Source organism: Pseudoliparis swirei, chromosome 15 (assembly GCF_029220125.1).
Source record: "Pseudoliparis swirei isolate HS2019 ecotype Mariana Trench chromosome 15, NWPU_hadal_v1, whole genome shotgun sequence".
Lineage (NCBI taxonomy): Eukaryota > Metazoa > Chordata > Actinopteri > Perciformes > Liparidae > Pseudoliparis > Pseudoliparis swirei.
The window spans coordinates 18,543,923-18,665,349 of NC_079402.1; the positions used below are offsets into that span (position 1 = coordinate 18,543,923).

Sequence of the window (121,427 nt, forward strand, 5' to 3'; positions counted from 1 at the left end):
TTGGTTATAAAGCTGCCTCCCGGTCAAATGCATGAGCCGTGAGATAATTTTTTTAAAATGCCATTTAGAGCACACTACTTCATTCATGAGAACTTTTCTTTTCGTCCGCGCCTGCAGCCGTGACTCCGGGGAGGATCATGTCGTTCGGTGCAGACCGACGGGTCGTAAAAAACAGCGCGATGAGCTTTTCATCTGGCGCCATCATCAGGTCAAAACATGTGAGCTCCTCCAACACTCTGGTTTAGGACCAAATATCTGTAAAGGTAATGACGTTCAGCCTCAGCTGCTCTTTTATGTTTAATGCTTATTACCTTCGCATTGAAAATGCGGAAGGTAATGTTTTGATCGCCGTGTATTTGTTTGCGTGCGTGTTATTCGCATAAGTCAAAAAGTATTAAACCGAATCGCATGACATTTGGTGGGATGATTGGTTATTATCCGGGGACCATTTGATTAGATTTTGGGATCGATCGGGTCAAAGGTCAAGGTCAAGGTCGTGAAAAGGTCAACATCTTATTTTTATCATAACGCGGTCAATTTGTATCCAATTGGCATGCAACAAATGCCAAAATGTTCATAATTCAATGCCCAATCTCGTGATATGCGAAGGTATGCGCTCTACCGAGTGCCCGTTCTAGTTAGCAAATGTTAATATGCCTCGCTGAACTGTATTGCTCTCCTGGAGGTTTCTTCCCTTTTTTCCCTGGGAAAGTTATTACTTCTATTTCTTGGGAATTTTTCCTGATCTGATGTGAGGTCAAAGGTCAGGGATGTCGTATGTGTACAGATCTTAAAACCCACTAAGGCAAATTCTTATTTGTGATACTGGGCTATGTAAAATAAACTGAATTGGATTGAGCTGTCAGGGGTGACAATTAAATTAAATTAAATTCAGTTTATTTTGTATAGCCCATTCTCACAAATTACAAATTTGTCAAAATACTTTGACAATGTAAACAATTTAAATTAATATATACATGACCATACATAACACATGAAACACAAGACAATACCAGAGAAACTCATATCCAAGAATATAAATGTAGGTGTAGCTTCATCTTAGCTGAATCCACTTGTGTTGGAATCTGTATCAGCCTGACAGTTTTTAAGTGTTTAACCAGATTTATTTCAGAGACTCTCATGAATACATTCACGACTTTTGGAATAACCGAGACAAGAGATTCTTGTTGAGCGAACTCAATGGTGAACGTGAAGCCTGCATTGTTATCGTGTCAGCGCGCCGACGTTAGCGTTTAGCTCAAAGATGCATCAGGACATGGCGGCGGACTAAAGTGACATTTCTAAACTTTTAATGTTTCTTTTTTTTTAGTGCTTTAATGCGTCTCTCCACGCGTGAAACTTTCCACTTTAATGGCGGGCGGGTTCCCTTTGGCACACCACTCAACTGCACACGCCGCCGACCATGCGGCACTCATTGATATCAAGGGTTTAATGGGAGGGAAATCTCCGAGGGAGTTATTCACATTTCTGCAACTGTTGCAGTTGCTCTTTTAGTCGCTTTACTCCTTCACATGTCTGTCGAACCATGAGATTTACGATCTGCTTTTCATTCTTAATATTCCTCTTTATAAGTTCTCCAAGGTCCTTTCGGCCCTAAAGCTCGAGGAAAGGGAGTTTCACAGCGTCTCCTCGGCTCGCCCATAAATATTCTGAACAGGTGCGAGAACATGCTGCATGTCACATATTCCTTTTGTCGCGCCGCAACACGTCCGGATGTTATTACCTTCGCATTGAAAATGCGGAAGGTTATGTTTTGATCGCCGTGTATTTATTTATTTATTTGTATGCGTGTTCCTCGCATAACACAAAACGTTTTAAACCGAATCGCATGAAATTTGGTGGGATGATTGGTTATTATCCGGGGACCATTTGATTAGATTTTGGGATCGATCGGGTCAAAGGTCAAGGTCAAGGTCATGAAAAGGTCAACATCTTCTTGAATTGCATGAAATTTGGTGGGATGATTGGTTATTATCCGGGGACCATTTTATTAGATTTTGGGATCGATCGGGTCAAAGGTCATGAAAAGGTCAACATCTTCTTGAATTGCATGACATTTGGTGGGATGATTGGTTATTGTCCGGGGACCATTTTGGGATCAATCGGGTCAAAGGTCAAGGTCATGGAAAAGTCAACATCTTCTTTTTACCAATTTCTATCCAATTGGCATGCAACTAATGCCAACATGTTCATAATTCAATGCCCAATCTTGTGATATGCGAAGGTATGCGCTCTACCGAGTGCCCATTCTAGTTTGTTTGTGCGATGATCAGCTTCTTGCTTCTAGCTGGTGTAATTGTGAGGACGCTTGACAATCCCACCTGCTATGCTGATAATTCATGCACACGGCTGGGAGCAGCAGAGAAAATGGGAACAAATTAATAATGCCCTCGCAGAGGATGAGTAATGCAGTCGTTGTAATTATAATTCAGTCTATCAACAGGGTATATAGTGAAAAGGCCATTTTTTTGATCCAATTCTGAAATAAAGAAGCATTATAGCTGTTTTTTGAGTCACAACAATACTGAAATGAGCATACCAGAGCTGGGATAGGATTCCTATCACCATGGGCCGTGTGTGTCCAGTGAAAGGAGGCGGTCCTCAGTCCGTACTGCATACCGACACACACACACTTTCTCCGGATACACGTCTGAAGTATCTCCAGTCCTCGAGGAGTCACCTGAAGCGGTTCTCTGCATAAACTCCAACGGTGGTGATCCAAGGCCTGGTTCCCGTCTCCGGGGGGACTCGGGTCAGAGGTCAGCAGGGACACGAGCAGCAGCCACGGCGGACTCATAGTGCTGAGAATGAGCGCCGGGGAGGCGGCAAGCAGGCGACAGTAACGCCGTTATCTTCTACTGCAGCGTCCTCATCTCACTTTGAATTATGCAAACCGTGCAGCCGATAAGGGCTCGGCTCTATCGCACACGGCGCGGTTCATTAGGAAGAGGAGACTTTCTAGCACTTTCACGAGGAAAAGCATCCTTTCTTTGTAGCCTATGATGTTCACGAGGACAGTCGTAATGCGTGTCCTCCCATCGTACCACTGCCGTATCACACTTCATTGTAAAAGATATATTTGTTATATGAATCCCATTGAACACCCAACACCAACGTTGACTTGATCCAACAAGTAAGTATTGTCTGTGACCATAGAGCTCCATTGTTATAATTAAAACTATGTACAACCTCTATCTTTGTTACAATGAGCATAGGCACTGTATTTTATTTTGAGCCGATCCCACATACATCAATACCAGCAATTCTCATGAGAAACCCAAATGTGTTCATTAATTAATCCGCAACTAAAAATATTCCCCAACAAATGTAGTGTTTACTGTTGGGTAACGTTTTGCTAAAAACAGCAGTTTAGAAGGGAACTATTTAACTTTCCTACGCCTCTGCATGATTCATGTTAATGGGACATATATATATATATATATATACACATATATATTTATATATAATCATATATATATGTGTATGTATATATATTTATTTAATATTTATTTATTTATATATATACTGTATATGTAGAAATATATATATATATATACACATATATATTTATATATAATCATATATATGTGTATGTATATATTTATTTAATATTTATTTATATATATACTGTATATGTAGAAATATATATATATTTATATATAATCATATATATATATGTGTATGTATATATATTTCTTTAATATTTATGTATTTATATATATACTGTATATGTAGAAATATATACATATATATACATATATATATATATATATATGTATATATAAATTGGTTGATTAGAGTAAAAATAAGAATGAAAAGAAATATGAAAAATTTAAAGCAAAACTATTCTAAATATTAAAGCATTCAGATGATTCTGGGGGTGTTGTTTTTATACGATGTATAAGTGCGATATGTCCAGCAGTCACACAATGGGAAACATCCTGGACACGGCACGGCACATGAGCAACCACAGATCAGAGGAACGTCCGCGTGTTCCTCACGGAGAAGAAGGCCCTGGAGCTTCCTGTCCGACGGCGTTGGCTCCAAACTAAATGGTGCACAACATGGCGCCGAGCGGCCCGGCTACTTTTCCCGCTCTACGACGCGTCGGACAAACCGCCTTTTGTTCACGCGCCGGTGCCCAAGTCGAGGAGAGCATTGTGTGGCCGTCCCACGCAGGTCTAAATAAAGTCGTTGATCCGACTGCACGTTGAACGTTTCATGGATTTCAATAAATCTCTCGGCGCCTCCCGCCTTTCCTTTTGTCACGACGAGGTCAAATGAAATTTCGCGGTGATTCCGGCGTGACCGGCCCTCCGTGATGTGATCGTCTGTCCGGGTGCAGATCTCCGGAGGCTGTATTCCAGCTGGAGGTCTGAGCTCTATTAGATGACATATGCTCTCTCTCGCCCACATGCTGGTTTTAAAAGGGAACATGAATTCATAAAACCTGACAAAAACAATGCATGTGATCCCATGAGAGGAAGCGATGTCACGCGTGTGGTGCCTCACAAGTTTATTAAACTATGTCATCTGTCAGATTAGGAGAAAAGCCAACCGAACGTCGCTTTGAGATGAATAACAACATTAACAATATCACTTTACCACTCATCTTAACGATATACTGTACATCCATAAAGATGTCTTACACATACTTTAATGTTACAGTGAGGCTGCTTTGTGATACATACTCAGAGCCGGAGGCTGTGTGTAATCTACATGAGTCATGACCAAGGGAAAAGTGAGTTATGTTATGAAAGCTGATTTCTTGTGTAATAGTTTCCACTGAAACCATTCCTCCCCCGAAACCACCAGACGTATTCACCACCAGACGATCTGTCGCGTCTCAGTGGACGAGAGACGAAATGCGGAACAACGGGAGATTTGATGGTTGTGGTTATGGAATGGGAGGGAACATCTCAAGGTACAGAGAGAGTAAAAGAACAGGAGGAGTGGGAGGCACACAGGCTCATGAACAGTTCGTTTTTTAAACGCTAGTTTCAAAAGTAATAAATAAATAAAAAAATCCGTGTAGAAGTGGTGGAATAATAATAAGTATTTTTAATAACTAATAAATAACTAATTAAAGTATTCAATTATAATGCATTTGATCTCCACTTAAATCTCCATTCAAGTCATTTTAGTCTGTAATTGAGGACATTACAATATTCACGTATTTTCTGAAATCAACTTTTATTTTTCCCAACTGTGGAGCATTATTCATTATTGTTAAACTTTCCATTAAAGGCCGCATGAAATACTTTAAAAACAAAATGTGTTTTAATGGACCCAGTTAGCCCAGAATTGTCACCGTAAGATCGGATCCTGTAGTTGGAGACTAAACTGCTCATCATATATAGTTGCAAACAAATTAATCCAATAATATCATCTATGTATTTTAGATTAGATTGGATTTCACTGTATTCATCCCCAGGGGGAAATTACATGAAGCAGCAGCAAACATGTTTACATTACAAATATACAATACAATAAAATAAAATAGCAGAGGGTATGAAGAATTTTAATAATGAAGGAAATGAAAAAGTAAAAATAAAAAAGAAAGTGGATTTCACTAAGAAACAAGTTTTTCTTCAGTCATTTAGATTTTGATAGTTCTATATTTACCTTTCAGTGGTATTCACTTTATACTCATGCCATTATGTCTCCTGTGCTCTTCTGGGTGGCTTCGTGCTCCGCCGGCTGGCTGTGAGCTCCACCCGGTGGCTCCTCCTGGGACGCTTCATGGTGGCTGGGCTGCTGGTCCTGCATGGCAATGGTAAGTTACTGCACTGATGAGTTGTTGTTGTTGTTGTTTTTACAGCACTCCGGTATGTTTACACTCGGTATGTACAGATTCGATACACCTCGATAAAACTATCCACAGGCGTCGTGAAGGTCGTGGTGTTTCATTTTGGTTGAAAGGGTTTCAAATAGTTATTCTGCCTTTGGTGATATAAATGAGGGGGACTGAAACTGGGCCTTTAGCTATTGATTATACAACAATATCTAGGAGGGGAAATTAATAATGTTTTTGCTATCCCGCTGACCGTAACAATATAGTGGCCCTTAAAGGGGACAATTCAACCCTCAATATAAAAACACCCATGGTGCAATCTCAATTGTTTTGGTGTGATGAATGTGAAGATGTGGAGATATTGATCGAGATAGTCCACAGAATTTGTTTTGCCGGGCTTTGAGCGCCACGGCTGGGACGTCTAAAACCAGCCAAGTCACACCAACACAATCTAAATTCAGGAGCAGCTGAGCCCAAAAGGAAAAGCTCTTGATATAACCGGTCCACCCACTCGCCAAACCTCACATGTGGTCATGTGGAGGGAGCTCATCGGGAGAATGAGAGGAGGAAGCCACTGTGTTGTTTGGGGTGGGCCCGATATACCCAATATAATGCGGTCCGTCACTACTTCACATTGTTTAAACATATTGCACTCAAACACATCCCGAAATGAGTTCCAGCGGTTGATCTAATTTGGTTTAATGAAATAAAAATCCTTCCTCATGGTCGTCTCAGCTGAAATTATTTTTCTCTGCGGACGACTGAGCTCGGAGGTATTTAATAAGACATCACAATACCAAGAAAACTCATGAAATTCTTCACCTGAGCGCATCAGCTCAATAGTTTGAGTGCAACCTGTAAGTTAAAAAAATAACATCGTACTCTCAATTTAAAACTAAAACGAGAAGATCGTGTCATCGTTCGCCGATTTAAAAAGAAAAGCAGAAGATCGCAGAACTGTTAATACATGCACTGTTTGCATAATGTATTCCTCAAATATGTGTGTGTGTGTGTGTGTGTGTGTGTGTGTGTGTGTGTGTGTGTGTGTGTGTGTGTGTGTGTGTGTGTGTGTGTGTGTGTTGTTCACCTGGCTGTCCTGTTGGAAGAAGCTCACCTGGATTCTGGTGCAATTTAAAACTGTACATATTAGCACCTTTCTGGTTCTTGTACATATTACCACCACCTTATATATAGTGTATTCATTTCTTTTAATTTCTTCTTTCTTATTGCAGTGTTATTTCTAAACTGTTGACTCTGAGAGCCCTGCACTAGATTTCCAATGTGTTTGGACTGTTATTTTAGGCACAAATAAAAACTTGGATCTTGAATCTCTTGCATCTCTCCGCCGTCTGGATGGGTAAAGCCATCTTGATCCTCAGTCTGACCTCCTGCGTCAGAGACATGAACGAGCAACTGCTCTTCTTCTCCCTGTAAGTCCTCAGATCACCAGCAGATGGCGCCACAGTCTCTTCTTTTTGGCCCAGCAGGAAAACAGCCAGAATCCCACATTGACACAATCCTACATTCACATGGTCATAAGCACCACACAGGAGTCGTTGCACTATGCATCACAATATTCAAAACATGAATCATGTGGGAAACTTAACATGTTAACCTAATTTCTCCATCCGCTGCAGTCATGGAAGCAGCGGGAAACCTTACAACTCACTGCCAGTGGAGGCAAAGTTCAGAAATCCCCTCGGCCTCCTCATCGTGGCCTTCGTCTTGTCCAATAACAACTGGCAGCAGCCGGAAATACATCATGAAAAAGTTCCCGTGAGTAATGGTGACATACTACTGATCATATTGTTGGAGATCAATACCACCAAAAAAGATCATTTTTGACAAAGATGTAAATTACACGTTGACGTATAGTGCATTTAAGAAATTGCTCACATGTCACTGGGATCAAACGTGATTCAGTCATTAATTGTACTTCCGGTTTTTAAGATTGGCTCATTCTGTATCAGCGGTTTAACATTCTGGCTGAGAAAATAATATCTACATGTCATTTTAATTACAGCACATGCTCAATGAAAACAGCACATGAAGACATCTGTGTGTCACCGGGAGCACACAGCATGCAGGTTTTCATTCCAACCATCCCAACAAAAACAGCATTGCATTCCTCTGATTCTTTTACCAGCATTCCTAGAGTCCTTGTATAGTTTGCGGTGTTTAAGGTAGAACGATTTTCTTTGTGTGTTACGTTAAACTCATGAATTTAAGCTCCTGTGTTGTTATAGCCGAATGTAATTACAAGCCCTGACCACTAGAGGTCGACGCAGGTTGTGGATTCAAAATAACTGAACAATTAAAGTCCTCACAATAATAAGGAGGGTTGGATAATATGCAAAGGATATTACAGTATTTTACACACACTGGATGACCAGAAGATTAGGAGACATATTCTCATCGACATTACAAATGGCAACACAAATAGTAAAGATGATGATTTTTGCATCCCTGCCAAGGCCACTTTCTATGTTAAAATAATGTAAATAATATAATCGATGTAAACGTGCTTGGTGTGGAACTTTCTCGAAAAACGTAGAGATGCAGTGAAGGAAAGGAAGAAAAAACATTACATATATTATAAATTCGCTGTTGTTGTTGTCATACACACAGCCGTCACATGTCCTTCCTTTTTTATATGGATATTGCAAATAAATGCATCAACAAAAACGCAGTTCCGTGTCTTTATTTGAACCGTTTTCTACAAATAACTTAACATTCAAATTGGCCGCCAAGTACTTCCTGGAGCTATTTAATCGAGTCACGTGACAATCAGGAGGTTCTTTTTTTGTGAACTTCCGTTGACGCGACTCTTTCTATATACGGCTCTGCGCGTCGCCAGTCTGCTCCGTCTGCCCGCAGCTTTTCTTCTTCTTCTTCTTTTTTTTCCTTCCTAGCTTGTTGCGAAAACGGATGTGACCGCTGTAAGAGGCCCGCGTCTGAGAAGCCAGACGGACGGTCGACATTTCAACGGAAAGACCAACCAACGGTCGGCCGACACAAGACCCCGGGGTAAACGCATTTCGATACACCTAAAGCGAGTTTACGTGACAGAAAACGCCTCACGGGAACGCGCTCGTGTCTTGTTCGCGCGAGCCGGGGCGGCCACAGAGACGTCGGAAGACAAATCCTCCATGTGAGTGTGCGCGTATGTTAGGTTAGCTAACATGTTGTGTCTTTATCCGCAGCAGCGGCGACAGCAAGATGGAGTGTGAGTGGAAGCCAGACGAGCAGGGACTGCAACAGATTTTACAGCTGCTGAAAGAGTCCCAGTCGCCGGACACGTCCACGCAGAGATCCGTCCAGCAAGTATCCTTTTTCTACCCCCCCTGAACCGAGTCGTGATCCGCGTTTTCGCTGGCTGTTCGTACGTGACGGGCAACCCACGCTAGCCCCGGGTGGGTTACCGTTATACAGCAGGTGCAGGGGTATTTATAGCATTGGGTATCGAAGTATTTTGCCGGGATTGATGTGACGTCTATACACGTCTCGTGAAGTCTTGATCCAGCAGTTAATCGCCTCCATGTCCATCCTCCCTTTGCATTGAGACCAGCAGGAGAGGAAACGACACAACCTATAACTGGACTAAATATGCAATTCATTTCACACTTGAATATTGCACATCATTTTTGCATATGAATAATCTCTAAAGAAAGCAGACCCTGTTTTGTAATAGTGATGTAGAGGTGATTGTATTGATGCTGAAGGGCTTTACAATCTGTACACATACGTCGTCCTCTGTCTCGAGACCTCACGTCGGCACAGGAGGAATTAATTCATACAGAAGGAGTTGGAGAAGAGGAGAGAGGAGCTCAGTGTATCCTAAGATGTCCCCCAGCAGCCTATAGCAGTATACCTAGGGGCTGGACCAGGGTAAACCTGATTCGGCCCTAACTATAAGCACTATTAAAGAGGAAAGTCTTAAGTGTACTCTTAAATGTGGTGCTTCAATAGAAGAGGAGCTTGATAACTAAAGGCTCTGAATAGACTATGATTTACACGCTTTATTTTGTCTTTTTTCTATACATGCACCAGGGTACAAACGTGTGCATTTCTCTCGTCACAGGGGAATTGGGTGTGACATTTTGTGTTTAAATTAGGATTTGTCCACATCTAAAACGAAAACAAATCTAAAGAACTATCTGGCCAACGTGTGGTTTAGTAATCAGAGCTGTGTAACATTTAAATTGCACAATAAATCTGTCACCCCACACGCGTCTGTATCGGAGAACAATTCATAACCACCCGCTGCATGCCGCTGGCCCGCTTGTCTTTTGTCTGGTTGCACGCTGATCCTAAATGGTTCGCTTATGTAACGCTTCATGTGCACTGCATCATTAACTCATAGACGACCTGCTGCTACAGCCCTAAATACGCCATCTGTCTGGGTACTTGCAGTGCTCAGTCGAGTCGTATGACACATTTATAACACCCCCGCCCCACACACACACACACACCAATATACTGTTACTGCACACCAACACTTCACTTCACCACATGAATTTCTGCCATTTTGACACATCTTCAGGTGAAAATAATATCCGCCTCCGTAAATAGCATGTAGTAGATTGCAGTTCTAAAATGCTCCTAACCTTTTAACATGCCAGAATACGTACAGTCGGCACCTCAACCACTTTTCCCAGAGACTTGAGCAGCTGAACCAGTATCCAGACTTCAACAACTATTTGATATTCGTTTTGACCAAGTTAAAATCGGAAGGTAAGCCCTCTGTCGTCTGTTTCCGGGTGTGGTTCTGTTCCTCGTGAACCTCAGACGTGTCACTTTAAGACATTCTAGGATGCTGTGGCTGTATTGCTCTTAGTTAAAACGCAACAAGACACGCATGTTTAAAAATTGAGTAGATCAATGAATAAATATAAGTCTATGTATCAGTTGGTTAAAAACAATGTTTTAAATGTGTCATTTTACGATCCGTCTCTTACCTCCGTGCCCAAGATGAACCGACGCGCTCCCTCAGTGGGCTGATTCTGAAGAACAACGTGAAAGCCCACTATCAGAACTTCCCTCATGGCGTTTCTGATTTCATCAAAGGGGAGTGCCTCCAAAACATCGGAGACTCCTCTCCGCTCATCCGGGCCACCGTGGGTAAGTGGAATGTGATTGTTATTTAAGACGCTGCAGTAATTGATCGCTCGTCGTATCTCGCATGCTCACATCTACAAGTTGAAAACATCCACCCTGGTACTGTAGTGTGGGACGCTGTTACTTTAACATTGAACCTACATCAATTATTTTGGAAATATGAATTATTTTCACTCGACATAAACGAATCGGGTTAAAGTAATATGAGTAGATGAATTCAATAAATTAGTTATTAGTCATCAATACTAAATAACTTCCGGCTGATATTAAAGATCAGATATTGATATAATGACACACTTGAGATAGTTTCCTTTGAGATGGAATCATTATTAATTATATATATACTGTGTGTGTGTGTATATATATATATATTGTGTGTGTAATGGCACTTTATACTATTGCAACAGCCGAAAAAATACACAAGTGAACTTCTCATTGGACAGCAGCATTAAAACCATAGTATGATATATATGATGTAATTGCATTTTTCGTCACACCAGCTAAACTAATAGTGCCGTTGTCCTCTTTACAGGTATCCTCATCACCACCATCGCCTCCAAGGGAGAGCTACAGAACTGGCCGGGGCTTTTACCTAAACTCTGCCTGCTGTTGGATTCTGAGGACTACAACACGTGTGAGGTGAGGATAAAACACGGGACGCGCCGTGACCGTCTGCTCATTAATCAGCGTCTACTTCATATGTACATTTTAATCATTACACCGTGCTGATGATGGCAGAAAAATATGTTGTCCCTCCCCCCGCATACAGAATATGGGGCAGTGGTCGTCTATGCTGTAGAAGAGACCATGAAAACCTCGCAAAGAGCAGAACGTGTGAGCAATGGCAACAGAAAATGAGAGAAGCCACCAGTTTAAATTTGAGATATGTGATCATATTGGAAATCAAATCTGACAACTCGGTTAGCATTAAATATGGGCACATGCATTCATTCCTTTTTTCAGTTTGCAGGGAACTTTGTATGCGTGTTATTCGCATAACAAAAAAAGTTTTAAACCGAATCGCATGAAATTTGGTGGGATGATTGGTTATTATCCGGGGACCATTTGATTAGATTTTGGGATCAATCGGGTCAAAGGTCAAGGTCATGGATAGGTCAAAATCTTCTTGAATCGCATGAAATATGGTGGGATGATTGGTTATTATCCGGGACCATTTGATTAGATTTTGGGATCAATCGGGTCAAAGGTCAAGGTCATGGATAGGTCAAAATCTTCTTTTTACCATAGCACGGTCAATTTTTATCCAATTGGCATGCAACTAATGCCAACATGTTCATAATTAAATGCCCAATCTTGTGATATGCGAAGGTATGTGCTCTACCGAGTGCCCATTCTTGTTCATTCTATTTCTATCCTTTTTCCCCCTCCTTTTTTTTACCAGAAAACTTTTATGCCCTCATTTTCCGACTTGGCACACAGCATCAACCTCAGTTTTTTTTTCTCTTTAGTTGATTATTGTCCAATTATTTGCATTTAAAAGAAAAATGTATTTGCTTATTATAAGTATTAATTTGATAGAGAAGAAGTGCTTCGTGTCCTGAGGTCTTGATCGTATCAGCGACTAACTGCTTGTGAAAGATGGATCAGTGCTCCAGTGCAGCAGTCTGTACAACCACAATACAGAAGCTCGTCGTGGATGTTGGGTCATCTCATGTGCCGCACCCATACGCGGCTCACATGAACTCTCTGGTCATAAATAGAGACATCAGCCTCCATAGAGGAGGTGGGTACGTCGCATTGGAGAACAAGCGCCATTTAGGCGACACGTTTAAATTGTCACGTAGCCGCAGTCGTGTTGAAGGGCAGGAAAATGTTTCACGGGATGCAACGGAAAAAACCACAGCCGGCCTCCGTCTCTAAAGCTCATTCAGACGCTGAGATTTAGGTCAGCTATTTACCGCAGAGGATCTTTAAGTGTATGTGTGTGTGTGTGTGTGTGTGTAAGGCTTAACACTGAACAGCGACCAAATGCAGCGACTCCTCATCAGGCTCCCTATGATTGTGAACAGCAGCTTGGAGGCAGGAGAGCTTCTTAATGTCTGACGGTTGAGTTGGAGCTGGATGAAGAAGGAAAAAAAAGGCTCTTCTAATCTTGTGATTTAACGGCATTCTGTATTTTTGTTTTTGACTATAAGTACTTTTACAGCTCGACAGAGCTATAAAATAAATGTGTTGAATGTTTCGAGTATTCGTATTGGCAATCATGACGCGTGTGAACTGATTTATACTTGGACAAGAGGTGAGGTTTGAGATTGAACGCAGGGCAGGTGCTATGTCGGCTACCACCCACCACAAAAAGGTGGTGGAGAGCGAGCTTTTTTTTTTATAACGTTTAATTTACTTGGAAACAGAAAAAATATATATTTTTTTTTTTTTAGCCTGTGTTTCACGACACTGGACCTGAAACCCTGAAACAAACCGTGTGGCAGGAACAGAACCGCGCCTCCCAGGCTGCCGCGTGATCTCCTGAGATTGGCTGAGGCTCGTCGTTTTTCGTGTCGCTGCTTGGGACGATATCCAAATGCAGCGTTGGGGTTCAGGGTTCCTACGGTCATGGAAAACCTGGAAAAGTCATGGAATTTTAAAATGGTCATTTCCAGGTCTGGAAAAGTCATGGAAAAAATGATATCATAAAAGTTTGGGAAAAGTCATGGAAATGTGTTATAATCACATGTTCATTTACGCCGAGTTTGAAATAATTATTATGTTTTTTTAAAGAAAGACGCTTAAAATATAAGCCGGCGTACGCTCTCAATACGCAAAATGTTCTACATTTTTTATGTTTATACCGAGATTTCAGTTTGGTCATGGAAATTTGTTTTTAACTCCTGGAAATCCACTGGTCACAATGTGTAAGAACCCTGTGTTATGGAAATCTAGTGAAAGTTAGTTCTTCTTAACGAAACATCTTTTATCCGTTAACGTCCAAATGCGTGTCGGAGGCTGCAGGTGTGTGTGGAGGGGAAAAAAAGCTCCAGGATTTCCGCGCCGCGTCGACTCCAACTGCAGCGGCGCTTGTAAATGCACTCGAGACGGCAAATAAACCGCGGCATGCCGACTGCGTTCTTCAAGGTGTTGACTGTTGCCACAGAGACTCCGAAATTATAATCCTTGCCATTACTGCTACCGGCACTTTGATATCTATTTTGGGAACGGGTTTGGCGGCTGCCGGTGTACGGTTTCAGAACACTGCGTACTTTGTAGTCCAAGCCACGAGGAGGGGGGAGGGGGGGGGATGCGTGTTGACCGTGAGATCGATGGAGCGCGTCCTCTGGGTCGTGCATTTCCGCTGCTCGGACACAAGATGATCCTCGTCACTCACTGGATTATCCTCGCTGCGAGTGGACAGCCGTCTCACTCTGTCTGTAACGGCCCGATGGGGGGGGGGTTTCTTTTATCGAGCGCTTGGGACTTTCTGTAAACGATATCGTAAAGAGCACGGTCGCTTTACGATAAGTGCCCCGAGATGACTTCTGTTATTTGCTATTCTTTAGATCTATTTGAGTTGATGTTGGGAGGAGAGAGAGAGTTGGACACGTGGTATAATTGAGGGCGTGTAGGGATTAATTTTGAGTAATGCGGTATCTTAATTCTGGGGTTATGAGTTTGTGGTTGGCTTTATCGGGGAAACATTCCATCATAACCTTTCAGCATATTGTAATACAAGTGGGACGCCAGGGAAGGCGGCTTTCTGCCGAGGCAAAAAACAACAACATTTAAATAAAGCCCATCTCCTCCTCCTCCTCCAGCACCCAGATGAGGCCCATGCTCGCTCTTCTACACGAGTACATTCATTTCTTACGTCATCCCCCATACAGTAACCTGTACCAGTCCTTCATTTCACACTTCATCCAGTTTCATACAGGACACTCTTTCCCGAGTGACTTTGAGACTCCGCCCACTCCTCCTCTCTACCGCCATCTGCCTGATGGATCGTGGAGGTCTCCATCGTGGAATATGCCGACTACGAACTATTCATACACTCTGTCATATTCATTGAATGTGTTTTAACTCTAAATCTGTCCTTCTGTACACATTACATCTATTGTTCTGTCCATCCTGGAGAGGGATCCTCCTCTGTTCTCTCCTGAAGGGTTCTTCCATTTGTTTCCCCTGTAGGGTTATTTGGGAGTTTTTCCTGATCCAATGCGAAGTTTTGGGGCAGGGATGTCTATGTGTACAGATTGTAAAGCACTCCGAGACAAATTTGTGAAATTGGGCTTTACAAATAAACTGAATTGAATTGTGACGCCAAACAATAAACTGTCTGCCTCAGCTTGAAGTTGGGTATTTTCATCTCGTCATAGTCGACAAAGTGTCTGTATTTCTGTAATACGGAGACGATAAATCGAGCTCTCTTCCCCTTGGTATCATCCGCCGTGCCGAAGGTCCCGTCTCGTTTGTGGCTGCAGAGCGGCGGTTGAATGAAAGCCCCCTGTGGCGCCGCCCCCCCCTCTCCACACGCTCTATAAGAAGGACAGGAGCAGGTGTGTAGGGGGGCCGGGTGTGATGTGGGCGGATGGCTTTATATAGGTTTTCCCGAGAGCAGTTTGACTGTTGTGATTAATGGCGGTTTGGTCGGGCGGCTGTGACGGCGTGGCGAGGATGAAGTCGACGAACCCGCTTTGACACCTCGGTGCTCGTTTGTGCCGCGGCGTTCTTCAGATTCACTGAGCGGGAGGAGGGGTGAGCTGTTTAGTTGCGTGAATCCACGCTAGAAGGCAGGCATTACACTTTAGACGCCCCAGTGTCGGCGAGATGCCATTTCTTTGCCCTTCTCTGACGCACGGAAACGCCCCTCATTACGTTTTGGATGTCATTGGGAGGGGCCTCGGGTCCGGCGCCACACATTTTAACCCTCCTGTTACCTTCACATTTACTGACATATTTTACCCTCGGGGTCAGCTTGACCCCAGCAATTAAAACCTCCAGAAAATTATTAGAATTAATATTGTTTCCCAAGTTTAAGTGTGAGGTACTTTATGTTTGTTTGTTGACTACCTAAATAGCCCTTTAAATATATAAAAAAGTTGATATTACTTATATGTTTGACAGTGAAAAACAGCCTGGGGTCAAATTGACCCCAAAGAACACCGACATTAAACATTGAATGGGGTCAAATTGACCCTAAAGGGAACAGGAGGGTTAAGATGGGATGAGTTGCATCGAGCGACATATCTGTATATTATAGTGTTTCCAGAGCTCAAATCTGCTGCTGCGTGTCATTCATTAATTAGACAAAAACAAAACGATTATAGCATTCTGCTTTTCTAAATGGAAATAAAAGGTTCTGTGTTTACATCGATGGTTAAACGGCTTTAGTGGACGGACAACGTTTCCCCGATGGCACATTTGTAAAGTTAAGATGGCAGAGAATTGTTTTGCTGCTGTGGTTTACATTCCCTCTCGTGAAAGTTGAAGAAAATGGCTGTAGAGAGTACAAACACGTTTGTCTTGTGGCCTGTATTCTCCCACAGGCTACAGCGATCACAATGAATTAACTTTACATCTTTAATGCCAGGAATACCTTTCAGATTGATCTGATCAAAGAATCTGTAAAAGAAAACATGTTCATAATTTATAGTAAATCTGTGTGACATCCTCAACTAGTATGTTTAAAAAAAAAATTTGTTTATCACCAGAGCAAGACGTCTCGTATGCAGTGGCATAAGCAGCACATGGACACAATCTAGTGGAGTGGAACAAGCTGTTTTTGCAACGACAAAGAAAAACAATCATTGTTTAATCTTCAAAATCTGGAGAACATCAAATCTAAAAGACGAGTCCTTTTCATTTTGTCCACAGTGGAGGGAAACGTCTGCGTTGACCTTGGTAACATTTGTCTGCTTCCGTCTGTGACCTTGACACGGTCTCCTCCTCATCTTACTTGCATCCCTTTTTTGCGCTCCTCCACATTTTTATTTGAGAGCGTTCGGTATCCGTCATCTGAGAGCAACGCCGACGTGGGAACTGTTTCCATGGAAACCCATTTCAGACTCCGTCGGTGTCGGCGCCGTGCTGTTTCTTGTATCGCTCGTCGGGGCTGCATTTTTGTGAGAGACGGGGGAGGCTGCAGCATATTGTGAACATGCATACTAACCATCAGTCAAGCAGCTTGTATATATATATATAGAGAGAGAGAGAGAGAGAATATTTTGTTGAGATTGTCAAAAGCAAAAATGTGATTATAAACAGAAACCTAAATCCATTCCTCCTCTGCACACCCTCGTTTAGAGCTGCAGTGTCACCTGCCTCCATGTTGGACTTTTCATAACCTTCTCTCTTGTTGTTGTTGTTTTTATTTCTCCAGGGAGCGTTTGGAGCATTGCAGAAAATCTGCGAAGACTCTGCCGAGATCCTGGACAGTGACATTCTGGATCGTCCTCTGAACATCATGATCCCCAAGTTCCTGCAGTTTTTCAAGCACAGCAGCCCCAAGATAAGGTATCGGCGCCCAAACCGTCCGACGTTTTTGACGATTAAGCCGAATTTACGTCAAACCATTTCTCGCCAACAAATTGACCGTCCGCGTTTGTCTCTGCTACGTCGTCGGTTGGGAGGATTTAGGACATTGCAATGAAAAGTGTTAAAATGCTGGATCGGGTATCATCGAGTAGGCAAGGTTCTGCACCGATCCAGTATCACTTTGTCGTATCATGTAATATGTCATGGGGAAAACACAGGAAAATCAACAACAATAACAACACGTGTCACTCGCTACCCGATCCGTATCCTTTCTTCCTCATCTCGGTTGAGAGTTGCACGTGCTCAGTACCCATCGCAGGTGCTAGAGTAGAGTGTGACATGGCTGCAGACGTTAGCAGTTGACAGCTGGTCAGAAATGAATAACATTTATTTCAAATTCAAGTAATTTCTTTTACAGTATTTTTCGTATTTAATATCTGGGGATAATCAAGTTCAGTTATCAGAATCTGTAGTGGGAAGGAACAACATCTCTGGTTTCTTTAACTGCTGCTTCCTAATTATAAGAATTACACTTCCTAATGGTATTGTATTAAGAATATCAACTTATAGAATATTTGTTTTCCCTCTTCCTATCATTAAGAGCATTTATGTCTTGAACTTATCGTAAATGCATCATCGACCAGTGAGTATGTTTTATGAAGCAGATGGATTTGTTGGCGCGCGTACCGTTTGTTTACAAGACCGACTAAACGTCCAAATATAAGTTGAAGTCTCGGCCTGTGGTGACGCAACAGACACGAGACGGAGGTGAGGCGGCTGAACCGGTGGTGATGGAGCGGAGAGGAAGACGTTGGCTGCCTTCATAGTCGTTGGGTGCCACGCGTGTGTAAGTTGTGTCTGAGTGGCGCTCACGTGGCGGTTATTGTGTCGCAGGTCTCACGCCATCGCCTGCGTGAATCAGTTCATCATCAGCAGGACTCAGGCGCTCATGATGCACATCGACCCTTTCATTGAGGCAAGTCTTACCGTTACGCACCTGTTGTGTCTCTGTTGTCCTTTTTGTGTCTCAAACAGGACTTTTCATTTGATGTCCTTTTTTTAATTGCTTTTAAATAGGATTCTTAATGTCTTGATTGTATGGCTGAATGTGCTATTTATATTTAAGAGGTACAGAATAACTTAAAAATAAAGTGCAAGCTTAATATATTACTCAGAGTAACCTTTACATATAATATTGTAAATTTTTGTGCGGCAACATGTACCCCCCTTGAAATGTTAAGCAATTCTAAAACGGCAAGAGACTATTTGTACACTTAACCCTCCTGTTACCTTCGGGTCAATTTGACCCCATTCAATGTTTAACCCTCCTGTTACCTTTATATTTACTGACATATTTTACCCTCGGGGTCAATTTGACCCCAGCAATTAAAACCTCCAGAAAATTATTAGAATTAATATTGTTTTCCAAGTTTAAGTGTGAGGTACTTTATGTTTGTTTGTTAACTACCTAAATTGCCCTTTAAATATATAAAAAAGTTGATATTTCTTATACGTTTGACCCGAAAGAACATCGACATTAAACATTGAATGGGGACAAATTGACCATAAGGTAACAGGAGGGTTAAAACTGTGAAACTGCAAAATACACCCTAACATCTTGGTACCAGAGTATTTATACCACACAAGAATGTAATGTGATAAATGACTGTTTTGACTTCGTATTCATTCCGCACTGTGTAATTGAGATGCTGTGCAGCGGTTATTGTTAGTTTTCCGTGGCCGTAGCTGGTGTCTCGCACTGTGCATAGTACGCATAGATGCATAGATATTTGACCCCGGCGTCGTGCTATCCTTCGTAGAACCTGTTTGCACTGGCGACCGACGAGGAATCCGAAGTCAGGAAGAATGTGTGCAGAGCGCTCGTCATGCTGCTGGAGGTTCGCCTGGACCGCCTCCTGCCGCACATGCATAACATCGTCGAGGTGAGTTACACGAGGGCGTAAAGATGAAGAATAAATATATCTGATTTTTATTTGCGTCCATCACATTTTCACTTAGAAATACTGTTTTTTTTGTAAATCTAAAAGTATAATCGATTAAATCTCCTCGTTGTGTAATTTCAGTACATGCTACTGAGGACTCAGGACCACGATGAAAATGTTGCCTTGGAAGCCTGTGAGTTCTGGCTTACTCTGGCGGAGCAGCCCGTGTGTAAGGAAGTGCTGTGTGGACACCTCTCTCAGTAAGGAAACTCTCACACACACACACACACACACACACACACAATACAGAGTCTAACTTTGTATTGCTGTTGATTCATAGCAACCTTGACGGTGTGCTGGTGAAGACCTTGTACTAGGATGATATTTCTCTCCCTTACCTCAAGTCGGCTGATTAAGAACCCTGACTGTTGACCTCAGTTGTGACATCGTTCAACGCGCTGTCCCATGAAACTGCTCCTTCAGCAGGAGTCCCGTGTGAGCGATTGCCTGTGGGCTCTGACCCGTCCTCGCCCTTTGTTCTCATCACTGTTCCTGTGCCCCTCTGCTGCAGGCTCATTCCTGTGCTTGTCAACGGGATGAAGTACTCCGAGATTGACATAATCCTGCTCACGGTCAGTTCATATCGCCTAATATGTGTACATGTAGGTAGAAGGATGTATTGGCCCGAGACATTCGATACGGTGTTTTGTCTGACCAACTCTGTGGTGGCAACTTTGCGCGTCTTTAAATTTTCCTCCCGCACATCCGTCCCCAGGGGGACACCGAGGAAGACGAGGACATCCCGGACAACGAGCAGGACATCCGGCCGCGCTTCCACCGCTCCCGCACGGTCGCCCAGCAGCACGAGGGCGACGGCATCGAGGACGACGACGACGATGAGCTGGATGACGATGACGATACCATCTCTGATTGGAACCTGCGTGAGTTCAGTGCCCGTTTTTTAAATGGAGCTTGTCTCGAGACCTCCTTATGTCCTCCTGTTCTCTTTACTCAGAGCGAGCAAACACACAGTGCATTGACTCGCTTATTCTTTCTTTGCGTCTGCTGCACCTGTGGCGTCTGTCCGCACACTTCTCTGTCTGCGTGTCTGTCCTCCTACCGTTCACCAAACATCAGGGAAGTGTTCCGCCGCAGCGTTGGACGTGTTGGCCAACGTGTTCAAGGACGATCTGTTGCTGCACCTCCTGCCCCTTCTCAAAGAGCTGCTCTTCCATCCCGAGTGGGTCGTTAAAGAGTCCGGCATCCTCGTGCTGGGGGCTATAGCTGAAGGTAAGAAGGCGAAGTGAAGCACAGGGCATGAGGCCTCCCCCCAGACTATGGAAGCAGAACAATGACACTGTTCTCATCCTCCAGGCTGCATGCAGGGCATGATCCCGTACCTGCCGGAGCTCATTCCCCATCTCGTGCAGTGTTTGTCCGACAAAAAGGCCCTGGTGCGCTCCATCACCTGCTGGACTCTGAGCCGTTACGCCCACTGGGTCGTCAACCAGCCTCCAGACACGTACCTGAAGCCGCTAATGACGGAGCTGCTCAAACGAATTCTGGATAGCAACAAGCGTGTGCAGGAGGCTGCGTGCAGGTACGTCCTGATGGAACCCGGCACCATTTTTAGCTTGGATGTTGTCATGCATTCCACTCAAAAATGTTTTTTTCAAGTATTTATTACCTCCGCATTGAAAATGCGGAAGGTTACGTTTTGATTGCCGTGTATTTATTTATTTATTTGTAAATACTCGCATAACTCAAAAAGTATTAAACCGAATCGCATGAAATTTGGTGGGATGATTGGTTATTATCCGGGGACCATTTGATTAGATCGATCGGGTCAAGGTCATGAAAAGGTCAAAACCTTCTTTTTACCATAACGCGGTCAATTTCTATCCAATTGGCATGCAACTAATGCTAAAATGTTCATAATTCAATGCCCAATCTTGTGATATGTGAAGGTATGCGCTCTACCGAGTGCCCGTTCTAGTTTCCACTAAATCAGTGTCCTGAAAAAAAAATGTTTCCAGTCATTGTAAACTAAATATCTTTCGTGTCCTGGAAATAAAGTTACAAATGTGTTCTGGGCGTTCCTGAGAGGGTTGGATAATAATGAATAGATCAAAACAATGAGTTGTAGCCCTACTTTTTGACTTCGCGGCCAATGTTTCTTCGAACGCAACGCTGCACTGTAACGGAAACATGAAATGTTGATCTTTTGTAGCAGTTCCTTCATCTGTGTTTGTACTATTGTCATAATTTCTAAGCATTTAAGAGCTGATTTCATAGGTTACAGCCACAGAGAGGAACATGTTGTTCTTGTGTGGTGTGATTCTTGTACGTCACACCAGCTAGGTCATCAATGAAAATAAAAATAAAAATTTTAGAAAAGCGTGGGAACCCTAATGAATGACCTTGACTTGTCTCTCTGCAACGTTTCGAAGGTCGTTGAGATGTAGCGGAGACAAATTGATGTCCTCTTCCTTGCCTTCTTTTTAGTGCCTTTGCCACTTTGGAGGAGGAGGCCTGCACGGAGCTGGTTCCCTACCTGGCTGTCATCCTGGACACACTGGTGTTCGCGTTCAGCAAGTACCAGCACAAAAATCTGCTCATTCTTTACGACGCCATCGGAACACTTGCAGACTCGGTGGGGCATCATCTCAATAAACCGGTATGCAGAACAGAAATATGGACCGTTCACTCCTCCTTTCCTCATTTCATTGTTCTCGTGGCGGGTGTACTTTCTGCCGTTGTCGGATAGACGTCGTGCCCAGAAGATGAACGAGCATCGACTCATCGTACGGTGTTTGTGTGCGGACTCATTTAATCTGCGTTACTTCCTAGGAATACATCCAGATGCTGATGCCGCCACTCATCCAGAAATGGAACCAGTTGAAAGATGAAGACAAAGATCTCTTCCCTTTGTTAGAAGTGAGTCGCTGGTGTGAAGTTGATGATAACGGTGTGTAGAAAGGCCCCTGACCCGACCCCTTGCCTTCCTCAGTGTCTGTCGTCTGTAGCCACGGCCCTGCAGGATGGCTTCCTGCCCTACTGTGAGCCCGTGTACCAGCGCTGTGTCAGCCTGGTGCAGAAGACGCTCGCTCAAGCCATGGTGAGTGTCTCTCTTTCTCTCTAAGCGCACTGTTTTGGGTTTTACGGTCATATAATCTGTATATTGAGATAACGGACTCTTCATTCTACAGCGCGTGGTAAGCACATGGTCACAAGATATTTAGGGCGTGTCCGGCTCCACGAGGCAAGAAAGAAGAGCCCAAGGAGCAAAGGGATCATATTAGGTCTCTTAGCCATCGGTGTGTTTGTCTGGTTTAATTTGTGTTCCGCCGCAGTCGTCTCACATTCAATTTAGAAGTCGGGTGCACATCGCTATTGAAATGGCGGATGCTGCTTACTGGAGAAGCGAGCGGTTTTCTGTGGTGAAAATGTTATTCGAAAAGCTATAAAAAACATGTAAAAAGCTGTGTAGCTTTCAAATGTTTATCTACAATTTGAATGTCTCCATTATAATGAGGCTTAGGAGTTTACTCATAAGGAGGGCACTCGTTTACCATGGGTTAGTGTCCATTGACGGGAGTCGCTGTATTATTGTTGCCGTGTCATATTGTGCCTGTTCAACGACTCCATTGGACTTCATATCAGCAAATGCATAACCTGTTTAACTGAGGAGTAAATCGCTGCTGGGCGAAACTGTATGTCAGAGCAGTGTACGTGTTGTAGTAGTGTGGAGTACACACACACACACACACACACGTTGGGACCATGTAGGCCTGTTACTATCTGAGCGATAAGCCCTTTTTAAATGGCAGGACAATACTGCACTTTTGACCTTGTTTTCGTTGAGCGATTGCACAATCGCTTTCTGCTGCCTCACAATTGCGAAGCAGCAGCAATGCGCCTGGCCACACCCCTTTATAAGACCAACACGCCCACGGGGCGCACAGATTTGCTCTCATGAGTTGGGGCTCAATGGGGCTCAACGTTGTGTTTACGGCTCGTTGCAGCTCGCTGCCCCCTTGTGGCCAAATGGAATAAAGGACTGCAGGTTTAATGTAAAGGGTTAAACTACACCTTCAATCATTAACAGTGGATGGAACATGTCGTTTTAGCAAGCTGACTTCACTAGAATCCAGGTCTTATAAGCAATTATAATTTGATTATCTATTATTTATTTGTGTTAATTAAATTTGCCTCCTCTTTTCTAGCTTTATCAGTCACAGCCAGACCAGTACGAAGCCCCCGACAAAGACTTCATGATCGTGGCGTTGGATCTTCTCAGTGGCCTGGCGGAGGGTTTGGGAGGCACCATCGAGGAGCTGGTTGCCCGCAGCAACATCCTCACCCTCATGTACCAGTGCATGCAGGTGAAGAAAGTGAACGACGTGCCCGCTGATCTGATAAACTGATCGAGGAACTCGCGTCGTTAACCTTTTTTGTTGTCCTCGCTGACCGCTCAGGACAAAATGCCAGAGGTGCGTCAAAGCTCCTTTGCGCTGCTGGGGGATCTGACCAAGGCTTGTTTCCCACACGTCAAGCCCTGCATCGGTACGTTCTGAGCACTTCAGACACTGGTGGGAAACCAGTTGTTGGCCGGTTGCTAAATTGACTCTCTTTCCCTCTTCCAGCTGATTTTATCCCCATACTGGGTACTAATTTAAATCCAGAATTAATATCCGTGTGCAACAATGCAACATGGGCAATCGGAGAGATATCTCTACAAATGGGTGAGCGCCTCGCATCTCAACCCATGACCTGCAATATGCCCCCTGTGTACAGTCGCCAGAGTAAAACGTGTTTCTTTCCGCCCTGTTCTCCCGCCGTTGCTCCACCCGCAGGGTCTGAAATGCAGCCGTACATTTCCATGGTGCTGCACCAGCTGGTGGAGATCATTAACAGGCCGAATACCCCGAAGACGCTACTGGAGAACACAGGTACCACTCGGTGGCGGCGCTGAGCCAGTCAGCCAGGTCACGGCACACAGGGAGGTGCTCAGAAACACGCAGGTCCATTCAGCCAGGGATCCACCACACGCACCACCTCACTCGGGCACCCCGCCCCTTTTTAGTCTCTATCCCAAAGCTGTGGGCCTTACAGGTTTGGCTGGTTTCACCAAAAGTATGCAACATATTTCTGCTGAACAATGTGCCAACATGGGCAAGCCCCGTTGTGGAATTCTTGACGCTTGAATCGAGCGAGCCGTGTAAGGGCCCAGTCTTGGGATGAACTCATGTGGACTGACGACAGTTAATGCAGGAGCGGTATGTGTGTAGATAGGTGAGTTCACAGCCCCACATAGGTCACACTTAAACAATAACTATACACAAATGAGTGAGAGAACACAGAATCTGACTAAACGTAGGGCACCTAGCTTACAGCCTTTATATTATTTTAAAGTAAAGGTTACACTGTGCTCTTGTTTTTTACAAATTTAATTTGAAATCATTATTTTGATCTCATTCGAAAGATGCTTTCAAGGGTAAAGTGTAACCTGCCTTAATTAAAGAGACGTAGGGACTAGATGTGTTCCTGTTTGTTTGCCGTCAGTTTATTTGTTGCTATAATTTACTGTTCTTTAAATGTGGATGCATATCTGCCAATAAATGTTAAATGTTGTTAAGAATGGCCAATGTTTGATGCAGGATACACGATAGTTATAACAATGTCGTAACATTCGAGTTTCATGAGAATATATTTGCATCTGGCCAGTGAATTATTGTTCACTCCTTTTTTTTTGTTGTTGCGCGTTTCCAATCGACGCATTGAAAGCACGCAACAACAAAAGTGTGAAAACACGACACGGACACAGAATAACTCGACCAGATCGAGACGATGTCGTCTGTCGTGGAGATTTCCGAGAGAACCGGCGCATCGCCGGAACTAAATTTAAAAAAAGGGCAGCCACGTAACGCCACGGTCGGCTCAGGGTGGGTGTGGCTGGACCGTTCCCCCTTTTTAGTCTCCGATCAGCTTATCCTGCACTGAACTTTATTCTGATGAGCATACACCATCTGCTTTCTGCATGTGTCATTGGACTGTTCATAAATGCCTGTTTGTTAATGAGAATGTTGCATAGTTTTGTGTCTCTTAAACTTAGGTCCTCCCTCCTCTGTGCCTCATAAGAAACCTGCTGTGCTGGATGCTAGTCTCTCCCTCCATGTAGTTGCCTTGGAGTAATCTGTCATATTTTCCTTTTTTCTTCTTCAAAAGAACCAAAAAAAGAGAAACATTTCGGTTTGTTATGGAAAAAATAACATTTGTGAGTTTAAGGGAGAAATCTCAACGTGAAGTGCTCCTGTTTAGGCCAGTCACATGCTACACGTTTAGCTCGCCTGTGTCTCTGCATCGAGAGCCACATTTTAAACCAAGCTAATAACCTTTTAAATCATTCTTCTAAAAGACTCTATAGTCTTTTTCGACCCATATGATTTGTGAAAGCAGATGCCATTGTTTGCCTTTTTCTATGAATGTCCTGTCAAAGTTGTCAATGTGTTCTCCCTTAAACGTGTTGTATGTTTTTTTGAAATAGTGTCATATTTTACATTCCTCCCCGTGACTGGAGGGGGGCAGTAATAATCAACACTAGTGAAATCTTCTGTTTATTATCATACACAGATTCTGTTGATTTATGTCTCTGAGTTGTTTGTTTTTTCTTTATTTTTCTCCTCCCCTCCTCATTGCTCATGTCTTGGTTGGCGTTTGGTGGTGTGTAACCGTGATTGCGTTACCTTAGCAATAACAATTGGTCGTCTTGGTTACGTTTGTCCTCAAGAGGTGGCACCCATGCTACAGCAGTTTATAAGACCCTGGTGTGTATTATTCAATCTTTTATTTAATTCATCTCCTCTCTTGCTTTCCTCCTCTCTTCTCGTCTGCCTCCTGTTGCTCCCCTCTTTCTCCCCTGTGGCTCTCCTCTCTCACTCTCCTTCTCAAAAGAAGTCTCTTCAGTTGTTTTTGTTGTTGTTTTTCTTATCAGTTTGTAATCATTGCCAACCATGTGACTAACCCTGTCCTCTTTTAGGTCCTACTTGTGATTTGTGTTGTTTGCCTCAGTAGCACCTTCATGTATTATACATTGTTTAATTTCTAGTTGTTTTCTTTGTCATCGTTAACTGTCGCTAACCTAAGAAATGCATGGGATTAGACTAGTTACACGCCTGCTGGTTTAGCAACCGAGAAAGGATGCAGTCTATGCTGCAAAAGAGCATTCCTCCATCCCTCTCTCGGACAGTCACCCAGCTGCATGCGCCAGTCCCCCCCCCCCCCAAAAAAATTACCCCAACCTTCAAAAAGTAATGTTATTTTCAAGGTGCTATAGACGAGGTTTTTAAGAAACGCACTGCTCGTAGACAACAGTGGAGCCATTCCAGCTCACAGGAGCCTGTTAAAAGCAAAAGCGTCTGATTTTGTTTTATTTTAAAGTGTTTTGTGTGCATGCTTGACTTGTTGTGGTTATCTCTTAGGTCGTGAGACACAATGTTCTCCTCTCACGGATGTAGACGTATAAAGACTTGTATGTTTTAACATTGACGATAATTAGAAAAACACCTAAACATTACATCTGCATTAAGGATGGAAATAGGCGATATTTTATTTTCTCTCAGATATAACGTTAGTGTATCCATATGGATATTTGCGGTAGTCGTTCATAGTGGCACTTGTTTATTCAATTCTTCTTTTTTCTTTTTGATATGTGTGATGTTAAATGTGGTCGTCCCTGTCGTCAGGTGCACCTCTCTGCGAAATATAAGAGACAACGAGGAGAAAGACTCTGCGTTCAGAGGGATCTGCACGATGATCAGCGTCAACCCGGGAGGCGTCGTGCAGGTGAGCTCCCGCAAACACGGCGGCCGTTAAGTTGCCGGTTGACATGTTGCCTCACCCCTCTTCTCTGGAACAGGACTTTATATTCTTCTGCGACGCAGTGGCCTCCTGGGTCAATCCAAAGGACGATCTCCGAGACATGTTCTACAAGGTAAATGCTCAGAGTAAAATTACAGACCAACTCGGTGACCCCGCCTCCCCCCCCCCCCGTGGCCGAAATGTCGGGGGTTGGCCCACTGATAACACCCCGCCGTCGTGCACAGGATCTATTTTGAAAGGCAGCGCGTGTGAACTTCTCCTGGTGTTTGATTTCAGATCTTTCACGGGTTCAAGAACCAAGTGGGCGAGGAAAACTGGAGGCGCTTCTCGGATCAGTTCCCCATGCCGCTGAAGGAGAGGCTGGCCACCTTTTACGGGGTGTAGCTGTTTCCGTGTGTGTGTGTGTGTGCCTCGTCGCTGGGGTCAGTCTCCCTCCCTCCTGCATTCAGAAACACAAATATGTGTGTGTGACGTGTTTGTTTCTCTAACGAGGCATCTCTCTCTCTCTCTCTCTCTCTCTCTCTTTCTCCGCACAGGTCGTCCACTATGGGAGATAACATAGGAACTTCTTTTACCCGGGGAACATGTTGCTACCCTTTACTGGGGGGGAAGGGTCCGCCTGCTGAGGGGAGGGACAGGGGGGGGGGGTGCGGACCCCTCTCTAACCTGAAGGACGGGGTGGGAGGGAGGTGGTAGCTGCAGTGCCCCCATGCACAGGCAAGGGGGTGGGTGGGGGTGGGGGGGGGGGGGGTAAAGGGACTGCCAGAGCAACCTTATCATGGGGAGGAAAATTCACGTTATCGCACCTCAATCGTAAATAAGGAAAACCGATCGCCATTTATTCCCCTCAAACGTCCCTTTTTTTCTCCTTTTTTCTCCGTCGCCTGAACTACTGAGAAGAGAGGCGAGCGAAGCCGAAGACTTTGCAGAACTCTGGGAAGCTTTTGCTCTTTTTGTTGTTGTTGATTAGAGTGCAGAAAACGCTCCTCGGAGCCAGATTTACGCTTTTGTCATCGCATCCGACCGGCGAGGGCCGCGTGGCCGCTCTCGACACGACTGGATTCTACCAGCAGAGTAGAGGGCTGTTCATTTAACATGCAGTTAAGTTGATGGTTCATGATTCTCTCCATGAAAGGAAAGCTTAAAGCTGAGAGCATCGCATCGGATCCGACCCCCGACTGTAGAATGCTGCATATCACCAAGAATAGTTTTAAAGGTTTTTTTTCTTCTTCTCCTTTTCAGTGTTTCTTTTCTTTCGTTTGACCGGCGAGCACGAGGTTTTCTTTTTCAGAGGAGCTCTTCTGGGAATCGGTAGCATGCTTGTGTCATTGTGAAAAGCCGTGGAACATCAGTGGTGTGGGTTGCCGTCGAGGTTCTTCTTCGACCTCGTAGTTTATCTCTTTACAGTACTCTTTGTTCGATTTTCCTCGGCCTGACAAAATTATGGCGATTAAGCCGTAGCGTAGCACGGCCGACATTTTTTTTCCTTCTTCGCGGAGACACTTTTCAGTCTCGGGGCCTCGATGTGACGTCGGGAGCGAACCTCTGGGCTCGGTCTAGCGGCGTCGACGTTCGTAGGCGAGCAGAGCGAAGCTGCGGACGCCTCGGATCCTTTCGTGTCGTCTGGGCCTCGTGGGGGAAGCTCCGAAGGGAACGCCGCCTCGGATGAATGTTAAAACCCTTTTTGGATTCTCGATGTACTGACGTTTTTCTTCTCGGTTGTTTTGGCTTCGTGTGCGTAAACGCATGATCTGGAGGGATGACTGTCGTGGGGTCGGGTGGGTGTGTCTTGTGGGGTACTTTCATCTCTTGCATGTTGGTGGCCCCACAGTGTGGGGGGGGGGAGGGGGAGGGGAGGGAGGGAGCTTCGATTTAAGGTTTTTAAAACTGCATAGTATCCGTTCATGTATCGCAGCACTGGGACTTTTAGAACTCCGCGTGAGTGTTGCCGGAGTGTTCTCCCTAAACGTTGACCCCCATAGCTGGATGTATAGTTTTTAAATACTGTGAAACGACAACAATGTTAATGTCTCCGGTTGTTTTGCGCTGGTATATTTTATAAATTGTCTCTGTGTTTAAGTTACAAATAGCCTGAATGTATTCCATGATGGGTTGGGGAGTTTAATTTAGTTTAGTTTTTTTTTTATTTATGCCCTGCCAGTCATTTTTCCTCTGCTGGCCAGAGTAATAACTGCAGTATTTTAACCCTTTGCGACGCCCGTAACATGCACTTAAAAGTTTAACTAGCGAGTGCTTGAAAGTGATGATGTAGCCAAACCCTCCAGAACGTGACCTTAGTTGTAACAGATTGTAAATAATCTATTTACCAAATGCAATAAGTATCTCCACGCAAACGGGGTTATTAGAATGTGGATGAACTTTCACGCCGTAACAATATCTAAATGATCTCTTGGATTTATCATGAAGTAGGTGAACAGGTGACACAATAATGCATCATGGAATACAGAGGCAAGTACTTGTATGTGCCGCGTCATTTTGTGTTTTAAAGTAATTTTGTCTGTCACATTCCAGCTGTTTGGCATGCAAAACCAATGGAGTAATCATGGCTTTATGGCGTGTATGTGTGTGTGCGTCTGTGTGTGTGTGTGCGCAAACAGTCCTGTTATTCCTTCACAGGAGGGCAGGCCTATAAAACACATGCGTAACAACCCCCCACCATGACTGTGCTGTGTTTCCCACTCGACTGCTGCTATACATTGTAGTTGTGTTCCACTACTTGAATACGTGTTTTCTCTGTGTTTACCTCAGGTTGTCTGTTTCAGTGTCATTTGTTATGATTTCCCCTTTTTTGTGTACGCCTTTATGCATCTCATTCTGAACAACTAAAGATTAGCAAAACTCTGGCCCGTCATATTTAACGTGGGCAGCCATGGGTGTTCATTTACATTCATGTGTGTATGTGTGCAACACTGCTAGCTGTCAAATGTGAATACAGTTGGGAGGGGGGGGGGGGAATAAAATGGTAACTTGCACATACTTCATGTACTTTTCGTCAAAAGTGATTGTTATCATACTACGGTGAATATTTAGTGTGATGTGTACACAACGCCTTGAGAGCAAGTACTGTGAGGTTTTGTTGGTGTTTTTGCAGTAGATATACAGAACACTGTATCTAAAGAAACAGGTGACGCCTCACTTAAAAGCAAAGAAATGGGTTGACGACTCATGAAGATAATGTTCTAAACACAAGTTGCAAATATATAAGTTTGACTTTCTAGGAAGCTTTACTGAAAATAAATTGTATTTTATAAAGCGCCCACCAATATTAAGCAATGTCTAGTGGAAGAACTCCCGTATTCTCATTTAACCTTCTGACTTGATTAGACTATCTGCCTTCATCTTTTTTTTTTTGCAAATAATTGCAAAAACATAATTTTGATAGACATGGTTTGAGTTTTTCTTTTTTTCTTTGTAATAAGCTGCTGAAATTTAAAAAGTAAAAAAAAGTAAAACTTTTGGGGCCACCAAATATTTTGGAACATGCAAAGAATCTATATTGTATTGTAGTAATTTTGTAATATTTGTAAGCTGATATAGTGGATGTGACTGGTTACCATTGCTTGATTCTGTACAATGTTCCAATAAATTGTTTACATTATTTCCTGGCATTTTGTCTTTGTGTATGTTCTCCAATTGCATGTTTCCTGTTCGGACATTGATTCCAGCTTTAGATTTTCAGAATCAGGTTTTATTGGCCAAGTAAGTTTGTACAAACAAGGAATTTGGCTTGGTAAAGTGACTCAGTGTGCTTACACAAAATATACATTACAATACAAAACAAAAACAAAACAGTGCAGTACAAAACAAACCGTGCAAAACAGTGCAACGGTCTAAGAAGTTCAAGAAAGTGACAAAGTATATACAAGGTGGAATGGCTATATACAGTAGCTGTGAAACTAGTGCTGCAGTTGATTGCATGCCAGTTAAGTTTCACAATGTGGGTCTATTGTGTGATTATAATCCAATGTTTTTTTTTTTTTTTTTTAAACAGTCAAGTGCAACACTATTATCTAGGCATTCTTTGCTGTACATCTTATATCTTCAAAGAAATCCGGGCAAAGAGTATCGCACGCACGCGCACACTCACACACAGGCTGTCGTATTGATCATTTTACAGAAGCTGCCCGCAAAGTATACAGTCATTAATTATTAGAGCTCATTATAATAAATGTGTTTTTATTGTTGCTTTAAAACTCGCATGATTCTCAATTAATATTCTCGACAAAAAGGCAACCGCAACGTTTTCAGCCGGCGGAGTGCCGGGGTTTACGCAGCGCACGTGAAGGCATCGCCCGTCGTTGTCCGCCATGGGTAGCGCTGTTTCGTTCACCAACAACTGAAACTAAATGTCTACGGGAAGAAACCATAGGGGAGGTGGAGTCTACATGGGGAGGGAGAAGAAAGGGGAGAGGAGCGAAACGGGGAAAGGCAGATACAACAGAAACGGGGGGAGGACGGTGGATGATTTTTGCCATAAAAGTTGCATTACAACCAATTTAAGAGTTGCGGCCAAGAGGAATAAAACAAGATGATAACGCCCCACTTCCTAGAGAATTTCTGGGTAGGTTGTGCTTTTTACTCGCGGTGTTTACACCGGTTGCTACTCCTTATAATTCTCCTGCTGTGTTCCCGTACCTAACATGTTCATGTCAGCCAGGAATCAAGTGTTATTCACGTAACTGAGGTAGCCGTCATGGCGGTGTCCGGTGCCGCCAGACTCTCCGGTCACCAGACCTCCCCCACCACCCTCCCTCCTTCTCCCGTCCTCGTCCCCCCAGCCATCGCTCATTTTCCTCGGCGTTTATTATTTTGCCACCCCGGGGTTTGGGCCTCTGAACCCATCTAACTGAAACCTCCACCGAGTCCACCCTCGGCTCCCGCTAATTGGCTCTCCCCGGCTTCCTTGGAATGTTTATGGTCAGTTCCGCGAATGCCATTGGTCGAAGCGGCTGTCACTCACGGCCGTTGGCCCCTCGCGTCATTTTTTTTTTTTTTTTTTTCGTAACAAAGTTTCAGTGAGAGGCCAGATGTTTAGTAAGTTATAGAACAACCGTAAAAAAAAACTAAACACGAACCCGACTTCTCACTGTGGTGAATAGTTAGCTCACATGTACTGCGTGTGTTACTACGACGTGTGTACAGTGTATTTACTTCCGAAAGGTAACTTCTCTTCCGTTTTGACGTGGCCACGGTAGACGGCTGTCATCGCAGGTTGAAGAGTAAACGCATATCTCCTTTCCTGTAACGACTGATACTCATTTACAACCTGTCTGTCTGTTTCATAATATTATTGCTTTTGCAGAACACTACCAAAGCCAGACAGGCTGTTTGTTCACACTGCAAACATGGTTGACCACTTTTACAAGTATGATATTTTTAAATAAGTTGCCTGCCCTGAGAGGTGTTGGACTGTAGCCAAAGGTAAATGTCATGACATGTTTATGGGAGATATTTGGTAATAAACTTGTAATTGCTGCTATTCATCTATGATCAAGTGTCCTTACAGCTCTTGGAAATGTAGTGCTTGGATCACATATATTGACAACATATATATATATATGTGTGTATATATGTATGTATGTTTATATATGTGTATATATATGTATGCATGTATGTATATATATATGTAGATATGTATGTTTATATATATGTATGTATGTTTATATATGTGTATTTATGTATGTAAATATATATATGTGTATGTATATATATATACAGGACTGTCTCAGAAAATTAGAATATTGTGATGAAGTTCTTTATTTTCTGTAATGCAATTAAAAAAACAAAAATGTCATGCATTCTGGATTCATTACAAATCAACTGAAATATTGCAAGCCTTTTATTCTGATTTATTGCTGATTATGGCTTACAGCTTAAGAAAACTCAAATATCCTATCTCTAAATATTAGAATATCATGAAAAAGTATACTAGTAGGGTATTAAACAAATCACTTGAATTGTCTAATTAACTCGAAACACCTGCAAGGGTTTCCTGAGCCTTGACAAACACTCAGCTGTTATAAATCTTTTTTTTTACTTGGTCTGAGGAAATATTAAAATTTTATGAGATAGGATTTTAGAGTTTTCTTAAACTGTAAGCCATAATCAGCAATATTAAAAGAATAAAAGGCTTGCAATATTTCAGTTGATTTGTAATGAATCCAGAATGCATGACATTTTTGTTTTTTTAATTGCATTACAGAAAATAAAGAACTTTATCACAATATTCTAATTTTCTGAGACAGTCCTGTATATGTATTTATAAATGTATATATATATTTATATATATATATATGTATATATATATTTATATATATATAATAACATTCAATTTATATATATATATGTATATATATATGTATATATATATATGTATATATATATATGTATATATATATGTATATATATATATATATTATCATGTGCTGTCAAATTGCATTCCTGTCCGTCTGGTGGGAAACACAGCTCCGGGTCTTCAGCCTTCTTCTTCTTCTTCTTTAAAAAAAAAAGAGACTTCATCATTAACTAAATGGGGAGAAGAGGCGAGCCGAGACACACTCTTGATTCTTCAATCTGTCCTTTGTGCCCTGCAATGGGACACAAGAGAATCCAGTGATGGGCAAAGATCAGCTGTGTTTTTAACATGCAGGACACACACACACACACGCACACACACATTTGGCATGAGAGGATGCATCCAATTTGCTTTGACTACAAATCATCACCACACACACACGAGGCTTCACTTGTGCACAGAAGGCCACAGTATACACCTGTCTCCCCTCTGAGCTCTTTCTCTCACTCTGGAGACTTGCTCGAGACATTTCCCCGCCGGTTCCCATGTGATCTCAGTTCTTTAGGAAGTGACATGTCTCTCTTGTCAAATTTAAGCTGCTGCAGCACTTGATTTGGCACTGGCTGCAAACATTTCCGCTCACAAGGTTTATTCGTGATTCTCGAATGTCCATTTCCCCTTTTTTTCTTCTTTTCCTGTGTGTGTGTGTGTGTGTGTGTGCGCAATGTGTTCGAGTGAGCTTCATTGTGGCCTGCTGGTGAATGTTTGAATATCCCCACATGTGCTGAACTGTCTCAGGCGGCGGATTAGTTACAAAGAAATTTTTTTTAACAAAGCTTTTATTCTTTTTTTATTCCATGAGGCCGACATATTTGTGCACGGCCTCTAAATTACTCGAGAAGTAGAGTGACTAAAAATGTTTTTGGCAAGCGAAAGCTCACGACTGTGATGGGCTTATGTTTCCTGTGGAGCCCGTAAGCCTTCAGCGTATCATGGGAAAATAAGATGGCAGGGTGATAAGCAAACAGTGCTGATGCAGCCAACAGCCCCGGGATGGACTCCTTCTCCCTGGTGTTTGTATTGTGTGTGTGTGTGTGTGTGTGTGTGTGTGTGTGTGTTATAATAGATTCTCACAGAACTCTACTGTGTGCAAGTTTCACAGTCTCACATGCAAAGTGTCGCAATAACACAGCAAAGACTGAAGTCTGAAGAACAAATGGACAATGTTGGTGCTTTTTATTCAGCTCACACAAGTTGATATATATACAGGACTGTCTCAGAAAATTAGAATATTGTGATGAAGTTCTTTATTTTCTGTAATGCAATTAAAAAAATGTAAATATTGCAATTTATTCTTATAATATATTATACATAAGAAAACTCAAATATCCTATCTCTAAATATTAGAATATCATGAAAAAGTATACTAGTATATTAAACAAATCACTTGAATTGTCTAATTAACTCAAACACCTGCAAGGGGTTCTGAGCCCTTGACAAACACTCAGCTGTTAATCTTTTTTTTTTTTTTTTCTGAGGAAAAAATAAAAATTTTATTTTTTAGGTTTTTTTATTTTTTTAGCTTTAAGCCATAATCAACAATAAAAAATTATAAAATATAAGGCTTGAAATATTTGAGTTGATTTGTAATGAATCCAGAATTTTTAATTTTTTTGTTAAAAATAAAGAACTTTATCACAATATTCTAATTTTCTGAGACAGTCCTGTATATATATGTTATACATGTATATATTTATTTATTTTTATTTATTTATATATATATATTATACATATCTATATATATATATTATAAATGTATATATATTTATTTATATATATATATTTTATACATTTATGCATATAGATTATTTTTTTTACATATATTTATATATATATACATGTATTTATAAAAAAAAGAATATATATATAAATCTATGTGTGTGTATATATAACATGACTGAAGAGGCAGACGCTCTGCTGTCACCTTGCCTTCTATCCTGTCTCAGTGTTTAAGTGTTAAAGGCTCCTGGGTCTGCAGGCTGCAACCCGGGGCCGTTGTTGTTATATGTGCTGTCTGGAGAGAGGGAGGGAGGCTTATTTAGCCCCCCCCCCCCTCCTTCTTCTTTCCACTGCTTTTACCTGAAGGAGTCACGCCGGCTGCAGACGCTCCTGATAATGCACCATAATGTGATGAATGCACAAACTATTAGGGGTTGCTCCACTTTGCAGCTTGCAGACCAATCTGTGTTATTCAATACTGAAGTAGTTGTAGTGTTTTAAATTTTCAGCAAAAACAAGTTCATTCACTGAATCCTATTTTGCATATTTTTTTGTTACCTTCGCATTGAAAATGCGGAAGGTTATGTTTTCATCGCCGTGTATTTATGTATTTATTTATTTGTATGCGTGTTATTCGCATAACAAACAAAGTTTTAAACCGAATCGCATGAAATTTGGTGGGATGATTGGTTATTATCCGGGGACCATTTGATTCGATTTTGGGATCAATCGGGTCAAAGGTCAAGGCCAAGGTCATGAAAAGGTCAAAATCTTCTTTTTACCATAGCACGGTCAATTTGTATCCAATTGGCATGCAACTAATGCCAAAATGTTCATAATTCAATGCCCAATCTTGTGATATGCGCTCTACCGAGTGCCCATTCTAGTTGTACATGTATTTATAAGAAATGTAGGTTACTTGGCATCAGTGGCAGTTTACTGAAATAAATATATTGTCTGCTTTGACTGGACCAATAATTCCACATATTGCAGCTTTTCTTTGATAGTGGACTGACTATTGTGACGGTTTTGGACTGTTTGCAGACAAAAGAAGACATTTGCTATTTTCAATGGTTAACTGACTTATTGGGGGAAGAACTAAGAATACTCATGAATACCGGTCTCAGAATAATGAAGTTAGTTTAGGTTTTGAGAGACTTTTCCACTGTTAGAAGAAGAATACTGAAAGATGAAGGGGGATCTCTCCCTGACGGGCATCGAACTCTTGATTCTCGACACAGGACGCGTCAACCGGTCTTCTCCTCTCACAGAGAGTTCCTGTCCTCCTCTGCCCGGCAGATGGTCCGTGATAAATGGCAGCCCTGTGGTTTGCTTTATCTCCTTTTTGAAGGTGTTCTGTTCAGATTGAACATGTAACTGTTTCTTGTGCGTGTTTCACCGCGTGACGACAGACCGAGCCATCTGGTTGTCAGACATCCTGCGTCTCGTACTTTGGTCATTAAAATAAAATAGTGAGAAAGAAGGAAAAAAAATAGTTATTGGGTTATTCCCAAAATGCGTACTGTGTTTTTTGTTTTGTGTTGACTTTAAAGTGACGAACAGGACTGAAGCTTCTGCTTGTTTTCATTGCGCATGAAGCATTTGAGAATTTGGAACAATGACACATTTGGTGCTTTTGCATTAAATGTAAATCTTTTATTGATTATCAACACAGTCCTTCGATCAACGAATGGATGAATCGACTATTCATCGAAACGAGTCACGTGTGTTTTTGTGTTCTCAGTAACTGATTTACAGTGAAGTTACACAGTTTCTTTTTGTTACTTGCTTTATAGACACCATGCAGCCCAGTCTCTGGTTTCTCAAACTGACGACCTTGACGTGCTCATATTGCTCATGGAAGGAAGGATTATTAGTACAGGGTTCGTACGGTCATGGAAAACCTGGAAAAGTCATGGAATTTTCAAAATGGTCATTTCCAGGCCTGGAAAAGTCATGGAAAAAACTTAAATCATAAAAGTTTTGGAAAAGTCGTGTAAATGTGTTATAATCACATGTTCATTCACGCCGAGTTTGAAATAATTAATATGTTTTTAAAGAAAGACGCTCAAAATATAAGCCGGCGTACGCTCTCAATACGCCACATTTTCTGCATTTTTCATGTTTATACTGAGATTTCAGTTTGGTCATGGAAATTTGGTTTAAAGTCCTGGAAATCCATTGGTCAAAATGTGTAAGAACCCTGTGAGTAACAAAAGGGTTAATCTGACATTCCACACCCAACAGTACAAACGTTTCTTCTTACCTGTCGTGCTATTTAACAATATAGATAGTTTTGGAGATACTGGCTGTAAACATGTCTGCATATACAGGGTCTATATGCCCCCCCCCCCCTCTCTCCCTCTCCCTCCATACATCTAAAGTTTAGTTTAGTTTAGTTTATTAAGGATCCCCATTAGTCTACACACCGTAGTGGAGACTATTCTTCCTGGGGTCCAGGCAAAAAAACATCACAATACAATACAAATACATAAAATGCAGTTCAGCATGATCAATTATCACAAAACACTGAGACTTTGAAAACAACATTTTCATTAAAAGAAAAATAAAATACCTAAAATAATAACCTAATCTACGATAATTTCCTTTCTGATTATTGCTGCCTTAAGTTTCCTTTTGAAATCACATGTATTTCTTGCTAGAGTCTGAAGAAGACAACGGCGGTGTCTCTCTCCAGAACCTGGTGACTGAAGATCCCCCACGGGCCGTCGTGGAGGAACCGCAGTCCCTGACTTCGTTCTGCCTCGTGGAGTCAAATCGATTCCACGAAGCTCTTGTTTGCTTCATAATGAAAACTTCAGTTTTAGAGTTCAACGAACCCTGAACACACCACGCCGAATAACCTGAAGCAATAATGTATTCCCGCTGCCCCCCCCCCCATCCTCCCACTCCATCCCCATTTCTCCGTGCTTATGAGTGAAACCACTCTTCCCAGCAAAAGCATGAGTGCACATTCGACCATGACGCAAGCCCGTCTGGTTGCCTGGCTGTTACCTAAACTACCGTTCAAAAGTTTGGGGTCACTTAGAAATGTCTTTATTTTTCAAAGAAAAGCACTGTTTTTTCAATAAAGATAACATTAATCAAAAATACACACTATACATTGTTAATGTGGTAAATGACTATTCTAGGTGGAAACGTCTGGTTTCTAATGAAATATCTCCAGAGGTGTATAGAGGCCCATTTCCATCAACTATCACTCCAGTGTTCTAATGGTACATTGTGTTTGCTAATCGCCTTAGAAGACTAATATCTGATTATAAAACCCTTGTGCAATTATGTTAGCACAGCTGAAAACAGTTATGCTGGTGATATAAGCTATACAACTGGCCTTCCTTTGAGCTTGAAGTTTGAAGAACAAAATTAATACTTCAAATATTAATCATTATTTCTAACCTTGTCAATGTCTTGACTATATTTTCTTTTCAATTTTCAATTCATTTGATAAATAAAAGTGAGTTTTCATGGAAGACACGAAATTGTCTGGATGACTGCAAACTTTTGAACGGTAGTGTATGTCTGGTTTATTTTTTTTATTCGTCCACCTGGAGCACACAAAGGCGCTCAGCCCCCCCCCCCCCCTTGTTTCCGTCAGCTGCAATATTGCTCACCTGCTTCCTATAAAAAAAACATTCTAGTTGTATTGATTCCCACTTCAAACCGTGCTTTTGCTCGCGCGGTTGCCGTGTGTGCGCCAAACCCTCGGCATGTTGTCCTCCCCGGTGGGGTGGGGCAGGGAAATGAAAAAAATTCAAAACAACAACACCAACCCTCCCTCTACAGCCGAGCACAATGAGTGCTTCTGAATTTCGCAACGTCATGGTTGGAATATTAAACACCCACTTTTCATCTGTGAGTGTCCAGGGGAGGAGCCGTGCGTCACGATCACGTCTCCCTGGTGTTGTTGTACAATCCTGAACCAGTGGACCATGAACAGATTCATTGCAAATCAGATGTTTTAAGTTTGTCCGCCCAGCGCTCCGTAACATTCAGTTCCAGTTCTGTAACGCCCTGTGCAGCTTCCTGTGTTTGTTGTTATTTTCTTTTTCTTCTCCTCCTCTCTTGTATTCATTGTCGTCACATTCCACACGAGCTGCACGGCCGTTCGAGCTCCGGTCGGTTTCTCACCGACCCGCCTCAACGCGGTGCATGTCACGCCGTTCGCTGCAGGCGGCGTGGACAAGCGCGACCTTTTTGTTGTCTCGTTGCAACAGGAAGTGGATCTCGGTGGTCCACTCGCTGGCGCAGAATGCAGGCCGGAGAGAGAGAGAGACGCTTCTCTTCGTAATGTCTATTTGCTCTGTAAATAGAGAGCCGCCGCTGAGCTTCAGTTGGACACGTCCTGACCTTTCATCTCCCGTCAATGTGGAAAAACAACTTTGTGAACGCGGCGGCGTTGGAGAACTCGTCCTCACACTGCTGACGCCGCATCGCTCCAGGAACCAGGAAGTGTCCGGTTCAGTCTCGGGGCGGAGGTGACACAGAGTTGGCCCGCAGATGCAGACAAGAACTAGAACGGGCACTCGGTAGAGCGCATACCTTCGCATGTCACAAGATTGGGCATTGAATTATGAACATTTTGGCATTAGTTGCATGCCAATTGGATAAAAATTGACCGGCTATGGTAAAAGAAGATTTTGGCCTTTTCATGACCTTGACCTTTGACCCCATCGATCCCAAAATGTAATCAAATGGTCCCCGGATAATAACCAATCATCCCACCAAATGTCATGCGGTCCTTTTTGGTGTTTTTAACTACAAAGATCAACTTGTCAGTGCTTTCTAGTGACACTGATTTAAAAAATATATAAAATGTTGCCCTGCAATTTCTTATTACCTTCGCATTGAAAATGCGGAGGGTTATGTTTTGATCGGCGTGTATTTATTTATTTATTTGTATGCGTGCGTGTTACTCGCATAACTCAAAAAGTATTAAACCGAATCGCATGCAATTTGGTGGAGTGATTGGTTATTATCCGGGGACCATTTGATTAGATTTTGGGATTGATCGGGTCAAAGGTCAAGGTCAAGGTCATGAAAAGGTCAACATCTTCTTTTTTACCATAGCGCGGTCAATTTCTATCCAATTGGCAACTAATGCCAACATGTTCATAATTCAATGCCCAATCTTGTGATATGCGAAGGTATGCGCTCTACCGAGTGCCCGTTCTCGTTGTAACTTGTAATTACATTTGTTTTATTGGCTGTGCTGTTGGTTTCATATTTACATCATCAGTATACCGACCTGTATCATCATTAACAGCAGCAGAAGGACGCCGCGACATTTTCTTTACGCCGGACACTTTTCATTCATATGAATTATTCAGAGGCACCTGCATCTTTCAGAAGCATCGGTGCAACTGGATACCCATCGGCATGGTTACGGCAACACAGACGGGCTCGGTCGTTTCTCCCGTCTCTTGCGTTGTGCGCTCGATCCCGTCGACCCCGTCTGCCCACGGTGCGACTAAACATGGCAAAGATGAGTATGGTGGACCAGAGGCTGCTGCGCATGCAGCGGGGAGCGGTGCAGACGACGATGAGGATGCTGCTCGTGGAAAAAGCCCTTGCGGTATTCGCCGGGTCAGAACCACACGGAGGGGGGGGGGGGGGGTCTTTGTTTGTTGGTTCTTTGAACTGATCGGTCTGCATCCCTTCTTTCTGTCTTGCAGGGTGACAAAAACAATGGCTTCGACGTGCTCTACCATAACATGAAGCATGGCCAGATTTCCTCCAAGGAGTTGACGGACTTCATCCGAGAAAGGTGAGAACCCGGTCGTCTGGTTATAGTTCTGAAGAGGCGGCCTCATAGTTGTACGTGAATAAGTACACGCATTGACTCACGGCATCAGACGGTGTCTTCTTCGGCAAAACGGGTCTGACCTGTTTTGTGGCTTCGTGGCGTCTAAATTTACTTCAACGTCGGACCAGGGAGTTATTTTTTATTGTTACACCCAAGTGACACCCAAGTATTTATCCGAGACTGCAACCACAGACAGAACACATTGGGTCTGATCTCACCAGGGCTGCAACCCATAGGACTTCATTTATCTCTTGTTCTTTAAAAAAAACAATATTTTAATTTTTGTGTGCAATTAATCGATTTATTAATTAATCTAAGAAACGTCCTGAACCGAAAGGTATTGAGTTAACTATCATTCAAGCTAGAGTATGATACCAGTACGAATACCAGTACCCTTAACCCTCCTGTTACCTTTAGGGTCAATTTGACCCCATTCAATGTTTATCGTCGGTGTTCTTTGGGGTCAATTTGACCCCAGGCTGTTTTTCACTGTGTCAAACATATAAGAAATATCAACTTTTTAATATATTTTAAGGGCTATTTAGTTAGTCAACAAACAAACATAAAGTACCTCACACTTAAACTTGGGAAACAATATTAATTCTCATAATTTTCTGGAGGTTTTAATTGCTGGGGTCAAATTGACCCCGAGGGTAAAATATGTTAAAGCAGTCATTCCCAAAGACTGGGTCCAAACCCACTGGTGGGTTGCAGGAGATTGTCTACTAAGTTTGCAGAATTTCTCCCGTAGTCTTTTGTTTCACATTTATATCTGCAGTTTAACTTTAGGCCACATTCGGGAGCCTGAATGTTGGTATTTTTCTGATAATTATGGAAGCTATGAAAGGCTTTGCTTTAACGTACGTCTTCCAAATGGCTTCAGATACTCGTTCATAGGTCATACTGCGTTATTTAGGGCGATACCGTAAAGGTATACCACCAGTGCAGTTTCACACTAACTGCTTTTATTCGAGTGTTGTGTGTTTGCGCTGCTATTGTTTGAGTAAAAACCAGTTGCCCATTTTCTATTTTGCAGATAACCTAATGGATTATAATCAGCTTGTCATCTCTAGCTTTGACTTCAAGATTAATATCCTTTGAGGGGGTCCTCCATATTTATCGGTTTCGTCAATAAAGGCGTCATTGTGACGAAAGGTCGAGGAGGGCAGTGTGGATGTTGTGCAAAAGTCACCTCTTTGTGAAAGAAGCTTAAAGCTGCAGCCTGTCATTATGTTCCTCACCGTCGGTGATCATGGCGTAATAACAGCTTCTTTTCAAACGCTTCCCACCTCCGTAAAGATTAGCTCCGCTGTGTCGGAGGTGAATGTTTATAACCTCTGGAGCCTTTTGAAGAGCTCCCGTCACTGAGCGACGCTCGTGATGCGACGCTCACCGTCTCCGTGTGACCCCTTCAGGCTCTCTGTCGTCGTAACGCATCGTCTTTCAGCTTCTCACCTCGCTTAAACATGGACGTCGCAGTGTGCAGGCATGTTGTTGTTTATACGATACAGATGAATCAACACGTCCTCATGAAGATGGATGTGTTGAGTTGTTCCATAATTGATGATATTGTTCAGGGGAATGGTCATTATAATTCACACAGGCTGGCTTGGGGGATTTAAATTCATGACCTGCAGTGCAGCTCCCTCTAGTGGAGAAAGGAGCTCTGTGCACTGTGGCCATGACGTTCTCCCCAAAATATGTTTTAACACCCATACATGAAATCTCTTGTCGGTGCTTTGTTATCTTCACTGAAAGAAAGAAAAAAAAGATTCACTCTCAGTTCTTTTTTTATTCTTATAACTCTACAGCCTTCTAGACCATAAGTGACCTTCTCCGGTTCAAAAAGTGACCCTGAAGAAGACTAAAAATAATCTTAACTTCAAGGTTCACAAACACAGACTTTCACCTCATGTTCGTACGCCACACTAATTATTGAAGTACACCATCGTAGCAGCAAGTGTACAAAAAAACACACTTCACAGGAAAAGACAATACGTGCAACGTCAACGTAAACTGCAACTTTGGACTCTCGCCGACAGATAATTGTGACTGGACCTTTTTCTAGTCTTCTCACCACGCAAAGAACGTTCACACTACCTGTCATCATTCACCCATTCACACACTGATGGGAGGGGCTAAGGTGCCACCTGTTCACCAACATTCCCACACACACTCATCAGCCTACGCGAGTAATTTTGGGGTGACGTGTCTCGCCCAGGGACACATCGGCGTCGGGAGCCGGGGGATCGAACCGGCGATCCTCTGATTGAAGGGCGACCCCGCTCACCACTGAGCCACAGAGCTCATACTGGTCAGCTGCCGTCAAAGCTCTTTTTTGAGCTGTCTCAGCGCCAATCACGGAGATATCTTTTTAATAATCCAGCCGTAAGCAAAAAGTCCATTTATTTTGTGCATTGCATTGTGGGAGGATTGTGTCCGCCATCACATGTTTTGAAGATTCCTTATTGTGTCTCGTTCCTTCGAATGTTGTATAGTATGGATTTGGGATGTGATGTACAGTATGAACTTTAAGTCCTTTTAAGATTTATTTGTTATCGTGAATGTGAACACAGTTTAAACTTCCGGTCTGCAAAGTATGAGGAAGCTTCTTTATTTTTTAAGTACGAGGAAGCTTCTTTTAAAAAATGTTTTTTTAAAGGTGCCTATGAAACTGCACAAAGATGTGGAGGGGGGGAATGTAGCATCCAATATATAATGCACTTCTAGCGTGTCCCATCCTCTGTGTTGTCATGCTAAGCTGGATGTGTGTGCGTGTGTGTGTGTACGTGTGTGTGTGTGTGTGTGTGTGTTTCCCCCTGTCTCCCCCTGGCTGACCTTGCTCCTGTGACGTGATTACAGAGAAAGTCACTGGCTAACTAATGAGTCATGCATCATTCACTTCCACTATAACACTGCCGCACGTTTTTTTTTCTTCTTTTTTACTGCTGTCACATCGCTGCAGAGCGAAGGAATACAAAACGGGAAATTGAGAGAAGCAGGGGATTCAAACACCCGGCAGGCGGTCAAACTGCTGTCAGCTGCGACGTGTGGTTTGTGAACAAATCACACGCCGCACACGGTGCATGTGGTCAAACATTTAAATCCTGAGTGGGTGTTTTTTGGCCGGGGATCCTCACTAGTGTTGCGACATGCCCCGTTTGAGCCATAACCTCGTCGCAAGTACTTTGGAAAAACGTTGTCATTCTACAAATGTCCTTTTATCATCATTGACGAACGACACCGTCGACTCGGAGCTCCGTCTGTGATCATAAAGGAGGATTCATGGTGTGTATGTGTGCTCTGTCCTAGGAGCACGATTGAGGAAGCCTATGCCAGGTCCATGACCAAACTTGCCAAGTCAGCGGGCAACTTCTCTCAGCTCGGGTGAGTGCACACGGCTTCCCAGGTTACCAGCGTAGATGGAGCGGATGCAGGCGAGAGGGTGCTGGCGCCTCCCCGGCCTCTGAAGTGTCGTCTTTCCCTTTCAGGACTTTTGCGCCGGTGTGGGATGTGTTCAAGACCTCGACCGAGAAGCTGGCCAGCTGCCACATGGAGCTGGTGAGGAAACTACAGGAACTCATAAAAGAGGTCCAGAAGTACGTGGAGGAGCAGGCCAAAGCACACAAGAAGGTGAGCAGGTGTTCGATTCGATGTTTACCAAAATAAAATCCAAGAGTCGAGGCGTATTTAAATCAGAATGATGGGAGGATGAGATGTCGGAAAAGGAAAATTGTTGATTCCACCCTGAGAAAAATCGTAGCCACGTAGCTTTTTTTTTTTGACACGTCCCTCCTCCATATCTCCTCTGTGCTGAGAATCCATCGGCTCATATTTCACGCATGGCGCCACAGAGTAAACGAGGAGCTCGCCGTCGGTGGAGTTGTGTTTTTTGCTTTCAGCTCGGCTAAAAAGGCTGTCACAGTGTCTTTCCGTCACTTCGCGTCTCGGCCGGCGGACGCGGCGCTCGGCGCGGTAAAGCGCCGTGAATAACGCAAAGTAAACACCCCGCCTCGGAGCGGGGGCGCTCAGAATGCGGACATCACTTCCTGTTCGCTTCCTCCGCTGATGTTCGAGCGTGAATGTGTCAGAGGGAGGAGCGCGGCGGGTTCAGAGACGATGGCCGAGCCGCCGCCGTCACTCCTCGGTTATACACTACCGTTCAAAAGTTTGGGGTCATCCAGACAATTTCGTGTCTTCCATGAAAACTCACTTTTATTTATCAAATGAATTCAAAATTGAATAGAAAATATAGTCAAGACATTGACAAGGTTAGAAATAATGATTAATATTTGAAGTATTAATTTTGTTCTTCAAACTTCAAGCTCAAAGGAAGGCCAGTTGTATAGCTTATATCACCAGCATAACTGTTTTCAGCTGTGCTAACATAATTGCACAAGGGTTTTCTAATCAGACATTAGTCTTCTAAGGTGATTAGCAAACACAATGTACCATTAGAACACTGGAGTGATCGTTGATGGAAATGGGCCTCTATACACCTCTGGAGATATTTCATTAGAAACCAGACGTTTCCACCTAGAATAGTCATTTACCACATTAACAATGTATAGTGTGTATTTTTGATTAATGTTATCTTTATTGAAAAAACTGTGCTTTTCTTTGAAAAATAAAGACATTTCTCAGTGACCCCAAACTTTTGAACGGCAGTGTATATGTCTCTTTTCATGTCCTCCGAGTTAGAGAGACGAGGTTATGACACAATACAATATACCATGAGCTCTATTGTGAAGGTAATTCTTCATCCAAACTACAATAGAAGAAGAACAACAAAGGAGTAAAACTAAACAGATATGAGTCTTAGGCATTAAGTGGATAAGAAGTGAAGAAAAGATTAAAAACAAGAATACAGCTATACTGTGTATTAGACTAACACCCAATAGAAACTAAAATAGGAAATTACTATTGCACACAATGTGAAATATCATCGCTCACCGCGTCCAGCTGAGAGTGGAGAGTGTGAGGAGCGATGCGGACGTGCACTAAACGGCCACTTAACACCTTTAACATTTTTCCTTGTGTGCAACGCTGCTGCGTCGCGCGCCCGAGAAGGAGAGCGGGAGAGCAATAAAGGACCCCGTGTCTGTGACTTCATCATCCGGTCGCACTGAACGAGGGGATTGTGTGTTCCACGAGAGCGGCGGGTGGCGCTCGCCCGTCTTATTCAGAGTCCCGTTTGTGCGTCCTCAGACGAAGGAGGAGGTGGCGTCCACGCTGGACGCGGTGCAGAACATCCAGACCACCTCGCAGGCTCTGCAGAAGTCCCGGGAGATCTACAACGCCAAAACTGTGGAGCAGGAGCGCCTCCGCAAAGAGGGGGCCACCCAGAGAGATGTGGACAAGGTGGGAGGTCACATTGGCACACACACACACACACACACACACAGTCATGGTACGGTAATAAGGCATGATGAAGTGCCGTAACACTCACAGTCTATACAGAAACGTTAACCCCAAAAGCTTCTTAGCCTTCAGATGTTAAGTGGAGCTCGGTTTCCTTTTTGGAGAAAAAAACAAAGCGCCAGTGTGTGTGTGTTTGTTTGTGTGTGTTTGTGTGTGTGTGTGTGTCGGGCCAAAACCGATATTTATCCTGTCTGTTTGTGTTTTTGCAGGCGGGAGTGAAAGCCAAAAAAGCCACAGAGACCTACAAGTCCTATGTGGAGAAATACGCCGCCGCCAAGTCGGAGTTCGAACAGAAGATGGCGGAAACCGCACAGGTACCATGACGACGGCGTTGTCTCTGTGTGGACGAGCCACGCCGCCTGTGTCTGTGGCGTGCAACACTTTCATTGTGTAATCTGTCAGCCCTCTCTCTCTCTCTCTGTGTGTGTGTGTGTGTGTGTGTGTGTGTGTGTGTGTGTGTGCGTTCCACGCTTCGTGTCCTGTGTCATCTCCCTGATTGGATCCATCTGACGGGCCTGATCAGATAAACTCCAAATTAAAATCACATCAAGAGAATTTGGCCTCCACATCCTCCCGCGCCGCCGCAGCTCCGCCACCAGAAATGGTTCCAGTTAGCCCCCGCGTTTGTTTTTGTATCCCCCCCCCCCCCCCTCTCTCTCTCTCTCTCTCCCTCACCCCCCTCCACCGCCGAGAGAAAGCGGAGCTGCAGCACGACTTCCCCGGGACATCGCCGTCTACGGCTCGTCTCAAACGCAGCGCATGTGGACACGAGTTATAAACACTGAACACATGTGCTCTCTGACATCACCGCGGCTCCCGACATGTGTGTTCTCTTTGTCTGAGTGTGTGTGTGTGTGTGTGTGCATGGCTCTTTATCTCTGTGTGTTTGTGGCGAGATCTCCCTCTGCATCCTCTCTTTGATTTCCCCGTCTATGATTATTTCTACTCATTCCCCTCAGTTAACCCCAGAAGCCCCAGAGTCAGACTCAAGTGGAAGTAAACACGAGCATGTTAAGTTGTAATCGACAACATACCGCCGCTCAAAGCCCAAATGAAGCTCCCTCGATGTATCTCACGAACAGAAGAATTGTGGAAAGAACTCTGTGTGTGTGTGTGTGTGCGGCATAGACCACCCAAACACACACAGGAAGTGTGCTGGGACAGAATAAGGAAGTGAAGTTTCCTCTGGATGCCCTTTTTGGCCTTCTGGCCTGATTAATGACACTCGACGCCGCGAGTTGCCGCTCTGTTTGCACTAAATAAATGTTTTGCGTCGCCGCCGTAACGACCTTCGCCCTGTGTTCCAGAAATTCCAAGACATCGAAGAAAACCACATCCTCCACATGAAGGAGATCATTCAGTCGTACTCGCGGTCCGTCGACGAAACGCACATCCAAATAGGAGAGGTGAGTGCACACACACACACACACACACACACACACTCTCGAACATTCCTGTGGGTGGAGTAGGTGTCTTGTTGACCTGAGGCTCCGCTCATCGGGTTCACTGTGTCACGTCAATTAGCGTCGCCTTTGATCTCGCTAATCGTTTAACTGAGAACCAGGATCCATTCAACCCGTCATGCCGGCCAATTAAAAGCCGATCGTGACTCCCTCCTCTCAGGCGCCCCCGGAAACACCTCCAGGAGTCGAATACACGCTCGCCAGAGGGCCGCGTCCGATAGCGCGAACGTGCCGCACAGGCGTGTTTGTTTCTGGGAGAGCGCGTGTTTGGGTTCGGGTGAAATGCCGTCGAGTCCGATCACGTCCTCCCCGGGAAGGCTTTCAAACGTCGTTCACGCGGCTGCATTCATCGGCATGCAAGGTTCACCAGAGGTTTCCTTTTTTTCCCTTTGTTTGCTCAGCAATCACACTCGCCAACAGAGCGAGTCGAGACTTAGCGACGATCTGCCGCGGTTCTCTTTGCGGCCCGCAGAGGGCGACGCAGCTCCACCGAGAGCGCCAGATTCCGGGTTGCTGAGGTGGGCAGTGCCGCTGAGCCGGATGAACAGGCTTCTCTAGAAACTAAGACCCGAGCGGACACATTGGGATTTGGTTTGATGACAACTCTTCAAACCAGGTTTTGAAGGACCTTGGATGTCATAATCGCATTAGCTTCAGGCCAGAGGGAGGGAGGGCGGGACTATGTGTCCCTCTGCAGCAGTGTGCTTAGTCACTGAGCCCACGGGCACTCAGGCTGACAAGCAAACACACAAAATCATACGTTTGCAAACACGCACACACACACACACACACACACAAACCCGGCATGTGTGTGCTCAGAGTGCAGAGAAGCTTCACAATTATCAAAGCAGGTCACTGAACTACAACCACTTATTTTCCGTCTAATATTACAAAATGCTCTTTTTAACCCTCCTGTTGCCTTAGGGTCATTTTGACCCGATTCAATGTTTCACCCTCCTGTTACCTTTATATTTACTAACATATTTTACCCTTTGGGTTCAATTTGACGCCAGCAATTAAAACCTCCAGAAAATTATTAGAATTAATATTGTTTTCCAAGTTTAAGTGTGAGGCACTTTATGTTTGTTTGTTGACTACCGAAAGAACACCGACATTAAACATTGAATGGGGTCAAATTAATCCTAAGGCGACACAAGGGTGTAATATTGATTCGGGTCAAATTGACCCTAAGGCAACACAAGGGTTAAAGAGCCTAAATACCTTTTTTGTAGTCTATATTAATAAAATTGTTCAGATTTAAGGATTCCAGTTTAATCTCATATCTTCCAGCGGATTCACAAATTGAATATACAATACTGGGGATAAATATATATATATATAAATATTATTATGTACACTACCGTTCAAAAGTTTGGGGTCATCCAGACAATTTTGTGTCTTCCATGAAAACTCACTTTTATTTATCAAATGAATTGAAAATTGAATAGAAAATATAGTCAAGACATTGACAAGGTTAGAAATAATGATTAATATTTGAAGTATTAATTTTGTTCTTCAAACTTCAAGCTCAAAGGAAGGCCAGTTGTATAGCTTATATCACCAGCATAACTGTTTTCAGCTGTGCTAACATAATTGCACGGGTTTTCTAATCAGATATTAGTCTTCTAAGGCGATTAGCAAACACAATGTACCATTAGAACACTGGAGTGATAGTTGATGGAAATGGGCCTCTATACACCTCTGGAGATATTTCATTAGAAACCAGACGTTTCCACCTAGAATAGTCATTTACCACATTAACAATGTAGAGAGTGTATTTTTGATTAATGTTATCTTTATTGAAAAAACAGTGCTTTTCTTTGAAAAATAAAGACATTTCTAAGTGACCCCAAACTTTTGAACGGTAGTGTATATAAATAAAGAGGAACATTCTCCTGTGACATCACACTTAAGAGGGGAGGGGTCACTTCGCCGCCTGGAGCGGGTCGAGCTTTAGCGGCGTGTTTCGTATCTGTGCGTCCGATGTACGGCATCCATACGATGACATCGTGGTCGCTGTGGTCGAGCGTGGATTCAAACACCTTCAAGTGGTCACAACAACCTCTGTTTTGGTTATCGGTAACATCACTTGCCAAGAAATACACGTTTTTCTTCATATAACATCAACTATGATGTTATTTGGTCGGACGCCAGCGTTGGAGCTGCTGTCGGTCCGCGGCTGCAGGAAAGTGAAGCGATCGCGTCGACCTTGCAGGTATTTTGAGACGAGGCTCGGCCGTCATCGGCTCAGCGGGCATGAAGGGTAAGCGCGTTGGAGAGGATGAGAGGGAGAAAGTGAGCTGGGTGAAGAAAAGAAACATCCGATATCGAAGGAAGTAGCAGAGAGTCTTCAAATTCACACGGGGGCAGGTGTGTCTGAGGGTTTGGGGGCTGTGTTTGTTTATGCAAGTGTGCGTGCGTGTGTGTGTGTGTGTGTGTGTGTTTGCATGTGTGTGAGTGCGAGGATCCCTTAAAGGCAGAAGCATGTTTCGAGCATGTGGTCGATAGCCTCCACGGAATAAATGTGATAAATATCAACTTCAGGCGAAGTAGAGTTGGGCTACGGGGAGAATTAATAGCAACAGACGGCGTTTGTCTCCCTGAAAGGCGCCGCTGGTCTTTACTCCATGATGCCACGTGACGGGAGACACTAACTTCAACACTGAGCCCAACTCCCCTGAAGGAGGAGCATTTTATAGAGTCAATTTCATCCCTTTCGGAGAGTGCGGCGGAGAAAGAAAAAAAAGATTGAGGTATACATTAAAGACTAAAAACTTCAGATTTTCATACTTTGATGAAACTAAAACTTAAAAAAGGGTTGTGTACGTCTCCTCGAGTTGAAAGGATTTCTCTTGAACACATTATGTAATATATGTGACAGTAATAAGTCATAATAAACATTTCTATTGCGGCGACAGAACTTGTATTTGACTTTCACCATGTTTTTGAGCAAATATGGATATTGAGACAACAACTCGATGAGATTTTTTTTATGAATATGTATCAGGAATGATTATAGAGACTAAGTGGAGGCAGCCTGGTGGGTTCAGAAAGTTACATCTCTGTAATGTGCCGCCTTTAAAACCATGAAAAGACAACACTTATATTACCAAATCCAAAACAATACCTGGTCTATATCGCGACATTTAAATAATATTGATGTATAAAACCCAGACCAACATGGTAAGAACTCACCGACCAATGAGAAGCGTCTCCTCCTCCCCGTCGGGCTCGGAGCGATACAGTATTTACAATGTTGTCGATATTGTTGTCGGGTTTCAGAGCGGCGTTGCTGGGAAATGTAGTTCATCCCACTTGCTTCAACACCTCTGTGAAGTTAGAGGGCCAAAATAATCCTTTTTCATCTGTTGACTGCAGTGAATATAAATGATTTAATAAAAACTAAATGGCACTAAACGTATATCCACCTGATTCTGCTACTGTTGTAATTTATTTTCCATAAGTACATACATAACGTGTACATACTGACAGACATTAACAACCGAAAAAATGTACGAATGGAGGACCGTCCAAAGACCGAGGTCTGTAGGCTCCTCTGAGATGAGGAGTTGGACGGCCCCTCCCCTAACCCTTTAACCCCCCCCCCCCCTCCCAACTACTACAGGCACACAGACAGTCAACAACAACAACAACAACAAAACCAGAACAGGAAAAAGAAAACCAAAAGAAAACCAAAAAGAAAGAGACAGAGTAAAAATAATAATAAAAGGCAAATGTGAACTACTGATAACTTTGAACTTGAACTGTTGAACTTGTTTGTTTGTTTGTTTACCCCCAACCTCCCCTCAATGTGCTTTCTCAGACGAGTCTCTTACATTTGATGCCTGATTTTTGTATTTTCTAGGTCCACACAGAATTCGTGAGGAACATCGAGAACACCTCGGTGGACAGCTTGATACACAAGCTGGCGGAGAGCAAAGGAACGGGCAAAGAGAGACCAGGTGAGTCCGATATGCGGCCTTCCGCCCGCTCGGGGGCGGGAGGGGGAGGGGGTGGGGGGTATCGAGAGGGGCAATTAGAAGTAAGAGGGGGCCATCAGAGTCAATCGTAGTAATCTGCTGTAAAGGTAGGCCGCCTCGGCATTCCAGCGAGCATGTGACACACAGAACCGCCTCCTCAGGAGGTCAGAGCTCAACAATGACTCTTGTGTAAACTTTGCCATGCCGTGTGTGCGGACGCCGCGTCCGGGGGAGCGGTGGCCTTCATTTGTTTGGACAGCAGAATTAATTGAGGCTGGAAAAAAGAAGGAAAAAAAACGGTCCGAAAATTCCCTCTTTTTGTATCAAGCTGTTCATTAGGGATCTGCTGCTGCAGCCCCCCGGCCCTGTCAGAAAAATAACCTGTCGGCCCCGTGATGAAATAGCTGAACGGATGGCCGGTCCAGCGCCTTTAGAGAGAGAGAGAGAGAGAGAGAGAGGTTGAATAAACTTTCTATTGCGGAAACAATCCCAAAGTGACACGCTGCGAGGCGGGGGGGTTCGGAGTGTTCAACGATATCCAGCTGAGCTGTCAACTGGCGGTGGGCCAGACACACAACCCCCTCCCCTCCCTCCCTTTTTCCCTCCGCCCCTCTCCCACTCCCATTGCCATGTGAAGCATATGCAATTTAAAAGAAGAAGAAGAAAAAACATTGTCCGCTCATGCGTGACTGCATGCTTCCCTCACAGAGAGTAGAAAGAAAAGAAACATCTTCCCCTGAGTAAACAGAGTCCGTCTGGAGATGTTTGAACCGTTCATGTCGGCCCAGATTTAGGTAATTTGTGAATATTACTGTGTCTGGTGTTTGGACTTTTTCCTCCTTTTTTCTTTTCTTTTTTTCTTTCTTTGTTGCAGTTGGTGTGCATAAATGTTGTCAGATGCGATGGCGGGGTTGCTCGCGGCGACGGGTTCCCGCTCTGCCGGGGTCTTACGTAGAGCCGCAGCATTGGTTGAACATCCCAGAGCTCCAATGAGGAACGCCACGTGTCGTTTCCCCCGTTTCACGGGGTCCTTTTCCCTCTCTTTGGTTCGGCGATGCCTGCGGCTGATGCGGTGGATGACGCGCGATGCCAAACGGTTACAATATTCTCACCTGTTTTTTTTTGTCGTCGCCACAATGTTGACGACGACAAAACCAACTCTCTCGACACTTCCTCCCATGGGAGAAAGTTCTGTTTCTGAGCGTGGCGATTGTGTTTTCATTGGCATTGAACTCTCTCTCTCTCTCTCTCTCTCTCTCTATTTATCTCTCTCTCTATCTCTCGCTCTCTCTCTATCTCTATTTATCTCTCTCTCTATCTCTCAATCTCTCTCTCTATCTCTATTTATCTCTCTCTCTATCTCTATTTATCTCTCTCTCTATCTCTCTCAATCTCTCTCTCTCTCTATTTCTCTCTATCTCTCGCTCTCTCTATTTATCTCTCTCTATCTCTCGCTCTCTCTATCTCTCTATCTCTCGATCTCTCTCTCTTTATATATATATATCTCTATCTCTATCTCTCTCTCTCTCTCTCTATTTCTCTATCTCTCTATCTCTCGCTCTCTCTCTCTCTCTATTTCTCTCTATCTCTCGCTCTCGCTCTCTCTCTATTTCTCTCCATCTCTCTCTCTCTCCATCTCTCTCTCTCATCTTGCAAGCCATTAAGCTCTCTAGTCATATCCATCTGGTCCGATAGCAAACGCAGACCGCGCGTCTTCCAGATCTTGCATTTTAAGAAGAAACGGTCACTAAAATACGCCGTAGTGTGACAGAGAAGCTCTGTCTCTGTTCTTTCTGTCTTCTCCGCGTGTCAAGAGAGAGAAAGCCTGCGGGCGGAGTCGTCCGTGCGGCTTTCAAACCTTTTTCCGCTGCATGCGATGTCAGACTTCTGTTGTCTTATTGCGAGAGGGGTTTGCACTTTTTCCGCGCGGGAGGTTTACTCTCATCTGGGGTTCAGGCGTCACACCTGCTGCCGGTGGCTGCGAGCGCCGAGGACTCCCGGAGTTTTGGTTTTATGAGCGTGGCGGTTCTCGTGTCCCAGGTGGGGCTTTTACCCTCCGTGAGGAGGAGCCCGTGCTCGGGGTCCCCAGGAGGGGAGTGTCACATCTCTGCGAGGGCCACCAGACACACGGCCCTGTTTGTGTACACACTCTGAACGGCACGCCAGACTGCATGTTGGGTAGCTCCCACAGTGTGTCTGTGCCATATGTGTGTGTGTGTGTGTGTGTGTGTGTGAGATTATTGCGTGATGTACATTCACAGCATTCACAGCAGTGGGTGGTTGACCCTTTCTGCGCCCAAATGATCCTCAAAGATTTTCCCTTTCCGTCTCATTAGGACCCATTGAGTTCGAGGAGTGCAATGCAGCTATTGCTACTGAAGGTGAGCCTTGTTTTACAATTAAAGGGGACATTTTAATTTGTGTTTATAAGTACACTGCAAGCTGAATTTCAGCTGCGCAAGTTGATACATTTAAAAAAAAGAAGTCTATGGTGGAGAAATGTTTTGTTTTTGTATTAAGGTGCCAAACCCAGGAAGAGAAAACCATTTGGCATCCCAGGTCGAAAGAAAGACAAGGACACCGACTCCACGTGAGTGAAGATGTGCACATCTTAAATCCAACCAACTCCTCTAATGCAACCGTGTATGTGTGTATGTGTGTGTGTGTGTGTGTGTGTGTGAAACTTGTGAAAAGGTGAAACTTTCTCATGTGATGATTCTGTGTTTCAGGGAGTCGACAGAAGTCGAACCTGCTGTGAGTATCAACATCTAGTTATACCTCTTCTTTGAGTTTAAGCTTTGTGTGTCATATTGATTTCAAATAGGAGGAGGTATAAAGATCCTCAGATTCTCATCTCTCTTTTTCTGCTCCACCCTTTTTTTTGCTCCACTGCCTCTAGGGGCATATTCTGGGGTTGTTTTATTTTCTCCTCTTCCTCGTGTTATGCTGTAATCTTCCTGGATCTGCCTGTAATTTCCCGCTGGATCAATTCTCTCTCTCTGATCCCTCCCTCCTGTTTGCTTTGTATATTTGCTCATTCATTCATTCATTTCTCCTTGTTTGTGCTTGTAGAACACGGCCAACGGCGCTCCCCCCGGATACTACGGCGCCATAGACATCCAGAATGCTGTAAGCAATACATATTCATATCCAGACCGTTTTTGTGAATGAATTTTTATAAACATATAGAAAAAGTTAAATTGTTTGTGTTTCTGTTCATTGTCCTGTGTTGTTTTAAATTGATCCTCTAAAGCAGCGAAGCGTGACGTAATTATCAGAGTTGTGTGGATGTGATCTCGCACGTTAGCTTCAACCGTAGAAACACAACCCACACACGATGCTAGTTAGCTTTGACAATAACACACATGTAGATCTAAATAATAATAATAATTCAAAAAAATTAAATTACATTTAGGCTAAGTTGAAAGTTTTGACTGAAGCTAACAATGAAACAGCCACTATTTAACAGTTAAGTGTCCTATTATTGTATATATATTACATCTACTAATTTAAATAATGTATAATTAGAAATTAGAAAATTAAATATTGAATAAATATTTAAGTACAAAAGTGTTTGCATATCATTTAGCTGCTTTAAAATGTTTTTATAAAGGATACACACACATTTATTTAACTTAGTTTTCATAAAAAAGTGCACCAAAGGTTTTTTAAATGTGACAATGTTTTGTTTCTTTGTTGTAGAATGTTCCCCAAGTCGACGCAGACGGTTTCTGCATCCGACCGGAAGGAAATGAAAACAATATCCTTTTGATTTGTCTTCACACTCAAAGAGATCTGTTTGTTTCTCTGTTCCGAGCTAAAAAACAAACAAAAAACTGTCGTCTATTTTCTTTGTCATTTAAACTCTTCTCCCTCCTCGTCGTCGTTGTCCCCTTGACTTTTTGTCCCCCACATGCCAAAGAGAATTCCTTCTACTCGTCCAGCGACTCGGAGAACGAGGACGAGCCCAGGAAGTTCCACGTGGAAATCAAGCCCGTCCAGCCAAACAACGACACGCTCCAGAACCGAGCCACCATCGACGAGCTCAAAGCCTCCATTGGGAACATCATCCTGTCGCCCTCCACCTCGGTACGGCCTCCGTCGCGCCCCCAGAACTCAACTCCGCTGCAGCAACACTAGAGGGCAACAGGGGGATACGTAACCTCATCTTACTGGGCTTCCCCTCCTGGAGAGGCCATTCGTCTCTCCCTCTTGGAGCGCATTTAGTCCAATTGGAAAATGATGTCTAATATTTCACGGTTTGTCTTCACTTTGTAAATTCAGTTTGAATTCAGTTGAACACATTTTAAGATCTCAGGAAAAGGTTCCTGATGGTGTTCGTTACTGCAGCCTCACACACATGCACACTGTCCCCCGCGTAGGCGCTGGAGGCAATGCTTTACGGCAGTGACCGACAGGCTACGCACACACACACACACACACACACACACACATCCAGAGCCAAGTCTGATCCGCCATGGAGCCGTTCGTTCAGCTCCTCGTCCCTCACCATCACTCAATCTCTGCGTCTCTCTCTCTCTCTCTTTCTCTCTCTCTCTCTCTCTCCGCCGCTTCACATTGAGCCGAAGGTCACGGCATCGCCCTCTCGACCCCGGCTCTCTCTCTCTCTCTCTCCGTCGACGTCTCCCTGAGCTCTGACCGCCGGTCCTCCTCCCTGTTTGTGTTGTAGCTCACTCTTTGCTTGCTCTCACTCTTTGGGTTTTATTGGAGGCCACTTGTTCTCGACAGGACTGTGTTGTGGTTATTTATGAATACTTTATGGGGTTAGTTTGCTTTTTACAAATGTTTTTTTTCTTCTTTTTTTTTCACCCTAGACATGAATGATACACACATCTAAAAAAAAAATCCAGAGCAGCGATGATCTCTTTTAAAAACCGGATTTTTTTGGGGCCTTTCTGGTTTTCGGTTGTCGTCGAGACCCGAGCCCACGATCACTTCCTCGTCCCCGAAAAAGTACAAAATAAAAACCACACGCCGCCGTTTGTGCTGGCCGACTCTGATTTGCATTTAAATGCCAGAAGTCATTCGATTACAGTTCAGTTTTCCGTACTTTCGCTTTTATTTCACATTTACCGAAAAGTTCAAACACACGTCCGAGGTGATGACGAACGTCGCGTCATCTGGTGTGAATTAAAGAGAGATTTCCTTTTCTCTTTTTTATTTGCTCCCCCCTCCTCAGTGCTCATTTTTTCTGTCTTTTTCATTCCTCCTCCTGTTTGCTTCCCCCTCTGCGGTGTTCCCTTTATTGAAATAGCAATGGAAGTCGTGTGTGTGTGTGTGTGTGTGGCCGGCGAGCGCCGTAATTGAACCCATTTGCCGCTTAGCGCCTGTGGGACTAAAGCCGGGCCCCACAGCTCTACGGCGGTTAAACGCTCTACGCTATGTTCCTTAAACCCATTTTGTTTCTTTTTCTCCCCCTCCTCCTCCTCCTCCTCCACCTCCACCTCTCTCCTTGTGAGAATACAATCTTTATTGAAATTGATGCTCTCGGCTTCCATCGGGTCGGTGACCCTCGACAGCGGATCCTCGCGTACAGTATCTTGTGTTACGCTGTCTCGGCACAGGAAGTCGGCGAAGTGTCGGGGGCCGTGCTCTCTCCGTCGTCCCTGACCGATCGCTGCGTGTGCGCTCCGATGCGGCGCTGAATATTTCACCCCAGGTTTAACGTCTGGTATGTGCGAGTCGAGAGGAGCCCCCTGATTTACTGTCTTCAACTCCGAAGCGGAACGTTCCCTTTCCCGCTGGGAATAGCTCATAATATAGTTTTATATGTGTGAATTCTCATATATCGCCACGTTAACGCGACAAGAGGCTTCGGGTTTCTAAACCGTGGAAGTGGAGGAAGAAGAAGAAACACGATGAGAATATTTTCTTGCTCTGCTTCGGGGTTCCCCCGATCACTTTTGGTCTTCCTGGTGATTTGTTTCTAACAAAACTCAGAAAATGTCGAATGCGTCTTTGATGAATTATTGTCTGTTTTTGTTTTTCCAGGCACAGATGCGGAGGAACCAGTCCAGTGAGTATTTCCCCTGCCTGACCCCTCTGGATCTGTGTTTTGCTGGATGACTGTGGAAAGGGGGGGGGGGTCGACTGTACAACTTTTTAACTACATTTTTCTTGGCACACGTTGTTTTCAAAGAGGTCGTCTGCAAAGAAAATTAAAGCCCGAAAAACGTTGCCAAAACCAACATATCTGCAGAAAAAGTAAATAACGGTTCTTTGCTGTTAAATGTGAGCTTGAGGGACGTTTCCCTCCCGCGGTACAAATACGACCAATTGCTTTATTGGCTGTTTATGTTTTGACACGTCAGAAATGATCTTTTCCCGTCTGCAAACTGGCTCAGAATGCAGAATGGAAAAGATAATATGTCAACATGAATCACGTTTTTTTTTACGAGTTAAAAGTAGAAGTTGTTCTTCGTTGCTTTTGCATATTTGCTGGTTATGAAAAGTTCCAGCTGAAACACAAGGTATTGCATTGATAGATGTATACTCTACACACGCTTAGGGATGAAAAGAGCTGCTACATTAGGCTCTGAGCCTCAGGGTCCCGGTGAGTATGTTTTCTCTACAGTAGCCCCGCCTCCCCCGCCGGCTGACTCGAGCTCACGCCACTGACACTGCACACCTTCAGCTCCCGAATTAAGAATTTACCAACGCGTCTGGTTCTGTTTCCGGGTCCTCTCGAGGGTCTCCTCTCACCTCTGGTGCTGCTTCAGGTCTCTGATGTGGATCCTTTGCAATGCATTGTAACACTTAAGAAAAGGGGCGCAACCATAACAAGGCAAAAAGACCTAAAACTCCACCCCCTGTTTTAAAGTGTTACCTTCAAAGAAAGCTTTTTTTTTTTTTTAAGTTGACGTATTTGGATAAGATTTTATGTTTTTTTTTACTGTGTGCGGCAGAAATAAGAAAAACAGATCTTATCCAAACTAAATCTGACTGCCAATAGACGTCTGTGGCTTTTCATGGCAGATTCTCATTTGTTCTGTCAGGACCCCGGTTCACATTTCTGGTTTAGGGTGCGATGTATTTTAAACATTTAACACAAGTTTGATTTCTTTTTCATTTTCCCCTGCTGTCACCACTCTGTTCAGGCCTGTGGCTCTTCATTTTCTGTTTGGGTTTCTGTCTCCGCAGGCGACGAGCTGGGAAGAACCAGAGCGCCAACGCCATACGAGTACGTATGTTTTCATGTCCCCGGGAAACTGTGCCGAAACGTTTAGCTTGAAATGCTGCTGTAAGTCTCTCTCTCTCTCTCTCTCTCTCTCTCTCTCTCTCTCTCTCTCTCTCTCTCTCTCCGGCAGACTGACGAACAACGACCTTCTGTCTCTGGACCCGTTCGGCCCGACTCTCGCGGCAGGCTCCTCCTCCTCTGTTTCCTCATCAACAGGTGATCAGTCAAGCCTCATTGCTGTGCACTTATATATATATATATATATATATATATATATTCAGACTTTACTGTTTTATCTACACTCCATCCCTCGAACCAGCAGGAGGTTCCCGTCATTCCTTTGGAGTTGTAATCCTTAAGATGTACGTCGGGGAGCCACTCTTGGGTCCAGGTGGAGACAAACCGACTCTTAATTTAAATGATCCGCTGACCGATAAACGCAGAAATGATATAAACTTCTGTCAGGAGATAGATGTAAATATATAAAGTAGCCAGTACAGGAAAAGAAAAATGGTGTTTGACTCAAACCTGAAGGATTCTAACTTGAAGGAGCAAAAGCGACCTGTTCCTTGATCTCATCCTCTCTCTCTCTCTCTCTCTCTCACTCTGTGCATTATTTAGTTTCCACTTCCCTCTCTTAGTTACTCAGTTGGGAGCCCCTTCCCCTCAGTGGTCAGTCCCAGATATTCAACCACAGGCAATTTTTTGTCCACCCCAGTGTGTCTCTTTCGGTCCTTTTCTCCTTCCCTTTCATGCAGAGCGTTTGTTTTCACTTTGTTTGAGGCGTTGATGGAGTGAACGTCACGGCTTTACGTGCATGACACCGGCGTTTAAACAGAGCGACATCAGCGCTGACCCATTGCCTGTGGTCAGCGTAATCCACAGTTAATTGGCACCTCGTTGGGGTCAGAGGGCCGGCCATAAAGCCCACTGGCACCTATGTTGTCAAACATTGTCTCGTTGGGGTCAAAGGTCGCGGCTTACAAGTCAAAAGAGCATCGCGGAGTGCCCCGATTAAGATACGCTGATGGAAATTAACAGGCTGTTAAATCTCTCTGTGTACAGTGACGCAGGATCCCAACGCACACATGACACAATAAACCACTCCGGGAGCGATTAAACCGATTAAACCGATTAAACCGATTAAACTCCCTCTGAAAGAAGCAAAGATTGTAAAGAAAATGTGTCGGATGTTTTTTTTTCTTTTCTTGATTTGTTTTGTACATCTGTGTGACGTATTGTTTTTTGCTTTTTTTAAAATGTATTACGATGTCACTAAGTTGAAGTTGTGTTGATGTTTTATTGTTTCTTTTAATTGATTTGCGTCAACCTTTCTCGTTAGACCTCGCCTCTATCTTCCTTTCAATCCCTCCATCTCCATCTTTTCGGAGGAGTGACTCTGACGATGTCTTTCTGCCAGAGGCCTCAGGTAAAACGTGTGTTCATCGGACGGTGACCTCGCACCACTTGTCATCATCTCCTGTTGGGCGTGTTCTTCATGTTCAAGTGAACGTGAGATTCAGACTGACTCGTGGTTCCATTCACAGGACGTGTGTTAAAGCACGGTCATCGCTTTGCACTTTTATTACTGGAAAGAGGATTCATTTTAGTTTACAATAAGCATTTCTGGGAAGATATTATCCCTTACTAATTATGCAGAGTTTGCACGTGGTTTTAGGTTTGTGGGAGAGCAAGAAATACAAATATGTCGTAGTTGTTGACACAAACTGAAGATTTAACAATGTCTAACGTCCATGTTCAGTATGCTGCGTGCAACAGTTAGAGGGCCAAAGCAACATGATGTCCACACCGAGACACTGAGTACTATGAGCGGGATTTATCAGCGACACAAGATCTGGCAATCAGTTGAGACAATTATAATATATGCAAGCAGGATAAAATATTTAGATTAATGCGTTAAAATAATGCAGAACCTTTAAATTATTTTCAAAAATCCTGACAAAAAGTAGACTTGTTTAATGTTACTTGACATTACGTAATGTTGCGACTTAACAAACAAACATATTTTAACCCCAGAAACCACGAGTGTAAGTTAGGAGAGAGGCTCATTTACCTCCTACCCTCACAGGTGTGTGAGAGTGTGCGAATGCAGATGCACTATCGTGTCACAATATTTGTTCATATTAGATTAGATTAGATATTCCTTTATTAGTCCCACAGTGGGGACATTTCAGGATCACAGCAGCGGGTGCACATCAGAGCATTAATAACAGATACAAATAAAACACAAAACAATACGAAATACTAATATACTGAGGAAACAAAATATATGCACAAGGCAGTAACCAAAGTGAATATATTTGATGCTCCATGTTGAGGATGCGTGTTTCTTTTTAATGCTTGAATTGCCTCATGTCTGATCTGCATTTGTCATATTTATCGCCTCCTGTCGATCACATCGCCCCCCCCCCCCCCCCCGTCAGCTGAGCCGGTGACCCAATGGGAGCGCCCCCCTCCCCTGGCAGAGAGCCAACAGTCCAAAGACGTCTCCTCTTTCTCCCCGTCCACATCCTCTCCCTGGGACTCGCCGGAAAACCCTTTCCAAACACTCAAGCCGGCGCCGGCGAGGGCCCGCAGCGCCCCCATCACGCTGCCCGCCGAGCCCATCGACCCCGCCAAGGGCCCGGCCGCCGCCAGCCCTCCGAAGAGCGGCGACGCCGTCTCCTCCGTGTCCTCCGTGTCCTGGTCCCAGAACCAGTGGATCGCCTTCAGCGATAATTTGGCTCCGGCTCGCCGCCAGGGCTCGGGGCCGCCGGCGAAGGACCCCCAGGGGCCTCAGTCCGGCTCCGGCAGGTCGTGTTGCTTCCTGTCGGATGAGTCCGCCGAGGCCTTCTGCAAAGCGGCGGGCGGCGGAGGAGACGGCGAGCCCCGTTTCTTTGGCGTCTTCTCTGGGGTTACAGATAGGGCAGCAGCTCCATCAGGCAAAATATTCAATGGTAACATTTTCACCGATGCTTGAGACGTGTTTTATGCCTGAGGTTTGGAGTTTTATTATTTTTCATTATTTTTATTATTTTATTTGTTTTTATTGTAATTTTTATGATTATTTTTTTTGCATTTTGTTTTGTTTTTGATGATGACAGTTTTCTTTCTTCAGATAAATGCTTCTCTAACGCACTGCCTGGTTTGCAACATGTGTGTATGGGAGTTTATGTTTTCTGAATTTTATTTTGGAATGTGTTTCACTCCTATTTTTCTTACCTTTCTTAAAGTTTTGCAATTATGATTTTTGTGAATTTTATTTTGGAATGTGTTTTACTCCTAATTGTGGTTGCCTGTTACAGTTTTGTTCTCATGATTTTTAAACCGGGGGTCCTCATGCATGACGCGTGTGCTTCCCTTAAGTGCAGCCGGTTTCTTTGCTGTCTCCTGCCACCAACCAGTAAAACCTGCCCGTGTGTCTCCGTGCAGTGCCGCTACCGAACCGACCGACGACCCCGCTGACGGCCGGGGGCCTGGTGCCCCCGCCCCGCCCCTCCTCCAGGCCCAAACTCCCCACGGGGAAACTCACAGGCATCAATGAGATTGTGAGTGGACGTCCCCTCAGAGCACGTGCTCGCGCCGCGCGGCGGCCGCGCTCGGTTAACCGCCGTGACTCCCTCCGCCCAGGTACGGCCGTTCAGCCCGCCCAAGCTGTCCAACGCCAGCCCTCCACCTGCTGCGCCTCTCGCCCGGGCCGAGAGCTCCTCCTCCTTGTCCTCGAATGCATCGCTCAGCGCCGGCAACACCCCCACCGTTGGTAAGCCCCGCCCCTTCCCTCCCACTGTCTTATTACAACTACTTTCTCTCCTTTATATTCAGCTCTTCACCAACTTTTTTGTGTTACCTCTGCAACACAATGTGCTGTGTTTCCTCCCCTCTCCCTCCTCCCTTCCTTCCTGGACTCCTCTGCTTTCAGGAGCTGAGCACACCTTTGCCCTCCCCCATTCCTCCCCAGATCCAGAGCTGCTCCCCCTCTCACCTTTCTTTCTGCTCAGCCAAAGTGAGTCCGACCTTCTCTCTAAAATCAACTCTGGTCTCCTCCTCTCGCCCCGTCGTCATCTCCTCCCTCCGTCCGTACACGTCACCGATCTCTGTGCAGTCGCCTCGGCCTCGTCGGCTCAGGGCTCACCCGCCACACACACACACACACACACACACAGGACTCACACCTGTGCTCAGCATCCCCTCTCCCTCTCATGTGTGCTCTCTGGCTCTGTTTATCTCCTTCCTCCTCTGACGTATGCCCTTTTTTAAAAATTTGCCGTGAAGAGGACGATGTGTTCGTAGCGAAGCTGCCTACGTTTGAGAAGCGGTGTGAAACACCAGCAGGTACGGGGGGGGGAGGGGCGGAGCTCATACAAGAGGACTCTCCTCTTGTGTTTAACTCAAACTAACTCTCCAGCCCTGGATGGACAACTGGTCCTCTTGCTTTGCTGCGATGTCTCTCTCTCTCTCTTGTCTGCTCTCCATATTCACCCTTTCAGCAGCATCAGCTCCTAACGTTCTAAAGATTGGATCGCCAAAAAATGATGACGTCTTGACTGTCTTCTGTTGACTTTAACACGGCGTCTGAGGTCATCCTGCCTGTCTAGCTGTGCTCAATGTGAACTAAAGCAGCTGTGGCATGATCTGCTCTCAAAAGAAGCGTATTTGTCTTCACGTGAAAGATAACAACGTACTGATTTGCAATGTGTGACTGGGCCCGGCGTCATTAAAATGCAATAATTCAGATATTCCAAATGACGTAACGCATCGTTGCATGACGGATTCTCCGGACCCTCGCGGTGGCTGCAGAGGCCGATCCGCAGCTGAGTCAACAGCCTCCGACTCTGCGCCTCTTCTCGTTCTCAGGGACGTCTCGCGGTCCCAGCCCTGTGACCTTGGCGTCTCTCGATGCCTTGCCCATCGCCGTGGCCTTCACCGAGTCGGTGAATGCCTACTTCAAAGGAGCTGATCCCACGAAGTGAGTCTCACATGACCTCCTGGAGCTCGAAGCCCCCCCCCCGCCCCCCTCCTGACGCATGGACCTGCACGCATATACACATTTCTGTCCATATTTGAAACGGCAACACACACATGACGTTATGAGGGTTGCAGTCCGTGGGCCTCGGCTCTTCGGTTGTGTGTGTGTGTCTCTCTCGCTCTGCGTGTGTGTAATGTTTTTGCGTTCGTCTGACACCGTTCTTTCAGAGTGGATAACCTACGCGGGGCAGATTATCGTCTGGGCCCCAAAAATCACACACAGCCGTTTATTGGTTAACTGCTGTTAAATGGCCGGCGCACAGAAGGATTATTGTTTTTGCAGCGGATTAGCGAACGGAACATTTCACGAGCAACGCAGCGGAGACACGGCGCGGGCTGGAGACCCGCTGTGGGCCCGTTACCGCGGCAGCCGAGGCCAACCCCCAACCCAATGGAGAAACCCGACTCGTGATCAGACTATAAAAGCATACAGATGTATATTCGGAAAGGGGAGGGGGGGGGGGGGGTATGGAGACACCTGCGACCGTAAGCCGGTGTGTTTCGATTCATAAGGAGGCCAAATGTGTCCAATGGAGCTTTTTACTCAGTTATAGTGGTGACGAGATCATTTGAGCAAAACTTAAAATGAAGTTGCTCTAATTGTTGAAGTCGGTCTCTGGGTCCAGCTTCTCAAATGTGATGATTTTATACTTGTATCTATCTTATACGACTGTTTATTATTGATTATGCAATGTAATAGAATATATGGATGACCGGAGAGCAAAACCTGCTATCTGATAAATGCACTTTTTTGTGAATACAAATTAAAAACTATATGTTACATCGTACAAAATACCCCAAAAAATAGAAAAACAAACTTTTCCTGGATTATTTTGCAGATCATCAAAATGTGGGTTTTTGACTGTTGGTCGAACAAAACAAGTGAACTGAAGATATAAAACTAAAACTCTTTCACAGTTTTTTGACGTCTGATTAAAGCTAAGTCCTTTTGGGGTTCCCTGTGGACTCGAGTCGTCGTGTTTCTGAGCACCAGAGTCCCTTTTTTAGAAAAGCGCTCATGTCACTGCGTCACGGTGACAGTTCTGGTTCTGGATCTCTCTCCCATTCGCCCTTCCTTCATAACCAGTGAAAAGTAGCTTGAAGCCATTATCGAAGTCATAATCCCTATTCCACCCTCCTCAGGTGCATCGTGAAGATCACAGGGGACATGACCTTTTCGTTCCCCATGGGCATCATCAAGGTGTTCACCACCAACCCGTCCCCGGCCGTGCTCACCTTCAAGCTGAGGAACACCAGCCGGTTGGAGCAGATTTTACCCAACCAGCAGCTGCTGTACAGGTGAGTCGCCCGGAGACGCGATAATCCGGGCCGAGAATCGAGGAAAAGTCATCTGCGCCGGTGGGAGGGAATTAAATAATTAATCTGACATAAAGCCGTCATTGGGCTGTCTGGGAAGTATTTTCCACCAGACGTTTAGCAGCCAGGTTCCCAGCGGCGCGTGTCTCTCCTGAACCACATAACGCTCTGCAGCAGCAGCAGAGAGCAGCACACCTCACATGACATCGCTTTCATTTACCACGTCGCCTCTCACCTCCTCAGGCGCAGTCCGAGGTGTTTAATGTCCATTTTAACCTCACAGGCCGTAGCGCGACTTTTAATGCGCTTTGAACTTTGTTGGTTACATTTTTAAAAACAAAGACTTTCTTGAAACAAATTATATTTGACGGGTCCGTCGAGGAAAATGACATATTTTTTAAAAGAAAGTCTTCTTCTCCCTCTTTGTTATCCCAAGACCACACGGTTGGTCTAATTGGATCAAATGGAATTCATGATTTCGTAGCTGGTTGGATATAACAGGGTCATTTTTTCCAAGCTATTGCACACAAAGCCAGGAAGAAGCGATTAATAATTGAGCCTCTGATTATTCCCCCTTCTGTGTGTGTGTGTGTGTGTCTTCCTGACTGTTTTTACTTTCTATCTAGTGATCCTTCCCAAAGTGACTCAAATTCCAAGGACTTCTGGTTCAACATGCAAGCGCTGACATCCTACCTCAGGAAATCTTCAGATCAGAATCCGACAGCTTCCTATTATAACGTGGACGTCCTAAAATACCAGGTCAGCCGAAGTGGAGTCGTGAACTATAATCCAAATAAAATATCTGGAGGCAGAGAGCTTTATTCTGAGGGGAAAAAAGGCACGTTTCGCCCAAAGTGCTTCACACTCCAGACAAGTCTGAGAAAGAAGCAAAAAAAAGAGCTTTCAGCTGTAATGTTTTTTAAATAATCAAATAGTTTGAAGCTTGTCGTCTTTTTCTGCCACACGTCCTCACAATCTTTGGAATTGGATTAATTCGTGGTCACTAGCCAGCTTTAGAATTGAGTTTACTACTTCTGAGGCCAGGCTGTAGTCGGGTGTAAACCTCAGCTAACTGCTGTGCGCCTCGGCCCGAAAATCATGCAGCCTCACACACGAAATGCCACCGCCGGATGACATCATCTTTTAAAACAAACCCCACAAAAGGACGTTTTTATAGCTTCAAACTGGCTTATTTACGTTATTACATTAGTTGGTATTAAAGTCATTGTGCATATGAAATAATATTGTGAAAGCTTCACCACTAAAATCCAAGTTGTCGGCACTGTATATACACAATTTATGGAAGGAAGCACAATCATTTTATTGCCTTTTAGTGTTTTTATTTGTTCACAATGAAACAAGACAGCAGAAACACAACAACAACAACTCAAAAGAAGCAAGTGACATGAATAAAAAAACATATCTTTGAGTTTATCGAAGGAATATAGTGAATTTACTTCAATCTGATGCATGCTGGGAGGTGTTGCTGCTGTCCTCTAATCAGCAGCTTCATAATATAATATAATAATCTGTATATGTATGATGCAGTTTGCCTTTTCAGAACCAGTCCTGAATGTCTGATCCTATCTGTCACTATGACTTAAATATATCAATGATATTTATTTATGAATGATTTCTATATTTAGATCCCCAGAGTAATTTGGGGTTAAATATTTTTTGTTCAGACATTCTTCAACTGGCATCAAGCCTCGTCCTTCAAGCCGGCTCCCAAACCACTAACGGCCGTCCTGCCTCCCAGTAACCGGGCCTTAGTTCACGTGTGGTGGAACAAGAAAATCTATAAACGTCATGAAATATAAGCTCATCGGCAGCTGTGCATCGGCTTCTAGTTGATGGAAGAATAATCGGTCTGTGGAGGAACATTAGGATTTATATTTTTCTTAGCTTTCAGCAATGTGTGTCATGACATCAAAGACTTTGAGCTTCCCAGCTGGGATTCAGCCTCCGAGTCTCACTGGTCTCAAAGCGCCTGTGTTCTGACCCGCCGTGCCCAGGTGCAGTCTGACGGGATCCACTCCACGCCGCTCAACCTGGCCGTGTACTGGAAGTGTGGCGCCAGCGCGTCCGACCTGCGGGTGGACTACCGCTACAACCCGGAGTCCATGGCCGCGCCCGGCCCGCTGTCCAACGTCCAGATCTTAGTGCCCGTCGACGGAGAAGTCACCAACATGCAGTCGCTGCCCAACTCCGTCTGGTGAAGGAAACGTGGCTCTCGCTGGACTTCAGGAAGAGTCCTAGAAACATTTCCATCTCGCATCAACAGGAGACGCTCATTCCTTTCTCTTATTCCAGGAACCCGGAGCAGAACAAGTGTCTGTGGAAGCTGAGCGACATCTCGGAAAAGTCTGACAATGAAGGTACATCCTCCTCTTCTCTTGGTTGTGGTAACATCTCACCTGCCGGTCACAGAGCGCACACGCCGCCACACGACCAGATAAAGACTTCAGTATCAGTGTGCATATGTACGCGACAAAATAAGATATCCTTCATTTGATTTCATATATTTTTTAGCGCTTCTTTATAGTTTTTTATAGTTATTGCAGAATGAGCATATTGCTTCTTATTGCTGCTGAATATTTGAAGAAAGAAAACCACGACGAAGATGATTTTGCCTTCTTCACGTAGCTATAATTATGCGGCGCAGTCATTTATATCTCCGAGTATAGACTCTTATGTCTATAAATGACGAAATCATGAACACTAAAGTTATATACGCCAGCAAAACCTGCAGGGGAGGGCAGCGAGAGCCCCGCCCCCCAGGAGACGGCTGTTCGAGCGCCGCGTGAAACGAGAAGTCAGCGTGGATTTAGTTTGTCACATGACTGACGAGCGCGAGAAACAACACAAAAAACGTTGAGAACACGTTGAGAACACGTTGAGAACACGAGAACACGTCGAAAACACGTCGAAAACATGTCGAGAACACGTCGAGAACACGTCGAGAACATGTTGAGAACACATTGAGAACACGTTGAGAACATGTTGAGAACACGTTGAGAACACGTTGAGAACATGTTGAGAACACGTTGAGAACACGTTGAGAACACGTTGAGAACACGTCGAGAACACGTTGAGAACATGTTGAGAACACGAGAACATGTTGAGAACACGTTGAGAACACGTCGAGAACATGTTGAGAACACGTTGAGAACACGTTGAGAACACGAGAACGTGTTGAAAACACGTTGAGAACACGTTGAAAATACGTCGAGAACACGTTGAAAATACGTCGAGAACATGTTGAGAACACGTCGAGAACATGTTGAGAACACATTGAAAACACGTTGAGAACACGTTGAGAACATGTTGAGAACACGTTGAGAACACGAGAACATGTTGAGAACATGTTGAGAACACATTGAAAACACGTTGAGAACACGTTGAGAACACGTCGAGAACACAGAAGAGGATTTTTTTTTTTATTACAATTTGTAACCGTGCCTGTGAGTTCTGGTGTGAAAGCCGCGCTCCACACTGAGTGCCTCTGATTGGACGCCAGGCGCCGGGTCCCTGAGGGCCAAGTTCGAGCTGTCGGACGGCCCGTCCAGCCCCACCACCCTGGCGGTGCAGTTCATGAGCGAGGGCAGCACCCTGTCCGGGGTGGACCTGGAGCTGCTGGGGCCCGGATACCGACTGTCCCTCAACAAGAAGAGGTTCGCCACAGGTAGGGGGTGCCGCACGAGCCCGCCGGCCACGCCCAGCCCGTTCGAACGGCTCGCGCCTGAACGTCTTGTGTTCTCTCGTGCAGGACGCTACATGGCGGATTGCTGAGGTCGCCCAAATCCGAGGAACTCAAATCTCGTTTCGGCGACTTTTTTGAACGAGTCTCCCCCGGAACCCTCCGGATCCATCGGAGCTGCGGTCCCGGGAGGCGAGAATCCCACCACAAGAAAAAACAGCACTGAGTATTGAACACTGTTTGAGAAAAAGAAAAAGAAGACTAAAGATGAGCTTTCAGGAATACGTGTGGATATACGAAATCTAACAACGCTTTCTGATCAATTCACTTTTGTACAGTCGGAAAACAATTTACGGATTAGATATAAATCTATATTGTATTTGAAATCACACAAAGAAAAGAAGAAAAAAACGTGCACTAACAATCTTCCGGATACTCTTCTTCTCGGTATTCGTCTTTCAAGAGCTTTTAAGGAACATAACACAAACCCCGTGTCCGTGGTCCGTCCTCTGAACTCTACATATTAGCGCCGATCATTCTGCTCGACCAGCTCAAACCAGTTCTGTTTACTGGTCCTCTTCCTTTCCCGCTCGCAATGAAGCAATGAAGCAATGAAGGTGGAATCTGAAACGGGACTCACACACTTATGGCACAAGCTTTATCTCTTAAAATCCCACTGAAGTGCTTTCAAACTAACGCCTCCTCTTAAAAGTGCATCGAGGTTTTATCTAAACGTGGGTTTCCAGATTTAAACTCTGCGGTCGAATGCATGGAGTGTGTTTCTAATTTTTTTTAAACAATCCCTGTGATCCGTGGGGTGTTTTTAAAAAGATTTTTAACTTGTTAATTCCCCTCTCAGTCACGGCTTGTACTTTTAAAGTGTTTAAGCCTTTTTTAATTTGTCTACTTTATGAAAGAAATCTGCTATCCTGACTGTAAAAAACGTTTTTTAATGTTTAGCTGCTTTAAAATCAAAACAAAAAAAAGAAGAATGAAGGGACATTACCCTCAAAATGTAACCTGCAGCATGTTTTTGTAAAACTGCCAGTGTTTTTTTTAAATTGTGCCCCATTAATAGAAAAATGTGCCTGAATCAAACTCTTTTTAAACGTTTTTATTACACAGCACATTTATGAAGAATAGCACCAACACAGTGCCAGTTGTTTTGTTTTTTTTACTCCTTTTTTATCCGGATGTCGAAGGGAAAATGTCTCTTTCTACAACCCGACTGTCTTCCAAAAATGAACGAGTCACGTTTGCCTTCTGCGATAAGAGTTTGACCACCGGACTCTTTTTTTTCCCCTATCTCGTCTCTCTTCTTCCCGACGCCCGTCGGTGGACCTGAACCTCTCATTCGCTTTCCAAGTGAGCACGCAGTAGCACAACGGGGCCCAACCGGTGATGGGAACACGCCTTATCCCACCTCCTCCGGCGCCGAGTAATCCAGTGCTGTTGACTAGACCGCCTTCCTGCCCCCCCCCCCCCCCCCCCGTCGCCTCTCACCCAGTGCATGCTGGGATAAGCCTCTGTGCTTCTTCGTTCTCGTCTTTTACTAATGAAGGCTGCTGCTGGAGAAGCTGTCGTACTTCCTGACAGGAGTAGTTCTATGTTGTCTTTGTTGTTGTTGTTGTTGTTGTTTTTTACCCATCGACCTCAACCGTGTCATGATCCTTTTTTAATTGGTTAACGATGCTGTGATGTTTCACACACGGGCCAAATGACATCTCGGATAAGAGTTAAAGAAGTTTAACGTTTCACACCAGGCGTATTTCTTGCTGCAGAGACTCTGAGGCTCGGGTAGTTTATATCTGATTTAAATCTCACATCCGTACTTGATTCATTGATGTCTCACGTGATCATTTTATCTGATTTCATTCGTCATATCTGGGATCGTCTCCAGCGTGTCATGTTTTTGTATAATTCCGGTGTCAGACTTTGATAATAATATAGCGGCGGACATTAACCTCAGATGGACGATGGAATCATCCATTCAAGTTGAGTTCGCTGAACCCTAAATTTTGTATCTCGCTCTGGACTTTTAATCAGCCAAATCTCTAAAGCTATTTTGAAATGAATGCGTTTACATGAAATCGTAAAATTGTACAGTCGGCATGTCACTTTGTGTTTTCTCCTCATTAATGATGTCACTCGGTAGTTTTAGTCCGATGAGACGAAGGCATATTAAAAAAAGAAGAGATTCAGTCATCGTGTTCAGTATTAGCAAGCTGGTTCTTGCTGTCTCGAAAAAACTTACAAAATTAACTTCCAATGGTCCTTTTTTTTGTCACTTTCACTTCCTTTATATGTTGAACAGAGTTTAAAGAGTGCAACATTATGTAAATGATCCTCAGAAATTGTAAATTTGTACCAATATCTCAGCCACTTTTTGTCTCTACTTTATGATTTTTCATTGTGTCTCTGTTAAATGTAATATATGAATATATACAAATATATTAAAATGACTAAGAGTGTTTCATGTGGTTTCTTTTTGCTTTTACTGGACAGGAAACGGGGATGGAGACAGGAAGTAAAGTTTGTTGTAACTTATGGTTTCTTATTGCGTGCAGAGTTTGCGTCAACATTTTAGTTGGACCAATACTTTTAAACTTTTACTTCTATGACCTTCAAACAAATGACAGTTCCCATCAGCCTCGGTTGTTTGTTTTCGTGCTATTTAGCAGATGCTAACGTGCTCACAAAAATGCTGAGCGTGCTAAACCAAAACATATTTGCACTTTTCACTGTGACCTTTTAGTAAAGTTACCATGTAGATCCAAAGAAGGAGGAGCAACACGCATGCTGCTTGAGCAACATGAGTTATAGATTATTAATCAATGTCGCATTAGTTTATTTTAAAAACAGATTAAAAGAGTTGGAGGGAGGTTCACCTGGTTGTAGATGTTTTCTTTGACCGAGGTATGTGCACCTGTGTGAACTGGGTTATGAAGACTTGAGTCTTAGTTTGCGTTTTATTCATGCTATGATCTAAAAAAATATTTTTCTTTCTCTTTTTTTATATATATATTGTCTGTCACTGTTTTATGTTGTATTGTCTGAAGCTGTGTAATGTGCTGCTGCTGCTGTCTTGACCAGGACTCTTGTGAAGGAGATTTTTTATCTCAATGTTTTTATTAACAATATAAAAAAGGAAAGCACACATCGGCCACCGTCACGTGAGCTTAGGAATAGTAGATCCGAGGTAATAAGAGCGCCTCAACCATCGAGGCGTGAGGACCGTCTTCTCCCACAATGTCCTCCAGCGTTGCTCCTCTGCATTGTCCGGTCATCATGGGATCAATAAGTCACAATGAGCTGTTTCTCCCGAAAGAATCTCCATTTATACTGTTTTATATGTGACTATATGAGCTTTTGAGATTATTGTACGGAGCAATGTTCTCAAAGCAACAAAAATAACAATTCAGAGGCTCGACAGAAACAACAAAAAAGTCCCCGGATGCTTTAATCTGCAAAATGTGTTAAAGCGCTTTACAGGGTTCGTACGGTCATGGAAAACCTGGAAAAGTCATGGAATTTTAAAATGGTCATTTCTAGGCCTGGAAAAGTCATGGAAAAAACTTAAATCATAAAAGTTTTGGAAAAGTCATGGAAATGTTGTTATAATCACGTGTTCATTTACGCCGAGTTTGAAATAATTAATATGTTTTTTTAAAGAAAGACGCTCAAAATATAAGCTGGCGTACGCTCTCAATACGCAACATTTTCAGAAATGTTCATGTTTATACCGAGATTTCAGTTTGGTCATGGAAATTTGGTTTAAAGTCATGGAAAAATCATGGAAAAGTCATGGAAATCCATTGGTCAAAATGTGTAAGAACCCTGGCTTTAATCCTGCTGTTTCCAGGGTGTGCTTTTAGTTCTCATCAGAAGGATTGAGACATTTATAAATCACACTGACGTGAAGTCGACAGATCTTATAGCACTCTAGAGCGGAACTGGCCCTTTAAATCTCCCCCACACCAACTATCTGGACTTTGCTGATGACAGGTCCGAAGTTCGCAATACGACCAGAGGAATGCACTAAATCTGTTGTTTCTCAAAGACCATAATCCATACATGCAGCATGATGGGGCATGAACAGAGCTGGGAGACAGCGGCACACACATGTGCTCCCAACATGCTGCTTGCACTGCGAGGGCCTCATGCTGAGGAGGATGTACGCATGGCTGCGTGGACGCGCTCAGCACTACATCAACACCTCGTGCGTATTTACACACTCGGTCAAGCTCGGCCTGAAGACCTCCTCCTCCTCGCTGTTTGGAAGGCGGCGTCCGAGCGCCTTTTCACAGCCACATGTGGGAGCCAGCGGTGTTGACTCTACTCCTCCCCCGTCCGCCTCACTCAGACGGAGAGGAAGAGATCTTAGGGTCTCTGGTGTGTGATGTTATTCTCCGGCTGGGCCAAAGTGAGATATGAGAGCCGAAGTCGGAATCCACGGTCGTCGGCCCTCGTGGAGACGTTTGTGTGTTCGGGTTGTTTTTTTCTCATGCAACTCGGAGTTGGAGTACGATTAGAAGACTGACAGCCAAGGACAGATTGACTGTCGATGTGGAAGCAGAAAGCTTGACTCCGTTTGTGAGATTATAACATCTGCCTGTACCGGCACTTCTAAAACTCACCAAGGAACAGATTACAGGCTTTTATTGATCGGTTCAGACACAGATTCCAAAGTCTTTGTGCTGCTCCTCCGGTTCTGAAAGGCGAAGCCGACGTGGAAGTGTCTCTAACTTGCATTCTTTCGAACGGCCAGCAGGGGGCGACTCCTCTGGTCGCAAAAAAAAGGCTTGATTACATAAAAAGTCGAAGAGAATTACTCAACTTCTCACTTGATTTAGTAAATATGAATTTAATGTTTATTATCCTGTGACGTGAAAATGACGCACTTTGTAAACTTTGTTTTTAAAAGGTGCTATTTAATTACAGTTCTTGTTATTCATATTAAGCTGAGGTGGGATTAAGGGTGTGCACAGTGTATCTACATGGGTCCCAGCAAAGAAATAATCCTGCACTTAATCTCTTAAATAAAGACAACTCTGTCATCCCAGAACCCAGATTTTTAAAAGAGAGGATCGATACCGCTCAACAATCTTCTCTTAAAACTAAAAAAATATCTTACAAAATGTCAAACTATCACTTTTTAAAAGGTGCATTGTGTCGGATTTCTGATAGAGCCAGTGTTTGGTTTGTCCCTTCTGGGCTACCATAGCTCCATAATCCATGTATGTAGATATAAAGATGCTCCTTCTGAGAACACAACTCTTCTTAGTTTTAAAACATACTTATTATAATATGATATTAAGTTCCTCCCAATAGATAATGCACATTGCTCCTCTGGGGTTTGGGGGTTCTGGGATGCGTCTGGTATCGATTGAGGGGGTCTGAGCCTCGGAATCATCTCCGTGAAACAGTCGGAGCAGAGGGAGTATGAAGTCTTTGTTGTCCAGCGTCACGGTGGTGTTTGTCCAGAGGCCCAGCGGAGCCCTGGAGTTGAGTTATTCTCCAATCCAGAGAGCGAGCCCCACATCAGTAACATCCACGCACAATTTAGAATTGATGTGCCCATTTGATCTCTCTCCTCGGCGCGAGGAAAACCATCTGAACAAACACGGAGGGTGTCGGTTTATTGCATTAATGTGGATTCCATCTCCTCCGCTACTCCTGTTCACTCCGAAACCCAGACGACCTCTTTAGAATAACTCAAACCCCGAACGCGTCGGACTCGCATCCAAAAGCATCCGTCGCATTTTCCACTCGGCAAGCTGAACGCCGTCGACTGTTTCCTTCTGGCGATAAAAGCGTGCAGCACAATTCACTTTTTTTTCCTTTTTCTTTTTTAACTGACAGGAAATGTATCGCATCCAAAAAGACGTCTTTATCCTCCTGGAAGTGTGTGTGTTTGTGCCTTTGTGTAAATGTGGCTCTCTAGAGATAGATGTGGAAACGCAGCTGCAAAAAACAACAAAAGAAACACTTTGAGATGTTGTATCTCGCTCTTTGTGGTCGAAAACCTCGACGTGTATCGATGAAAATGTGGAAAAAGAATCCTTAAAGGAACAGAGCGGTATTCTTCTTCTTCCATTTACACCGACCTGTTGTGTTTGTTGCCGAACTAGAAATTGGAACACGTCAATAATCGGGCCTCAGTCCACCTCCATGTTTTCCCACGCTGCCTTTTAATCATTGAGTATCTTCCTGTGGTCGTTTTGCATCCACCAGTGTGCTTCTTTTCCCTTCCCTTCCCATCCCTTCTTTTCCCTTCCCTTCCCTTCTTTTCCCTTCACTTCTTTTCCCTTCTTTTCTCTTCCCTTCCCTTCCCTTCTTTTCTCTTCCCTTCCCTCTGCTTCTCTTGCCCAGTGAAACTGTATTTTCTTCCCGGCGGATATGAACGAGGAGCACACACACACACACACGTTCTTTATTCTTCAGCATAAGATACATAGAAGACAAAAAGGGAAAATATTCATCATCTTGGCTTGAAAGGGTTTTACATTCTGCACCTTGTTCAGCTCCTCTGAGAAAAGAGCTCCTTCTGGTCAAAGAAAAGAGAGAGACGTCGGACAGCGAAGATGTTGGAGAGTCGCTTCAAAAGATGGTGGCAGGGCTCAAGTGAAATGAAGCATGAGCCCAGGGGATCACACACACACACACACACACACACAATCATGCACGCACACGTACACTCCCCTTCCGTCCGGAGGGGAAATGTTCGGTCCATAAATATTTGGGTTTTGCTAATTGAAAGAATCTGCGCAGCTTCAGTTTCTGGGGGGTTCTTTAAACACGGCTCTGTGTAGGTATCTGCTCCTTTGTTCATTAATGCCAAGTGAAATGAGCTGAGGCTTCACAAACTTAAAGACACACACACACACACACACACAGGTGGGGTCTGATCAGGACGCTGCACCGTGTGTTTGGATCGTTTCCCTCTCTCTCTCCGGTCACACGCTACGAGAGCACGCGGCTCTGGAGTTCATCTGGAAAACATGTTTGCATGTCACCGTGTTTGCATTTCAGAATGAAAAATGCATGAACATAGGTTTTCTTTTTAAAACTGTGGCACAAACACACACACACACACACACACACATGAATGCTACTCTGCTGCAGCCTGTGGAGGACAGACACCTTTGTCACACAACCATAAAAGGATAATTCAACTAATGGAGAGTAGCATGAGCACCGGAGACCCAGGATGGAGGCCGACAGAGCTACCCCTCCAGTTTCCCCAGCAGGAGAAGAAGAAACAGAACCCGGAAGAAGCCGGTAGGGAGCGTCACTCCGGGGGGTCTTCATCACGCCCATGGACGGGGTGCACACACGAGAGATAGTTCATCTCCAGAGCGTTTAGAAGCTCATTAAACCAGAGTGGGCCAGAGATAATTTCTTATCAAGCACAAGATCCGGTTCCAAAGTGTTTCTGCTCGTCAATAAACTCTCTCAGACAATTACGGCGCAATGAATCTCTCCGTAGCCTCAAACGCAGTCTGATATTCACTGAGTAATTAAAGGTTCTTTACAAAGTGACTCTGACAAAGTGACTCAATTAAACTGGGATTAAGAGATAATCCCTGCAACACTCTTCTGCTTTTCAGACATATACACTACCGTTCAAAAGTTTGGGGTCACTTAGAAATGTCTTTATTCTTCAAAGAAAAGCACCGTTTTTTCAATAAAGATAACATTAATCAAAAATACACACTATACATTGTTAATGTGGTAAATGACTATTCTAGGTGGAAACGTCTGGTTTCTAATGAAATATCTCCAGAGGTGTATAGAGGCCCATTTCCATCAACTATCACTCCAGTGTTCTAATGGTACATTGTGTTTGCTAATCGCCTTAGAAGACTAATGTCTGATTAGAAAACCCTTGTGCAATTATGTTAGCACAGCTGAAAACAGTTATGCTGGTGATCTAAGCTATACAACTGGCCTTCCTTTGAGCTTGAAGTTTGAAGAACACAATTAATACTTCAGATATTAATCATTATTTCTAACCTTGTCAATGTCTTGACTATATTTTCTATTCAATTTTCAATTCATTTGATAAATAAAAGTGAGTTTTCATGGAAGACACGAAATTGTCTGGGTGACCCCAAACTTTTGAACGGTAGTGTATAATAAATCTTGTGTTAGTGAAATGAGGATTAAAAAAGACCCTCCACTGCTCATCGAAAGCTGGGTTTAAACTTTCTAGCCAAGTGCTATCACCTCGACACCGTGAAGAGGCAACAATATAACGTCAAAGGCATTTTACAATGTATATATGTGTTATAACTACTATATAACAAACTATAACTTCTCATACGTCATATTTCCGCACCTGTTCCTCGACCGCGCGCCGGGGGAAACACAACACTGTGTCATTGTCAAGAAGTTTATTTCCACAAATTGCAGCCGCCCCATTTATTTTAAATCCAATCAAATGCCCTCGGACGGACACGGGGCTGCATTCCATTAGCGTATAAAGTTCGCAAGTTTTCATGTTTCTTTTATTGTTTCTAGACGATTGCTCCCAGCAGGTTTCCGTGAAAGTAATTCACTTTAATAAAAGCAGACAGCAGGAATAATACAGTTAACCTAGGATAACTCTAAACTGCTGCCCTGATCCCATGAGCACGTGCTCTGCTCACCAGCTCTCACTTATGTTGTCACAACGTGTGACCCGTTTGGGTCTGTTTCCACGGGCTCACGCCAAAGAGAGGAACCATCAGGGGGAGAAAGTGTTTCCCTTTAAAAGGGCAATCGGCTTCCTAACGTGCTCTTTAAATGACCAATTGGGCCGCTGCCCATTAGGATATTAGCCAGCTCTTATCTTAAATCCACCCTAACATGTGGGGTAATTCCTCTCCGGATTGGGATGACGGATGCAAGAGGATGTGGCGAGGAGAGCGATGTCCTCCTCCAGCTGCTTGAAGACGCCTCGTGACGTTAACTGCTCCTGAAACTTGCTGACGCTTCTCCTCCATCTTGCTAATATAGAGGGATTTGATGAAAACCTCAACGTCCCTGTTGTTTCATTCAGGTGGTTAAGTGTTTTTAAAGTGTAACGTTCCTCTCGCGGATGTTATCGTGTCTAGGGTTATCATCATGATGGTGGACGCAGGTCGAAGGTCCAGTGAGATGAAGTTATCTGGATGGAAACCTCATTAAAATGAGATTTATGGACAAATGCAGCTCAGTCTGAGGGCTCTGCAGTTCTGGGAACTTTGAGATTCTGAATGTATATTCAGCATTCGAAGAAAAAAACACATATTTATGCAGTGTTTGTTGTACAGTACTTGTTGGCATGCAGAGGGAATGGTGACAATTTAAGAAAGATACTTTGATGCTGAGAGAACAACTCAAATCATAACAAGAAACGGTCATAATGGTCATTTACCATTGAGTTGCCATTGTTCTCATATTTGTGTGAGACGTTTAAAGACCTTGAAAGTCAATGGGAGATTACCACAACATGAGAACATTTCAAAATAATTCAAAATAAAAACTGATAATAATATTAAAGACAGTAATCCACTCAGATTAAGCTCACGTGTTCTGTTTACTTCCCCATTTCTTCCTGCAGGATCATCCAGCTGCATGAACTAGTTCGCTGAGGCGTTCAATGTCTGTTGCGTTTGCGGGATAAACACAAGTGTTGGTGCACCACACGGGGGCAGAAACACGGAGCAAACAAAGTCACCTTTACCACCGGGTCAGGTGCTTTTTACCCACACAGTTAATGCATAGCAATGGGATGTTAATGATAACCATATTACCCCTCCATAATAATGGAACAAATCAATAAACACAACATGTGCTTCATTAAATCATCTTTTAGTCATTACTGACGTTTATTAGAATCATGTTGGCATCGTTCATTAACATCCACACTAACTTTTATTCTCCTTTTTTATTCTTTTTTTATATGTATTTTGTTAAAAACAACAATTTATTCAGACCATCACCTTGAATTATCTTGTTCATGTTAAATCGCTTTGCCCAAACAATCTTCGTTAATAATTAATCAACTATTTTACGTCTTCGTTTCGTACTTTTATTTCTGAATAAAGAGAATAAATATCTGTGTATGGTGATCTCGATTTGAAGACGTATAGGAAATAAAATCATCAATAAATTAGAATAAATAAGTAAATTATGAACAGTTTCTATGAAGATAAAGCAAATACACGTATGAAGCTCTATAATGAATTCCATAGAGCCGGACCCATGAACAGTCAACCTATATGTTTATTAATGTATTGATATTTTATTTACTTTGATAACATTATTTATTACTTTAATTTGATTTCAAATGGGAGGCTTTGGGGGGGCAAACGAGATTAGTTTCACTTTTTTCTTTTTATATATATATTTGGGAATACTATTTTCAGTTCCTTTTATTCTTTCATTCTGACCTTTAATCATCAATATGATGATTAGGATATTATTTTTTTTACATTTGTATTATTTATTTTTTTCTTCAGTTGAGGGCATCACATTTTTGTTTACATGTGTGACTATATTTTGCATGAAGAGCTCGTGGTCTGTGTTGTTGTTGTTGTTATTGACAAACTGGTTCCCAGCAGCAGGAAGAACGTTTCCTTCGAGTTGAGCTATTCATTATTTGGAGGAGAGATGATGACGTGTACACTGTACTTATAGCGTGGTAAACATTGACCCCCATAACTAAAAACATCCCGCCCCACACCCACCGCCTCCAAGGGCATCACGGAGCTGCCGCCGCACTCCAAACAACTTCCTAATTTTTTTTTTTTTAAACATAAAAATGAAAATTCATAGCAATTTATTTCAGGACCTCCTTCAAACTTGTGCGGCTTGCCTGCAGATAATAATTTTAAAAAAGAACCGCAGCGCAATATGACTTTCATTATTTTTACAGCCCAGTAAAACGCGGGTGGCCGCCCGGGCCATTATCTCACCACGTCGGAGCGATGGAGACGAGTTATTGAAGTATTACGGAACATGTTGAACGATGACAAGCAGAGGGGGGGAGTGGAAATATAGTCGCCCACAAAGTCTCACGAGAACACGAGCCCCGATATGAGTTGTAAGCACTAAATTGTGTGGTTAATAATTAAGGAAACGCGCTTTATTATTTCCACATGGAGATCAATAATCAATCAATATGTACAAACAGACGAGACTATGTCTTTCTGAAAGTTACAAAGCTCCCTTGAAGGCAACAGGTGTTTGCTTTTTTGTGCAACTCTCTGGACTGGACCAACTCGGTCTGTGTTTTTTTGTCACGTGACTCCCATGATGCGCGTGCGCCGCGAGGCCACTGCAGTGGTTTGGTAGTGCAGGAGGGCCTCCGGGCCCGGAGAGCCTGGGCCCGGAGGCCCTCGCGCTGAAACCACACGTGCTCCCCCAGCTAAACGTGTGTGGACGGATTTGGAATCTGCACCCGAGATTTACCCTTTTGAGATAAAAAAAATCAAAAAGTGGGGTCAGATAATCCCTAATCATGATTAAGACTAAAGTAAATGAGCCCTGACCTTTGTCCCCGGAGACTGAGCCCTTGTGTTTGTCACTTTATATATGCCATAATATGCTGCATGATAATAAGACAGAGCTAATTGTGTGAGAATATATATATATATATATATATATTTTTTTTAAAGCTACAGCATAATATGGCTGGCAGTGTGGAAAATAAATCTAGAAAAAGGTTTAGAGTAATTTATTGCAGCAACTTTCCAATCTTTCAAATCACTGGCACAGATGTGTTCATTTGATCTTTTATCGTGCACTTCTTCTTCCCCTTTTGTTCTAAGTTAAGTGACAATAAATCATCTTATAGTTCACAACTTATTGTTAACCGTTGTTGACTCGGACACGTCTTCAAATCCCAAATACACCATGTTTTTGTTATGTTCGCTCTTTCAACAACAACAACTAATGTCTGCATACCTTTCATTCACATTGCCCTGAAGTATAGTTTGAGATATTAGTTTGGAATCCTTCTCAGGAAGAATTTTAAGTAACGTGTTTATATTTCTTTTTACCAATGTTAAAATGCAATTTCTTTTAGGCTTCTGATAAAAAAACTACATATATATATATACACATATATATATACATATACATATATAAATATATATACATATATACACATATATATACATATATATGTATATATAGAAATAGATATATACATATATATATATATATATATATATATATATATACTAGGGCTGTCAGCGTAAACGCGTTAATCTATGCGATTAATTTGGCCGCGATTAACGCACGAAAATATTTTAACGCAATTAACTCAACTTTGTTTACTTCCGGTGTGCGTTGAAGTTGTTGCACTCCTCTGAGTGTCAAGCCGCGGCAGTCCGCCTCCTTCCTCCCGTCTGCTCCTCGATATTCACAGAGAAACAGAGGGCGACGTGTCGGTGACGCGGGGCCGAAGGTGCAGGTGACTTTAATTTTTGGTCCGCTCGACGCGCCGGCATGGAGCTCTGCGGCGCGCGGGACGGAGAGCCGAGAAGAGTGACCGACACGTCCAGACAGAATGACATGCTGCTGTAGAGACGACCAACAACAGACGTTTAGTTTAATAAAAGAACAAAGACGTCTTGAAGGAAAGAACCGTACATTACTTCTGCTGTAATCTGGCGCTTTAGAGAACATTACAGGGGGGCGGGGCCTCAGCCTGATAGAATGGTGGGGGAAACACTGGGATGTGTCACATGCAAAAGACTTTAAAAGGTGAATTTACATTTTTTTGTAAAATGGAGAAAATGAGCCCAGCCTCCAGAGGGTTAACATTACATATTTGAATGTCAGTCAGTTTACCAAGGCCACTGGTTCTGCTGCTGTTCAGTGTTAAAGATGACAGGACCAATGGGGTCTCTTAATTAGGGTTGGGTACCGGAAACCGGTGCCAATATGGTACCGGTTCCAATACAACCGGTATTACCCGGACCGAAACGCAACGCACATTTCGGTGCTTCCTTCCGGTGCCTGAGCCGATTAAAATTGAAAAAAAACTATTGTTGTGAACTTCTCAGGTGACTCCGCCCTGCCAGCAGGTTGCGAGCCTCTCATATTTAACTTTGACAGCGGAGGCGTGGCCGTGTGTGACTTCATGAACCCGTGTCGAGCACACCAGCGTCAGGCTGGACGACGGGGAGACCGTCACCGGTCCCCCTGAACACGTGGAGACCGATTATGACGAGCAGCCGTAACTCAGATTAGTACCGTAACGTTGATTGCAAGTCTTGCATTCATAAAAGTAGCCCAAGAAATAATAAATTAGCCATTATAACCATGTTTAAGCTAACTCGTAGCTAGCGCTAGCTACGAGCGTGACAGTCTGCTAGCAGATGTGTTGATGTCCAGCGATCCCGGCTGTATACCCGGTGTTACCGGGAATATAATGACGGAGGAATAAAGACCGTGGGGCATCACTTTGTTTCAGTGGAACTCTCGCTGTCAGAAGCAAAACTTTATTTGTCACGTGTCATCTTCAGTCCCTCTGATTGGTTGTTCTCTTTGTCCATCAAAACAGTGACATGATTAACCCTATAAGGTCTGCACATGACAATACATATCACATCATATAATGGAGAACATATATTGTGTATGTTAACAGTCTGATATCCGTTGTGTGTCGGTGCTCCATGATAACGGCTTCTACAGGGAATATGGCCAAAGAGGTTTTTAATGTCCTCATTGTGCGTTAAAAAAAAAAAGTATCGGTTCAGGCACCGTTTAGGCATCGGTATCATTTTAAAAGTACCGGTTTAGCACCGGTATCGGAAAAAACCCAAACGATACCCATCCCTACTCTTAATGCACCTTTTTCATTTACTAATCTGGATGTTTCACTGAAGAAACAATTTATCATCCACGATATTAAATACCTCACTGGCACTTTATAGGTAGGAGCCTCTTTGAAAACACAGCTCTGTGTGAAGTTTTGTCTTGAAAAAAGAATACAATTAAACAAGTGTCTAAAATACACGCTGTCTGAAGGGATTACTCGTTAATTTAGAAGAAAAACATACTTTTTATCGCGATTAATCGCGATTAATGAATTTCAAAATGTGCGATTAATTAGTTAATTTTTTTTAATCGATTGACAGCCCTAATATATACAAATTTATAGATCCCAGTGCCACAGTGATGGGCTCCTTCTGCTTTCATTTCACTGTGTGTTTGTGTGTCTGTGTATATGTGTGTGTGTGTGTGTGTGTGTGTGTGTGTGTGTGTGTGTGTGTGTGTGTGTGTGTGTGTGTGTGTGTGTGTGTGTGTGTGTGTGTGTGTGTGGCTATACGTCAGAGCCTGTGCAACTGCAGGGCACGAGGACGGGGGGACAAATGGATTCCATGTTTGCAGGGAAACACGCTGGAGGCGCTCGGGGAAACTTTGTTGTTTATGAAGAACACGTGAAACCAATCAAATGTGAATTATCTTCCTGTTGTTCCAGCTTTTGTCGTTGGCAGTTTTCAATTCGCTCGCCAGCAGTGTCACCACCCAGCGAGCAGGTCTGTGCATGAAAAGGTATGGGGGGGTGAGGGGGGGGGGGAACTCACCGGAGGATCACACAGTGTTTGTGGACAGACACTCTGAACTGGTTGCACTGGTTTGTCACATTTCTTTATGGAAATGATTTCTTCTGGTGGTGAAGGTGGTCGGGGAGAGAGGCAAGGAGAACACACTCTTTTAATCTGGTTGTTGTGTCTCTCTCCTAGGCTTCCTCACACAGACACACACACACACACACACAAGCAGACGAGTTTGTAAAAAAGGAGCTTCTGAACCTCCAGGGGATCTGATAAATAGTCAGCCCACAGGAAATGATTTGCAGACCTCCTCAGCATAATAACCCGTTTACATATACTCATCTTTGTATGGAGCTGTGCTGCACACACACACACACACACACACAATTTCACTTCTCTCTAACACACACCACATGCACAAGCCGACAGGTATAGTTGCTTGGAGAAACGCTTACACATTCAGTTGCTTGGAAAACACACACACAAACACACACACACACACACACACACACACACACACACACACACACACACACACACACACACACACACACACACACACACACACACACACACACACACACACACACACACACACACACACACACGTTTGCCAGAGCTAACGTAGCAAAGCTATCAGTTAAAGTCATTTATCTTCTTTTTATTGACTGTCAGACTAACGACTGCAGCCATAATAAAGTCATCTCCACCCCCCCCCCCCCCCCCGTTTCTCACTCTAATAACTTTCCCCTCACAACTTTTAACGGCCGAACTCCCTCTCTGGCTCACCTCAGGGAGCAGGTGTTCTGGCTCATTCGTGGTCGGTTATTGTGAATAACTGAATGTATATATATATATATATATATATATGTGTTACGAAGTCAACTGGAGCAGATTTCCATGCATTCTGAGTTTATTCCACGTGTCCTCTCTCAGGCGTCGGAGCTTTTGTGACACGCCGTGTGGAAGAAGGTTCTGAGACGACGTGTTTCATGTAGAACTTGATCAGGGGCTTCGGTCGTCATGAGAACTGTATTACTTCAACAAGTAGTTGAAGTTTTCCTTTCCCTGGCCTCGTGTGCCATGAATTAGTTGAAGCGTCGGGGTTGAACGTGTTGACGCTTATTGGCTTTGTGACTAAGGAGCTTCAGAGCTGTGATGGTTTGTCTTCTCCAAGCTGCAGAGCAACAAACAAATAAACAACAAAAGCAAATGGAAAAACAAGGATGTCGCTCAAGTTCCTCTTAAACTAAAATGTGTGGCTCCTAAACCTTGGAACTCTTTAGCATTTTTGGACTTAAACTATTCAGCCGCTTATTAAATGTAATTTTGTGTTCATATTTGTGTATTTCATGTGGTCTTAACTCTTTTTAAATGTCCGTTGTCTTGTTTTTTCTTCATTGTGAAACTCGTTCACACAAACTTCAGATCACACCGATGACACCGAGTCACTGAAACACAACGGGGGCCGAAGAATCATCATAAAACACAGAAACAATGAAGATAAACAAAAAAAATGGAAAGCAAAATGCAGTTTTTATATGATGTGAATCTGTGAAAATTATATTAATCTTCTCGGCTTTTAGTTCTAAGGTAACACATTAGTCCCTTACTTTACGATGCGTGATGTGATTCATATCACTGTGTAATGATACTATCATATCACTACCATATTGTTTGTATTGTAAGTTATTATATAACATGCAATATCATAGTATTCACTTCCATTTCTGTTGTTTATATAGTTCATAGTGTTGTATTATTACTGTATAGTGTGTATATTATGCCTACATGTATCATATATAATGTGTACTTTATTCACTTATATTGTATATAGTCTACTCATTTGGCCTAGACGTCTTTTACAGTCAAAACCACAGTAAAGTATATATAAAACATATTTTTATGTCATCTCAATCATTTCTTTAATTCCTTATTTAATTTTTTTCATGTGAATTTCCTCTGAAGATCATATCTGACAATATATAAAATAAGAATATAAAGCCTAAACAGTGTAATAAACATCGTAACGACAGTTAAGTATTTAACAGGAAGACGAATGTTCATTTTCAACGAGAGACTTGCAACATTTACAGAAAATAAATCGACTCGTATTAAATGTGACTTCAAATATTTCATGTCAAACACAAAACCTCCAGAGCTCATTCTCCTCCCGTCGAACTACAACTGCAGGCGTTTGATGGTGTGTTGGTGGGAGATCACGTCTCATTACTTGATGCAGCAGTGAAAGAACCGGCGACACAAAGAAAATACTGAGAAAATATTAATGCTCGGTTGATTTACGGTTCGAATGGTGATTAATAAGTGATTTACTCAAAGTCCCCAGATGGCGAGAGCAGCTTTTTGAAGTGACGCTTGGAGGACAGAGACTCTCTTCTCGGGGGGGGGGGGGTCGCTCTCCCGGCCTCCATTCCTCCCCTGTCAGTGAACGCAACACCGAGTATAACATTTCACACTAACAGAAATTAGGAGCTGGGCGGAAAGTAAACACGGGAGAATTTGGGAGCCGGGTATTTTGGAAAAGAAATCCCGTGTTTGTATTAATGTTTCACCTCTGGGGAAAACTTCTGTCACTGACAATTTGAAGGGCATGCGGCCAACATTATGTCAATTTGCTGCTGCGGTGCTATTTACTACTTTATTGAATTAGGGGGCAGAAAGTCTGCGGTGGGTCGAGGATGTTCGAGCGGCGCAATAAAGAGAGAGGGGAGAGAGAAAAAAAAAGGAAAAAGGACGGAAAACCATGACTTATTTTTGTTTCCAATGTGTTTCCTTCCACACATGGTCCTTGTTTTGGCCTATATACCGAGAATCTCGGAGCTGACCCGTGACCCGGCTCCTCAGACTAACATGATTTTGGCTGTCTCACTTTGAGCTCAATTTGACCCTGCGTTCACCAGAGGTCAAAGGTCACCTCCAGGGAGCAGCAAATTAACCCAATGTGTCAAAGCTGGCATGACACCATGTTCGGCCGAGCTCTGCCGTTTGAATATTCTCCTCATTTCCACTTGCATGCATTTGATGTTAAGCCGTCTCTTGTCTTGTCTTTTTTTTATGTGTGTGTGGGTTATTTTAAATTCTCCCTCTCTTCAAAGTTTATGGTGTGTGACTAATTCCCCCCCCCACCCCCTCTCCCCCCTCCCCCCTCCCTCATCCTTTGCTCCACGGCAGTCCCTTCTCCCCAATTCTCTGTCTCTTTTTCTTCTTTGCCATCTTCTTCCATTTCTTTCGGGCAGGACCTCTCCTTGTGATCTTCCCTCCCTCCCCCTCTCTCTCAGCCCAAAAGCTTTTCTCTCTCTCTGTGTCTGTCCCTGCGGTTAAAGACGTTTCAGTTCAGCTGTCACAAATTATGTTCGCCTGCCCAGCTGTCAAAACAGGGGGGTGTCCCTTTCATTCCACCTCACATCCTACGAAAGGAGATGGGAGGGAGGAGGGCTTTAACGCTCGTGTTTGGACACAAGCAATTATCCCTAATTATTGTTTTTCTTTTCAGTTTCCCTGTCCCGATGGAGGTCCGACGGGACGAACATGCAATAATCCGCTCCGGTCGTCCAGAATCAGCGGGCCTCCGGAGTCCGGGCCTCGGTCCTGGGACTCGGTGGCTTTCATCTCAATGTGAGTCAGGAGTTGATTCAAACCTGGAGTGATGGGAGAATTAACCCCTGGGACCTAGCTTTCAATGGGCTCAGCTCAGAGATTATATGTGTTGATGGCAGGGCTTTTCATACGCACCGGGCTCTTCGGCTGTTAAATCAAGGCACAGGAGCTTCACCTTCACGTCTCCGGTACGTGAATCCCACTCCTCGCCCTCCTCGCCCTCCATCGTGTTCACAAAATTACGGCGTCCATGATTTCGGAGCCAGAGGACTCCCATCAGACTGCCGCTTGGGAGTTTGCGTTATATGTGCAGGCCTCAAGATTCCCATGACCGCCGCTGAGCCTTTTGGGGGTTTTCAAGCTCTTTTTTTTTTTTTTTTTAAGTGCATGTGAAGTCCAGTTAAATATTGCTATAGAAGGTGAGCGCACGGCAAACATCAACGCAGGCGCAGAGACATGCAGTTGAATTGGATCGTCCTCGAGATTGTAATTAGTAGGAGTTTGAAGATGACATCTTCGGTGGTCCTCGCAGGCTTCTAAAGCACAGCGAAGAAGAAGAAGAAGAAGAAGAAGAAGAAGAAGAAGAAGAAGAAGAAGAAGAAGAAGAAGAATCCTTCATCTGTCTCCTTGTCTCCTCCGGCGTGGTGCGTGCATCCTTTCTGGTTTCGGCATCGGCGCCAAAGCCAAAGGGTGTTTTGGCAAAACAAAAAGCCACAGGTCTCAAACGTGACTGGCACATGGGACGGAGACGGGAACAGAAGAGGAGTCAACGAATGAGTTACTGATGTAGATGACATGGAAAACAACAACAACAACAAACAGCAGTTGTAGGTTTTGCATTTCACGTTTCTCTGATTCATAAGGAATACGGCGTCCGGCTTAACCTCCCTCTCCCTCTCCCTGACCTCTGTCACATGTCGCCCCAGACTTTCCTGGAAAAGCTGCCCGCTGAAACCGCTCAGACGTCTTAAAGGCTCCGTCGGCCAAGTGTCGTGGTGAAATACAGCAATAAGTCAGTAAATCCATGCAACGAAGAAAGTTTAAACTCTGGGCCATAAAAGCAAGCCGTCCTGACAGGGCTGGCCTTTCAAGGAGCGGAGAGATATATGGGAGCTTATTGGCTTTGTGACTTTATCCTCCTGCCTGTCGGAATACAACCAGCTCCAAGAAAAAGAGACATTCATTTCACGCCAGAGTCTCTTGAATGAAGTGTGTGGATTTATATTCTCCTTAAAGAGCTTTTTATTGAATGGAATCATGTAAAAAAAGCTGAAAGCATGCCTGCTGTGTCACCTTCTAATGTGAAATGGCCCCAAATTCTGCACCGGTGGTATTTCAGGACTGCACAATACTAACCGGGACATTTTCTGGCATCGTTATATATGTCTTAATATTGCAAATGCGTGCATATAAAAATGTGGAGCGTTTCCTATCTGAGATATGAGAACGACCGCATGGGTCGACTCATTTAACAGCCATTTGGTCACTTTATAATATAAGTCTCCAAATGCAATGCACATTACGCGGACCACCAAGGCAAGTATATATATATGGTGATTCACACATGTAGGAGTAAATGTTTTTTCTTTAGTGTGGGATCGTTTTGCCTCTGTAAAAGTCATCTAAGTCACTGAAAACCACTGAAGGAGTTCTGCCTCGTTGAGTTACGAGCCTCCATGTGCTCGATGCATCGAGGCCTCCGTCCTCCCCTCGGCTTCTTCCTGACGGAGCCAAAAATGGCCTTCGTGGAGCAAGTGTTTGACAGACGCTGAGAAAGCAACAATATTTTTGGAAGATGTGAAAAATCTTTACGATCTTTTTTCTTTTTCTTTGGGGCCACTTGGAAGTAGCAACAGAAAAAGCTGTAAATGTAACGCTGAAATATCTCTTTACTAAATGCATCATGATGTGAACTCGAGACTCCCACAATGCAGTGCGGCAGAGACATTCACGACGAGACGATGTCCGACAGCTCTGTGACGTCAATAACGCGTCGATGCAAGCGTAAGATTCCACTTTGCCGGGCTTCATATTTTAAACTAGTTTAGACTTTATAAATCATCTTCTGGTCACGTGAGGTCGGCACGGGTTGCCATGGTTACACGTCTCCTCCCAGCAAGAAAGGTTCTCAGGAAGCGGCGAAAGGATTACATCGAAACACATCCCGAAAAACCCCACTATTGTTAACGTATAAAATAAAGTATCCGCAGAGCTGGGTGATAATACTCTGTTGGACTCAAGGTAAACTATTTGAGCCAATCACAATGCTGCGCCGCTGACCCATGTGATGCTGAGCTTTGTGCTGCTCTGTCTCCCCCCCCCCTCCCACCACACCACCTCCCCATCTTTACATTGTCCCAAAGGTGGTACCTCTTGGCCGGTGTCACACCCACCCACCCCCTGCCTCCCCCCCCTCCCCTAATTCCTCTCTCCTAGGGTCTGATCCACCCTTTTTTGTGTGTGTCCGGAGTCTATAGTGGAGACATTACATGGCAAATCTCCATTGTCTGACCTCGGGCTCTGCTTGTAATCTCTCTTGTCAAAGGGAATATTCAGCGATTAGCCCCTTGCAAATTACAAGGGGTGATCATCGTGTCTGTTCAGCGCTCATTAACTGCTAACAGGGCTTCATCAGAACCACCCACACAACCGGGACCTCCAACCTCTCACCCCTGACACCTGGAACTTTCTCACGTCTTCTCTCCCCGAGCGCCGATTTCTCCCTCAATCAGACGCACTCTTTCTTTTTGTGTCCTTCTGGGGCCAAGACAGGGGCGATTAAAAAGACTTTCGGGCGGTTAGTTTGAAAGAAGATGAAGAGATCCTTCCACGGCGACTGGCATCAAAGTGGCATCGACGCCGGGTAACGAGCGGGTTGTCGTGGTCGCCGCCTTGCCGACGTCTTACCGTCCCGTCGTAGGAAGGAGGATGCGAGGAAAGGTGTGACGTATCGCGGAGACCACCCCGTCCGTGACATGCGTTGGACAAACAAGAGGAGTTTTTCCGAGGTGTAATATCTAACAGATGGGGGGGGGGGGGGAAAGGGCACGCCAGAATGGGGTCCTCTATGATGCTGGTCAACTGGTCATTTCTCCCGGGCCCATTAACCACCTGGGATCGCTATGTTTTGTCAGCTTTCTCCGAGTTTAGGGTTTCATTTGCCGCGCTTTGAAACCGGACACGCCCCCCCCTCACACACACACACACACACAGGCCGAGAAACAACGCTTTCTCTGACAAACACACACAACTGACCTCACACACACACACAAGGATATTAGTAACATACATTATTCCCCCCCCCCATTTTCTGTATTTTTGCCACTGCTTGCCCATCTCTTTAGGAACGCTTCCGATTGGTCCGGACTCAAATATCACAACAACTATCAGATGGATTGCCATGACATGTTGTAGAGTAATTCCTGGTCCCCAGTGGATGCAATCTAATGTCTCTAATGATCCCCTTCACTTATCTCTGGTGCTCATCCTGGGACGTATCACATCTGCTGCGGATTGGCACAAAATGTTCCACGTATATATTTATGGTTCCCAGGACAATGCCAGTAACGTGATTCGCTGACTTCCCCGTGCCAACGCGGAGATTCACATGTGTGGTTTATGAATGAAATGGTTGTCAGCTATCGCGGATTGCGATTCAATTTGGTGACATCCTCGTCCCCCTCAGGATGTTTTGTAATAACGTTGGCGATCCATCACCATACTCACACCCCTCGGCGTGGTGGCATCGTCAATGTGAGCGTGTGAATCACGCTTGGTGTGAATAAGTAAGTGAAGTAATACTTAATGTGCAGCTTCACACGGCCGCACAACGTCAACAAACGGTTGTAAAATCAGGTCTTTCTTTCCCACTGATGGAATGTTTCGTCCATAATGTGCGATTCATCTACAGTATATCTCTCGAGTGTCGTGAGGCAACTTTTTGAAGGTCTCGTCCCAGAAATCGAATGCATTTCTTCTCGGTCCCAGACAAACAAGACCCAGGATTTTACTTCAAGACCGGTCAAGACCTCAACTGCAGGGATATTACGAAGTTGCCTGTTTTAAAAAATAAATAAATAATTACAACTGATTTATTTGTTAACATCAGTATTGTGATTGCTTCAAGACGAACACAGGAAGATTCACCTCTGCCTTTTTGATAATTTATGACATTTCTCCTCGTAGACGCGCACACACACATATATATATTATACAGCATATATGGAAATAAAAGAGATAAATTATGGAAATGTGGGTCTTTCAGGTCATTTTGAGGAGTGACTATAGTTTGCAGCGAGTCTGGTCTTGACTTGATCTCAACCCCTCAGTCTTGGTCTCGTCACCGGTCTCGATCCGGTCTTGCTCATGACTTGGTCTCGTTTGAGGTGGTCTTGACTACAACGCTGCTTTTTACCGACGTCTCAACACATGTGATATTGTTGTACAGTGTGACTTGATTTTTTCAAAATTCAAAGAAACAAATGTGGATTTGCATACGACACAAAAATCAACAGTTCACGAGGTGAACTTCACTCTGTGATGGATTCTGATCATGTCATAAGTCCCACATGCCGGGAACCCACATGTGAAGGTCTTTTGTGACAGATATAAGTGATAAGTGCAGACTCTTTCAGGATGAAAGAGGAGCTAGTTGCCACTTTCCCCTTCACATCTCACAGTTCACCTTCCAGCCTGCATGCCGTAGAGAATCACAGCCGGAGGTTCAAGTACGATAAGACGTTAAATATACGAAGGAAACCGATACCCTTCAGAGGTCTCGTGGTGTCCATATTGGTGTATATATATATTCCCAAATGCTGAATACCAATTTTGGGGGGGAAAAGTCCCCCCCCCCACAAAAAAACAAGATTATTATCAGATGTAGAATTCGGTCGGTTAAGTTTTAACACATTGTCGACTCAAACACGTCAGTTTCTCACGGTAAATAAAGAACCCGAGTTCAGTTTTTCGATTTTTCTTATTTTGAAAGAAAAGTTGACTTTTTTTTCTCCTCGTGTCATTTCCGAACCAAAATTCATTTAATTTAATTTTCATTTATTTGAACACATCAATCGACGAAGGGGTAAATGTGTCAGTCTTAGTTCAGGCTAAATTTTAACCGTAGTCCCTGTGGCCAGATATTACAAGCCATCACTAAGGGAGATAAAGGTTATCACAAAAACATCATAAAAAGCAATAAACATACAGGTTACGATCAAATACTGGCCTCATCATAAAATCGTTAAAAAAAAACATCATAAGAAGCAATAGATATATACACAATCATTGAGGAGGGAGTCCCGATCCATGCTCACACATCTGATTGCTAAAAAGCCAGTTCTCCAGGCCGTGTTTAACCCTCCTGTTACCTTTATATTCACTGACATATTTTAACCTTGGAGTCAATTTGACCCCAGCAATTAAAACCTCCAGACAATTATTAGAATTAATATTGTTTTCCAAGTTTAAGTGTGAGGTACTTTATGTTTGTTGACTACCTAAATAGCCCTTTAAATATCTAAAAAAGTTGATATTTATTATATGTTTGACACAGTGAAAAACAGCCTGGGGTCAAATTGACCCCAAAGAACACCGACATTAAACATTGAATGGGGTCAAATTGACCCTAAGGTAACAGGAGGGTTAAAAAGTGATATGTTCTGCAACTGAGCAGACTGGCTAAAGGAACTCTTCCTAAATGGGATGACACAGTCACCTCTCTCCACAGATCTAGTTTGTCTACTACTAGAAGGTGCTACATTGGCAGAATGTAAATATAGAGTCCAGTTTTTCGTTTTTCCTTATTTTGCAAGTAAAGCTGATTTTTTTTCTCCCTTCTGTGTCATTTCGGAAGCAAATTTCAGCGATGCTACATTGGCAGAACGTTTCTGTTTGCCTCCGCAGGACTGTCATCCCAGCTAACGGCGCTAACGAACGGCAGCAGTAGCGCCGAGAGAGCTAACGGCGTTCAGCTGAGGGGCGCTAACCGCCGTATACCGTCGCATTGCAACACGTTGCACTCGTCATTGAAGAGTTGACTGGCGTGCAGGAGGCGGCATTGAATCCGAGTCGGATTCTTTCCATGGAAATCTGAGACTAACAACGACGACATTTCATCTTTCATGGCTGAAGATATTTATTAGGCTGTCAGCGAGCTCAGCATGCCCCTTTAATTATGGTCTGTCTTTGTGGTGATGCGTTAGATGAAGCAGCGAGAGGAAATGACTATTTACAAACATGATCATTGTTAATAAAAACCCTTAATTTAAATCAGGCCGTGTAGGATTTAGACATGTTGAAATAGCGTTTAATTCGCCATGTGGGTGTATGTGTGGACGTTTTTATGACACCAAACAATAATTAACAGTTAGGGGCCTAATTGAACCACGAGGTAAAAACTGTGTCAATTGTTTTATCTCGTCGTACGATTCAAATCCCTCTGGTTCCAAACAAAATGCTTCCTCTGGTTTTTGTGAAGCTTGTGATTACTGCTGCTCTTCACAATTAACCGTCTCGCCACATGACGATTAACTTTAATGCGGATGCGACGTGTGCGGTGGTGCGTTCACTGTCCTCACGGGGAGCCGTGGAGCACCATGGCGTTGTCTTGTCTCCGTTGGCGGACCGGACCCCCCCCCCCCCCCCCCTCCCCGATGGTGCCGCTAGAAGTCTTCCAGCTCGATGCTTCTGCCGGGGCTCAAGATATGTTGCTAAACCATCCATTAATATTGGTTGTTTTTCCTCCAACTTTGAGTTTGGACATGAAGAACTTGAACTCTGATTTGATTTGAAGACATTTGGCGTTAAAGGTCAAGTTTTATAAGTACTGTGGGCCCAGTGGCCCCTCTAGAGCTCCTTATTGAGCATGAAACACGGCTTCTGAAGTAGAGGGAAATATATAACCACCCATCTGCTTCATACACACACACACACACTCTACGGGGAAAACACTTGGTCAAATTACAGTTGCATCTGGATTTTCTCAATTGTTTTGCATTCCAGCCCCTTCAGCATAGCTATAGATCATATTCTCCCAGGAGAGAATATAAGTAAGACTTTATAGGCACTTTAATGGCGAGTTGACCTAGACTTAACCCACTGCACTCCACACACACTTACCAACCTGGTTCATCACACACCTCATGTGAATTTAGAAGCAACGCTTTTAATTAAATATGAATGCAAGTGTAACATGATTGGAGCCTGTTTAGAAACAGCACTGACATTTTAAAACGTCTGCAATAATGTTGCATCTAAACTGTACATTCAAATCTATAAAAACATCATGGAATAAAATATATATATATTTTTTACTCAAATGGTGAGGGTCCAACTGACTGATTTTACTGACAAAATGTCACCATCAAGCCCCTTTTTTATGATATCATTCTTCACATGTGTGGTCCGTTGGGTTGAAAGATGATTGCAACATGCCGGCTTCTCTGCTCATGGGAACTGTGTCGAGAACTAAAACTGTCTGAAGAGCACAGAGGACCACACTCGAAGCCCCGACCGATATCTGCTCCGCTCCATATCGATTATTTCCATAAAATGTTATTATGAAGCTAATTGTGCTCCTGTACCTCAGAGCAGATTGCCAGCGCATGAAAGTCAATAAAATGTGGTATTTGTGGGCTTGAGGATAAATCCACTTCAACCTAAATGATCCAGCAGCCCCCCTCACTTACTAACTAGACCGCGTGGCGTTTCACGGATTGAAATATTTCAGCGTGATTAGTGCGAACATTGCAAAACCTTCTGGCTGAGAACTGATCGATTTCACCCCCCTAGAAAGGGTGTGTGAGAGTCTCTTTAAGCCAAATGTGTGCAAAGTAGTGGTTACGGGCGCAGCACAAGTAGTTAATGCTCACTCAGCCGGGCAAAAGTAGATAAAAGTGTCAACGGCTAGAAGTATTATTTGAAAAGCAGCATGTGAGTGGATAAAAAAGGTAAAAAGTTGTAATCCCTAAGAACCATTATCTATCCCATGGATAGTCAAAGTCCTTCACAAACTCTAGAAGACTTTTTTTTACGACGTCCTTCGGCCGGGGGAAAGTGAGTGCCGGTGTTTGCATGGGAAGCCAGCTGCGCCGCGACCCTCTCCGATGGAGATATTGCACGGTAAACAGTTCCAGCCATCCGCCAGAGATTGTTGCCGTAAAAAAAAAAATGGCACACGGAGAACGTGAGCTGTGCGGGCTGAGAGCCACCGCTATCAGATGTAGGGCGCAAACCGCAGAGTGTGGGACCATGTGGGGCGGACCACCCGTGAGTGTGCCTCCCCCCCCCCCCCCCTCACCCACCCCAGGCTGCAGCTGGGAGAGACACAATGCTGGAGCATGGGAACCGAGCAACCAGCCATCAGCCGTGGAGCTGGGTCCTTAAACATGGGGATATTTTCGGTTTTGCAAATGAGGACAGTCTCACTCGACTTCTCAGTCCACGCACAGGTTGTTATCAGGCTTTCCTTTTCTGTAACGCTGCTCTGAGCCTTTATTTGTTCAATAAACATCCTCCGGGAGTTTCAGACTCGGGTTGTTGAAGCCGAAGCAGCCGGGGATATAGATGCTAATAGAATATGAGAGTTTTGTCATTCCAGAAACAAGGATCAATGTCCAAGGATTGGGTTGTACTTGCTCTACTTTCGCAATTTTTCAAAAAGTTACATTTCAACCAAGATATTTGACGTCAACGGGCAAGTCTGATGTCTAATTTCCTCAAAAGTCCAAACAAAAAGTCAATTTCTATCATATTCCCCCTTGACAACCATGTGACTATTTGCAAGCATGGATCCTCACCCGCTTGTCACTTTCAGTAGTGTCAACAACAACAAAAGACTTCTTGTTAAAAACCGTTGAAACCCAAAGCCGAAAACCTTCAGCTGCGATGTTTAGGTTAACGAACCCCCTGGGTTAATAAACTAAACAAAGGTAAACCGTGCAAAATGGCCACAATGAAAGCCAGGCTAAGTAAACGAAGCAGAGTTTACAAGATACAAGGGGTTGGGAAACTTTAATGTGAAACATGTGATGAATGTGTTTGTACTCTCATAAAGAGGCTCCGAGGGAGAATCCTGGCGAAGAGAAGATTATCGATTAAATCACCGTGCAAATATGTAGGAGCTGTGTGTTTAGTGCGTACGAGTGAGTGATATTACAGTAATACTCTAGATGTTATCGGGACGGTATCCTTCCATCAGACATCGTGGCTTTTCTGTAAGCTCGGGCTTACGTTGCGTTAGGTCACTAAATTGTTCGCTAAGTCTCATCCGGGCATTTAGAGCGTGAACTTAAACCGTCTAAACACCAATTCTGCCGATCGCCTTTAAATAAAAGCACGCGGCTTTCACCCCCCCGCTTGATTTATATCTTCTCCGAGAGATTATCCGTGGAGTCTTGTGAGAGTTTGTCGTCACTTTAGGTGAGTTATTACATTCAGGTTTTACCCTTTTTTATTTCTTGGTGGAGGATAGGGGGGGGGGGGGACACAAACACTGCACGTGGAGCAACTCCAGAGAAAATATGAACCCCAAGAACAACAAAAGGGTTCTTTTTAACTTCTTCAAACCTCGTATCCCAATAAAAGCTGAACAAACATACCCTGCCACTTGCGAAAGAGCGGCTGCTGTCCAGCGAATTTCACAGAAAAAGGGCTCGCTTTCAAAATGGGGGAGTGGGAGGTAAGGGGGGGGGGTGAGGTGTGTGGTGAGGCTTATGGGACTAATGAAAACTTCACCTTAACTGAAATAATAAAAAGCACACCACCCAAACACTGGCGATTTGTTCCTCTCCGCTGTGTTTTCTCTGGTGCCTCGGGCTCGTCTCGTCATTCCGGGCGCGTTTGAGAAAAAGTTTACGTGCCCTGATAAGGGTTTTTCATTTTTCTCGCTCGTGTTTCTGTGGCCTGTTGATTCTTTCGGGGGAAATAATGCGATTTAAAAAGATGTCAAAAGTGCTGTGGGGTGCAGCAAAACCGCATTGTTGCTGGATGTCTGCATGAAGACCTGATGGCATGCTGGGTGTGTGTGTGTGTGGGGGGGCTCAAGACCCCCGCGACCGAAAAACCGGGGACATCTATCCCCCGAGCTCCTCCTGGGTGAAGACAAAGCGGGTTTAACGCTGGTATGAAAAAGACTGGCCTGTGAATGGTTACTGTTCAATTTGTATTTGGTTCCCCGCTGGTCGCTGAGCTGAGATCAGAGCCCAAAGTGAAAACACATGGCGAGGGTCAGCAGGATCACAGGACCACCACACACACTGCCGAGAGAAGGAGAAAGGCAATGGGAACTTGTGTGAAGAAATGGATTGAATAAACAGAGTCTGCAATCGCCTGCACCCTATTATCCTATAATTTACACTGCATGGGAGCTTGGAAACGCAGGCCGTACGAAGCGGCCATTGGTTTCCACTGAAAAGCGGCGTTCCAAGCCTCTTGCCAATCAAAAGGCTCGGCATTATAGCACGAGACAAGTTTTGAATTCCTTCAAGCCTAATGTGTTTATTTTAACTATCCCGAGGAAATTATTACATCAGCGGCAAGCGATGTCTTCAAAAACGAGCCAGCCGCTTTGAAGCTACCAGCAGCAAAACATACATTTGATGACATAATAACTTAGAAAATTGTATTTGTTCAATCAATAGGGAGGATTACATGTGTAAGTATGAGATTGGGTTAAAGAATTGGCCGTACCGTGACAAAACAATCTTCAGAGGGGAGAAAATAACTAGCGATGAAGAATTAGAGCGTCGGGTTTTGGCGCCGAGCTCGGGCCTCGGCCCTGGCGAAGGCCGGCTCGCTTCTTGCACCTCGCTTTAATTTCCGCTCCGTCCCCTCCAATCTAGCCCGGAACGAGCCGCCGTGAGCTCAACGGTAGTGAAAATCATTTCTGGAAACCTCTTGAAAGATGTCCTCTACGTCTCCAGAGGGGAATCCTGCCTACAATTATGTCTGCGCATCAAAGCCACCGAATGTGGAAGGAGGGCGCAGACGCTCGTCGGCTGACCGACAGGCGGGTCTTGGCGGGCGCGGGTTTCAGCAGGATGAGGTGCGCGGATGTGACAGCAGTGTTTGTAATGAAAACAGCAAATCCACTTTGATTAACTGACTTTATTGAGCTTTTGCTAAGCCCCCCCCCCCCCCCCCACTGACTCTCACGCTATCGCTTTGAAATGGTCAGGCTTGTTTTCGTGAATTCGAAGCTCGGCGTGGTCAAACGTTGCGTCATGGTGATGCTCGTTACCCGGGGAGGTTGGAAGAAGTATATTTCTAAAACGGTGCGTTGGCACAGTGGTTCTCAAATGGGGGTACGTGATGCCACTCCAGGGGGGTACATGAGCTTTTAAAAATATTTATTTAAAATTAGCCTCCATTCCAAAATCCTTTAAGAAAAAGGCTATAATAAGTCCCTGAACTAAATTGAATATATTCTATATTAAATCAGACACTATTACATTTGTTTTTCCAACCACAAATGGTTAGAGGGTACTTCACTGGAAAAAAGTGGAGAACCACTGCGTTAGCACATGATTAATCAGCGTGTTCGCTCAGCTACTGGAGGTATATGGATGACATACGCATGCTTCTTTTGCTTTTTCAATGACAGATTAAACGGTGTCTTCCGTCTCGATCCCCAGATGATGTTGTGGTTCATCCTCACTGTGATCTGCAGCTTCAGCTTCTATCTTTATCTTTTCGGATGCGACAGTGGAAGATGTTTTTTTAAAACATGGATTCAAATCTACGTACTCGTCAGTTTTTCTTTGAACACATGTTGTAGAGTTTTCTGTCTGAAAAGACTTACCTACTCTCCGTGGTCTCCGTAACGTAACGGCCTTGCATACAGTGTTGTTGTACATCATGTGGACTTCGGGAGCCAGATGCACACACAAAAAAGGCATCAAACTGTGTATTCTGTTACTCATCTTTTGAGTCGTCCAGTAAAATGGAAGCTTTTCTTTTTCCCCTTTCTTTATCGCGTCTCCACCCACCTCCCCTTTGTGGATCTGGGACTTAAGGCTAATTGGAGTCAGTGTTGTCCCATTTGAGAATGGAGCAGATTACTACGCTCTCTCATCTGTTTGGTTTGATGGGCATTGGCGGAGGTTATCCAGCCTTTGAATCTCTCTGCTTATTTATCCAACAGCTGGGCAAATACCCACAGCTCTTCTGCATTAGGGCCCATTTTTAAACATTTAGAAAAGACAGGGCCCAGTGTTTATGCCTCCATCTTCCTTCACATCTGCACTTAATATTATTTTGCAGACTTTACGCAGAACAAGGGCTCGATCCTTTGTTATGACAGGAAGATATTTTGAACTTTTTGAGGATTAATACTGTTTGCTTTCCTGTTCACTCCCTTCAAAACAGCTCCAGGGATCCAATAGGTTAAAGCTGAAATCCGTAAGCGAATTTGGCGAGCCTAGTGAATGGGATGTTGTTTTCAATTCATCTGCCACTTACATTACTCAGCTGGGAAACATTGTCTCTTTTACCAATCCATCTTTTCCTCATTTGCTCTCCATCACAGTTTTATTTTCCAGTTCATGTTCAGTGGAAATATGTAGGCTATTGTTTCTAGTATGAGAACATTTAGTCTCCATCCATAACTACTTAGTGTCTCTTTCATAAACTGATCAATTTGTTATGATAGTGTTATGAAGTTTTCATCGCAGCTTAATCAAAGCCTTCGATGTTTATCCTTTCTGAGAAGCAACTCTAGAACCCTGGGTTCTGGCTCTCAGTGGAAAAGTAATCATCACAGAAATGACAAACTGTGCATCTGAACTATTGTTTTCTTAGATTCTGTAGAAAATGCTTTCCTTCAGCGGCGAAGATTTTAAAAGAAGCCGATGGAGTAAAACAAAGGAGCTGCCTGTGATCTCTCAAACCTACCGGTGCACTTCAGCTGTGAGCTCGTATCTGCATGCTTCCTTATTGTCCCTGCAAAGTGCCAATGAGCAAGGCATTGGCGTGCTTTTGTGGCGGGAAACCCTCCCGCTCAGTGACGCAGCTGAATGAAGCGCCCACATGCGGCGGCAAGCTTCGGGGGGCACTTTCCTCTATACCAGGGGTCGGGAACCTATGGCTCGCGAGCCAAATATGGCTCTTCTGGTGACTGCATATGGCTCGCAGACAATTTTGAGTTGAAAAAAAAATAAAAATCTCCGCCCGCCCCCCTGTAATTTTCTCTATCGCGCTAGATTACAGCAGAAGTAATGTCAGGTCCTTTTCTTAAAGACGTCTTTGTTCTTTTATTAAACTAAACGTCTGTTATTGATCGTATCTACACAACAGCATGTTATTTCTGTCTCTACGTGTCGCGGTAACACTTCTCGGCTCGCCGTCTCGCACGCCGCAGAGCTCCGATGCCGGCGTGTGCACGCATCGGAGCGGACCAAAGAAAAAGTCAGCTGCACCCCCCCCACCCCCGTAGCATCATGCAGTACCAGAAGTCGCATTAAAAGCAAGACATATTTAATTTATTATCCGTTAAAAATACGATATGGCTCTCAATGAAATATATTTGGCTTTTATGGCTCTCCCAGTCAAAAAGGTTCCTGACCCCTGCTCTATACAAACGTATCAGCGTCTTTCAGAAGCGACAACCTAAGTCTGTGTAAAAAAAAATGTGGGCCATATTCTGCCCTGCTCCATGTTCTTTCCTTTCTTACATTCACATTTAGTGTTTTTCCTGTTTTATTTTGTTTGCCCCGCACTGATTAGTTTCACCTGACGCTCGTTAGCGCTGCAGCCGCCAGACCTCGCGCGCACCTGTCACCACTTCCCCAATCAAACACCAGCCCACGGATCCTTTGTTCGTCATCAGTTCGTCATCGGTGCTGTGGAGCGTTTTGTTTTTCCAGTCACCTGCCTGCATGGATTCTTGTCAACTGTCAGCTGCATTTCATTAAAATACTAAAGTTATGGTACTGTCTCCTCAACTTTCTGCGTTTGGGTCTTTTCTGCACAGTGAGAACTGTTGAGTATGATTAGGCATTAAAAAATAGTGAATTATTATTTTATGTGACGAATGTGTCTGTAAGTGCCCAAAGACGAGCGAAATCCACCATATTCAGAGCATTAATATGATATCAACTAATAGCTATTAAAGGTATAGAGAATTGATGTCACGCTCCCTCCGTGTGTGTTGTAATCCCAGCATGTTTGTTGTAGTTTGTATCGTGAGCACCGCTAGCTATGAGCAGTTGCCATGTTGAGAGCCGTTTAGAGGCAATCAAAACTTGTATAACCTTCGATGTTGCTCTGTCAATATTCATAAACTAACAATAGATCAAATGACTATCTGTGATGATCATCAGCCAGTGGTTATCGGGCGGCAAACCTCCGGTTCTGAAGAGTATTCAGCATTTGGGAATATATATATACACCAATATGGACACCATGAGACCTCTGAAGGGTATCGGTTTCCTTCGTATATTTAACGTCTTATCATACTTGAACCTACGGCTGTGATTCTCTACGACGTATCCCTGTATCCTGGTCCCGGATTTAAAGATTCCTGGTTTTTCTGGGCCAGTTTTCTTGATGGAGTGCTTTAATAACGCAGAGTGACAGATATTTAGATCCCATACTGGTCTGTGGCATGATGGACTTTGGCTCTTTCAACAGGGACCAATCAAACTGAATCTTGAGGACACATTACGTTTTATATAATTGATTCAAAACATTGTTTAGGTGGGTAATTGAATTAGTTTTACTGAACTTTTATTCTTTGGTTTAATGAGCAGGGCTGGCTCCAATTTTGAGGTCACACACTCGCACATTTTTTACTTATTTTGCAGGGAAGAGAGACTTTTCTCTCAGGAACAGTGAAGCCAGCTAAAGCTCCTGGCTAGAGGAACCACGGAAGCTACAACTATATACACATTGGTGTGTGAATGTCCTTAGTTTGAACAGAAAGAAACACAAATGGGGAACAATGGACAAATATCTCCTCAACCAAAAGCTTAAATGCATATATCTAGTTTTCTTTGAAATGTAAGATGTTAAGAATCTATTGTAAGTCAATTTCATACATTTTTAAAATGTATTTTATTGTTTATTTTGGTACATAATGTTTATTCATTTACCCATGTTGTCTTTAGCCATTTTCTCATGTATATTGTCTCTGTGCTGTTTGTGTCACTTGTGTGGACTGTGCTACTCTGGGCCAGGTCATCATTACCTTCGCATTGAAAATGCGGAAGGTTATGTTTTGATCGCCGTGTATTTGCATGCGTGCGTGCGTGTTATTCGCATAAGTCAAAACGTATTAAACCGATTTTGGGATTGATGGGGTCAAAGGTCAAGGTTATGAAAAAGGTCAAAAACTTCTTGAATCACATGAAATTTGGTGGGATGATTGGTTATTATCCGGGGACCATTTGATTAGATTTTGGGATCGATCGGGTCTAAGGTCAAGGTCATGAAAAGGTCAACATCTTCTTTTTACCATAGCATAGTCAATTTATTGTAACACCCTGTTTTGTTTCTCTTGTGATCCGTGTCTCCTCACTGTTTTGCCTCATTAAAGAGTGTTTTTTTTGTTATTTAAAAAACAAAAAAATCTTTAATGAGGCAAAACAGTTTACAAAAACAGAGGTCCAAAAGGGGCAGACAGAGAATCCAGGTTCAGGGCAGGCAGGGTCAACAGGCAGAACCAGGAACACGGACAGGACGACGGGAAAAGGACACGGAACTATAGACGACAATCCAACATCCGACAAGGGAAAGACTGACAATATATAGGGGGGGAAACAGGTGTTCGACATCAGACAGTAACGAGACAAGAGTGGCTGAGGGCAGGTGCAGGGAATTAAACAATTAAGACAGAGAAGACACAGAGGAGACATCGGAGACACGGAACACAGGAGAAACAGAACAGGGTGTTACATTTATATCCAATTGGCATGCAACTAATGCCAAAATGTTCATAATTCAATGCCCAATCTTGTGATATGCGAAGGTATGCGCTCTACCGAGTGCCCGTTCTAGTTGTAAATGAGAATTGGTTCTCAATTGATTTTACCTGGTTAAATAAAGGTCATATAAATTATACTATATTACCATTCCAGATCAAATGGAGAAGCAATGAATGAAAAAATATTATTTTTTATCCTTGCACAGTATAAAATCTAACATTCACAGGCAAAACTACCATTACAATCGAGATCCCTCCTCCAACTGCTATAAATCTGCTGAAAATACACTGAAATACATCATTAATCGTACAATTTAGAACGACAACATGAATAAACAAACGCCGATCGCTCACCCAAGGGGACCGCAGGTCGTTCCCCATGTGAAGCGAGAAGTCAACGTAGATTTTATTTGTCACATGCGTGACAACTTGTGTACTTCAGTTACACAAGTTGACTCGTTACAAAAAAATTCTGTGAAGAAAGTAGTTTATTTTGAAAAGACTGAATGACATGAAACGAGCCGTTACTTGTGTGGCTGGCTGGGCGTACGATGTCATACAAACCGTAGTATGAGGATACATTGCGTAATTACCTCAGTTAAAAAAAATACTCAAACTGGAGTAGGCAGTGTGTTTCAATTATGTGTTTTTGATTTAGTTCTATGGCAAAGAGGAAAACTATATCTGGCTTTTATACACACACACACACACACACACACACTGCTTTTCATTAAACCATTGTTGTTTTTGGACTTTCATGTGATTTGTTGACCGGTCTTTTTCTAATGCTCTGCAGAGATAATTCATCGTGCATTTCGAATTCATGGCGGTAGAAATGTGCCGTTCATTTCACTGTCGACGGATGTCAGCTTCACATATTACGTCAAGACGTTTTAAACTCGTGTGATCCCTTTCATGAACTCAATCGCACGGGGAAACAAAAGACAACCGTGTTTTCCTCCGCCGTCCACGGTCCGTTTATCTCCCTGAATGATGGCGGCCGCGTATGCATCTGCATGTGATGATTTTATATATGTGTTTATTATGTGTGTGTTTGTGCAAGAGCAGACACAGAGAGAGCGGGACAGACACGCAGCGAGGGAAGTGCGCCGTAAACCTGCCACAAGTGATTTAGATAGCCATATTTTTCTTGCTGTTGACCAGCAACATGTGGTGTTTCGTAGACGGCACATGAGGCAGGACGTAATGGATGCTTTCAGGATAGCGCTGTCAAGAGCGGTTCTTTCTGTCCCTTAAAAGTTTAAAAACACACGCATGCACAAAACATTCCCCAAACCGTAATTCATACGGACCACCGGCTAAGTCGAAGGGGAGCGCCGAGGCCGCGCTCGGCATTTAACGCGCACCGATCTTCCGCTCGCATCGCGAATCACAGCGTGTCAAAAAGATAAGGAGAGGAACATGGGACGCTTCTCCGCCCATCATCCCCCACTTCTTCTGACCGGAATTTGATGGGATGAGCATGTGTGCCGAAAAAGAGATCGATCACATGGCATTTAGTTGGTGAGCTGTGTGTGTGTGTGTGTGTGTGGGGGTAAATATGATTAGTGTCATGTATCTAACAACAAAAATACTCTCAACGTTTGATGTTGGCTTGTTGAGATGTGTACTACTACTCTTGTGAAGTTTTTAAAGATATACACTACTGCTGGTTGCCTGTAGGATGTGGATGGGGAGGGCGTTCTAGAGAGGGGGGGGGGGAGGTCTGAAAGGGAGGGGCCGGGTTGTTTAGGGCTTTGTAGCCGGCGAGTAATATCTTAAAGTCTATCCGGAACTTGACTGGGAGCCAGTGAAGGTTGCGTTGGACCGGGGTGACGTGTTCATAGTGGCGGGTGGAGGTTCTGAACATACTGAAGTTTCAGGATTTGGTTGGGAGAAAAGAAGATGCTGTTGCAATAGTCAGGTCTGGAGGTTATGAGGCCATGGATGAGAATGTCAGTAGTGGCAGAGTATGATGTGGACTCTGAGTTTGGTTCATGGTGAGCTCTGAGTGGTTCTCTTGGATTCAGTGATGTGGGCCTGTAAAGCCCGGACGATGGCCGCCCCATAACCGAGTCCTGTAATTACATCAATGACTGCAGCGTCCTCTTGTCGCAGAACTACTCTGCAGGTTCTTTAGCGCACACTTTCCCGGTGCTCTTGAAGTCCGGGCAGAAGCCTTCGGGGCCCTCGGGGGCCCTCCATCGTCTGGCTTACCAGGCTCTTCGTGTGGGAGACCCTCTCCTCGTGGCTGTGGTTCTGGAGTGCGTTACACTTGATCATGAGGGGGTCGCAGAACCGGACCCGTGGTAGACTCAGAGGCAGAAGGACCGGTCAGAGAGGTTGTCTGTGCATCTTTCTCAGATACGGTCCTCGTTTGTGGTTCTTTAAACCCGTATATAATACTTACTTCAGTGGTCTTCAGTAGTATAAGCAAAAAGATCTGATCCTGAATGTGATCACAGTCTAGAATCAAATCATTCTAAAATGTGACAAGACACACACACACACACACAAGTGTCTTTTTTACAAGGTCAGATGTTCAATTTGTACCAGGAGAGTTACTGTAATACACAGCCTCACAGTAGCAGACACCCCGATTACGGAAGTACCACAGAAACACACACACACACACACACACACACACACACAATCTCTTCCAAAAAAAAGTATGTTACATTTGATAATTTTCGCCAGGAAAATAGTCCCACCGGGATGACTGGACTCTGACTCTGTAAAGCAACTTTGGGTGTCTTGAGAAGCGCGATATAAAATAAATGATTATTATTATTATTAAAGTGTCGTTAAAGTTATAGTGTGCCATAGCGCTTGTGTCCAGTGGAGAAAGTAGTCCCAGGGATCTCGGGGTGGGGGGGGGGGGGCATTTGTGTGAAATGAAGTGCACTTGATGATTGCATTGCTTCACAAAAAGGTCTTCAAGTTTTGATTCATTTTGATCCACGGTGTTTTCTCTCTCTGCGATTCCTCTGAAAGTTGATTCATGATATTTCCGTCCTTCCATCTGAGCCTTTCGAGGGCAACGGAGCGCTTAATGAATCCCAGATTTAGCCTCTAAACCGTTCTAAAAACCTGTTGACTCGGTTTGCTACAGGTTGGTCCAAAAGCCTGGGAAGTCTGCAGCGCTGCTGGTGGGGTCTCCGACAAAGCCACCTCCCTGCCAAATTTGTTGCCGTGCGTGCTATTAATATCATGCAGGTTTCATGCTGCGACACATGCTCTGTGCGATGGGGAACGACCGCAACTTAAGACCGCTAACGGTGGGGTATAATTTTTTCCAAATTGTTCTCAAAGCCACACAATGTTAAATGCTTGTATAAATCTAACCCGAACCAGACTCTGGGGGTATTTCAGCACAGCCCCGGGCCTAATTATTGTCTATCATCCGGGGAGACACAGTGAGTGGGAAACCCCTGAGCCGCCACCCGCATAGAGTCCTCATCTGCACAGAAACAGGTTGTCTGGTCCTAATGAGAGGTGGGTGGACGGAGGGTGACAGACTTGCTTGGCCTATGTGTACGCGGCCCACTGCACCCAAACTAAAGAGGGGACGGTGGTCTACGCGATCAGTGGGGAGAATAAGCCGGCTGTGTCAGGTGTCAGTGGACACTCAGCGACTGTGCAGGTCAGTGTACAGACAACCAGCGCTGGTTAGATCCCTACTTACCAGAGGACAAGGCCTCCATGGTCAGTGAATCGGCCCAAAGAGCTGCCCTAATCCAATTAGATGATTTTGTTTGCATTTTGTGTGCGAGTGAGTATGTGTGTGTGTGTGTGGATCCGTCTCTTTATTTTTGTAAGCCGTAAACCATGTAAACCCCCAAAAAGGGCCCCGGTCTTTGATTTCGTTTTTTCAAATAATCAAACGGTACAAACTGTTCTCATTGTTTCAGCTCGTGCCGCGAGATGCAATCGAGACACGTCTCCCAGTTAAACAGGAACATAACAAAAGCACTTGTGTATACCAATCTGATTGAGCCCCGTGGGGGTCGCAGGCACATTTATTTCTCAAACCGTCTCTCTGTCAACATCGAGTCGATCACACAGTACGCAGAAAAAGGGCCCTTGTGTGTGCCCCTCATCAGACAACCGCCTCAGTACCCTGGATGTTCATGAATGGAGGCCCCAGATGTGCGCCATATGCAGATTCGCAGTCGCGCAGGGTGGGAAACACGCCGCAGTGAATGACTGCAGAGGGAAATTCACATACATGGAGACGCAGCTCCTCTGGCGCGGTGATTCTCAAAATGGCTAATTAGGCTTGAGCAGCTGGCAAAGGAGAAATCCTGCAGCAGGGGTGGCCATACATAGCTTTGGGGATCGCCCCAGTTTTTCGGGTTTCTGTGGGTTCCAACGAGCTCGCCTCGAGAAAGATCACTCGTTTTGAGGTGCAGGAGATCGACATCTGCAGGAAGCCTGAAGAGGAGTTTGTTCTTTTTTCCCCGGTGATAAACAGTCCTGAACTATTTAGATTTTTGCCTCAGACATATTTCACACAGGGAGAGCGTGACAGCAGAGTTATAGTTAGTGAACGCTCTACAATAAAGCACCGCGACGTGTTCTAGGTTTCACAGGAATGGTTGTGAAATGATTAACAGGATAAGAAAAAACTACATTTCTGCTAAAAGGTGCATATACGACACGAAGAGCATTTATATAATAACAATAAACTATTAGGACTGTAAAAATATAGTAATATAGTGTATATACACTACCGTTCAAAAGTTTGGGGTCATCCAGACAATTTCGTGTCTTCCATGAAAACTCACTTTTATTTATCAAATGAATTGAAAATTGAATAGAAGATATAGTCAAGACATTGATAAGGTTAGAAATAATGATTAATATTTGAAGTATTAATATTGTTCTTCAAACTTCAAGCTCAAAGGAAGGCCAGTTGTATAGCTTATATCACCAGCATAACTGTTTTCAGCTGTGCTAACATAATTGCACAAGGGTTTTCTAATCAGACATTAGTCTTCTAAGGCGATGATCAAACACAATGTACCATTAGAACACTGGAGTGATCGTTTATGGAAATGGGCCTCTATACACCTATGGAGATATTTCATTAGAAACCAGACATTTCCACCTAGAATAGTCATTTACCACATTAACAATGTATAGAGTGTATTTTTGATTAATGTTATCTTTATTGAAAAAACAGTGCTTTTCTTTGAAAATTAAAGACATTTCTAAGTGACCCCAAACTTTTGAACGGTAGTGTATATATAGAATGACGATGTCTACCTGAGTGTAGAATGAAGTCACTGTTCTAACAATCATCATATTACATATTAGACATACTGTATGTGTTTTTTTGTGAAGCACCCAAGAAGCAACTTGGGGATTAGTGTCTAGGCAGACCAGGGATTCGAACCAGCTACCTTGCGGTTGCAGGACAGCCACGCTTCGTGCATGTTAGTGCCCCTCAGGGTTGCCGTTCTGTCACATGGCGGTGACAGCCGCTCACTTCGTCGCACTCACCATCAGGTAAACGCTGTCACAGCCGTGGCCGTATGGAGAGCTGTTGATAGGCAACAGAAACGCTCCCAGTCACATAGAAAACACCTTTAATATCTTTTTTTTCAATCCCTTCAGATGTATTCATATGACTGATCAGTCTCCTCGGTAGGACTGCTCTATATTTATGGTAGTATTGAAACTACAACTTGACAAATATAGTTACAATTAGTAAACTGCAGGATCTTTGAAAAGCACCCTTCACCCAGGCTGGAGTGGATCTATTGTGTTCAGATTTAATACCAACCAGATCCCATTGTGATCTGCATCCACACACTGTCCACTTGGTTGAGGTCAGGAACAGGTCGTGGTCGTGGTTATAAGAAAGTGGCATTAACTCTGTAGGAAAGAAGCAAGTTGAACACTGTCACACATTTATTTTGACCCATCCACCCTGAGCTGCTTTCCATGAGGATGTTGAGCTGGTAACGCTTGTTAACTTTGGTTCCTGGCCGACAACATTCAAAATCCACACAGCCTTGAGTTCCTTGTCGGGTAAACATAACATACTTTCATTTTTACTTCTTTTAAAGAAAAGAAAAAAATTGGAACAATGCTCGATATTCAACAGCCTCGGATGTTTTCCAGCTGGGCTGCAAAGAAACTATCCATTCATTCGCCGAGCTTGAAGCCTGTGTGATCGGGCCAGATCCAACTCCGGATTCAAGCTTGTCATTCAAAGTATTTCTTTTATGAAATAAAAAAAAGGGCCTCACCCCGGCCTTGCACCTCCTCGTCCCGTTCAAGACAACAAAGACGCGCGACGTAGCCGAGCCAATTTTCTGTCCAAGTCCCCATTGTGATGTGAAACATGCTTGAGAACCCCCTGCGACCCCACGGCTTCCACTTGCACCCATTGTCAAACGCAGCGAGACAATTAAGACCACATTAGCTCTTTTCAAGTACTTGTAATTTCATAAGAGTGGGCTTTCTCTAAACTCCTTTTCCTCCTTTTTGAAGATGGAATGGGGGGAATCCCGCAGTTGCTCAAGAGCCACTTGGGAAAGATGGGAAACAGATATTCACCCCGCGAGTGATGGTTCTCCAAGAGGCCTCCCCACTCAAAGGCCCCTCACCCCCATACCGCCAGCACCTCTACTATCGGGACCACACACACACAGACACCTGCACCCTCTGATACACACACACACATCTAGAATCCAATATCCAAACAGAATGACACACTCTCCATTTAAAGAAGAAACTGCGAAACATTTTGACTCATTTCCTGTCTTTTATGACTCATGATGGGAGCTGCAATTACATGCATCCATTAACAAAATGGTCATGTTTTTGTTCAAATAATTGAACATACTGTGTATATTTCCTGTATTCAATTCATTTTCCTTGGCTCCTCGTGAGCTTTACCCCATGTTGAGTAACCCGGGCCTCTCCGTTTGGCCCCCCGTTCCACCATGTGAAATGTAAATGATGTATTGTCCTAATTAGATGAAAAAATATGAGTAATCCTCCCAGCATGCACCACTTCTAAAGGGGTTTATTATTCCAGCCAAAGGTGCTACTCTGTTTTATTGACTTTGATCCTGCATGTTTCTGCCTCTTTGGTAATCAGAGGTAGAAAGTCATTACATTGTTATCACAACTGCAGCCGTGGCGGCCGAAGCTTGACACGAGACGTTAACCCGTCTGTAATGGAGAGGCCTTCGCTGGCTCGGCGGCCCGGGCCCACACGGCCCGCCGCCCCGGAGGAACATACATCAGAGGGCGAGGTCTTCATTACGACCTGCCCCCTGAAATGAGACCTCGGCATCGGCAGAGGTGTGGAGAGCACGGGGGGGGGGGGGGGAGGTTAGCAGGCTTGCCAGCCTTTGAGGACTGACGCCAAAGAAACGAAAAATGAAAAGAGAAAGAGTGATGGGTGTGATTTGAAACCCGCTCTCTCTCTCTCCTCCCCGCAGCCTGCGCGCTAATCACCACTTTAAATCAACGTGTTTAAAAGAAAATATCACCCGGGGATTTCTGGGCTACAGATTTCATTAGGAGCCCCCCGAAATGAACGGAAAGCTGCTCGGCCTTGTTTGTTTTTCTTGGTGCGTTCTGTCACCCTGCTCCCCCCCCCCCCCCCCACACACACACACACACACGCACTCTCTTGCGTTGCGTGAGCGGCAGCCATTTCACCTCGACCCCGCCTGATTGACCCCGACGACGGCGGTGAAAAAAAAGAAAATCTCGTCAGTGTGGAGCGTCGCCACGGTTTCGCTTGAGCCCTTGTCGTGGGTGAAAGGGGCAGTGGGGATTTCTTTCCTTCTTTTTTTTTTTTTTACACCCCTCCCCTCTGCGCCGCTCCTCTCCTCCGTCGCTCCGCGGCGGCCATGTGGGTCTGCCGGCCTTCTCGCGCGATCCCAGCACGATTGCGTGCAGAGAGCTCGGCACATTCGCCCCACTGCCGTACGCATGAGTAGGCTCGGGAGGGGCTGAGTGATAGAGAGAGGAGGGGGGGGGGGTCTAGATTGACGCCAGGGGATGTGCCAGAGGACAACGGTCACTCAGCTAGGTGAATATTAGAAAAACGCGCGAATGATCTGAGCGGTTAGGTAAGATGAGCGAAGATAAGGAGAAGGAATGAGACAAGAGGGTGAGAGGAAGGGAATCTCCTGATGCATTATTCAGTTCATACACAGACAGCCGGAGGAGCACTCTCTGAGTTATGACACACACACACACACACACACACAGCGTATGTACGCAGACAGGATGGGAGATCAGTCTGAGCACACAAACCACAGACAAAACATTGGAAGCGTACACACATGCTTCCTCTCTCCGCCCACTCGCTCACAAACAGAGTCAAAACACGGTTATTGACTCATCCGGCTCAATGGAAATCATTTAACAGCAGATGTACGCGCTTATCACGAGTTCCTGGTTTTAGGTTTACAATATTGCATTCTCCCGCAAACTACTGTGATCTTATCCTCATCTCATCTTCAGATATAGAGCTTAAACAGAGAGGTGACTGAGTCTTAAACCCTTGGATTTCTTAGCCTGAATATAGATACACGACCGTTCAAAAGTTTGGGGTCATCCAGACAATTTCGTGTCTTCCATGAAAACTCACTTTTATTTATCAAATGAATTGAAAATTGAAAAGAAAATATAGTCAAGACATTGACAAGGTTAGAAATAATGATTAATATTTGAAGTATTAATTTTGTTCTTCAAACTTCAAGCTCAAAGGAAGGCCAGTTGTATAGCTTATATCACCAGCATAACTGTTTTCAGCTGTGCTAACATAATTGCACAAGGGTTTTCTAATCAGATATTAGTCTTCTAAGGCGATTAGCAAACACAATGTACCATTAGAACACTGGAGTGATAGTTGATGGAAATGGGCCTCTATACACCTCTGGAGATATTTCATTAGAAACCAGACGTTTCCACCTAGAATAGTCATTTACCACATTAACAATGTATAGTGTGTATTTTTGATTAATGTTATCTTTATTGAAAAAACAGTGCTTTTCTTTGAAAAATAAAGACATTTCTAAGTGAACTTTTGAACGGTAGTGTTTATATGTGTGTGTGTGTGTGTGTGTGTGTGATTCCAATACGCATCAGCTTGAGATACATCATCACTTATATTATTACTCATATTACATTTAGCTGATGCTTTTATCCAAAGCGACTTACAATCATGTTACATTCATACACAGGAGAAACAGCTACAGGGAGCAGCTCAGGGTTAAGTGTCTTGGTCATGAACACATGGACTAGGGCAGGGATTGAACCGCCAACCCTCTGATTGCAAGATGGCCCTGCAAACCACTGACCCACATAACATCCAGCTTGGACAATCTACTTCATGAATACATCTATCAACACACCAGCCGACTCTCTATCTTCTTTTTTCTCGCTAAACACAATATCTGAAACCACGGCCCCGTTTCGTCGAATCACAAAAAAACAGAAACGTGGAAACAAAATAAAAACATAATATTACATCCTTTGCAAAAGCAAAGACTTCATTCAAATGCAGCTGAAAATCCTATTTTTGCATCACAATTAGACACGGAAACAGCAAATACATAGTTCAATCTCTCCACATGCCAACTGCTCACTGATATAAGTCGAGTTAATATGCACTGAATATTTGCACTAGTTTAGCAACCCCAGAAATATATATTTATATCTCCGCATTATTTATAACCTGTATATCATGTATTTATTATGATACTTCTGTTGCACTTCTGGTTAGATGCCAAACTGCATTTCGTTGCTCTGTACTTGTACATGTGTAATGACAATAAAGTTGAATCTAATCTAATCTAATCTAATATAAAGTTTATAAAAAGGTTCCTGGCTTGTTTCCTTGCGTCATGCTGTAAATAAAGACGACGAACACAAACGCAATGTGTTTATTCTCGATACTCGTGCGTGGACGTAATTACCGCAAAGTACTGTAAACAACATACAGTCCGTTGGAATTACATCCTGTCTGCCCATCCTGCACCACTTCAACACGAGGAAAAGGATTCAAAGAGATCTAATTGGTCTCTGGTGTTTGCACAGGTGCATTCTGGGTGCAGGTTGATTGATAATTGAGTGTGCTCCTTCAAGGTCAGGGTTTAGTAAACAACGTACAAAACATACGTTTTTAGTTTGGAATATAGTGCGTGATGCAGATACCCGCGTGAAGTTATTTGTAAAAAAAAGTTTGATGTAGAATTTAAAATTCTGTGTGAAGCGGGTGATTTCCTCATGGAGTTAGAAACCTGGTCAACGGATCGGAGACACGAGTCAGTGGTTTCAGTAATGAAGGCTAATGGCTCGTTTAATGTGTTTCTTACAAGTGTACTAGAATAACGACTAATAGCACATATTTAAAGGAAAGTGAGAGTGTGTGTGTGTGTGTGTGTGTGTGACATGTCTAAGTAGCAATTAACAAACATGACTTTTAGGTGTGCGATGAAGAACATGTACAGTATGTAGCCATATACAAATTAATATGTATGTGTAATGTAAAGCTCAGTGACCCCTCTAAACACCACAAAATCAAAGTATTCATCACTGTGTGTGTGTGTGTGTGTGTGTGTCTGTGTGTGTGTGTGTGACATGTTTAAGAAGCAATTACCAAACTTGACTTCTAGGTGTGAGATGACGAACATGTACTGTATGTAGCCATATACAAATAAAAATGTATGTGTAACGTTAAGCCCACTGTGTGTGTGTGTGTGTGTGTGTGTGTGTGTGTGTGTGTGTGTGTGTGTGTGTGTGTGTGTGTGTGTGTGTGTGTGTGTGTGTGTGTATGTGTGTGTGGGGGAGAGAAACGGGTGTTACCAAAGCACTAACTTTACTTTAATTGTCAGAGTAAATGAAACCCCATAATAGATGAGTAATTTGGCAGTAAGTTAGAATGTGTGGTCGTCCTAATGTCTCTCTCTCTCTCTCTGTGTTTTTTTTCTTCTTCTTCTTCTTAAGTGTTTTTTCCACTATTTGTACCACTTTCACCCCGTTAGAATAACATTATTATCACAAGCATGAAGAGCACCACAATTATTCACAGACCGCTCTTTCTCATGTGAGGAAATCGCCTTGAAAATTGGGCAGGCCTGCAGAGTGTTTGCCACTTAAGTCCCCGGTCCTGTGCTTTTGAGGTGTGTGTGTGTGTGTGTGTGTGTGTGTGTGTGTGTGGAAACTCCACACCGTGCCTGCTGTCGGATCTCAGACCGTAACGTAAACCAATTTTCAATAATAATAGAAACAACGACAACTACAAAAGGTGTTTATAATATTATTTCCAAATGAGGTGAAATCCTGCTGGCATACATTATTTGGAATGATGAAAGTATGAAAATACACATTTAAAAAGTGCACGAGGTATATAACGACTATTTACATGTTATTGCTCTGGCAATTACTCAAACTGTCGGTTTCAGCTTCATAATTGATTTTAAGTTGCTGCCTCTTGCAGTTCAGTCAGACCTGGTTTCCAGCTCCGGCTCAGATCTTTGAACCCACGAGGAGCTGGACTGCTTCACCCTGACGTCCTGATGAATGAAAGGTCCGGAGGGGGTTTGGCCTTTGTCCTCTCTGGGCTTTGAAAAACCAACCTGAGAGTCACAGGGCAACGACCCAAACTTATCATATCAATCTTTTCACAAACAGACTTTTACCTTATGATCAATTTAGCTGTCTCACTCCCTTTAAAAAAAATGATTTCTCATGTCTTTAACTGTGAATTACAAAGCAGCAGATGCTGAAATATTTGCAATGTTGTATTATCATTATTGTTATTATTCATTGCTGACACAAGACGTCGGAAAACTAAAATATAATAATAGGAACAACTCTACGTTTTATTGCTTTTGGGACACTTTTAACTTCACTCCTCCACTTTACTGCACTCTAACGTCGTGGACTGGTCCAACGTCTCCCCCTTTCTGACTCCCCCGGGGAGACGATTCCTCTTTCCATCCTAAGCAGTTCAAAAGGAGTATCATCCCCGAGGCGGTTGGACCCTTGAATGGTAAACCTGAGCTTCATTCAGTCCCTTCCCGTCCCGCCACGTTCCCACTTCCTCCACTGCAGTACTGCTCCTGTCCACCAGGTGTATTTCTAGATTCTTGCAACGGTGCTCATCTATTTGCTTCCCAGCCATCGAAACCCAAACTTCGGCATGAATTTCTTGGACTAGCTTCCCTGTATCTGTTCCTCCAGCCTTACCCCAGCCGGCCTGTAAGTTCAAGCGCTTGGAGAACAGATCAGCATAAACTCCTTCATGCATACAAATTCAATGTTTTTATGCACTGACTCCATTGAATACACACTCAAAGGTGTGTACGGTATCTTACAACACAGTTACCCTTATTTTTTCATGCATTTATCTGGCACGCATACAGCCTTGTCTTTTTCTTCTTCACAGGAAACGGCTCATTATAGCCAACAAAATGACTCGGGAATATCTTCCTTTGGGTTGAAATGACTTCAGAGGTGTGACTGAAGTTCCGTGACCAATAAGTCATTGTTATTTTTAATCTTTTTTTAAATTAATTTTGCAAGTAGGAATGAAGAATAATACTACCTCCAAGAAGTTGGGGTATACAGAACCTTACGTTCAATCGTTTTGGAGGTTATGTGACTGTGACACTGTCTCACCCTAACCCTAACCCTCTAACCATAACCATGCCCCTAAACCCTAAACCCTAAACCCTAACCCTAACCCCTAACCCTAACCCTCTAACCCTATTAGAGCGTTAGGGTCATTGTCGACTTCCTGTTTGACACAGGAAACAAACAGCGGCCTCCTGGCTGAAAGATCACCTGTTGTTGTTTATTCTGGGGAACATTTTTTTTTGCATTATGATCAATAACCTTCGCTTGCTTTCTTTGCCCTCCGTTGCTACATTTCACAACGTAAAAACCACACCGCTTGCATATAAACACGGTAAAGACTTGGTCACTCAGAACAATTTGTTTGACTCTCCGTATACACAACAAAAAGAGCCTTTTCCCACCCAACATCCCCACAGTTTCTGCTAATAGTAGGTTGGCCTCTCGTTGTTTACAGCAGGGAGTGAAGTGGTATCCCTTAACTTCTGGCTCGGGATCACTTTCCTTTGCAGCAATCGCCCCACAATAGGGGAATGATGTCATACGATGCAGAAAAAGGGGGTGGGGGGGTCAACTCTTAGCAGGGGCCACTCAAGTTATTTGTGGACGAACCATAAAACGGAGGAGGAAAACGTAGAAATGTTTCCCCCCCGCTACCCCTCTCAAAAAAACAATGAAGCACACGGCTAATGAGTCACAGCGCTGTGTGAGAATACAGAACCCAGATGACTATTTCTCCTCCGTGTTTGTACTTTGCAGCTCTGCATTTACTCCTCAACGACATCTGGCGCTCCAACGTTTAATTAAAAGTGTTTATTCAGGCTACAGACACTTGGATAAAAAATGATCCTCCGGAGATATTATTCCACTTGTGTCATTTACTCGTAAAAACACAAATAAACAAAGGATGTTGTGCATCGTCTGGACACATGTGTGACGCTGTTGACTGTTGACACTTGTTCTTGACCTCGGGAGTCACGGCTCCATCTCGTAGTCTGAGTGTGAAGCCACTGAACAAGTGATGGAGTGAACCATTCAAATGTCAGAGGAACTGCTTTTGCAGGAGACCAGCGGTCCAAATATGTTTTTTACCTTCGCATTGAAAATGCGGAAGGTTATGTTTTGATCGCCGTGTATTTATTTATTTGTATGCGTGTTACTCGCATAACTCAAAAAGTATTAAACCGAATCGCATGAAATTTGGTGGGATGATTGGTTATTATCCGGGGACCATTTGATTAGATGTTGGGATCGATCGGGTCAAATGTCAAGGTCAAGGTCATGAAAAGGTCAAAATCTTCTTTTTACCAATTTCTATCTAATTGGCATGCAACTAATGCCAAAATGTTCATAATTCAATGCCCAATCTCGTGATATGCAAAGGTATGCGCTCTCCCGAGTGCCCGTTCTAGTTTATATATTTGAAGATATCTTCGTGAAGTAACGTGGTTAACTTTGTTATTTTAGGCCCAACCGTGATTTCTTTCTTCAACGTAGCCAAGTTCGTCGACTTAACCCATAACCGCGACCCTCGTGTCTCTTTTGGTGGCAATAAAACAAGATGGCGGCGGTCACAAAGCCGAACTCGAGGCCTTAGAAACAGCGCGTGTGGTTCTTTGCCGTGTTAGCGCTGGTCGCTCCGTGAACTGCTAACCGTCGCCATGTTGAGAGCCGTGCGGAGACAATGAGAAACACGAAGCCGAAAAAAATGTTCCCCCCCCCTTAAGTTATGAGCAGAGATCAGCGGGTTCACACACAAAAAAAGTATCATCTTTAAACTGCGACAGGAAACTCAATTATTCTGTGGAGCAGTGGAATTATTAATGTTCTCTTCAAATGGACGTTCTCCGGCTGCGTCGATGATACAAGAATAATTCTGGGATTTAAACAAAAAGAAAGGGACGCGGCTTCAGATACCGCCACACACACACACACACACACACACTGACTCTCTCGCTCTCTTCTGCTCCCTCACACACTTTCACACACATTGTTCCTTTGGGATCTGAGCTTATTCATGAGTCTTATTATGCCACGGTCTTCATCGCTTTCCTTTTGATGTGCCATTGTGTTTCTCAAGCCTTTTTAGGTGCTTTCTACTTCTTCTTTTTTTGAGTAACGTTTCGTGAACACCCCCCCCCCCCCCGCCCTCCCTCCAATAGAGACACCCACCCAGACGCTGCCCCTAAACACCCACTTCACCTCCAGCGTCCCTTTTGGCACTAATGATGCCATGTTGTGCGTTGTCTAACCCTCCAGCAGGTTTCTCCTGTACGTTTATTCCCGGAGCCGACTGATATCCAGATTTCCCAAAAGACGAATCGTGATGATTTGTGCGTGAGAAGAGCCAGCGGTTTGTTAATTTGTTGCCCGGTTTTGTTTGTCTTACTCATCCGTGTGTGTTTGTGTGTGTGAGGAAGCAGCAGAATCTGATCAGTGTGTGTATACAGGATAAACGTCCTTGTTAATATTAGAGAATAAACACGTTTCTTTGGTTTTCTTTGGTGTTAAACATAATATTTGACCGAATATGTTGCATTCATTTACTCCGCATGTGGGATTTATAAAAAGGCTTTTCATTTGGAAGAAGTATGACGCGCTGACTGATCAAATGTGTCAGTCCAAGACTTCACATTTAGACGTGTGTACTTGTACACATGTTTCAAGGCCTCACAGTCTGGCTGTAAATATCTTTTCAGACTTATTGAACTCAATTACCCTTTTACCAGTGCCGCTGTGACATAAATCTATAACCCGCAGTCGTCTAATTGGCCCAAATAGTTTGAACTACACACGATCTCCAAATGCTTTCAGTCCATTGATTCACATGTTGCAGCTATACTAGTCCCACGTTGGCTTTCTCCACGGTTTCCCCATACACGCAAGACGCATATGCAGATTGCACATGAGCTCTCGTGAAAATAAAAGCACTTGTGGTGAAGGGTCTGAAAAAACGGGCCCTGAAGTGGTAGACTCCGCGGCCTAATTAACATGCCATAGGTGTTAATTGGCAGCTGGCAGCGGTCAAAGCATGTAGCAGGTGAGCACCAGCGCTTGTTGAACTTGGATGCACTGAATAGCACGAGGAGTCACTGGGGGGTGATACGGCAGCGATTTGCAAATCAATGCCCGCGGCCGGAGGTTAATTCGGATGTGGAGAAGTCTGACATCATGTTTCCAGCCTCATTCAGGAGGTTAAAGCACCATTTTGCCCGCCTTTCTTTCTTTCTTTTTTTTGTCCCCCAGAGAATTTGATCACAATATTTTAACCTGATCACTTCATGCGCGGTGCGAGAGGTCACGCTGCGTGATGGAGTGTGAGTGTGTTATAATCCCTTTTTTGGTGCCAAATAGCTTTGATTTCATTGTAAACCCCAAAAGAAACAAAGCAAATCACTCGCATACAGCTTGATTTTCATCCAACATTTTAAAGCCACGTGAGTGAACGGTGTGAAAAGCCCTTCCCTCCGTCCCAACATAATCTAGACCTGACGAGGCGGTGAAGGCCTTGTGGAGGATTAGCAGACTGCCATTAATAGCTGCAGGCAATAAGAAATGTGGATTATCGTGAATGTGATTTTTACCATTAGTTTCCCCTAATTGATGATAGAGACATCAACGCTTAGAAAATTATTGTACATTTATGTATTTCGAGACATCAGGTGAGTATTTATTTGGCAAAGTGGAGAATTAAAAGCGTTGCTTTATTATTGGACTTAAAGCATTTGAATGAGACAAATATTAAAATTTAACAAAATAAATATAGTAAATCCAAATAATGTTTTTTTAAATTAGACCTGATATTAAAATGTTATTTTAAGAAGTGTTTGAAGGAGGTAAGGTTGTGAGTAATTATAAGGACGTTGTATGGTATTTAAACATCAAGGATGTCTAAATCCACCCTCCTCTCCTCTGCCTCCAGCCTTTTAAAGTATCATTCTTTTTTAACACTTTGTAATGACTTGTGAAGAAGCTTTTAAAGCTGCAGCTTCCCTCCGCCGGGAGCAGTCGGCGCTCTGCCTCTCGGTGTCCTCCCTCCGCCCCGGGGCTCCGGGGGGAGTCGTGGCCCACATTCGCAGCCTCCCCGCGGACACCGAGCTTTTTGAACCTGACCAGTCAATTGGGAGAGAAAACAAAACAGAAACTATGGAGCTGCAACCAAAACGCAACCATCGCGTGCAGGCCCGCCGCTTTGAGCCAATAAAACACTTCCACGCACGCGCGACACGGCCTGCATCACTTTGGTCACCACGGGTTTATGACTCGTCACTCTGCATGTGAAGCGCAACCACTTTACTGATGTTTTATTTTTGTTTTGTTTTTATTCGCACTGTGTTGTTGTTGTTGTTGTTTTTATTTGCTTCAATAATTCTGCTGTCACCAATATCACTGTCACTTAGTGTCACACGGAGTTTATTCCGCCACACACACATTCAAATAAGTTGTTTTGAAGAAGAAGAAAAAAACGGACTCTATCAAGCTAAATGAATAAGTTAAACAAACTTTCATATGTAACTTTACGCCACAACATCAACTCCCATCTGTGACATCCCTCCACACATGTTCTCATAGCAAATACTTATATTTGTCCATGGTTTCTTTTCAAAATAAAAGTTCCGTTTTAAATAAATGAAATACATGTGCTCGTCGTCTAATTGGAAAATGTCAATATGCAAATATTTTTCATCTGAAAAGTTGTTTCTTCTAAATGTAATAATGACATACAGAAAGTTCCTGACCTGCTTTCACTCGTCGTGAGTTTTTATTTTAATACATAATATTCAGGGGTATAGCTTTATTTGTTGTCCCCTTCACCTCCTGCTCAACTTTTAAGTTTATTATTTTTATCGGTAATCAATTGGATCTGTTTGAAAATTATTTGTTGTTGTTGTTTAGAGGACAATGGCTGCATTATCAGTTCCGCCAAACTTTATTGGATTTATAATTGGTATCAACTGTGCCAAAATATGTTTCGCTTTTTAAAAAGAGAATTCATTACATAAATTGATTTTTTATATATATATATTTCGACCACACAGAGACCATAGCGGATAGTACCCACATGTTTGTCAACGTTAGCAGTTGCATTATAGGAATTTGTCAAGACAATTAAATACAAATTCCCCTATATAATCCAACAAACGTACAAACAATAATATATATTCAAACAAAAATATTTCTGTAGTTACTTTCCGTAACTTTTTCTTGCTAAAATATGTTCTGATAATATTACATCCTGCAGAGACTTGTGTCGTCCTCCAGCTTTTTGTGATAAAATATATTCATGTGTGCTCGGCGGTGAAGGAGAGGGGCTCAGCTCCCTCAGCTTTGCAGTAAAAACATATACGTCTCTTTCATTAATGAGTTTACCTCCCACCACGACTCAGGCCTACACGGAGTTCCCACACACACAACAAATACATATTTATACAGTTCATGGAAAAACAAAACATCCATTTTTAAAGACATTGT

At 43.8% G+C, this 121,427-nt stretch overlaps 2 protein-coding genes across 12 annotated transcripts; both read left to right on the forward strand.

Moving 5' to 3' along the window:
- Positions 1-8,689: 8,689 nt before the first annotated feature.
- On the forward strand, positions 8,690-27,862 carry tnpo1 (transportin 1). Of its 5 annotated transcripts, none has more exons than XM_056432809.1 (25): positions 8,690-8,842; positions 9,019-9,139; positions 10,474-10,549; positions 10,787-10,936; positions 11,466-11,572; positions 17,265-17,398; positions 18,314-18,395; positions 19,240-19,362; positions 19,504-19,622; positions 19,934-19,994; positions 20,138-20,303; positions 20,500-20,652; positions 20,737-20,962; positions 21,868-22,039; positions 22,213-22,299; positions 22,373-22,480; positions 23,589-23,747; positions 23,841-23,928; positions 24,009-24,107; positions 24,219-24,314; positions 26,114-26,189; positions 27,108-27,207; positions 27,281-27,355; positions 27,520-27,665; positions 27,780-27,862. In XM_056432809.1, the coding sequence occupies exons 2-24, from the start codon at positions 9,035-9,037 to the stop codon at positions 27,625-27,627; spliced, it is 2,670 nt and encodes an 889-aa protein (XP_056288784.1). In that variant the 5' UTR covers positions 8,690-8,842; positions 9,019-9,034; the 3' UTR covers positions 27,628-27,665; positions 27,780-27,862. The 5 variants fall into 5 exon arrangements, 4 of the variants coding, with proteins under 4 accessions (XP_056288784.1, XP_056288782.1, XP_056288781.1 ...); XM_056432807.1 differs by having other exon boundaries at positions 23,589-23,746; positions 23,831-23,928; XM_056432805.1 differs by having other exon boundaries at positions 8,766-8,842; positions 9,022-9,139; positions 23,589-23,746; positions 23,831-23,928.
- Positions 27,863-31,702: 3,840 nt separating this feature from the next.
- On the forward strand, positions 31,703-71,737 carry fcho2 (FCH and mu domain containing endocytic adaptor 2). Of its 7 annotated transcripts, XM_056432001.1 has the most exons (31): positions 31,703-31,825; positions 41,032-41,123; positions 44,475-44,549; positions 44,654-44,795; positions 46,371-46,523; positions 46,793-46,897; positions 47,891-47,989; positions 51,912-52,008; positions 54,363-54,407; positions 54,547-54,616; positions 54,756-54,780; positions 55,099-55,155; positions 55,729-55,786; positions 55,940-56,115; positions 58,039-58,063; positions 58,556-58,600; positions 59,188-59,227; positions 59,355-59,440; positions 60,567-60,653; positions 61,669-62,181; positions 62,657-62,772; positions 62,855-62,984; positions 63,144-63,227; positions 63,497-63,556; positions 64,079-64,190; positions 65,393-65,548; positions 66,193-66,325; positions 67,582-67,781; positions 67,880-67,944; positions 69,087-69,251; positions 69,336-71,737. In XM_056432001.1, the coding sequence occupies exons 1-31, from the start codon at positions 31,793-31,795 to the stop codon at positions 69,356-69,358; spliced, it is 3,267 nt and encodes a 1,088-aa protein (XP_056287976.1). In that variant the 5' UTR covers positions 31,703-31,792; the 3' UTR covers positions 69,359-71,737. The 7 variants fall into 7 exon arrangements, with proteins under 7 accessions (XP_056287976.1, XP_056287978.1, XP_056287977.1 ...); XM_056432003.1 differs by lacking the exon at positions 63,497-63,556; XM_056432002.1 differs by lacking the exon at positions 58,556-58,600.
- The last annotated feature ends 49,690 nt before the right edge of the window (positions 71,738-121,427 follow it).

Coding starts and splice junctions, on each gene's coding strand:
- fcho2 (XM_056432001.1), top strand. CDS start 31,793: ATGATAACGCCCCACTTCCTAGAGAATTTCTGG. Junction 54,408..54,546: donor TGCAGCTATTGCTACTGAAG/GTGAGCCTTGTT, acceptor TTTTGTATTAAG/GTGCCAAACCCAGGAAGAGA. Junction 54,617..54,755: donor GACAAGGACACCGACTCCAC/GTGAGTGAAGAT, acceptor TCTGTGTTTCAG/GGAGTCGACAGAAGTCGAAC.
- tnpo1 (XM_056432807.1), top strand. CDS start 9,035: ATGGAGTGTGAGTGGAAGCCAGACGAGCAGGGACTGCAACAGATTTTA. Junction 19,623..19,933: donor CTGTGTGGACACCTCTCTCA/GTAAGGAAACTC, acceptor CCTCTGCTGCAG/GCTCATTCCTGTGCTTGTCA. Junction 22,040..22,212: donor GGCATCATCTCAATAAACCG/GTATGCAGAACA, acceptor GTTACTTCCTAG/GAATACATCCAGATGCTGAT.